The 125,568-nt window shown below is 32.5% G+C and overlaps 5 protein-coding genes and 1 pseudogene across 14 annotated transcripts; 3 read left to right on the plus strand and 3 right to left on the minus strand.

Annotated features, from left to right (window-relative positions):
* The first annotated feature begins 10,115 nt into the window (after positions 1–10,115).
* LOC148602144 (thyrotropin-releasing hormone receptor-like) lies at positions 10,116–12,110 on the plus strand. Its single transcript, XM_088554462.1, has 2 exons — positions 10,116–10,154; positions 10,941–12,110. The coding sequence occupies exons 1-2, from the start codon at positions 10,116–10,118 to the stop codon at positions 12,108–12,110; spliced, it is 1,209 nt and encodes a 402-aa protein (XP_088410588.1).
* Positions 12,111–51,216: 39,106 nt separating this feature from the next.
* LOC148602145 (synaptotagmin-9-like) lies at positions 51,217–70,052 on the minus strand. 4 transcript variants are annotated; one of them, XM_088555107.1, is made up of 6 exons: positions 69,742–70,052; positions 61,979–62,186; positions 57,394–57,533; positions 56,430–56,942; positions 55,655–55,772; positions 51,217–55,273 (listed from the first exon to the last, which is right to left on the minus strand). In XM_088555107.1, the coding sequence occupies exons 2-6, from the start codon at positions 62,154–62,156 to the stop codon at positions 54,966–54,968; spliced, it is 1,257 nt and encodes a 418-aa protein (XP_088411233.1). In that variant the 5' UTR covers positions 62,157–62,186; positions 69,742–70,052; the 3' UTR covers positions 51,217–54,965. The 4 variants fall into 4 exon arrangements, with proteins under 4 accessions (XP_088411233.1, XP_088411232.1, XP_088411235.1 ...); XM_088555106.1 differs by having other exon boundaries at positions 57,394–57,551; XM_088555109.1 differs by lacking the exons at positions 61,979–62,186; positions 69,742–70,052 and adding an exon at positions 60,955–61,965.
* On the plus strand, positions 61,988–78,495 carry LOC148602146 (large ribosomal subunit protein mL51-like). Of its 2 annotated transcripts, none has more exons than XM_088555111.1 (4): positions 61,988–62,121; positions 74,870–75,177; positions 75,708–75,815; positions 78,211–78,495. In XM_088555111.1, exons 2-4 carry the CDS (start codon positions 74,886–74,888, stop codon positions 78,453–78,455), a joined length of 645 nt encoding a protein of 214 aa, XP_088411237.1. In that variant the 5' UTR covers positions 61,988–62,121; positions 74,870–74,885; the 3' UTR covers positions 78,456–78,495. The 2 variants fall into 2 exon arrangements, with proteins under 2 accessions (XP_088411237.1, XP_088411236.1); XM_088555110.1 differs by lacking the exon at positions 61,988–62,121 and adding an exon at positions 74,233–74,350.
* A 3,136-nt stretch (positions 78,496–81,631) lies between these two features.
* Positions 81,632–87,433, minus strand: LOC148602147 (transmembrane protein 107-like). Of its 2 annotated transcripts, none has more exons than XM_088555112.1 (4): positions 87,112–87,433; positions 84,036–84,103; positions 83,472–83,572; positions 81,632–82,927 (listed from the first exon to the last, which is right to left on the minus strand). In XM_088555112.1, exons 1-4 carry the CDS (start codon positions 87,193–87,195, stop codon positions 82,761–82,763), a joined length of 420 nt encoding a protein of 139 aa, XP_088411238.1. In that variant the 5' UTR covers positions 87,196–87,433; the 3' UTR covers positions 81,632–82,760. The 2 variants fall into 2 exon arrangements, with proteins under 2 accessions (XP_088411238.1, XP_088411239.1); XM_088555113.1 differs by having other exon boundaries at positions 81,632–82,636; positions 87,112–87,421.
* A 38-nt stretch (positions 87,434–87,471) lies between these two features.
* On the plus strand, positions 87,472–107,585 carry LOC148602148 (coatomer subunit beta'-like). Of its 4 annotated transcripts, none has more exons than XM_088555102.1 (22): positions 87,472–87,549; positions 88,623–88,760; positions 91,457–91,543; positions 92,199–92,325; positions 92,808–92,956; positions 93,245–93,391; positions 93,816–93,915; positions 94,640–94,782; positions 95,401–95,600; positions 96,201–96,400; positions 97,423–97,529; positions 97,998–98,147; positions 98,576–98,706; positions 99,351–99,558; positions 100,097–100,207; positions 100,793–101,007; positions 101,884–101,976; positions 102,543–102,723; positions 103,405–103,548; positions 104,509–104,649; positions 105,225–105,254; positions 106,702–107,585. In XM_088555102.1, exons 1-22 carry the CDS (start codon positions 87,547–87,549, stop codon positions 106,735–106,737), a joined length of 2,841 nt encoding a protein of 946 aa, XP_088411228.1. In that variant the 5' UTR covers positions 87,472–87,546; the 3' UTR covers positions 106,738–107,585. The 4 variants fall into 4 exon arrangements, with proteins under 4 accessions (XP_088411228.1, XP_088411227.1, XP_088411230.1 ...); XM_088555101.1 differs by lacking the exon at positions 88,623–88,760 and adding an exon at positions 88,804–88,941; XM_088555104.1 differs by lacking the exon at positions 105,225–105,254.
* A 6,222-nt stretch (positions 107,586–113,807) lies between these two features.
* On the minus strand, positions 113,808–120,926 carry LOC148602149 (protein mono-ADP-ribosyltransferase PARP12-like; annotated as a pseudogene). Its single transcript, XR_015917087.1, has 9 exons — positions 120,570–120,926; positions 119,493–120,163; positions 118,671–119,055; positions 117,847–118,143; positions 117,505–117,684; positions 115,884–116,101; positions 115,082–115,223; positions 114,708–114,838; positions 113,808–114,311 (listed from the first exon to the last, which is right to left on the minus strand). The product of XR_015917087.1 is annotated as a protein mono-ADP-ribosyltransferase PARP12-like (transcript).
* Between the last annotated feature and the right edge of the window lie 4,642 nt (positions 120,927–125,568).

A 125,568-nucleotide genomic window follows, 5' to 3' on the forward strand; every position in this document is an offset into this window, starting at 1 on the left:
AAAGAAGATAATACGAGGTAAAATTTGTCTGTTTGTTCCGAGTTGCTCATTAACTTTTGTGTATTATTTTGGTTATTTTATGTTCTTTGTTGTGTGTTCTTGTTCCCATGTCTGGTCTTTGTCCCTGGATTACATTCTTTTGATTTTCATTGGAATCTTGGTTTCCTTGGTTACTCTTTTAAGCAACTCTATTTAGCCACAATTTCAAGTACATATAACTAAAGTAGATTCAATTCATGATTGCAAGATTACATAGGAGAATCCACAACCCGTTCTTAGTATAATAAATCAGCCTAATCAATTATCTATAGAAGAAGTAGATTCGTGTTTGATAAATAGTTTTCTTGATTCCCAACTCAAACCCTCATTGATGGTTTTGCGTGAAATAGAAATATAAGTAACCCAATATAAGACTCTTTTGTATGATAAATGACAAGTTCCCCAGTACTATGCATATTTGTTTCTGTTGTAAAAATGACCGTGTATAACTGTACATGATGGAGAAAGGTTAATTAAAAAAAATAAGAGCATTCATCTCACGAATAGATAATATAGCTTAACATGTCTTTGTATTTAGTTCAGATCGGTTTATAATAGTACATAAATAAAAACTAGTTAAGGAATAATTATCGATATAATACACAATTAGTTTGAGTAATGAATTATATCTTATTCATGCTTGAACTGGGCTTGCAAGATCCTAAAAACTATCAAAACAAACAGGAAAAGCGATGGCATATATCAACAGATGTTCTATATCTTATATTTAACCTTGTAGTTTGTTTAAGAGATGATATTTTTAAATATTTATATACTAAAAACGAAAAGCAAAACAAGACAAAAAAAAAAAAACAAAACAAAACAAAAAAAATCAAAAAAAATCTCAAAACCAAAAGCAAGCACAAACAAACAAAAGCAAAACAGAAAAAGATTAACAAATAAAAAAAGCAAAAAATGACAACAATAATAATATTAATGATAATAATGATCAATAATAACAAATAAAAAACAACCCCCCCCCAAAAAAAAAAAAAACAAAAAAACAAATCCAAACAAACAAAACAAAAACAAAAAGTAAAAGTAAAAGACAAAAAAAAAAAACAAAAACAAAAAACCCAAAACAGAAAATACAGCAAAGTACAAAACTAAAATATCTATGGAGTAAAAAGCAGAAATACCCTGGATACTGTGTCAAAACAATGCATTAATAGATAAATTCAGTTTTACTCTCCAAGACTGAGACTATAAAATGCAAGTCTTTTTTTCTCATGACACAATCATTAGCATACGGTGGCTGAGTTCATAAAACATTGAACTGCTTTGTCGCCTATTTTTTGTTTATTTCCGTATACACTCTAATTAACGGTTTAACAATGAAAACAAAAACACACAAAATAAAAAAAGAAGAAATCATTTCTCTTTTCCAAATTTCAAATCCCAAAATTAATTTTCTTTACTAATATATTGTCTAAGACAATTTTGTAGATATCGACGTGTTCATTAGACTATAATTAGGACAAAAGACTGGCAACATTGAATTGGCATTGTGATTAGTTATCGACTGTATTTATGAGGATGTAGTGTAATAACAAATTGAAGTGCCATGTCCTGCTCGACATATTGTTCCCAACTGTATCAATTCTGCGTGTCAATAATACATTTCTTTTGAAATGAGTCTTGGAAACATATATAGTGCTGTTTGTTAAATTTTCGTATTCATTTTGTGATGTAAACCAAGTGGTTCCTATTAGAATATACAATGGTAAGTAGGAGTTTTATTCTATAAAATTATCTACATAAACCTGAACAAAGTATTATAATTTTATCAATATAAAATAATGAAAAATGAAAACAGTGTGCAAGGCAAATATAAAAAATCAAAATCAAAAACGGAACAAGCATGAACAATAAATTGTATTATTATTTTTAGAATATTTAGAACCTGTATCTCTTATCCATATTATTCACAAGCAGAAAAACTTTCTTTTTTAAATATTCTTCAATCTATTAACCGCACATTGGTGATTCATCATATCTCAAGTTCATTAATGAATATGTTCAAAGAGTAATCAAGGGAACCAAGGTTATAGCGGTAATTAAAAGAACGTAATCCAGAGACAAAGACCAGACATGGAAAACAGACATACACAACAAAGAACATAAAGTAACTAAAATCATACATACAAAATAACAGAAGTAAATGAGCAACTCGGACTCCACTAAAAACTAGGAGCATGGACCGGGTGCACCGGTAGGGTAAACGTACATTTGTCATGTCTTAAAATCTTCCTACGTATATTTTCTCGGACCTGCTACATATATATATATATATATATCGTGAAATATTTTATGACTGGTTAAAGTGTAAAAATTCCGGCGGGAAAAGTTTCCTGTACTCTTCTGTAGTAGAATGTAACCACATTTTAGGTGTTAGTATCTCCAATGGACAACTTTCGTTTATAATTTTATTTTTGAATACAGTTTCTATGAGGCGAACTGAAGGATTTCCAATCAAATATACAAAATTGCAACGACCACTTTAAGAGCAACTCAACGGGAAGTAAAAACATGTTCATGATGTTATTGATATTGTACCTGTATGTTAATAAAATGAGGTTACAAACGATATACTAAAGGTATTTTGTGTAAAACAAAACCAAACAAAATAAGTATACGGTAAACCTGTATGGATGAAACTGATTGTAGTTTGGTAAACAAAGTACTTATTTCATTTAACTCAAAAGAAAAGAAATATCGTTTAGCCAGATACTTCGATCTCATCTTCCGCTAAATAGGTGACGTTTTATCGTTAAACAATCCTAGTTTTGGGGATTTTATACATCGCATCTGCCCTCAAAAAGTTGTGATAAAAGATATTACAGACACTTTAAAGTCAGCCTCATATCTTGACCTACACTTAGAGATCGATGAAAAAGGAAAACTATTGACTAAACTATACGACAAACGAGATGACTTTTCATTTCGTGTTATTTTTCATCTGTAGCAGGATCTCATCAGCACCTGCGTATGAAGTTTTCATATCGCAATTCATATGTTGTGCCAGAGCTTTCGTAACTACGAAGACATTTATTCCACGTTTGACGTCTTACAAGTCGGCTTTTGGAACAGAGTTATGGTGCTACAATACAGATGTCATTACTACAGAAGTTTTATGGTCGTTATCATAAACTCGCGAATCGTTACGGTGCATCCGTCTACGCAAAGAGAACCGATTCGTTCAACGTGCCATAGTTTTCCATTATCGTCTGATAATAAAGACCACGAACATGTAATACTCCCATTCATAGAGTAAATCGTCTAAAAAAAGACTTGGCAGCCGCAAAAATGACCTGCAATACGGTCTATTACATGTAACAAGGAGCATGGCTTGCGGAGCTAAAGACAGACGTTCCGTTATACCGGAATAGGTATCAGACAAGCCCGCAGAAATGGGTGAGGGAAGTAAATTCAAAGTGAAAGTAGACTTTTAATTGACTCAATATTATACAATTAGTATGCAATTCAAAAGCAAAAAAAAAAAACAAAACAAAAATGCAAGAAGAATTATTTACAATTTCTAAATCCGGTACGCTTAATTATTTAAAATAAAAAAAAGGACAACTTTTTATCTACCCTTTCTGGCCCCTTTCAGCCAATGTCCCTTTTTACAATGATGATGTGTGAAGCTCGGTTGAATGCCTAACTCATATAAATTGTTAATGTTATTATCAATATTTCTATAACAAATTTTTTTAGTATATTGGGCTTCTTTAGGTCTGAATATGCACCATTACAAGCTCATAAAATATTGGACAGATTCAAATATTTTCAATGTAGTATTTCCCCCGTGTTACCTTATTTAGGGATTCTATTTTAATATAATTTCAACTGTGAATATAATTGTTAGCTTTTGGAAGCATACAAGATTTATTGACAAATTTATGTCATTAATCGCAGTTATATTTAGATTGATTGATTGATTGTTGGGGTTTAACGTCCGAGCAGCAATATTTCAGCTATATTCAGACGATGAACATGAAACGGATGATAAAATGAACATGAAATGATGATGAAATGAAAAAACGGGATGGGACACAAGGACAGTAGGGTCGACAAATTTTGATTGCCACTAGAAAAAGGAAGGGATGGGTAAGGTCGGGCAATTTAGCCTCCTGTGGCGGAGCGCAAAGGTTCCTACTCCTATCGAATACCACAGCAGGGTTCTTTAACGTGCGAGGAACGTGGCATCTTTCCCAACACGGTGCACCACTATGGTTTGCGGTCAGGTTTTCCGTATTATAGCCTGACAACCCCAACATGTAACATGCCAGGGGTACCCTATTCCACCACCTGGGGCACACATCCCAGTTGCTCTGTGGGCAGAGCGCCTAGCCCCCGGCTAGGTTCCTGAGCACTATTTAGTCGCCTTTTACGACAAGCTTAGCGCTGCTGCAGGGCTATTCTTTTGACACCCGGACCTGCACGGGGCCAGTTATATTTAGTATTGGTCTTTGAAGATTTCTTTGAAAGCATATATAATATTCTGAAGTACGTGAATATTGCAACTACAATGTGTAGTGACCAACTACTTATATTTAGTTTACACGTGCATCCAACTTTGATGCAAAAAATAAATGATCGTAAACTTTTAATGGCATTTCGATGATAAGTTGAGAGATTTAAAGTCGGAATTAGATCTAATAGGTGTAATAAGTGGATTAAATGTTTTTGCCACCTGTTGAGAATTGTAATTTCAGACTTGCTACCATCAATATTTTTTGTACTTTCAAGGATTTCAGATGCGAAATGAAGCTAGATAATGTATTTCATTAATGATAAATAAGACGAGCGCTAGAAAAAAGTCCTAAGGGATGCCACCCCTTCTTAATATATTTTGTATTGTTAGGGCATGATAAATTGGAAACACTCAGCTTTGTCCTTCCTAATTAATGTTTGAAATCAAAACCTTTGTTGTAACCTATTTAGCAGAGTTATTCCATATTGTCATGCCTAAGTATCTAAACTATGTCATAATTAGAATAATTAATGACTTGGGGAAAGTCACCGTCAAGTATATGATCAATGTTGACCCTTTTATTAACGTATGTCTTTTGAATATTGAAGTAATTTTAATTTCATGTATTTGTCTTTTCACTTTTTATAAGTGCAGTTTTCTTAATTTGAATTACTGATCATTTCGTTTCACCCTAAAATGTGTCATTGTTATACCCTTTAAAAATAACGATAGATTTTTTCAGATCATTTCTGAAAGGGAACATTTAAAATTATATAAAACTTCAATAAGTATTAACAAAAATCTTTGTCTTAGTATCAGGCAAAATGTATAAATGGCATGTCACATAAAGAAAGAAGAACTGCAGCGCTCTTATTACATTATCCAAGTATTTACACCTTATAACATTCAGAATTAACCATAAAAGTGTTTGAAAATTTTGCCTGTATAAGATATTGATTGGTCAAATTTAGCGAAAATGACAGGGAATATATAAACAGACAAAATAAATGAACGTCACAGATGCTTCAGGATAAATTCATGTATATTATTTGTTGTTTCCTAGATGTATTAAATATATGGAGGCAAAAAGACCAAATTGAGAAAACTGATGTACCATCAATTGCCTGATTCTTACACAGAATGGTATTTAATAATGAAATGAAATCTTGAGCTCAGTAAATCACACATGCTATTCATACAAGAAGTATAATTGTATACATATCGGCAGAAATACCGAGTCTTTAAATAACCACTAATTCAGATATCACATTCAAAGCACACAGCTGATACGTAAAATGAGAAAACAGAACGATATACAGTTACAATGAAGACAAAGGAATAAAAGACGATTGCATATAATCATAAACGATAAGAATGGCAAGCCAGCATATAGCATATTAATATAGCACTTGTAACATGATCGTCCACATGAAAGAAATAAAATGAAGCAAAACAAAACAAAACAAAAATAAAACAAAAAGGGGACGGATTTCATATACCATGTATTATTGTTATTATACTGTTAACAATAGCATCTTTGGATATTTTTTTTATTTTTCATTTCTTGAAAAGGGAAAGAAACAGTCGGATGGTAAATTAAAAAAGTCCTGTTATATGCTTAGATTTGTTTCATCTAATAACTCGAATATAAAACACTGAGGCTTCATTCCTTGTATTGCACAAGGTTAAACATCTCATTGATGGATCTGGCTTCCTATTTCGATAGTTTTGTTTTGAATACTTATTGTATATAATTGATTTTTGGAGTTCGATCTTCCTACATATTTCATTCTAATGCTGATGATGGAAGGAAACTCGTTGAAAAACATGTACAGTATATCATAATTTTGCAATATATATGGTATTTTAAAAAAATCTTATTAACATTTGGTCTATGCCACTGCTAGGGGACTGCTGGTCTGACTCCGCATTATATCAAATTTTATTTATCATACTTTTCAAAGTTTGCAGTATTAATACAAATTTTCAAATACCGAAAATACAGAGGCTTCTATCATTGTATTGGACATTGTAGAACCTTTCGGTGACGGATTTGGCTTTCTATTTCGATAGTAATGCCTTTGAGTACTCAGTGTTGAATTTAGATTTCCCTACACATTTGATTCAAATGCTGCCTACGAAGGGTTACTCCTTACAACCCGTGTACGGCATATCGGGATTTACAATATATATATGACTGTTTTTTTTTAATCAATAATGCATTCAGATGATTAGTGATAGACTATCATTGATGGATTATTCGACTGAAGTTTGTCATCTGAGGTGAAGTTTTTATTGACATTTGAAGAAATGTATTAGTACATGGGATACTTAAAAAAACCAAACAAATAATATGACTGGGTTCGAGACGAATATAAACAAGAATGCATGTTGCATTAAATTCATATACAATGCATTGGTATAAATTATTTGAGGACATTCAATGTCAGCCAGCTACCAACATTCAGCTGTGTATTTTTTCCGACAACCAAAAACACTGATGTGAAAATAGGGGTTACAGACATTTTCCATCCAGAAATGAATTATAAAAATGTTTTGATTGTCCAAAATGACGTCAAGGTCATTAGTCTAACCCCGTCAATGCGAAGATCTCAAATTATCGAAAGTTATGTGCGATCTTAATTTTCAACGTCATAAAAGTCGTGTAAAACTCGGAAAAACGTCCCTGTTGGTAGGAATCGGAGCGCAATGTACCCACAGCATTTCACGATAAAGCACTTATGATTTTAAATCGTTGGATCTCGTGTCAATCAACCATTATAGTGAACTTAAGTGTAATATAATTATATATATATATAGGTCTGAAAAATTCTCAACGATGTTAGAACTGTCAAATTTGCGATGCAAATTTTTGGTCATTCCCTCCGCGGGATTCGAACTCGTACCGCTGTGACATCTATGGCAACACCGCCTGCACAAAGTCCAGCGCCCTAGACCACTCGGCTAGCTAGGCTATATTGTATCAATTTGATCCGATGGAGCATTATTTAGACGTTTAATAGACGTTTAATATATATATATATATATATATATATATATTAAACGTCTAAATAATAGTCAACAATCACTCTTACGGGGTGATGGATCGTTAAAAACGATGCGAAACATGACAATAAATTAAATAAACGTCTAAATATGTTTAACATCACCAGAAGTTGGTAAAATTTAAATTGAATATTTCGGATAACAGATATCCTTCCTCAGCATAAAAACTCATAAAAGTATATGAGCATAAAACTCACAAAACTTAACGAGCATAAAACTCACAAAGTTCAAGATTAAAAGAGATTCAGAAGCTGAATCGTGTACGCTGTGGGTGATTGTACCTTTATCAAAGGCTCACATAAACAACTGATGAGGAGCCTGAATGAAAATAACAAAGACGGTCTTTTTATCAAAGTTACAATTAACTGTGGAAAACAATTTTAAAAAAAAGTCCAAATATAGTAGTACGGCGTATTGATGTATAGCAAGTAGTGCTGTACCAGCCTTAGACCAAGACCTAAAACTGAATTATTTTTTCTCGTTAATTCCATCTGGAGAAGTTGTTCCCGAGATAGTCTTTTACATTTTGACCAGTTTTTATTATGTTCTATGATCGTCACAACAATGTGGAGATCCTCCTGGGTGTGTCCGGCAGATCTAAGATGGCGACTTAGAGGGGGGTCTGGTATGCATTTGTAGTCACTGCGATGACCATTCATACGCCTTTTGAAAAGTTTTTCTGTTTCGTCAACGTACTGCATACCACATCGGCACTGAAGAAGGTATATGGTATTTTCGGTTTTGCAAGTTACGTCGCAAAAAATGGCAAATTCCTTTCCACTGCAGTAGCTTTTAAAAGTTTTGGTGTGCAACATCTGGGTACAGGTCTTACATCTCTTATCTCCACATGGTCGACACTGGCCCGTTGTATTTTGTTTGGGCTGAGATGAAATCTCTGCTCTTACTAGGGCATCTCTTAGGCTCTTAGGTCTACGGAATGCCAGGACCGGGGCCCCCGGAGAGAGCTTGGAGAGCTTGGGATGTTTTTGAATGTCTTTCCAATATGAATGCAGTAACTGCGAGAGTTTCCCAAAGGCTGGACTATATTTGGACTTTTAATTTTTTTAAATTGTTTTCCACAGTTAATTGTAACTTTGATAAAAAGACCCTCTTTGTTATTTTTATTCAGGCTCCTCATCAGTTGCTTATGTGAGCCTTTGATAAAGGTACAATCACCAACAGCGTACGCGATTCAGCTTCTGAATCTCTTTTGATCTTGAACTTTGTAAGTGTTATGCTCGTGAAGTTTTGTGAGTTTTATGCTCATATAGTTTTATGCTGAAGAAGGATATCTGTTATCCGAAATATTCAATTTAAATTTAAAAATTTAACCATCATCTGGTGATGTTAAACATATTTAGACGTTTATATATATATATATATATATGCATTGACAGTTCTCCTGGGAAAATATAGAGTCTATATTAATTTTTTGAGAACTGAATACATCAATCTGTCCAAGTGAATTTCAATGATGATAGTTCAAAATAAACTGACATATTTAGTGATTGTTTCTTCCTCTACAAATGATGGGTCATTTCCATTATTAATGAACAGCTTCCATTATAATCATTATACTTAGGCGTTCATACTAAATCAGATTTTGTTTAATCCCGACGTTTATATCCCACCATGCCCTCGTCGACCTTTAAATCTTGTGTTGTTTCATACTTCTACTTAAAAAAAACGTAATTTTTCAGGTCAAAAATACTGCAAACCTTGGGAGCAGGTGCATGATTTGAATTCTACCTGGGCAAAGCACCTGAATTAGTGTTTGCATGTAAACATAGCAAAATTATCTGGAACCGGTGTCGGTCGGCAAATTACCTTGGAAAATGTCGATGTATTGTATGTTCACGTTTGCTGACTTTCACACCAATTAGATGCCTAAGCGGGATTACGGATAATGACCATGGATAAGCAAAGTCCAAGTAAAGCGGACATTCATTCCGTTATGGTTTACACCTTCCAATATATTTAATCATGAATCAGGGTTTGCAAGTATGTTGACCAAAAAAAAAATATCAATAATTTAAGTATTGTCAACAGATGATAACCAAAGTAAATATTCAGGTGGTTCAGAATTTATAAAAGGGGGATTAACTGGTCCGATTAATGCCTCAAAAGGTTCCATATCGAGTGGAAATCAAAATTATGAGCGTCCTGCACAGATATTCTTGGTTTAAATCTTGATAATTTTCTTCGTCACTTTCTTCATAACTCTTCTCGTATAAGCTGATATCTGACCAAACATCGTCAAATTCGTCGTCCATTTTGAAGAAGAAATCGATCACGCCAAAAATTATTTAGGAACATATCAAAAATATAAAACTGAAACTATAAGCCCTTTTATTGGTCTTAATTATTTTTGTGAAAGGATTTTCGTTCCTGAAGGGCATATAATTATCTCCTTACCGCATTATGCCGATCAAGGACATATATGTCCTTAGACAAGGCAAGAGGTTAACCTTCATAGCATGCACTCAAGCCTAGATGTGCCCGCAAAGCATGACGATTGTCAAAAACAAAAAATATGACAATAACCAGCTGGTATGATTCCAAGGATAATGACGTAAGTTTTCTTAAGGGGATAACTCAACCAAGCTTATAATATGCTTTGACAAAATGGATAGAATATACATGTTACGCTTTTTGATAATGGTATTGCATATTGTAAACTTATGATTGTGACAATGGACGAACAAACTATCTTTATTCCAAAATACAGAGGTATTGGTACCATTTTGATAACTTTAATCTTTAGTTATGTAATTTGTTATTTTGTTGAAATTCATTTTCATATTATGTGAAAAAGTTTATTCCCATAGGTTTTAATAATTATTTACTATTTTTAATCAGAAAAAAGATCAAGTATTCCAAAATACTTCATGAACTCATGAAAAGAATTCTAAAATGAAATGAATGGTTATAAGTAGCAGTCTTTGTAAGAATCATGCAAATTCTGTAGTATGTGATACACCCCAAAAAGGTTACATATATTTATTTTTGTTATTAAGTTGTGCGCATGCTTTACAGGTCTATATGATTAAATAAATAATTATTCATTCAAATCTGCCTGCTTTTAGGAGATAATCCACATTAAAATGCAATGGTTTCTGCTGTATTTTGGTATCATTTACAGAGGTTTTTCCCTTTATGTTGAATTCAACAGTACATTCTATGTAATTTATATCTCTTATGAACAGAAGTAATATAAAAAACCACAGAGTAATTTCTATTTCGTGTAACGTTTTAAACAAAATATCAAGAATATTTGTTTTTCAACAGATTTCTACAGCTTTAACGGCATTCCTATTCCATTTCATTCACACCATAAACTTTATATTTTTTATTACAGAATGATACCAGTCAAATTTGTTGTGGCAACACAAATGTCTACGAAGTGCTGCTAGCATACCTCAATAGATGTAATACAACATCTCCACACAACACGACTGACTGTGGAACATTTACAACGACAAAATCAGAGTACGGACAAACGTTTTATGCTTACATAACACCAATAATATTCACTTTAGGCGTTATAGGCAATCTATTGTCATTGATAGTTTTTATGTCAAAAGATATGCGGAAACTTTCAGCAAGTTCTTATCTAGCGGCTCTTTCCGTATCGGATCTGTTGGTTTTAATATTTTACGTTCTTATTGAATGGCTGAAACGCGGATTAGTCCATATTGCACCGAATATCGAGATTACATTCATGGACCAGAATGGAATTTGCCAAATGTTATTGTTTATTTCCTACGCATTTCGTTTTTTATCCCCATGGTTGGTGACAGCGTTTACAGTCGAACGCTATATCGGTGTTTGCCATCCCTTACATAGACGATCTTTTTGTTCATTACGTGGATCTAGACAAAAAGTATGTGGATTGGTTGTAACTAGTTGTCTAGTAGTGGTGTATAAACCGTTTCTAAGCGGTGTTTTTATACATTATGATGGTACTATGTACTGCACAGCGAATAAAGAACATAACTTTTTGTCGTTTGTTCTCGACAGTTCGTTTGCACTTTTGATAACCGCTGTTCCATTTCTGTTTATCTCAGTATTTAACATACTGATAATTCGAAAGTTATTTCTACGCAAAAGACAGTTTAAGGATATTCGAGCTCAGAACAGTTTGAGGCGTGGTTCTCGATCACAACTGAATGCTTTAATGAGGTCAGAGAGAAGTGGCATACGATTGGAGTTCACAATAACCCTTTTTACTGTGTCTTTTTGCTTTGTTGCGTTCAATGCACCTTACTTCATTGTATGGTTTATAAATTTTCTACATAACAAGTATCTTACTAAAGAATTGACCAATAATGACATAGAATTGTGGCGCAATGTTCTATTTATTTCTCGTACTATTTTCTATATGAATTATTCAATCAATTTCTTTCTCTATAGTTTTTCAGGAAGATCGTTTAGAAACCAATTTAAACAATTGCTGCAGTATAATTTCGGATTAAATAATTTTTTGTTGCAAAGGAATTCTAGCACCAAGAGTCAAAATTGGGTTTAAATTTAATTTATAAAATTTATACTGTTTGGATTTATCTTGAATGTATGTTTATTTAAATATCATTCTGTGTAAGAATCAGGTAATGAGTGACACATCATTTTTCTCGATTTGGTGTTTTTTGTCTCAAACATATTCAATACATCTAGAAAACAACTATAAAGCTGTTTAAATTTATTCTGAAATATTGGTGACGTAGATATATGCTTGTTACATTTAGATATGTCTTTACGATATAAGTTACAAACCCGTATAAATTGATATCAACCAATATATTTTTGAGTTCATGTATATCCGCCTTACATTCCAATTACAGACACACAAATCTTCATGATATTGTTTTAAACCGATGAGGAAACGAAAGAAGAAAATGACAAGCTTGGTCTGTACATAAATAAAGGGACATTTCGCGTCTACGAATAAAAGTCAATCAGATTTTATTTAATAATGTAGACTTTTTACAGAACAAAATCTGGTTATAGATCCAAGGTTCGTACAATTTTTAAGTATCTATGTGATGGAATATATGTCAATAGCTTATCTAAAAAAGTTACGAAATACAAGTATGTATTTGTTCCTTAAGTACGTAGAACTGCATTTTAAGTGAAAAGTGAATTATCACAATAATGATGATAAACCACAACGGTTAAACGAGTACTTTATAAGTGAAAAGTCAATTATCACAATAACGATGATATAACACAGCGATTGAACGAATGCATTCAATCTGGGGGGGGGGGGGGGGAGTTCATACAAAATTTATTCTAGAATTCCTGGCTTGAGTGGTCATATTAATAGTTATTCACGACTACCAATTCATTTATGGTTTTCTTGTAATATCAATTTGATGATAAGAAAGCTATGCATAAATCATACAATTAGGTAGTCAATTGTCAGGAACGTCAAACGAGCAAGGGGGCAAATTCTGATATTCAAACACATCTAAAATATGAAAGAAAATATAATATTAAAGAGTAATCAAGGGAACCAAGGTTATAGCGGTAATCAAAAGAATGTAATCCAGGGACAAAGACCAGACATGGAAAACAGACATACACAACAAAGAACATAAAGTAACTAAAATAAGATGTAAAAAAGTCATTATGACAGTGCTCGAACTTTCAATAAAGTAGTAGGACAATGAGGAATGGGGCATTATGTAAAAAACACGCCTGAAAAATTTGTAGAAAATTGTACTTGAAATTAGTCGAATGAAAAAACTCTACAGATCTTGATTCCATTTATTATCACTAAGTTAATTTTGTCATCTATCTTACTGGAATGTTTGATATTGACACATGTAAATAAATGAAGATACACATTATAATTCACTTAAAAGTTAAGTGAAGAAATGCTTAATTAGTTATAAGAACATTCACCAAACTTCTCACATATTATTCAGTTTATTTTCTTTAATGTTCAATTGATTTCCATCCATTAAACGTGTCGTTTTATCCATATTTTTAGTCTTGTTTTTATTTATGACAGCTACATGTGTTGATTCGAAACAATAACAATAACATAACAATACACAATAACTACAGGATAGCCAATAAGTTAGGCTTGCAAATCGAAAATATTAATTACGAATGCAAATCACAATTCACATCGCTTGTGAAAACGGCGTACATGATCATTATATCTCATTGTTAGACATTATATTATTTAAATTTATTATAAAAACTTATTAAAACATTTTAGTTTGCTAGTTGTTATTTTGTTGCAACTTCAAACGTTTTGCACTCTGTCGGTAAAAAAAATAATTTTTCTGATGAAGTTTAATATTCAGCAAAAGGTTAATATACCTATGAGTCTTCGCTGATCATGTTTAGTCATTTTTGTCAAATTATCGGACTCCTCTAGTTTTATTTACTTCATTTTGTCCAATTACCCCACGTTCCTTTTCATAATTTTATTAAATACACCTTCAAATTCAACTTTCAAAGTTTTTTTTTATATAATCCTTAATATTTCTTCAGTGGTTTTGATGGATAAAACCCACTAAGACGAAACTAGAGAAATCCTAGAGAGATCCTTTTCCACAAAAATGCAAATGCTTTTATATCAAAACCAAGCAAATCTATATTTTTCTTCTTATATTTTGCTAGCATGAAAAACCTTAAAATATTTCACAACACCGTGCTCCCAGTTTTAGTGGAGTCCGAGTTGCTCATTTACAGAATTTTTTTAACATGTTTAGTTATTATTGGCAATATATAACTTCATTCTTGTAGCAACATAACCCTGTTCCAGAAGCCTACTTGTTAGAATTCTAGCGCGATACAAAAAGTCTGCGTAATTTTGGCCAGCTCTGGCATAACGTATGAGTTGTGATATGAACACTCCATACGTAGTTGATGAAGGGATATTGCCACAGGTGAAAGGAAAGTTGACAATTCTGAATAAAAAATTATCACAAAACATTGAAACTCTTGCAATTTAAAATCCAATAAACCATCGGGAATGACATCAGGTGCACCGGTAGGATAATTACGTCTTCTACACAAGCGGTACCCGTGTCATTATAAATGACTGAAATGAGTAAATTATTTTGTAAGCGATAATTATGGTAGGTTATCAATCTGGTTAGACGTTAAATCAAACAAACAAAATATCTACATTTTTCAGCTGCCTTGACCGTTGTATATCATAACATTGATACGAACAATAAAAAATTATTATACTAATTATTATTCAGAAAAGAACGCGTTAAATAATATTTTTTATTCAGATTAAGGAAGAGTTGCCTTTAAAGAATTTTGTTTATTTGTTCGATCCGTTTAAATATTTTCAAATATGTCCCGAAAGTGAGGTGTCACGTAGAGGAAGGATGCTTATTTATGTGAATCAATACTTTGTAAGCAATATCCAAGTCCAAGTATGTTAAAATGAAATATAAAAATAACATTATATGTATATTTCTATACATAATAGTTAAGTAATAGACATTGTAAAAATCATGCAGATTCCTCATATGTGATTCCCCCCCCCAAACAAGGCTGCACATTTTTATTTTTATTACTAAATTGCCTCCATATGATGAAAAGTATAATTATTCATTCCAATCTGCCTGCTCTAAGTATTTCACATTTGCATTCATGTAGGTTTGTATTGTATTTTAGTGTCACTTACAGGGTTATTTCCCTTAATTTTAAATTCTACAATTCATTCTATATAATTTGTATCTCTTATGAAAAAGAGTTCTACGAAAAGCCAAATTTAATTTTCTGTTAACATACGCATTTTAAACAAAATATCAAAAACAAAAATATTTAGGCTTTCCAACCACATTTTGCATGATTCCTAGCTGGAGTTCTACTTAATGTTTAATCAAAGGATGAATATAATGTTCCCCAGATAGGAAGGTTTAACAATTGTGCGGCCACTTGTACATTTAAACAATGTTCGAACATTTTTACATCTGTAAACCTATAGATATATTAGTATAGAACGAAGTAACAATTTTCATTCCTCTTCTGGGAAGGAAACATGCTGTCAAAATAATCCGATTGAATGATACTTTTTACGGATTTCTGCTCATAGATTTTTTTTTCTAAAACCGTTAAGTAACGTAAAACATGATACATGAAAAAGTATTGTATGGCATTTATTTCGGAATTTCTTAAAATGAATGACAAGCTCGTCATTTTTGCTTTACTGGGAATACTGATATTCGTCCAATCGATTATTTAAGTACATAACTTCAAGCATAACATTTATATATGCTTACATTTGAAAACAGAACTTAAGTATATTTTTGTCCTAGATATTTGCATGATTATGTATCGTTGTCGATTACGCTAATTTCAATGCCAAAATGAAAAATTCTTAACATTAACGTTTGATTAGTACCTTACGATTATGTTGGTTAACGACAAATAGTTTGAAAGTGTTTTACAGTTGAATGCTTACTTAATGGTTATCGGCAGGAAATTATCGCAGCGACAATAATAGGACAATGCAGATACAATGAAGTACATGGCCTGAACGTGACAACAGGAAACAAATATGATCTTCATACACAATGTGGTGAACAGAATATAAAATATAACATATCTTCTTACACGTTTGATTCTAATGCTGCTGATGAGAAGTAAATTCTTTGAAACTCATATTGCCTGCTGTTGGGGTTGGTATAATTTCACACGGAGGAAGAATTTTGCCTCAAACGAAGTCGGGTTGATATTGTTTCTGAGGGTGCCGATGAAGTATACCACCCCGCATCGACATCTTTCTGAACATGTAACCCACTTCAATTCGCAAGGGTAACAACAAAATTACTGAACACTAATTACATTTGTATTAGTAAACTGTAGTAATTGCGTGGTAAACATGCCAGATTAGTTAAGGTTTTAAGAAAAACAATGGACTTTTTAATTGGTGTTACAGAAATAAGTCGAAAAGCATAAATTCAAATGAAAAACTATCAGAGCTAGTAATTAGTTTAATAGGGTACTTCTTGGTTACTGGTTCTTTGAGGCACCTAATGTAAATGGAATTTCTATAGCCACAAACAGGCTGGTTAATTCACGGAAAAGCAAATCAGTAATCATGTATATTATTAAACTTAAAAATTTTCGTTTAGTGATTTTAAGTTTTTGTTTTGTGTGTGTTTAACTCGTAATATTTTCTGTCACAAAAATAACAATGCTTACTTTTTTTACACACGATGCAGCTAAACATAGACGTCTGTGTGATATACGAGTTGTTTTGCGTGGAGTGAAATATCTAGAAATCACATTTAAAATATTAAAAAGGCTTTATTAAGTATCGTAAATACAAAATACAGAAAAAAACATATGCTTTATTTTTTTAAAATGAAATCTGGGTTGATTTTAGTTCTTTGTATGTGGTATTATGGTCATTTAATGTGTTATGTGCGCGTGTTTGTCTTCCCTGTCTACTCTTGGTCCCCTCTGATTACTCTTAATTACTCTTTTATAAGTATTCCGGTTAAAATATCGTTCAAAATGACAGGACAGGCCTACAACTTCTCAAATAATTAATGATGGAAAGTTCAATAAGGAATAAAGAAACCTTAACATATCTTTTTGCGTAATATTGAAACGCTATAAGCAGCATACAATTTCAATACCGTATGTAGAATCACTGAACTTTAAATATTTACAGAAACAATCAGTGTAAAACACATCCTTCGTCTTTATGTTCAATGACAAGACCGACAAACATTTTTTATTTTAGCATAGATTCCATGATGCGTTAGAAAAAAAATGTATTTTTGGTCACACAAGATATTTTTATTTTGAGATGAATGTATTGTGTCTCAAAGATAAAAATTTGAATACAGATATGAATATCGTTACATAAAAATGTCGACAGAAAAAGCATTGTTTTTGTGACTTTTACATCAACATGAATCCCTTCTACCATAGGCAGTGTTTGCATTATTAAACGTGAAAAATACAGATCACTTCTGAAATGAGTTAACAATTATTTCAGTTTAAGGATAAAATACAAATTTGTTGTAGTGCTGTTGCAGTATGATTTCATGTTTAATATATATTTTTGTGACAACTATTGATGTGGAAAATAGAAATACAGAATTGAATAGATTACTTAACAGCATGCTTATACCTTAAAACATATTATTGTGATTTGACATTCACAGGACCATATTTTAACACATTTCACAATACGTAATTGTGAGGTTGAAATAATCTGCTTAATATTGACACTGACACCAAGGTTATAGCGGTAATCAAAAGAATGTAATCCAGGGACAACGACCATACATGGAAAACAGACATACACAACAAAAAACATTGAGGAACTAAAATCATATATACAAAGTAACAAAATCAAAAGAGCAACTCGGACTCTGTTCCCAGTTTTTTGTGGAGTCGAGTTGCTCGTTTGCTTTTGTTACTTTGTATGTATGATTTTAGTTACAAAGACCAGACATGCAAAACAGACACAACAAAGAACATAGAGTAACGAAAATCATACATACAAATTAACAAAAGCAAATGAGCAACTCGGACTCCACTAAAAACTGGGAGCATGGACCAGGTGCACCGGTCGGATTACATATATAAATAAAATGAAATAAGTCTCCATACATTGTAATCTCTAGGTTATACTAAAATACCTCGCACGATATTGGAAGGCAAAGTTAACAATCAACAAAACAAAGCAAAACGAAATATAACACATTCATGACTAACTTCCTTGGATTTTTAAGTATCACTCCAGCTAAGAATCATGCAAAATGTGATACATGGATGAAAAACCTACATATTTCTATTTTTGATATTTTGTTTGAATTGCCATTACAAATAGAAATTAATATTCAGTTTTTCATATAACCCTTGTTTTTAGGAGATAAAATTTATATAGAATGCACTGTAGATTTTAAAATTCAGAGAGATACCTCTGTAAATGACACTCAAATACAATAGAATCTATTAGATTTTCAATGTTGATTATCTCCTAAGAGCAGGCAAATTTGAATGCATAATTACACATTTCATTGTATAGACCCATACAACAAAATAATTACAGAAATAAAAAATATGTGTATCACATTTTACAGATTTTGCACGAATATCTTACAAAGACAGCTACTTAATTACTAGTAGTCGGGGATATGTATGCCACTTAGTAGATTGTCTTCTGTGACATCATAACCAAAGTCAGCTCATGCTCATATCACTTTACATAATGTTAAAATGCTCGATTTCTGTATGTTTGAAGCAAACAGAAAAGAGAAAAACCGAAGATTTTGTAATTTATTTAATAACAAAAATGCAGTGAAACTCGATTGTCAAATCGAACGGGTTAGTGGGGTTACATGGAAAACCTGTTTAAACCAAACTCTGATTACTCCGAAAACCTGTCTTAACCCAACACTGAATACTCCGAAAACCTGTCTTAACCATACACTGAATACTCCAACAACCTGTCTAAACCACTCTGAGTACTCCGAAAAACTCTTAACCGAACACTGAATACTCCGACAACCTGTCTTAACCAAACACTGAATACTTTGACAACCCGTGTAAACCAGACACTTTGTAAAGTCTGTTTATATGAATTTGAATTTATTCTAAACCTTGATATACCAAATACCTGTATTAATCGAAGAAATTTTAAAGTCCAAAAAGGGGTTCAGATTAGACAGGTTTTACTTTACTGTTATTGTACAATACATCTCATTCTGATTCAAGTTTTTTTTATTTGTAACCGAAAACGATCAAAAAATCAAGGGATAGTAATATGAACCCAAACATGTACAAACGGACGCATATTAAACTTGGTGAACTTAATGTTTCAAACATACAAAGGGAAATGGAGAAGTAATGGTGGAATGATCGATGATCGTCTTCATTTCATGCTTTTCCAGGAAGGATTTAAACATGTTGAATTTATAAAAGATTGTTTACAATATGCTATAAAAGAAATGATAACCTTTCAAAGCAGTTAATGGAATTTTGTACGCATACGTTATATACTTAACTATACGAAGTGTTTAATTTTTGTGTGTGTGTGTAATGGAGCATTGTGTGGTCTACCAGTTCATTATGCCCAATCGTTGCTTCGTGATGAGCCATTTAGGTAATCTGCAAATCCAATGTACAAGTTTTATTTTTAAGTATCTGTCTTTGTAAGAATCATGCAAATTATGTAAGATGTGATACACCCTAAAAAGTATACACATAAAATATATACAATGTAATCATTCATTCAAACTTGTCTGCTCTTCGAAGATAATCCACATTGAGAGCCAGTTTCTATTTAATTTTATTGTCATTTACAGAGTTATCTCTGGATTTAATTTTGGATTCTAAAGTGCATTCTATATATTTTTTTTTATCTCCTAAGAACACTGTTTCTATGAAAAGCAACATGCTAATTTCTGTTAACTATGGCAATTAAAACAAAATATCAAAAATAAAAATATGTAGGCTTTCCAAACATGAATAAAATTTTGCATGATTCTTAGCTGGATTACTTCCTAAATAACTTAAAAGATTTACAAATGTATAGTGAAACCTATCGAAAACAAACCCTGAATAATCCAAAAACCTGTCTAAACAAGACACTCTACATAACTTCTTTATATCAGTTTAAATGTATGTTTAACCTTCTTATACCGAACACCTGTCCGACGTGATCCAATTCCTATGTCTTAACAAGTTTCGGTGGACACAATTTTCACATTAATATCCAGCATATCACATGAATTCTCAAAAGTCATTATTTTCATTAATCAATTGATTGTGATTATTACGCTATACAAATGAACGTATTGGTTTAATTGGAAAACAAGTGAATTTCCATAATTAGTTAGGCATGTTCCGGTAGTAGACAATTGTTTTACAGTAAAATAAATAATACTAATCTATCTACTGAGAAAGTATTATTGTTTGTGAAATGCCAGTTTTCGTGGTTTTTGCTCATGTCTTGACCTACACTTATAGATCGATGGTAAAGGAAAACTATTGACCAAACTATACGAATGACTGTTCATTCCGTATAGGCAACTTTCCTTTCACCCGTGGCAACATCTCTTCAGCACCTGCATTGGAGTTTTCATGTCACAACTCATATGTTAGACATGCGCTTGCCGTAACTACGCAGACTTTTTGTATCGCGTTAGACTTCTTACAATTAGGCTTCTTGAACTGGGGTTGTGTTGTTACGAAATTGACGTCATCACTACAGAAGTTTTACGGCCGTCATCATCAACTCGTGGATGGAGAACTGATTTGTTCAACGTGTCATAATTTTCATTTCGTCTTTCATCTACACTTGACTACACTTTTTATGATTAACTCGGCGGGTGTTTCCAAAAAAGCGGAGGCTCATACCCTAGCAGTGCACCTAGTCCATTCTCCCAGCTCATGCTCCCAGCTTGTAGTGGAGTCCGAGTTGCTTATATATTTTTGTTACATTGTATGTATCATTTTTATAAATTTATGTTCTTTGTTGTGTTTGTCTTTTTTACATGTCTGATCTTTGTTCCTGGCTTCCTAGTTGCTCATTTATTTTTATTACTTTGTATGTATTATTTGGTTATTTTATGTTCTTTGTTGTGTTTGTCTTTTTTACATGTCTGGTCTTAGTCTCCGGACTACATACTTTTTATTTTCGGTAGTATATCGGTTTTCTTGATTACTCTTTATTGGGTTTGACCAATGAACCATGAACTTTGTTACCCAACGGAAAGAAAATTTCCAATTCGTTAATAGATTGGTCAAATCCACAATTTACGAATCTACGAACTGATGATTTTTCCATTAACCACGAAAAGTGGTATCCGCGAATAAAAGTACTCTCACTGAATGTGCTATGAAATTAGCCTCCTATTTTGACCTATTCATAGAAAAGCAGAGGGTGGATGTTTCAGTCTCAGAGACTGAGTTTTTTTGTGCATGGAATTTTTTTTGTTTTAGTTTTGCTTTTGGTCAAATCATGTTCATTGTTGTGTGTATCTATTTTCTGTATCTAATCGTTGTCCATGGACATATAGTGGTTTTACATGTTTTCCTTTGCAACCTATTTACGGTGTAATAAAACATTGGAATATTTTTGTAAGGAAGAACAGGGGCCTGTGCGTGTGAATCATACGTCATCCAGGTCAGGTCATACGTTATCAAGGTCAAGTCAAGAGACTTTTACTGACATATCCAAATCAGCTTAAGATGTCATAAATGGTTTATCATTTTTTTTTATATGTTCGCCATTGTGTTTAACTGTACATCCTTAAAATGTGCATTCAAAATCAGATTCATATTTTAATATTAATTTTCAACCTACAATGAATTAAACAGAACTGATGGATGCTTTGCTATATAGAAGACATTCCACACAAAAAAATAGGATGATAATCAAGTGTACGTATGATCAAGAATTTCACCTAAGCACTGGCAGAGGTAAAATAACAAAACATGTCCATCAAATGTTGTTTTGAGTTTTTTTCGGAGTCTTAATGTTTGACCTCCGGTGTACGTTTAACCCATTATACTTATTCTCTTTTGTTTTCTTTTTCTAAATGATGATAAAATCACCATTACTGGACTCATAATCAGTAGGAAGGGAGATAAATTGGAGAAATGAAATCAGCCACTACGTTCTTAACTTGTTGCAAAATGCAATTTTTGGTAAAACAAGTTCTTTTATGGCTTCCCAAAAGTTCTGCTTTCATAGTGCCCATGTGAGATAAGGTGTAAGTTTGTGTTATGCACAAAGATTTAAACAGTAGTCAATTCACTTATAGGACAACTAAAGATAGGGGTAAATGATGCAACGATGGGTAGAAACAACATTCGAAATAAATTGACATTAACATCTAGACAGCAATTGCAGATTGAAAAACATACCATTAGTATAACCTATTATTACTGAAATTATAATCAAGGGAAAAGTAATAGAAAAAAATAACACTTTTCATTGATCAAAACCATACAAAGTGACAGACACACACAACAAAGACCATTAAATAACCAAAATAACACGTTCATAGATACACACAGCAACTCGGATTCCACTAAAACCTGGATAATGGATAAAATTACCGGTTTTGAAAGCGTCCTCTGCTTTTCTGAAACATCCATCGAGTTGCTGATAAGATGTAAAGAGATCCTTTTTATACCGTGTCGTAATTAATGTAGACAAATACGCTCGTGTCCCCATTTCAGGTAATTCCATGGAATGTCGTGTGATTAAAATATCGTATCTAATTACGTCGAAATGTTACTTTTGATATGAAGTCGTTACTTAAATTATAACTTATTGTACACAACAACTGTTTGTGCAGTCAATCACTGCTGAACAAAAGTATGTCAACATGAGGGGGTAGACATAGGCTAAGGGACACAACTCTTACAAATCATTTGAACGTTTGTATTCAGCATTTTACATCAATCTCATGTAAGCGTCAAAGTAATTGGACTTATTTCATTCTGTTTCAAATAAATGCTTAATAGGCTTTAGTGAAATCGAATATGATACAAACATATCACTGATTTCAAGAATTATTACCCTTACCCTAGGTCTACCTCCTTCAGAAATTTATTCTTGGGTGAATCCTGATGTAAATGTAATTTACTTATTCTTTTAGGCTGAGATCATTTGCAGTCAAATAAGTTAAATGTACTTTGATTCAAAAGTGTCCCCTGGAAGCATTTAGAAAATCAGACGACATAACATGTCTGTTTTAATGAAACATAATTAGATGGCTCAGTATAAAATGTCTGTAATTCAAAAGGCTTATCATGCACAAATGAAACATATTAATGTTACATTATTATACACTTACAAGGGATAATAGTTTCCTTGTAAAATATCATTTAAGTAAAAAAATGTACTTGTATAAAACAAAATCATGCTATAAAAATACTGATTCAGGTTTACAATGCTACACAGTTTAGTTTCGTTATTAAGTTACTTTACAGTCTATATGATTAAAATGTATAATCATTCCTTTCAATCTCGTTGCTCTAAGAAGATATTTCAGTCGAACAGCAAAGTGCCTCCGTGACCCCGAAATCCTTTGATATCATTTGCAGTGACCCATGAGTAGATGACTCTAAAAATGGCGGCGATAAATTTCCCTGGAAAATTTTAGGTTTCTCCTGTTCAAAGAATCATTACATTATTTAAAATCAATAGGAAAATAGGTAAACAAAAAATCGTATCATATACGAAAATAAATTCTTCAGCTAAATGACGTAAACAAAAACATTTCGGACGGACCAATGAGGAAAAAGAACGCATAGAAATTTCCCCTCTCGAAGAACAAGATTTCATTGTTTTGATTTTGAGCCATTGGAAAAGCTGACAGAATTGTATTTCACATGTCATATCTATTAAAAGAAGGGTTTTCTAGATAGGTTGACCAATGAACGTAAAGATCGAAAAGGGAATTCCATGTTTAAGGTCGCTCTCGATGTTTATTTGCAATGCTTCGGAGGTTACCCCAAAACACGTTGTCATTAAATTTTCTCGTATATTTGCACTCTAATTCCTCTAAATCGGCTGTTTATGATAAAGTTAGAGTTGGAAATGAGTTACATATTATTCATTCCATTCTAACTTGGTTATCCTGTGTAGGTTTTGGAAGTATTTGCTTATTTACCCCCTCCCTCTTTTTTCCAATCCCTTTGTTTTGCTTTGACAGTTTGAGAAAACATGACAAAATTTTACACACAATTGAAACATTATGGACGTTCTTTTTTATCTATTGTGAAATACCATACAAAGATTTATCATCACATAGCCATGATAGCTGTCAACTGCATTTGCAATTTTGAAAGACTTTGGGATATGTCAACATCATGAACATGGATACTCTTCAGACTGGTCAATTTTGTGTTATAATTTTACATTTGTTTTGTGTAGTACTATTTTTTGTTGCTAAAAGTGAGACTTCAGTGCATATATTTTTATTTATCAAACCAGAACAATACCTCAACCTTTCTCTCCTCAGTTAACCTAGCATTTTTTAGTAATTATATTTTTTCATTTGCTCAAAAACTGCACATGGAAATACAACTAAAAACCTATTTCATGATACTTATTGTGTATTCATGTCCTGCTATGATTTATACTTTATACTGATATACCTTCCACAACTGGTATGTACATGCAAAAAATTTTGTTATACCTTCTCTTTTGTCATTAAGGATACATGCCATTGGAAAACAATTAACAGACAGTAAAAACGGTATCTGTCATCAAATTAATATGTTGAATAATTAAGTCAGTAAATAATACAATTGTAAACCACTTATATAGCAGTTCTATATTTAATAGTGATATGTATTGACCAGTAAAATCAGTCACAAGATATCAATTAACAGGTGTCTATTTTAATGTTTTTTTTTGTAAAACACCTTGTTCATTTTTTGTTGTATTTTAAAGCAATAAAAAAAATATCAAACGAATAAATGGTCTGGAAAGACTTTTTCCACCCCTTAGAATGTAGATAATGAATTAATACACATGCCACTGGAGGTATTGTATCTGTCAAGTTATGATATTTCAAAGAAATTTTTATTTCATATTTTAGAAAATTATTTGATAATATCCTTACGTGGTCAGTGTTAAGATGTTGTGGACAAACTTTGGAAATTCCTTGTCAGTCCTCTTGGTCCCATCCATTTAAGACAGGAAATATGTTTTATATATTTTTCTAGTTATAAACACAGTGGTCTGTGTGTCTTGGTGTATGCATGCATGCATCTCAATTTACATGTTTGTTAATGTTATTATGATAGCGGATTTATTTACTGGTGGTTGCATTCTTCACATGGAGTTTTTTCAAAAGATTCCAGTATTGTGCAAAACGTAAAACAATCAGCAATATACAATGTATTTCATGTTATTCAAGACAGATATGAACTGCATGGTGATGGTTCTACATTATAACAATATTTTCATTGTGTATATATTTGTTAAAAATTCAATGTTGATATTTGTAAAAAATTCAAATTCAATTGACAGCAATACTAGAAAATATAAAAATGAATTTTATAATACGAAAATTGATTTCCCATAAGAAATTATATATATATATATATATATATATAAGAATTTCTAATGTCAAATACGTAATTTTTAATATATGAATTCTCAATATAAAAGAATAACTATCTTTTATACGAAACGAATGTCTAATTCCTTAGACTGGTTTTTAATTACAGGTTTAAGCTAATGCTAAGGCATAGTTTTCTTATATTAGAAAATTAGAAAATAAAAAGTTAATATTAAAAATGTATTTTGTCCACTTTGGCTTACAAGCCATTCTGGTACAGATAAATGCAAGAAGAATATTTTGACAAAATTTCTTTTCTTCTTTTTATTATAACCTAGTTACATATATTTTTTTTTTAGACATTTTTGATTAAATATATGGGTTGAAACTAACTCTGTTTGGAACTTCCAAATATTTCCATACCGGGTTACTTCCCTTGTTCGATGCGTAATTTAGAAAAAAGGTGACAGAATTGCATTTCACACCTGATTATGACTGCAAACTCTGTGCAGTAGTCTCAGATTACGAATACTTTAGCATGTTGAAATTTCTAAGCTGTTCAGAATCGGAAAGTGAAGATATCTTATTTTTTTGCCGGCAACCAGCAAATTTCTGACAAAGGGGTAGGTGACTTAAAAGCTGACAGAATCATTCCTACTAATCAATTTCGCTGTTTTGAAAGGATAAATATGTAGATAAATGATCAAAATATTGAACGTTTATTTTAATTTTATACCGATAGTAATAGAAATGGTAACACGAAACGAGTTTCCATCATAAATCTTGCTGCTAAAAACATTGCTATTCTGACCTCGATTTGTCACGTGACTCTTGCAAATGAAAACGACGCCATTTTCGACTTTGCTGTTTGGCTGTTTCGTAGTGATAATTCAATGGATTCTAATTTAATTTAGTATCATTTACAGATTATTGCTCTTCATTTTGAATTCTATAATACATTCTATTTAATATGTATCTCTTATGAACAGAACTTATATAAAAAACACGTTTTTTTTTCTGTTAACTATGACATTTTGAACAAAATATCAAAAATAAAAATATGTAGGCTTTCCAACAATTAATCACGTTTTGCATAATTCATAGCTGGAGCACTACCTAAGTAGAAGCTATCTGTCTAATAATTTCTGGTGTCAGTGACAAAGTAGGTTATGATACACAGCATATGCCTTTCTTGTTATGCTTGGTTGTTCACCTTTTATGACCTCAGCGTTGACAGCTTTTTAGCAGTAAATTCAATGTACATATCGTTAACACGATGACTACTATCGCTTCGACAAAAGATAGAGCGGTTTAAAGGCTTAAAGCGGTATTTTCTGCTTTATTCCATTCATTTTCAGCATTGTGTATTCAAAACAACGATCTATGAAAGAATACAGTTATCAGTAGCTTGTAAATACTTTGAATATTGAAATTGACAACCAGGTCACGTTGTTGTGTGAATGTCGCCAATGTCAATTTGGGGTGTCAAATTCACTGAATGAGATCCTACAACAGAAACAATCACTATATTTCGGGTAGTTAAGGATTGGAAAACTTGACAAGAAACTCTGTCGGATTTATATTCGTTCTGTGATAGAGTGAATGGTCCGATTTTACACATAGATAAATTCTGGAAAAAAACGTAGTTTAATCCTATAATAACGTCCTGTTGTTTCTGCATCACACGTCTTGAAGTGTGTTTTGCTTTGAGTTATTTCTAGGATGGACCTTACTGCGAATTGTTGAAGTAGTATATCAAAGTTTCTGTCCACTGTTATTGCCTTTATACTGCAACAAATTTTCTAAAGAAAAATCAAGTTTCATGTAAAAATACAACGTCTTTTATTCATAGCGGATAACATCCTGGCAACTCAAACACTGAAAAGCTTGTGACGTCAAAACATAAAGATATATTCAGTCAACGACCGTATATATTGTTCCAATGAAACGTTTGCAATATAAATAAACATACATATAAAACTGGAGAACAAGAAACCACACAAAACACAAAACGCACAACACAAAATTTTACATTGAATCCATCGTTCACCTGCACTTCAGTTGTATTTTGTAAATATTTAGGGCTATATAATTACTCTCACACTACCTGGACTGTCTTTTGGTTGATTTTTATGAGGCAATACACAGTGGCAATTTTCAATCATTTTACAATGATCATGTTTTCCACTGAGGAAAATTCAGTACAATCAATGATTGCAATAGCAGTGTAATAATATATTGTGTAATACGTAAAGTGCATAGGGTCTAGTACAGAAATCCAATTCTATAATAAAAGATAACTCTATCATATTACAATTTATTATACCATGTTGGATTACGGTTCAAAACGAGTGATAGAGTTTATCAAAAGTTCACCTCCTTTTTTGTCGACCAGATACACCTGATGACCAACCGACTTGTACTACACATGACACAAAAATAAATTTTGAATAAGATTAATCAAAGAGACGTGGGCATCATAATTATCGAATAAGGTCAATCTTAGAAACATCGCGAAAGTTTATCGTATGTTCACCTGTAATTTTACCCACCATATGATTCAATGACCGCCCAACTGTAGTATCATGTACACTATTGACATTTAAAACAACATGTTGGTAAAGACCAAATAAACAATGAAAATTAAGTTAAAGACATAAAAACTAGAGATGGTTATAAACTCAAGTATTTGGAAGGGTAATCAAGGTAACCAAGATTCTAGCGGAAATTAAAAGAATGTAATTCAGGGACAGAGACCTGACATGAAAAATAGACAAAAACACAACAAAGAACATAAAGTAACCAAATTAATACAGACAAAGTAACAAAAGTAAATGAGTAACTCGAACTTCACTAAAAACTTGGAGCATGGACCAGGTGCACCGGTAGGGTGAGCGTCCTTGATTTTCTAGAAACACCGGCCGAGTTGCTCATAAAAATCCAAGGTAGACGAAAGAGTAACGGAAAATAATGACCCGTTGAACATATGGATACACCGTAACGATCCACGATGACGACTATAGAACTGTAGTGATGACTTCAACCTTGTAGCAACATACCCCTGTTCAACTGAAGGGATGTTGCCATAGATAAACGGAAAGTTGACAATACGGAATGAAAAATCATCGCGTTTGGCGTATAGTTTGGTCAATAGTTTTCATTTACCATCGATCTCTAAAGAGTAAAGATATCAGGCTGACTTCACAGTGTCTGTAGTATTCTTTATCTCAAGTTCTTTAGGGGTACATGTAATGTAATCCCAGAAACTATGATTGTTTAACGGTAATACGTCATCTTAAGAGCGGAAACTGATATTAAAGGGTCTAGCTAAACGATGTTCCTTCTTTTGGATCAGATTAGAACGGAAATGCACATAATTTTGGAGAAATATTTCTCAAAATCGTTTTTATTTCAACTGTTGTCTCTTATTTTCATTGTTATGTAATTATTTCTCAAGCCAGGTATACTCATGGAATTAAAAAATGTATTTCGGTCTCTTTCATACCAAACGGCGTATACAATTACAGATTCCTGTAATGCGTGACATATACTGATGGGAAAAAGAAACTGTGCATCCCCGTTTAAGTTCAATTGTAACAAAATTTCAAATGCGCCTTAATTTGCAGATGTTTCCTCGAATTTTAACATTATGCCAATGCTATGGATGATCATTTTTTGGCAAAATGGAAAAATGTGTGGATTCCAGTTTATTACACTAAAAAAACACAATTTTATCTTTATAAAAATCAAAAAAGGGCAATTTCATCGCACAATCCTTAGTGTAAACCCTCCAAAGAACGATGTTCAAATGTTATCGTCAGAAGTCATAATCACAATTCGTTATTGAATAATGTATTCTATTTTTGAAGATCAGATCTATAAATTAATTTTTCACACCATCTATTTTGTTTGTAAAAAATATTCTTTCCCGATTCCCGATGATGATTTTCAATTGAGATATCACATAAATAAAGTAAAATACTGAAAGATTAAGCTTTCCGTCTGATTAAATTATTAAACTCAAAAAGTGCATACAGTTTCTTTTTTTCATTTAGTCGTTTTCTCTTAGAATTCGGATCAGTTTTTGTTTTTTGGTCGTACTCGTTTATCTCTATGAAAATCCATGTGTAACAAGCGGATGTTGGGGGTAAATTTCTTATCCGATATATTCTTATAAGAAACTGTCAATTGATATGAATTAAACGCATCATTAAGTGATGTAAGACAATCAATATCCACTTCAAGCCCCGTGTTCTGGAATTTTATAAGATGAGATCATTTTCATTTATCCCAGTCTAACCAGTGCATCACACCAACCGGAATTAAGAGGTTGAGACATCGACAAACCATAGAAATATTGGCATCATGAAAAATTCAGTACGAATTTTGTTTCGATTCATCATACCCCTGCATATATTTGTTATAGACTTTTAGCGTCTTGTTTTAGATATCATACAAAATCCTCCTTGACATATCCAAGCGAAGAGTAATCAAGGAACCCAAGATTCCAGCAGACATCAAAAGAATGTAATCCAATGACAAAGATCAGACTGGGAAAACAGACACACAAAACAAAGAACATAAAGTCACTAAAATGATACATACAAAAAAAAACAAAAGTAAATGAGCAACTCAGACGCCACTAAAAACTGGGAACATGGACCAGGTGCACCTGAAAAAATATACATATCGGGGTTGATAGCAATTCAAGATGTATTCACTTTGTATTAATGCTGCACGTCATGCAGGTTCTGAGCCGTGTAAAAGTTGCCACATATAGACAACGGTCATATTTCGCAAATGCTCAAACACGCAAGCTATTACTAGAACATCAGTCATGAGGTATAATAAATGTATTCCTCTTAGATTTTTATACACGCTGTGTATGATCAGTCATGTTTTGGAAATTTCGTCTTCTTTTCTAAGACGGTTATAAAACGCTTTAATGGGTGGTTAAGTTGTTAACAATTTTTATCGTGACTATGTACGAAATCATAACAATAAACATGCTTCCTCAATAATATATTTGCTTAGTCCTCTGATTGGAATGATCTTTTCTTTTCGAAATTGATTGCAATGTGCCATTCAATCAACAGATAAAGTGCTTTTCAAACATTGCCAAGCATTACATGCTTTCCGACATGAACTAAATGGAATCTAAAAATCTCCAACTGAGAACGAAATATTTGTAAAAAATGCCACAAAACTGTATTAAAGATGGTATGTGCAAAAATGTGTGCCCCTAGCAATGTATTTTAGGTAAAGTTTTAAATAAAAATAGCTTATCCATTGATACTGAAGGCTATTTTATATTACTAATAATGAATGAAGATTCCGCATGTCTTAGGAAACTTGCTAAATTCATAAAACCTTGCCTTATATGTTAAAATAATCTAACAGTGTATTTTTAACCACACTTGAGTTATCTCTCCTCCACTGCTTCGTCCATACAACAACTGATGTTTATTATAATGCATTTTTTAAATTGTATTCTCTCTTTATAGTACAAGACCAAAACTTTGCTTTGCAAATTTGACAGTTCTAACACCGTTGGGAATTTTTCAGACCCTTCTAAATGCTAACTTTATCTTCCTTGTATCTAGTTATCCGATGGAGCAGTGTAGCGAATATACCCGTCACATTCTGAGACGTTGTATAACATTGCTTTGTTGTGACATGCATCATTAATTTGATCTTTTATCCTACATAATAGCACCTAGATGAACTGTCCCGTACTATCATACATCGAGTACTAAGTTACAACCCTATATTATTCCTACGAGGAGGAAGACCCGGTCAGCGAAAGCTATACTTTTATATAGCCTAGCTGGTCGAGTGGTCTAGGGCGCTGGACTTTGTGCAGGCGGTGTTGCCATAGATGTCACAGCGGTACGAGTTCGAGTCCTGCGGAGGGAACGACCAAAAATTTACCTTGACAGTTTTAACATTGTTGGGAATTTTCAGACCTTTCTATATATATATATATACAATCGATTCTAAATATAAACAACCAGCATTTCTAACTCTAGGATAGAAAAAATATTTTTTTCTTTATTTTCTTCTTTTTTTTCCTGAAAGACAATCGGTAGACCTTTTAATTATAATTTTTTCAATATCACTAAAACTTTTGGATGGAGGTCTGAAGAAGGGTCGGTATGTGATCAGGAACAGTTTTTTTATGCCTAAATGGATGGTCTATTTATTACTCCAGCTGTGCTAGAGGTTGTTTTGCAAGCTATTTTTTGACTTGGGGTGGGGTATGGAGGAACGGAATTCCAACCTCTTACTTTCTACTAGTAGTTTATATATATACAGATAATATGAGGTTTGGGTTTTGTATTTTCAAAAGCGGTTCTGAAATAGATTTTTTTTTCAAATTGTTAAAAAAATGCTCATAAAGCAGTCCAGGGGGTATGTATAGATTCTTCAAATTGCATTTTATTAAGAATACAAGTTAAATATGGTCCATATTTCTTCACAATTTGCTGGAGAAAAAAACTTGTGTACCAAGGTTAAATAGGACCTTCCTTTTACATATCTTTTTAACAGTTCATGCTCCATACACGTACGTGTATATCATGTATATAAACTTTTTGACGTTTTGTTGCAAAACACATGGCACATGGGAATCTATTAAGTTGGGTAGTCCAGTTAGCTGCCAATTACTGTAACATGAAGTTTCGAGGACTATATAATATACATATAGAGGTTATGTGCAGATAAAAGTATTGTGTACACGTAAGTACATTACCGGAGAGCATGTTCTAACGCTTTTAAGTTTTGCAATATATGTATATGTCAGGCTGCTCTTAATATGATTTTTAATTTAACCATTTTTTTATGTTTATAACTTCATGCAAATAAAGTAAAGTTTGTACATGTACATAAAAATATAATTTTAATCGCCTTTATACTTAAACATTGTACATGTAAATATTACTCGTTTTTAAGATGTATACCAGATTAAATCTTTTTTTAATACTTAAAATTTACTTATCATTCTTTGTTAAATTTTCGATATATAGAAAACCATCACATTACGACTTTATGTACATATTATTGTGTGTAAATGAGTTATGAACTGTACAAATACGATGAGTCCGTCAAGTCTACATTTTGTTAAATTAAGTATGTTTTATACATGTACAAAAGTACATTAAGGGTTACCAGGCTAATTGGCTTTTGAAATCAAAGCACTTAAATACATGAATGAACACGAAGAAAATCTTGCCTTGAAAAACCTTTGATTATTTTTCAGGTTTCTGTATATATGTGCATGTTTTTGTATTACTCAAGATTCTCCCTCCATTGAGAATGGTAAAATTTGATTTTCAACATTTGAAATTTAGCATAATAGGTGGCGAAATAGCTTAGGAAATGAGGTTGGAATTATAATCTCCTTTTCTGAGCTCATTTTATTATGATATTGTACACATATGTGCTTGCAAGTTAAAATACATTGCGCATGCAATGTTCTTTAAAAAATGTTTTACAGCCATAGTGATGTCAGATGATGTTTTCCTTCGAATATTCAATAGACATCGATTTTGAATTACACAGTTAGATTTAATGTATATGATTATAGATTATAGATTAACAAATGCAGGCATTGATATACTACTACATGTATGTTAAAAAAAAAAATAACAACATTTTTTAATTATTTTGTAAAGTATTAAAATAAATGTCAACTCTTTTTATTATATTTGCATGTAGACAAATATGGATGAATCGCTTTTCTGTTCAAAGGATGAGAATTTTTATCAGTATCAAGACAATCATTAATACTACACACGTAAAAATAACTAAACCTGGTAAAACTGTGAAGGTTTACAGAATTTCATGAAATAGAGATTTTTAAGAAAAGTCAATGACTGTGTTGTGAAATGCTGAATGTACATACATGTTACGTTGGTTCTGAAACCAAACGATACTAGCGGTGCCTCTGGATATATTTTATACAGCTGCAAAACAAGTACTATAGTATACAGTTTTTGTTCAAGGAAACAGTTTTCAGGCTACAAATGTATATAATTATTTAGAAGTTGATTAAAATTGTTTGATACAATATTTAGTTGAAATATTGATTTTGAAGTGATAGCTGTGAGCCATTGTCGATGGATTTAGCCTTAAAGTCCTTCATATACCGGTATTGTAATTTTGTTTCATAAGAATTTCGAATGTTTTATGTTGAGTACATGACTGTAAGTGGGATTTTTTCCATTATGCAGTTTTATTCTCTTTTCCTAGAGAACTGTTTCAATAGGACTATTGTAAAAACAAAGATCTTATAGATGTAAATTATTAGCAATTCACACACTACTAAGATAGTCCTAAGTAAGAATAATTGACAGGCTTTTTAGGGAATTGAAAATGGAGCATTCCCAAACCCCGAATTTGTCTATATATATGTATATGTTTAATATAATCCTGTCACCGCCGCAAAACATTGTATATTGGTATGGTGCTGACAGCGGCGTCACCGTCAGTGGCGTCCGTGTCGTCGTCCATATCCACTTTGTTTTCGTGCGATGACTTTATAGTTATGGTTGATCAATTATTATGAAATTTTGATATGATTTTATTTAATTTAAAAAACATTTACCTATAAAAGCAATTATATTCAACGTATTTTTTTTTATCTATCGAGCTTAATTTAATATATCATGTTTGTCTAGTGTGAAACAATATTGTCCTATTTATAATTATTAATTTGAATTATACTCGGCGTCACATACATAACATATCCTTCAACTTTGAAATAAAAATTGATTTACAGTTTTTTGACACATATTAATATTTAAAATGTGTTATTTAACTTGCTCATTCATATCACAAAACGACTTCTCCGTACATTGTGAAATGTTCAAATCCGATGAGATTTTAAATCCAGATCACAATGTTTACATTGTCAAATCGGCCGTGACGATTTTCGGTTGTTGGTAGTTTGGCAAAAACAAAGATTTACCGCCTTAGTGTAAACAGTACTTCTGAAGGTTATTGTTCCCACTAAAAAAGTCGAATGAAATTACATTTTTGTCCACATGGTACTTACAAAATACAATTTTAGTATTTTCTCAACAATCGGCACTAAGCAGAAAAAAACCAAAAAACAAAAACAAAAAAAACAAAAAAAAACAAAAACAAAAACAAAAACAAAACAAAACAAAACAAAAAAAATGGTGGAATTACAATGTAATTTCTCGTAAGGAATTATAAAATCTTTTTGTATATCAATCGTAAATACTGATGTTTAGTTTTTATAAACTGAGAAACGCATAACAACTCTGCCTCGATAAAAGAACGGCTGACGAAAATTATGGTTAAATTGAAAATTTAAAATTGACGTCGAGTATAATGGTTATTTACCAAATGAAGTAAGAAAAAGGTATATCAATACATTCAATTTATCTTTTTAGGCCTTTATATAGTGAAAGAAATCTCACAATAAAAGAAACGTTACATAAATACAAAGAAAAAAAACACAAGTTAGAACAGAATATACAACTAAATGGTCAGTTAACCATTTGTCTTCTTTTGTTACCTGGGTCCAGTTGTTCAAGACTTTATCCACCTGATAATTTCTTATCCAGTGGATAACACTTGTCTAACGGATGAATAATTTGAACAACTGATCCCTGAGTAATTATTGGTGTAATCAAAAGTGGACGAACCATGATTAAACTTTCCGAGGAATAAGTACAATTTCAAAGAGTAATCAATGGAACCAAGATTCTAGCGGAAATCAAAAGAATGAAATCCAGGAAGAAAGACCAGACACAAGAAAGAACATAAAGTCACTAAACTAATACATACAAAGTAACAAAAGTAAAAGAGCAACTTACCTTACAATTTAAGTGATGGCATTCACTAAAGACTACCACTATACATGCTGGTTTGTACAATGTTTAATACAGTGTTCTAATATCTAAATACTAGTATTATCTGTGAACTTGATCCGATACCAACTTTTCCCCTGAAAACATATCTAGATTCTTTGCTTACTACCATTTCAAGTATTGTGCATTAACCAACTGTTAGTCAAAAGCAGCGTTTAAGAGAGCTAGTGCACGACCGCTGCTCAAGAAACCAGATTTAGATAGAAAGATAATGAAAAACTACTGACTACCGACCAGGGTCTAACCTGAACTTCAAAAAATAGTAGGAAAAGTAGTGGCATTGCGTATTCAGAATCACGTGGAATCTAATTCTCTCAATGACAGAGTTCAATCAGTCTATCGAACCTGTCACTCAACGGAGACCGCTCTTTTATGGGCCCATCATGATCTAACTTATGCCCTGAATAACAACTGCTGTACCGTTCTTTTGATGCTTGCCTTATCAGCTGCTTTTGAAGTTATTGGTTACAACATATTTTTATAAGGCTGGAATATTCATCTTGAATATCTGGCACAGCGCTATCATTGATACAATCTTACTTGCCAAACAGAAGTAAAACTGTGGCATTGGGGATGTTCTTTCAAATGATATGCAACTTAAATATTGTGTGCCTCAAGATTTAGCTTTAGGACCTAAACTCTATTGTATGTTCTCAAAACCCGGGGGTGAAATCTGCAGACGTCACAACATGTCATTTCATTGCTGCATCGATGATACACAGATATATATAGTAAATTAACTGGACGAATAATCGGGGTTATCATTTCGATTAGAACATTTCTTATCCGATATCAGTGCGTGGATGAGTTCCAATCTACTAAAACTCAATCAAGATAAGACGGAACTTCGTCTTAACAGCTTATCCGATTTTTGCCTTGCCTTCGAGGGAACTATACTTACCGACGTTCTGTGTGTAAAAAACCTTCTTCAACAAAATGTTATGCATGGAAAATCAATCAAGTGCTATCCTATCAGAAAAGCCTGTGTCTATCAAATTAAAAAAAAAATGGAAGTAATGACCATATATAAATGCACATGCGTGTAAAACGCTGTTGTGCTCATTAGTTACTTCTAGACTGGACGACGGGAATGCATTATTTCATGGCGTCAACTAAATGTTTAATAGCGGATCTCCATTATGTTCAAAATACGGCAGCAAGACTTGTTACAAGAACTTATAAGTATGATCATATCCCACCTGTTGTAATAATTCTTCATTTGCTACCAATACAGTATCGCTATCAGTACAAAATATTTACTTTATGCATTTAAAGCATTCCATGGGACAACACTAGAATACCTCCAAGAACTGATTTCTATCTATAGACCCTCTAGATCTGTACGTTCAAATAATGGTAACCTTCTGCAAGTCCCAGAAGTGTGAACACAATATTACGGTGAGAAGCGATTTGGTTTTGATAAAATCAGCAGCAATCCTCTGGCACAATCGACCTTCTGAAGTAAAATCGTTGGATGTTTTTTGAAAGACCCATAGAACTCATTGTTTAAACTCGCTTTTTAGACATTTACTTTTTATTTTTATTTTTTAATTCGCGTTCTTGAATGAACTTTCCTAATCAAAAGATTTTTATCTATCATATTTACGTGATAAGTTTAATATTTTGCGTATTAATATAAAAGTTATACATGTATTCAATTTAATATTTTTTGTCTTACTTTTTATTGGTTAATTCATATATTTTTCATACCGTCTTTATTTTTCGTCAAATATCTAATTTTAATGTTTTCAGTCAATTTAAATTTGATCTAAATTTCTCTATATTTTAAGTTGACGTAATGTTTATTGACATGTAGATAATATTCTACTTTTTTTTCTTTTTGCTTAACTTATGTTTGGACTCCAGTGTCGATTTTATTTATTAAGATTTTCATTTGATTATATTTTAATGTGTATTCGCTTAATCTATCCAATTGGGCTAAAATCTTTATATATGCTATTTATTTTTATATTTCGATACATTGTGAATGTAGTTCATATGTTTTTTAACATAAGCACTTAAAGTAAGTGTATAATTAGATAATGCGCTAGACAAATGTTGTGCAATAATAGAATCTGAATCCTTGGTCTGCGGCGCTCAGTACTTTGGACTATAGAAATATCCATATTATTTCGTAAATGAACTGGCGCCTCAAGTTGATAAAAGAAATGTGTGTGTAATCTTTTAAATCGCCATTTTGTTTTGTTTTTGTACTAGAACGTATTGGTTGATAACAGGGAAGTGCATGTTTACATGTTGCATATTTGTTTAACATGATTGCTAGGGTTTGTTGCAAGACAAATAAAAACACTTTCGTGTTTATAAAAGATTGAAATCTAAGCTTGCTTAGTCCGTTGAAATCAAAATTATTGTAAAGTTTAAAGTCACAAATGTATCAAAAGTTCACAATTTACTTCTTGGGTTTTTACGTATGACTCACCGGCTTATTTGCAATACCAAATAAGATTTTGTAATAAATATTACGAAAATGTTTCATTGTTCTATATTCATATGCTTAGAGAGGCGGTGTTTTGCTACTTGCTGTGACAGGGGTCAGGGGTGGCAAAAGCTTTGAATTTATCTGCGCATTATATTGTATGGTCGAGTATTCAAAACTATTTGACAAGAAACCAATATTGGTAAATGCAAAGAGGGATATATTTTATCCAAAGAATTAAGCAAGGATGAATGAACTTCCCGTCAATCATACAGCATGCAAAACTTGTGTTGTAGTTTTTATGTGTGATAACATTGCAATGAACATGATGAATAAACTTTCAGCGACATGTGTATATTTTTCTGAGGTTGAAGTATGATATTGTAAATCCTTGTGGCATCACACTTTTATTAGTCCCAAAAGTGTGAACACAATATTACGGTGAGAAGCGATTTGGTTTTGATAAAATCAACAGCAATCCTCTGGCACAATCGACCTTCTGAAGTAAAATCCCGTCAATCATACAACATGCAAAACTTGTGTTGTAGTTTTTATATGTGATTACATTGCAATGAACATGAAGAATAAACTTTCAGCGACATGTGTATATTTTTCTGAGGTTGAAGCATGATATTGTATATCCCTGTGGCATCACACTTTTATTCTGACGTTGAAGCATGATATTGTAAATCTCAACGGCATCACACTTTTATTTATTTGTTTGTAAATAATGTTTCGAAAAAGATGTTTTTTTTTGTGACAATGACGACTTGTTGTGGAAACGAAATATGTTATGTATGTATGTACAGGTTCTTTTGGTATTTGTTCAGGCGCAAACGATCTGACGAGGTTGTAGTAGATATTTTTATAACCACTACCTCTAGCTAATGAATACAACCAAATACTACACAAAGACACAACAAAACGTAGGGTCATATTTCAATGAAACAATAAAAATTAACAATAAACACGGGGAAAATATCAATTACTGTCATACCAGCTCAAGACCTTAATTGAATTGGTTAAACGGTTATGCATCACCAATCAATAAAAATACATCATATAGAAACCATAAGCCATGTCATGCAATGTGACTAGGTTTAATAACATGCGTCAAATTTTGATATAAATGGCACGAGTTAAAAATGATTATGTCTCTTGATGACAAACATTTGTAAATTTCAAGATCGATTATAAAGTACATAGCATTGTGTTGTGAATTAATTCTTTATCATTTACCCGGCTATAAATTACATCCCATTTTTGATCCAATTTACCTGATAACAGTTGTTTGAAAGGTTTTTTGTTACTTTCATGATCATGACTTGTCTCACTCAGACTTGCGAATTTCATATGTGTGTGATTATGATTTAGTGGGTGTATGCTTATTGGGGCCTCACTTTTTCACTTTCAACTTGACAATAATCTAGTTATGACGATGGTAATAAACTGTTAGAGTAATCAAGGGAACCAAGGTTATAGCAGTAATCAAACGAATGTAATCCAGGGTCAAAGACCAGATATGGAAAACAGACATACACAACAAAGAACACAAAGTAACTAAAATCATACATACAAAGCAACAAAAGCAAATGAGCAGACTCCACTTAAAGCTGGGAGCATGGACCAGGTGCACCGATAGGGTTAGCGTCCTCTGCTTTTCTAAAAACACCCACCGATTTGCTCATAAAAAGTCAAGTCCAGGGTAGACGACAGAGGAAAGGAAAAACTATGAAAAATTTAAGTTTTAAGTTTTAAGTGTACAAAAATCAATAACACTAATAAAAGAAGAAAAAAGAACGAAGAACGAAGCGGATAAGATTATTTTAATAAAAGATAAAGCCATAACAATCAAAATGATAAACCATTCTTCTTGGTTTGAAACAAGAAGTCGTGATCTGCACATGTTAAATTATCCTTTATTGCATGGGATACATAATAAAATAGAACACCTCGCTCCATTGTTAAAAAAAGGACCCAACGCAAGATGCAGTAGATAAAACATGAGATGCATAAAGACATCACTGGCAAGTATTTTTTCTTTAAAATGCGTTACTTTTTAAGTACTTCTCTGCGAATCAGACAAAGTGTACAAAGGATGTACATAAAGAAAAAGAAAAGAGATTTGATTTTATTGCATTATTCTATTTATACACCATAACTTTCAGCAATGATCATCAAAGTGTTCGTATTGGTTGTATTTTAAAGATATTGATAGGTCATGAAAACTGATTTCTTCAACGGGTCATAGTTGTCATAGTTCCTTTCCCCGGACATAACTTTTTATGAGCAACTCGGCGGGTGTCTCCAGAAAAGCTAAGGACGCTTACCCTACCGGTGCCCCTGGTCCATTCTCCCAGTTTTTAGTGGAGTCATTGCTCATTTGCTTTTGTTACTTTCTATGTATGATTTTAGTTACTTTATGTTCTTTGTTGTGTATGTCTGTTTCCATTTCGGGTCTTTGTCCCTGGATTACATTCTTTTGATTACCGCTATAACCTTGGTTCTCTTGATTAGTCTTTCATATTTAGTTTTAGACATTGTATTGCGTTTGTTTAACCTTCAATAAACATTATCTCCCTTTTTATACACAATTGTTTTTTTAAAGATCAAGAAATTGTGTTAATGGCTTTATTCCAACCGTTTTCGGGTAATTAAGTATTCAATGCAAACAATAGGTTCTATTCAAGTTGGTCCAGTAAACCCCATATTGAAAAAAAGTAAAGTAAAAAGCAGTCAAAGATTGCAGTAAATATATTATTTTGTTAATTTGTTTTAATATAACTCTCATTCCAAAATTTTGTCCTCACTTTACTTTACATTATTCCATGATTGTGACCTTATGTACAACTATAATTTACAACAGCATCCATTTTTACGTCTTATCTGATGCCAGACGATTCTAAACATTAGATACTTTTAATTTTTTTGTAAATAATACTGTATCCGTTGACCTGTTTTTTATGGATACGGCATTTGCAAAAAAAAACAAAAAACAAGACAAACACAAAACAAAACAAACAAAAACAAAACAAAACAAAAACAAAACAAAACAAAACAAAAACAAAAACAAAGAAAAAAACAAACAAATAAAAAGGATTCTGATGTGCGAACACGTGTATAGGAAATGTCACTTTGGAGTTTTTAATCAATTAGTTTTAATATAAATTGCCGTTATGATATTAACGCAAATTCTATCAATATTTATCACTGGGTGTCGTGGCTTAGATAGTGTTAATGTTCATTATCATTATCATATCTAATATATGTAACATTTTCGGGCATCCTGCTGTGTATATTGAAATTTGAAAGGCAAAATCATAAACACTTTTACTTAAAGGACACTCTCCATATAGCCAGATAATACATTCGGTGATCCCATGTCTTTCATTAGAAATCATCTGAAAAAAATAGGAATAGTATCCTTTTATTAAATATTCAGATATTTTATAAATCAGATTTAAAACGTATGAAAATCTTTTTGTTATGATTTCTTTAAATCTTACAACAATTGCCAATATTAAGGCTCGGTTATCTCTGAATTAAGGAGGTAGACCTAATGTAAGGGACACAACTCTTACAAATTATGTGAACGTTTGTATTCAGTATTTTACATCAATCTCATGTATACATCAAAGTAACTTGGACTGATTTCATTCTGTTTCAAATGAAAGCTTGATATGCTTTGGTGAAATTCAATATATCAAGAGTTATGTCCCTTAACCTAGGTGTACCTCCTTAAGTTGAGTGATCTGAAGATTTCAAATTGGAATTCTGAAGCAGGTTCAAAAATAATTTCGAAGAGAATATGTGAAAATCTATAGACAAGAAATATAAGGGATGAAACAGGTATATATCCATTTTTCTATTTATTGATCAAATCTTTTGACAAGTTGGTTTAAATTTCTCTTTCCTTTTGAAACTCTTCGTTTAAGTCTCAGGCATACTAAATCAATCTAAAATAAATGAATGAACCGTGTCTACAAGCATTGAAAGTAAGCTTTGTCTAACAAAAATACCCCTATAATCAAAAGACGGTAGGACACGACTATAGAAAAATCATTTCAGAAATGAATTTCAACTCTAGAAAAGGCAAATTACATAAGGAGTGACTTACCAACATGTTTTTTTTTTTAAATTGTTACCAATCTTTATAACAAAGCACATCGGTAATCATTGTCACGATTTTATTTGTAGATTTGCATTAAATATGATGGCTTTTATTGTTGTAAAATAAAAATAGGATGAATAGACACTGATTTATATGTTCATGAGGTTTCAATGAAAAACAAATTCCAATTAACTTATGTTTATTCAGCACATAATATTGAGCGAGGTCGTGTTGTGTTATTTCTTGATTGCATATAAAAGCTTGATAAAAGTTTCTGAAAGGTACAAGGTAATTCTGTTATATTATTAAACGTACGTATCTCCTGGACAACATAACAAAAGGTTTTATACTTACAATTTCAAGGTAACGATTTTCTTTACTAATTCATCTAGATATGACTGCTAGAAAGAGATAGAAAATACCTGACTAATACCTGAAAATACTAAAAATAAAATCGAATAAAAAACGTAAATTATAAGCTGTTACAGAAAAATACGGTCTATAGCGGGAACGAGACCGTTATAATAAAAATGACTTCAGCAGTTTTGACAAAGTGGCATATTATGTTCAATATTGGGTGTAAGCCGTGAGAAGATGAGCTATTGACAGAAAAAAATAATTAAATAAAAAAAAATAATAATCATACGATCTCACTATGTTCTGGTACGAATTTACACTTTGATGTTTTTTTTCAATACAGAATGGTTGAAATGTAAAACACTACAAACTTTGCAACGGCACAAATGTCAAAGAGGAAATAATTTATCTTTACCACTTTACACTCCACGTTAAAAAAAAATAATGTTACTTTTTTAACATGTACGATAATACTCTTTCAGAAATCAAAATGTGGAATGTCACAGAACATACTTCTTACTACAACAGCAGTGTCAGACAATTGGACATAAATTTAACTAGCAATACTTCGCTTGAAAACGAGGCATCACTCTGTGGAAGTGACTTCATATACAAAAAACAAATGGTTGGAACTGAACCTTTACTTTTCATTGGCATTGCCTTTTCAGTCTTGGTTATAACCTTGAACAGTTTGTTGGTATCAATATTACTTCGCAAAAATAACATTTCAACTATTAATATTTTACTTGCTGTACTTGGAATCAGCGATGCTGTGTGTTGCTTTTTCATGTATCAACCTATTTTTATTGGTTACTTGTTTGGTATTCTGCCAATAAATGGAGAAAACGGAATGTTAGAAGATGTTCCAGGTTTTGCAATGTTTCAAATTACGTATCCATTCTGCATAATTATCGAATGGTCATATGTTTTGATAAACAGCAGTTTTCACGCCTTGTCGGTGATATTAACTACGCTTCTTGGACTCATTAAAGCTCTAGTGTTGTTGTTTCCAATGAAATCCAGAATCTTTATTACAAATAAACTGGCATGGTTTTCTAGCCTCTTGGCAGCCGTTTTTGCTTTCAGCTTCCACGCTCCCTACGGCTTCATGAAACATTTCCGCCGGGCAGGTGTTAATACCTGTTGTATCGACCCGTCATACAGGAGCTACTTTCCGGTAATGTCTTGGATAATTGTGGTGATGTATATATCATCATTCACAATCTTAATTTCATCAACAACATACATATGCTTGAAATTGACAGTATGGAAAAAGAAAATTCAAAGTTCGGAAGCCCAGAAAAATGTGGAAAGAAACCGCAGATCTGCCATGATCGTTACAGCAATTGTTTTCATTTTCTTCATATCAGAAACACCAAATGCTCTGTGTTTCATATCTATGACTTTTATTGGTTCTGGAGTTCTTTGTTCTTCAAAACTGCGCCGATTTTATGAAATAGTAGTCGTGGTAGGATATGCTTCAAACTTCTTTATTTACTGGGCTATGAGTAATAACCTAAGATCCCAGCTTTTCAATCACTTGAAGAGATTTTGCTATTGTAAAAATCCTTGTAAGAAGTCGGTTGAATTTACACCAAAATTCAAAGAAGGTAGTAAAAAGTCTCGTAGAACAGTTTCAACTTCCTCGTAAAAAGTTTTGGGAATCGTCTTTGGCATCATAATTTGTGAAAAAAATCTTGTGTGCTTCATATTCATTATAATACAAATCTGTTATACATTTAATTCTATTGTACTTAAGATTTAGTTCTTGATGTATTGGAATTTTTTGTAAATAAAATTTTGCTTTTATTAAATTTTGTTTTAGTACAATTTACACAAACGAATGATATATATATATATAATATATATATATATATATATATATATATATATAGAAAGGGTCTGAAAAATTCCCAACGATGTTAGAACTGTCAAATTTTGCATCGCAATTTTTCAGACCCTTTCTATAAGTTTACGTTATCTTCCCTGTTTGAATTTATATATGGGTCTGAAAATTCCCAACGATGTTCGAACTGTCAAATTTGCGATGCAAATATTTGGTCGTTCCCTCCGCGGGACTCGAACTCGTACCGCTGTGACATCTATGGCAACACCGCCTGCACTAAGTCCAGCGCCGTAGACCACTCGGCCAGCTAGGCTATATAAAAATATAGCTTTCGCTGGCCGGGTCATTCCTCCTCGTAGGATTAATCTAGGGCTGTAACTTAGTACACGATGTATGGTAATACGGGACAGTTCATCTAGGTGTTATTATGTAGGATAGAGGATCAAATTAATGATGCATGTCACAACAAATCAATATTATACAACGTCTCAGAATGTGACGACTCTATTTGCTACATATTAACATCTAGCAGGCAGCGAAAGCTATATTTTTATATAGCCTAGCTGGCCGAGTGGTCTTGGGCGCTGGACTTTGTGCAGGCGGTGTTGCCATAGATGTCACAGCAGTACGAGTTCGAGTCCCGCAGAGGGAACGACAAAAAAATTGCATCGCAAATTTGACAGTTCTAACATCGTTGGGGATTTTTCAGACCTTTCTATACGTTTATATCTTCCCTGTATCAATTTGATCCGATGGAGCAGTGTAGCAAATAGAGTCGTCACATTCTGAGACGTTATAAATATATATATATATATATATATATATATATATATATATATATATACTTTTCTGCGCTTTAGTTAACTGTGAAATGAAAAAAAGACTAGGAGTACCGGATAAACGAAGGCAGCGTTCTTCATCAATGCTAAACAATCTACAAAAATATTATACTTACAATATCAGATGGAGAGGCATAGTATTTTAAACCGCCATAATTACATGTTAACGTAAAATACATTTTTCATTGTGTGAAAAACATAACAGTTTTAACAATGAAACAGCTCCCAAAGGGTTTATAAACCTGATATCAGAAGGCAGGAATCGGCAAGACGGACACACATACATAGACTAAAAGTTAAAAAACATATAAACATGACATGGACAGAATTCGTCATTAAAGTTGAAAGTATTAATTTAAAATCCCAACGCAACTATAATACAATACCAAAGTCAATCCATTTTACTGTATTGAAAGTTGTCATTACTGATTCATCAGGTTTTCTAAAACAATATTATGCTGGCATGTAACATGTTTGTTGTTCGTTTTGCAATTTCTCAGTACAACTGCATTATATTTTACATACTATTTGAATTTTGTTTATCGCCATGATAAAAATAAACTTATATGTCTTTTATGACCTTTCCACACTATAGCAATTCTTATGGTCGTCAATATGACATCGTGGAGCTATCGGCATTTTCATCTGCACCATGAAAACTGATTTATTCAACGTGTCATAGTTTTCCTTTCCTCCTTCGTTTACCCCGGACTTGACTTTTTATGAGCAACTCGGCTGCTGTTTCTAGAAAAACAGTGGACTTAGTGGAGTTTTTAGTGGATTCCGAGTATATTTTGTTACTTTTTATTAGTTTAGTAATTATATGTCCTTTGTTGTATCTGACTCTTTTCTATGTCTGGTCTTTGCCCCTGAAATACATTCTTTTGATATCTTCACCCTTTCAATCTGTCTACTTCGTCTTTTGTCATGCTTGCTAATTATAATCACGGATATGCTTGGCACAGTTTCTTGTTAATGAGCCTTGTGAAAGTAAAGACAATACAAAAATCAATATTTTTATGGAAAAGGGGATAAGAAAAACGAAATCTAGATCTTTTGAATGGTTTTTTGTCCAGGTAGTATAGAACAATAAACAAATGTTCATCTAAGAACCGAGAAACGCACGCGAGGCCATAGGTTAGACGGACAAACAACATAATCAAATTTGTATCTGACCTTAACCTATCATTTACCCACGTGACTTTACCTATCTAATCATGCCTCTTTCAACTATCCTCATATTTCGTTCCAATACCTTAACAACACAATAGATATGTCAAAAATATAGTTATAAGTTATGAGATAAAAAAAAGATATTGCTTGGGCCAGAAACTTTTGATGCTTGATTTTGTCTAAATATTTTGTAAAACAACGAAATCCCGTGTCGCTTTTTCTATTGCAAAAATGTATATAGTCTGCTACTCACATAAAAAGGATCTTAATGAGATAAATTGTCTGAAGGACGCACTTAAACCAAATTATTGGAAGCCTTATCCAGCGTCTAGAAGTTTTAGTAGTTCTACCAAGTGGAATACAGGGAATGAAGCATCAGTGTTTTAGAGCTTTTTGTATTTTGAAATAATGAACATTTCGGTAAAGAATTTCAGATAAAATCGAATTAGAGAAGTCTGATTACTAGCTATAGGCTAACGGGTACCCTCAGGTCCCTTGAACATAACCTGGAATTTATCAATTAAATAAATTTGTGTTTGTACCATGAGTTGTACTAACGTTCTACAATTTGCTACTAGCTAATTGATACATTAGATTGACTAAAACAAAATTGGCGGCTTAATTCTCAGTATTACACTTTACAGAACTTCATAGTACAAGATGTGGCTTTCCATTTTTATTGTTTTCTGCTTTTAGTACTTATTGCATACATATTTTCTTGAATGAAGTTCTTCTTATGTGCTTGATTCAAATGCTGATGAGAGGTTACACATTGAAACACCTGTGCAGTATACCAACTTAGGCGTTTTCATGAGTGGTGTTTCTTTTATATGTCATACATAATTTGACTTATACCTCTACACAACATAATGTTAGTATATAATTAAAACTCAATTTTAACATTTCATCATACTATGCGAAATCGAAGAAGCTTTAATCAGAGTTATAAAAAAGAAATTTATTCAAAAAAACGTTCTCAAATTTACATGTTTTTATTATGCAGGTCAATATTTAAAAACAGTTTTATATCATACGAATGAAAGAAATATACATAGACACGAAATCATTTATCAAATGATAAATGTATTTTATCAAAATTAGTTAACTCTTTTCCCAAACTCCTCCTACAAAAACCTAATTTTAGAGGATTGCAATTAACTATTTTCAAAGTGCACCTCTTATTTGATCTGAACGGTTCTGGGGGTTGGAAATAGGAATCAAAGGAACCAAGATTCTGGTGCAAATTAAAAGAAGGAAATCTGGGGGCAAAGACCAGACACGGAAAAAAATTAACACAACAAAGAACATAAGATGATCAAAATAATACGTACAAAGCAACAATGAAATGAGCAACTCGGACTCCACTAAAAACTGGATGCATTAACCAAGTCCACTGGTAGCGTAAGCGTCCTCTGCTTTTCTAGATTTCTAGAAACACCTGCCGAGCTGACATTAAAAGTCAAGTCCGAGGAAGACGGAGGGGGAAGGAAATCTTTGTCACGTTGAATAAATCGGTTTTCGTGGTGCAGTTAGATACACCATAACAATCAGAAAGAGTTTCCATAGTAAAATATGGACTTTCCCTTTTCCTAATAAAGGGTACCTTTCTTTTACACCACTGAATCAAATTTAATGTTACTTTTACAGAATCTGTATAACATTACTTTCATTTCACATGTCTAATCTTAGAATTGTATCCATATTATTCAGGAAGAACTTACTGTTTGACGACGGTGTTCATATTTTGACCATATATCTTCTGGGTAAGGGAGTGAGGGTATCAGTACATTAGTTTTGCATTTCTTGTTTTTAATATTGATATCATTTGAAAGTAATGAAAAATAATCGTGACATAAAAATGACATTCTCGAAGTAAATCAAATCATAACAGTTGCAGCAGTAATCAGTGTCATGATTTTGTTTGTTGATTTAAATTAAGTTTTGATTTTAGGTCAATTGCAATAAAAAAAACTAGTAGATTACATTGACGCGTAAGTTTAAAATATGTAAATGAGTGTTGTGTTATCCATAAAAAGCATTAAATCGAATTGTGTGATGTATATTAGCCGTATTGTGTTGTGTCGTAGCTTCAGTGCTTGAATCTGTTAAGATTTTGTGAAGGGAGCAGTGCTGCGTTATTCTGGGTTTACTCATTGAAAGTTGCTATTTCTTGGACTATTGAACTAAAGTAAGCTATAAGACGTTAGGATATTCTTTCTTTGTTTTGCGTAAAACGTGACTGACCGCAATCTGCAGTTATTGAAACTCGCATTTTGAATTTTTAAATATTATTGATCCGCAAAAGTTAATACCACGCTTTTCCGCTAAAAGTACAAAATCGCAATGGTGTATATACGTTATAAAGTTAGAATTGACTGTATAAGGCATTGTACAATTGCTTTATAAAGGAAGATTTATTTTATGGTTCAAACATAAAAACGAGATATAGCATATAAACATTACATACTAGAACATGACAATGGATCTAAATGTTGAAATAAACAATGATATAGATAACCATCCTAACTCCCATTTTTCACAAAAAGCCAATTTAGTTTCTTGTTTTGATTATCCTTTTCAAAGACAAAACATGTGGAATGTTACAGAATATACATCTTACTCTAACACCAGTGTCATATATTCAGATATAAATTATACTATTAATATCGACAACAATTCACTTAAAACGGCTGGCGTATCATCACTCTGTGACAGCGACTTCATTTACAAAAAAACCAAATGGTTGGAACTGAACCTTTACTTTTTATTGGCATTGCTTTTTCAGCTTGGTTATAACCTTAAACAGTTTGTTGGTATCAATATTACTTCGCAAAAATAACATTTCAACGATTAATATCTTACTTGCTGTACTTGGAATCTTGCTGTGTGTTGCTTTTCTATGTATCAACCTATTTTCATTGGTTACATGTTTGGTATTCTTCCTATTAACGGAGAAACTGGAATGCTTGAAGATGTGGTGGACTGTGCGATGTTTGAAATTACGTATCCGTTCTGTATAATTATTGAATGGTCATATGTTCTGACTAACAGTGTTTGTCATACCTTGTCGATATTATTGACCACATTTCTTGGACTCATCAAAGCTATAGTGCCCGTCATACAGGAGCTACTTTCCAGTAATGTCCTGGAATATTATTATGATATATATATCATCATTCACAATCTTAATCGCATCGACAACATACATATGCTTGCAGTTACCAGTATGGAAAAGTAAGATTCAAAGTTCGGAAGCCCAGAAAAATGTGGAAAGAAACGGCGGATCTGCCTGATCTTTACAGCAATTATTTTCATTTTCTTCATATCACAAACACAAAATGCTCTGTGTTTTCTATTACTTTTATTGGTTCTGGAATTCTTTGTTCTTCAAATCTGAGACGATTTTATGTAATAGTAATCATCGTCGAGTATGCATCCAATTTCATTATATATTGGGTTATGAGTAATGAGTTACGAACCCAGCTTTTCAGTCAATTGAAGAGCTTTTGTTGTTTTGAAACATCTTGTAAGACGTCACTTGAATTGAAACCAAGACTAAAAAAAACGGTAGTTCAGAATCTGGTAAAACGTTATCAACTTCTTCGTGACTTGTTCTGCGATTCGTCCCTAACATCATGATTCGTTGTGATATTTTTGCGTGCTTTACATTCATCATGATCCAAATGTGTTATTTATGTTAAATTGTCCTTTCCTACTTGTATACGTACTGAGTGTTTTATTGTTATTAAAATTTTGTTTCCTATGTATTCTGTTTTAATTACTTTCAAGCCCAGCTTTCTAACCACGTAAAGACGTTTTTGTTTTTGTTTTAAAACACCTTGCAAAGATTCAGTTGAATTTACACCTTAATACTTAATAATTAATGGTTGTACAGCCTCGTAAAACGGTTTGAAGCTCCTACAAAAGTGGTTCATGCTTTGGAAGCATCTTAGTCAACATGTTGCGTTGTTTGAATCATTGTGTGCTTATACACTTTATATTTCATACTTGACATACATGCTATAATTTCCGATTTTACCAAAGAAGCCGAATACTGTAAAATGTAAATAAAAGAAATTTCTTTCTTGAACAAACATTCTGAGAAAACATTATAATACCACAAAATGTTCTCATTATCCGCACTGAACAAACAGCCATATTACCTTAACCGACAATTCTATATCACTTCTTAGGGAGATAGATCTAAGGTAAGGGACATAATTCTTGAGATCAGTGATATGTTTGTATGATAGTCAATTTCACCAAAGCCTTTCTAGTTTTCCTTTGAATGTAATCAGTCCAAGTTACTATGATGCTTACATGACATTGTTGTAAAATGGTGAATACAAACGTTCTAATCCTTGATAGGAGTTGTGTCCTTACCCTAGGTCTACCTCCTTAACTACTCGTTTACCAATTGATTACTTTTGTACAAAACATGTATGTATGCTCAGGATATTTGGTTAACATTCTTGTTCACTTGACGACCGACGAAATACTGCTCGCAAAGAGTGCGCAATAAAAGTATTAAAATTAGGAGATCTATAAGACAAAGAATCTAGTGAGAGATTTGTACAAAATTACACTTCGACTGACTTGAATGTTAATACGATCACATGGTCAGTTCTGTGTGTTCATCCGTTTTTGTTTGTTTGTTTTTTTTTCTTTACTTGACTTTCTCATGATCTACTGAATGAGACGTTTTTACAAAGTTTGTAAACTTGGTAGATGGTTTCGCTATTTGGTCTGTATCGTGTCTCCCGTTGCTGGGTTTAAAGTGCGTGAACTTTCATTATATATATATGCTTATTGTGAAGGAAAATGCTCAGCAAAAAATAAAGTTAATACATGAATTCATATTTTTGGTGGAAATAGAATGACTAGTTTAAAAAGAAAAACAAATTCTAGACCTTACAAAACCTTCGTCAAGGTAAACAAGCAAATATAAACAAGATGTTCCAAATTATATATTATTGCAATAAACAAAATAACATTTTTATCACTTATTAGGGAGTCCATGCAAAAACCAGGCAGTGAGTAGCACATGACAATATGTTTTCAGAACAAAGTCACCAACTTCATATCACAAATGCATCCTTTCCTTTGAAAATTTGTTTTTGATTAACTTCAACGATTAAAGAGAAATGAATTACATGGAAAGCATTGAAATTCATTGAAAAAGGGGATATAAGTCTTTAATTTGGGCAAAATTTGATTGCATTGTTAATGAACTTTGACGTCCAATGTCTGAGCCATCCATTGTTGATTCAAAACAAACTTTATAATATTTGACATACAAGTCATGTATACAAAACATTGGAACAAAAAAAAATCATTGAAATAAAAATGACCCTTTGCCGCCTATATCATAGGATCTGCCTGATCTTTATATGGCCAATATCAACATTTGATCAGTAACAAAAACAATAACAGAACAATGCTGAATGTCATTGTTTTTTGGTAAATTGATGACTGAATATTTTAAAAAGTCAGTGAAAGTTCTGATTCACATTTGTCTATAGAATGAAGTAAAATAACATTTTTTACTTTTAAAAAGTCAGTATAAATATGTTAGGCAATTCTTGCAAATATAATTGATCATAAGAAGAGATAACTCAAAACATTATACTTTTCAGAATTTTTCACTTTCTTATATATATATATCTGCTGATTCATATTACGTCATATGTAAGTACAACCTTGCTTTCGAATTAAAAACTCGTCACATGATTATGTATATATTTTCAGTTTCTTCCACACGAATATTCCAAAGTAAACTACATTTGAAAGATATAATATATAAAAATGTGCATGATGTTTCTAGTCAAATTGTAATATATGGATCGACTCAGATAAGCTTCAGTCCAGATAATATTTGACCCTGGGCATCATGCACTAGTTGTTAACTATAAACAATATATAACATTTATAAATTGGTATCACAGCAAATTCATTTAATTTTTGAAGTATGAGTATTTGTAAAAATCAGACAAAATTGGAAAATCAGAAACATGTATGTTAAAACCCCACCGATCTGACAATAAAATATCACTCAAGGATACTTTTCCTATTTAGAAAGACCATTATTTGATCTCTGCATCATCGCATTTGCTCAGAAATTATTCAATGGAATCTTAGAAAAATGAGGCTTTTGACAGAATTATCTGTCCTTGAAATGTTCATTGTCGGAACATTTCAATGGAATTGTTACTCAATGGTCCAGCTTGATAAGGAAAATCTTGTCTGTTTTCTGTGATTCTGATGGTGAAAATAGTCAAATTAAACTATCAAAATGGTGGGGTTTTTCATACCATGTTTCACCCATTGCCTTATTCTTACAGAGACTGACACTTAAACATCACATTTCTTATACTATGAATATAAATCACAGGAAAGATATATACAACAAATAAGCACTGACTAAGAAATAAAACCGATTTTACAATTGTTACCTATGAAGCCACAATATATTTCTGTTAAAACTCTGTATTTAACTTATAAATGTGACTTCACAATTAACGTTATTTATTGAAATAGGAATATTGAAATTTCGGTGCTTTCAGTCATAAAAAGATTTAAGCGTTAAAGCACTTCAGCTTAATACAGAAAGAGCACTTACCATATAATTTTTCTCGGCTGATCATTTTAAAAAGTAAAAGAAATGATTTTTTTTCTGTGGTAGTCATGTTTTTTTCCCTGTTTTGTTTACATATCTTCTTTTGTTCAACTTTGATGGAATCTATCAATTGCTCTGGCCGTATTTCCTGAATGTTGTTAAACGTGTTGAACTATATTTATATATTGTAGAAATTTAAAAGAAATCCTTTTTTATAAAAAAAAAAAAAAAAAAAAAAAAAAAAAAAAAAAAAAAAAAAAACTTTACTTTTAAGGAACGAAACGCTTTATTTTGGGTGGTATTAGGTAGGATAAATGTCTGTTTTTAAGTACAGCTCTGCCAGAAAACCAGACAGAGGCTTATATTTAGTGATTTATGTATTTTTTTTGTTTAAAAAAAAACTTTTTATTGGAAATCCTTCTGAAGGCCCCATAAAAACTGTATTAAGAAATAGTATGGGAATACTTCCCATCAAAATTTTTCACTTTAACCAGTCAAAAATATTCACGATAAGTAAAAGTTCCAAGGATATGAACATAGGAGGACCTAAAAATGGATTTATATAGTTTCATTGATTATCATAAAGCGTCAAACTTTACTTTTAAACATGGCTCTGTCTAAAAAACCAGGGTGAAAGTATGATGACTCACCTTCACCCTGGTTTTGTAGACAGAGCCATGTATAAAAGTAAACTTTGAAGCATATGTTATACAATAAAAAGTTTACTGCATGAACAAAGAGAAATATTATCCTTTGTAGAAGATGCATTACCCATACATGTCCTTGCTATATAAAATTCAACTCGAGACAATATTTCCCACTATTCAAGCAATAACCCCATAATACAAAATACTAACAACTCCCACTATACTATGTATAACGATTTTAACAACTCAAACATATTTTACACATGTGAATTTCTAAGTGTTCTATGGAGTTCTTAGTACGCACATTTGTTTCATTATTAAGTCAATTGAAAATGACAGCCCTCGCAAATACAAACATTATCCCGCTACAAGTAACTATACACTTCTACAATATCTACAAATCTTATTACGATGGTGTTATGTAAGTTGGGACATTCTATATAGATATTTTAGCGACGTTTTTGACCTCTAAAATTAAAGTTTGGTTTTTTGCAACGCAACACATGCAAAGTTGGTTCGCAAAATTTTTATATGAATTTGTATTGATTTTCATCCGAACTGGGGAAATAAAATTTATGGAATCTATTCTATACGTACATTTCAATTTGAACTGTTTAGATGGAGTTCACGACAAGTGATTATAATGTTAAAATCACATTTATTTAATATGAATTTCAAATGAATTTCATTTACGGCTCGATTCACATAATCTTCATGTGAACAATATCTGTATTTGGAAAACCTGAATTACGAAATTTTAACACTGCTGAGCGAAATTTGTAAAGAATAAAAGCTTGCAAATATTCTAAATCGTCAAAAGATTTATGTGTAAAGTTCTATGCGCTGTTTATCATAATTAATGAATCATTAATTAATGATGTTTTGGGTATGTTATCTCTTAGAACACTTGAAACGTAAAGCTATTGCGGCCGTTGACATTTTGTAACCATTATAGGGTATATAAAGGATAGTTAGTTCATGATATGTTAAAATGTACTGATGGCAACACAATATCTGTACGAGGTATAATAAAAGTGTATATATTTTATCATGCCCTGGAACTAGATGCCGGTTTAATTAGCTAGTACTCTGTTTGACTAGACAGGACACCACAAGCACGCCAATGTTATGTTAATTCAGTTTTTTTTTAATCGCGTCTCAAAGACGTTGAGTCAAGACATAATTGTTCCTGCCATGAATTCAAAAACACAAAACGCTTTTGTATACAAAAATTTAGAAATGAAAGTTAAGTATGCATGTAGGTCATCCAATATGGTCTTATTTGTACATTTGACTTGTAGCACCGGAGAAAAGAGACTTGCACTCCTTTTTCTAGAAATTCAAGAAGAAATCGTATCCTAGACCACAAAGGCATGGGTAAAAGCCGAATATTTGGCATCCTCCAAAATTAGTTGGAGTTTGTTTTTATCTATATTCAACCTTGAATTTTATGCCAATGTGTGATTTGCTTCCTTGGAGTTTGGACCATTTCTACCCAATGAGCATGTGCATCTGCATCCAAATTAGGTCCAATGTATACACGTCCGAGAAGTCTATGTTCTTCTTTAGTTTTCCCGTCATGCAACACTGATATCCGAAAATAAACAATACCAAGTTTTTGACTCGGAACATCAAAGGCAAACGTCTCGTCAAATTCGGGATTCAAGTCACCTTTCTTTATGATGGTTTTACTTTTTTTGAGGTGTCGTCCATCAAACATAAGTGCAACTCTAACGTATGAATCTAAAAACAAACAAGTCTTCCTGTATTTTGATTGAATAACTTAGTGAGGCACGTAGACACTGAAATCATTTAAAGTATATAATAATGCAATAAAGATATGAATAGCATTAAGAAGGAATAAGAAACTTAAACGTTGACTCCAGACAATCAAAACAATTTTCGAATCGTAGTACCAACCACATGAGTAAAATATGACATAATATACATAAATATAAGCTGTTTATACATAAATATAAGCTGTTTATTTTAAGTGCATACATTAGTATATTCATAGTCGATAATTAATGTCGAACATCAGTATTGGAGGTTATAATTGCATCAATTTTGTTGCAAAACAATCTGGGGGGAAAATGATTGCATGATCGTCAATGTATATCTTACCTGTGGTATTGTCCTGTTTATTCATTGGTTTGAGCCCTCTGATCTTAACGATCGTCAGGTACAATTTTTCAGCAGTAGGTAAGTAGTTTAACCCGATAGATATATCACCAATGTCTTCCTGTAATAAAACAATTATAGATTATAGCTATATAATTCAATTTCAGAAGGAACACGGTTTCGGATTGGATAAAAAATTTCGTTTATCATCTCATAGACCAAAGTTTGCAATGACAGCGACGTCATCAAACTTTTTAATGATCTACTCGTTGAATTTGGGTACTTAAATTACATTAAAAGGAATGACTGTTATATTTACGATCTTTTTTAAATAGCCTCAATGCCCGTGGTGCACACTTTAAAATACACTTTTAGTGATTGAGGTTATTTCTTCATAGACCGAAAAAATACATCAGTCGTTCTTGAAATATTTTGAAATTTTAGTTTTGAGTGCTTCTTGTATACAACTTATTAACGCTCGAGATTTACTTATATATTTCTAATGCTGCTGATAAGAGTGATATACAACATACCAAAATCTGCAATATTTTTTTTATAATTCGAATTTTTGTATCTAAAAACGGGAGAACGTATATTTAACCAAAGTTAAGTGTTTCTGTATTTAATTACAAAAACTGAAAAAAATGCTTTCACAATAAAACGTGCTTTACAGCTTTATACATTCAAAAATATTTTAATCAATGGTAGGTGTACACGCATTATTAAATACTTAGATGCACATATTACATTCGTATTTTATGAAAATATTATAACTTACGTCAATTGGAGGATTAAGAACTTCACTACAATCAACATCTTCACTCTCAATTAAATTCAGTTTTTTAAGAGAGAGTGTGGCCTCCCCAAGTACTATATGACGAGAAAACTTATCAAGGTCACAAAACTGAAGTTTAACTGTATATAGTTTTAAATCATCCTTATCAATTGGCACTACAAATAGTTCATTGAAGACTGGATTTTCGGTATGTTTCTTCATTTTTGTTCTTATTTCAATATGCAAGTTATTTATCACATGTTCTTTACTGAGGCTGAAAAATTGATACGGCACACGGTAAAAGCGGACACGGACATAAGGGGAGATAACTGCGGTTGCATCACTCAAAACCATTTCTGAAACGTTTTTTATATTCATTATAAGTTTCTGTTGTGTCTTGTCGTATTTCAGTGTGAATTCCAAATTTCCTTTGAGTAAAGATATTTTATGGTCCTTTACTTCTCCATTCGGAACACTTAAACTTCTTCTTTGTAATGTTCCATCTTTCCATTGGGCCTGTAAAAAAAGCAAAATGAATAAAGATTAGCACAACTAGAGCTCGGCATTAATTTGCAATACACCTATGAACATCTTATTGTTTGATTATGTTTTTGAGTACAGTGAAAAATTAAGTCATATTTTTTATGATACTTAAATGAACTAGTACTTCATTCATATATCTAATAATTTAAACGCTATGTTTTCATCATTACTGCAAATTAAATGTAAAGGTTAATTTCAATAAATGTCTTTTCTATGTAAGTCATAACCTTGAACATGCATCTTAGATGTATCTGTGCTGTACTGGGATATGACATGTAACAGGTGGGAATATTTATTGACAATAGACTTCGTTCATTTTCTATGAGTATCTTGATAATACATAGTGATTTATTATTTCATCATACAATTGAACAAAAAACTATTTGTTTTATCAATCATCTTTTTGCTGACTAAGGATATTCACCCTTTTCATTTCAATAATGCTTGGTCCACTTGAGTCTGAAAATTCGGATGACTCTCGTACAGATCCATAGCGCATGCGTGGAGTAAGTGGTATGTTTTCACCACGCGGACTTTGACTTCCGCTGGATGTTGATCCATATCCTGGAACCATATCATGACCTTGAAATAACATGAGCTTATATAAGAGCAATACGTTCAGAAGACTTAAAAGTGCAATATCCCAAATGGCATTAGCTTAATTTGTACATCGAAGTATTCCGCAGTGTAACAATATGATTATGTAAGATAAGTACACTGGTAACATTTGATGGGAAAAACATTTAAAAATTCTTGTTCTTTGCAACTTATGAAGTCAATCAATATATTTATAGTAAGGTTAATAAAAGATGTGCAAGTATGATGAGCAATGCAACATTTGTTTTGAAATTTAATTTCTTCCGGAAATTGCCCTTTGCGAGTTGAGACGACCCATACAAGACGAGGTCATATGCGCTCGTCCAAACTCGTCCTCTTAACCAATGAAACGTCCTTAAAATAGCAGCGCCATAAAAATATTCAAAACAAAGGCAAGACAATATTTGACATCAATATATTCTATGTTTCCTGAAATGGCAGTTTGAACGAAATATATGTGTTTTCACGGACGAAACAAGTACTTATACTCGTTGCAGATCAAAGATCGGGTTACATTTTACTCAGTAAAAGTAGTCTTAAGACTGAATTTCTCAAACTCGTGAAGGAAAACCCGATTTTTAATCTTCACTCGTGTAAGAACCTATTGTTCTTCTCGGTGTTAATTATTTTTCAGTGAATGATGTGGTGTTTCTTTTCTCGTTTTAACAAAAATAAAATGAAAGTCTTAATATAACGGGTTTAGGTATAGTGTTCATGTCAAAGAGAAAACAACCCCTGCAGAATGAAAATATCAGCCCAAGGCTATCTATTGGTCTTCATTGAACGACGTTGAAATCCTCTTATCAAAGGGCAGGCTGCAGTGTCTTTAAATTAAAATTGTTATGTAACAAGATTTATGATTGATTGGTTTTCTTTGAGCAACCCAGGTTATTTTGTATAAAATAGCTTAGTACTGTGACGCCATTAACGTCGATTGGTCCGCTCTCAATGATTAAGATATGTCCAAACTAAATTACATTTTGCTTACGAATCAATTATTGATATTTGTACTGTCATTCATAGGGAAATAAATAGTAAGGAATATTTCTAATTTTTGAAGAAGTTATGCTCAAAAATCTGGTTTGGGTCAGTTTACAATTTTAAAAGAGAGGCTTGATGAGGTTTTTAAGTGTTAACTGCTGCAAATTAGATTATTATTTCGTATTAATTGTTAAAACAATTAGAAACAGTCAGCAATGAACAAAAAAAAAACTATTTTTATTTTGCGGCTTGTATAATCCAGAGAATTCTTATGATTACATCGATACACTTACAAAAACTTTTTTTTATTTTTAAAACGTTTTAATACGAGGCATTTCAATTATAAAAATGCTTTGTTTTAGTGGATTTAAACGATTACTTCTGCTGCAAAATATTCCAAATACCATAACCAGGGTTAGATAATGGAAGCAAAAATACACTGAAGCAAAAACAACTAACAAGAAAACGAAATAAAAACACACATTAAACTACACTTACATACAATAGCGTACAATAACGCAAGTAGAAAAACAATACAGATTTTACAGTCGTTTATTGCATTTGGGAACTAAATATTTGCATTTCCGCTGCTTACATTCCTTCATTTTATTTTTTAACTTATTTCTAGTCATGTTGTTTGTCAGTTTATTTAATATTTACAGTTTATTTCAATCAATTTAGTAAGTCACATTCGATAAATCATTACATTTTTAAGTCAAAACAACTAACAGGAAAACGAAATACTGGTGAATATAGAAACTCAAAACTATTTTTGTTATTTAAGTTGGACGTACACTATACGTATGTTTCTAGATTGTGTTCTTGGAGAAAAGGTGTATCCTCCAATTGATGCGGAAATCCTTAAAATATTTATTAACTTTGGGATATTCGGGTATAAATGGGTTGCTTAAAACAATGACACATGGATAAAAATCGTTTCAGATGAAATTCGAATAAAATCCAAATCTGTGTTTTAAGGAAAAACTACGTAATAAAAAACAGATTATATCATCATCAATTTGTGATTTCCAAAGACAAGGGATTATACATTTGTATCCATTCAATTCATGGCTGAAGGCAACTCATTGGTCTTCAATAAACGACGAGGTTTCCTTGAGCTGACATTTTTCATCTCGGTGATGGTGTTGTCTCTTTGACATATTCACCATAGCAATTCTCGTTATATAATTAAAGTATAGCATATGTAGAAAAAAAAATCATTTGTTCGGTAGGCTCTTCTGCACAATGAATCATCTACACCATTGAAAGAATCTGAATTTTATATGGATTCATACCTAATGGGTCTATTAAATAATCGGAGGCTTATTATGGTATAATAGCGAATAATTGATGATTCACACTGTATGATTTTAAGTTAGTAACCATATTTCTTGCGCAATCGAAATAATGCCCCATTCTTTTCTCATATTTTTTAAATCGGTTAATGATAGTTTGCATCAGTCGCATGTACATCTTAATCAGAATCGATGACAAATGGTCTCTTTGTTGTTTATTGTTAAGCCACATGTAATCAATATTGAATTGAAAAAAAAAATGCACTCTTGAAACAACGAACATGTCTCACTTACTACTATAGATATCATTGATTAAGGGAGTACTTTGTTGATACATAACATTTTGTTCTTTCTTGTATCATATTCTTAATTATTTAACACAAAAGGAAAGTTGAAGACATTATTACTTAAAGTAACAAAAAAGGCGTTTTTTTAACATTTTGTTTTTATAAACCTATGAATGTCATTATTGTAAAAGAAACTCTAATTTGCGATACATTTTTTTCGGAGAGAGCATTTGTTGTTCATTATTTAAAAATGGCTGTGCTAAGTTTTACAAGTAAAATAGTTCAACAAAGAAAGGAACTAGAGTTATAATAAAGATTACAGTGAATTATCAAATGTTTCCCGAGTAATGCACTTCTTCTTGCAAAAACTGCAATATCACTCTCGGATATTCTCCCGGAAAAGCTCCGCAACAACTTTCGCTTGTGACGTTATTTGACCTCACTTATGATTTAGAATATAAATTTATCGGTCACAAAATTTAAATGTATTTACAAATAACAATAAATATTAATCAAATCTATGTGATAAATACTATAATCCACTGGTTATCGCGCATAATCAAAATATTACTACTCGTGTCGAAACGATTGGAGATTCAACTTGTGTACGGAACGAATTCCACACACTCGTAAAATCTTGAAGTTCTTCAGCACTCTTGATTTTGTTATTAACATATATATATATATATATAAAACTCCTGTAATTATTGTCGTTTCCGGAAAACCATCTTATTTAAACCCTATCAAACTCTTAAATAAGAAATTATCCTAGTTAAATGTTACAAAATTGATAATAAATATTAAAAGGTCATAAATTTGGCCTACCTTTATTTTCCTGTGACCAGAATTTTTTCAGACAACAAAACATAGCGAGTCTAAAGTCACTTATGACATATATATTTTCACTTCAAAAAATTTTAAGTGATCTACTACAATGATTATAATAGGTTATGACTGTATATTTAGGTTGGCACCATATGTCACAATGACACTGTGTAAATCACGAGAGTCGATGACTAGATTAAATAGTACAAAGAACAATACAAAAGATTAACGTAGATGGGGCTGCTTTGTAAATCGTAAGAGATTTTTTTTCCATTGGATACATTAACTATGTTATAAATTATGCGTATTTCTTGTCATTATAAAAAGTTATTCCGATATGCTTAACATGCATTTGTTTTATTTCATTTGTTTTTAAACAATTCTAATATGCAAGAAGCACACTGTGTTCATCTGCATGATTTTGGTGGCTAAATGAATCAAAACCATTATTTCAGTACGCCTTTACATGGTCCGACTAACTCAAAATTGATTATTTTACCCTAAAGACAATTGAAAATGAACCTTCCGATTCGCTTATCATAGATACTTACAATACACACGTATGAGAAATCAACAGGTTTTAAGAAAATTTTGGATTTTTATCTACGCTTAAATACGCATTATATATCCTTAAACAATCTGACACATTAGCGTTTATTGTAAGGAAGCATTAAGTATAAACCAACCACATCAGGAACTCATGAAATTCTCACTCATGAACTATTTTCTATTGTAAATAATATGACGGACTTGTAGATAATCATTTTTTATAAAATGAATATTTATAACGGATTTATTGTGTGATTTCAAATTAGCTTACTTTTTTTTTTATTTTGTTTTTTTTTTTACATGTCCTCACGTTATAATTCATAACCACATGTGTTCAACTCGAGATTCTAAGAATGAGCTTACGTTATAAGCATTATGCCACACAAAGGAAATGTGCTAACTACTGGATTTGAGAGTGTGCATAAAGTTTAAAAAAATGCTTGAAAACTATTTTAATTTTACATTTTGATTTTACCTTTTACAGGTGCATGAGACTGGAACGGGCAATAATGGTACAACCAACAAAAGGGAGATAACATACACATGATACAGAGAAGAACAAACAGGAGAAAGACAGCAGCGCTGGCGATGATAAGAAGTTTATCCCAAGGGTCTAGGGTGATTACTGCTGTATCTGTTGTCAATGACAACATGTTGGTCCCATCAATACCGGGGTACCAGTCCTGAAATTAGATATAATATGATATCGAATTCAAATTTCTAACCATAATTTCTGTGGATCAATCATGTTCAGTTGAAGCTTAAAGATTCTGTAAGAGTAATAACAGGAACCAAGGTTATAGGGTAATCAAAAGAATGTAATCCAGGGACAAAGGCAAGACATGGAAAACAGACATACACAACAAAGAACATAAAGTAACTAACATCATACATACAAAGTAACAAAAGCAAATGAGCAACTCGGACTCCACTAAAAAACTGGGAGCATGGACCAGGTGCACCGGTAAGGTAAATGTCTAAAAAGAGAATTCCATTTATATATATATATATATATGTATAACGTCTCAGAATGTGACGACTATTCGCTTCACTGCTCCATCGGATCAAATTGATACAGGGAAGATATGTAAACGTATAGAAAGGTCTGAAAAATTCCCAACGATGTTAGAACTGTCAAATTTGCGATGCAAATTTTTGGTCGTTTCCACCGCGGGACTCGAACTTGTACCGCTGTGACATCTATGGCAACACCGCCTGCACAAAGTCCAGCGCCCTAGACCACTCGGCCAGCTAGGCTATATAAAAATATAGCTTTTGCTGGCCGGGTCATTCCTCCTCGTAGGATTAATCTAGGGCTGTATGGTACGATTTATGGTAGTACGGGACAGTTCATTTAGATGTTATTATGTAGGATAGAGGATCAAATTAATGATGCATGTCACAACAAATCAATATTATACAACGTCTCAGAATGTGACGACTCTATTCGCTACATTGCTCCATCGGATCAAATTGATACAAGGAAGATATGTAAACGCATAGAAAAGTCTGAAAAAATCTCAACAATGTTAGAACTGTCAAATTTGCGATGCAAATTTTTGGTCGTTCCCTCCGCGGAACTCGAACTTGTACCGCTGTGATATCTATGGCAACACCGCCTGTACAAAGTCCAGCGCCCTAGACCACTCGGCCAGCTAGGCTATATAAAAATATAGCTTTCGCTGGCCGGGTCATTCCTCCTCATAGAATTAATCTAGGGCTGTAACTTAGTACACGATGTATGGTAGTACGGTACGGTAGTGGTCTAGGGCGCTGGACTTTGTGCTGGCGGTGTTGCCATAGATGTCACAGCGGTACAAGTTCGAGTCCCGCGGAGGGAACGACCAAAAATTTGCATCGCAAATTTGACAGTTCTAACATCGTTGGGAATTTTTCAGACCTTTCTATATGTTTTCATATCTTTCCTGTATCAATTTGATACGATGGAGCAGTGTAGCGAATAGAGTCGTCACATTCTGAGACGTTATAAACAATATCCGATGGGTTTATCAATTGCCTTTTCTAGGTGTTCGTAGAGGATACGATTTTTGAATTATTGTCATAGTTTGAACCTTGTTTTAAAAAATAAGAGATATTCGACCTCTCATTACATCCCTTCTTAAAAACTAAGTCATTTTTTGCATTGCACTACACCAAATCTAGCCTATTTAGTTCTTGACGTTATTATTCAAAATCCATTCCACCTGAATTTCAGTGATTGGCGTCGATTTCACAAAAAGTCGTAAGTGATCGTAAGTAATGACGTCACAACCAAAAATAGCACTATGGCGTCATAATTTACGATCAATTTCACACTTACAACTTTTTGTGAAATTGACACCTGGAGATTATATTTCATGTGCTGCTAGTTTTGATTGAATTGCCATTCTTTAATATGCTCTGAGCTAGTTTTCGATAACTGTGAGTATGTTTAAAGTGGATATCACATTTTGTCTGTATGGTGTATATTGAGGTATTCCATGGAAAATTATTTATGTATTATTAAAAGAATGTTATGGTGTGTTTGTTGTTTCAGTGAATTTTTTACTATACATTGAAGGGGTGGCACATCATATTTCTAAATTTTGTCTTTTTGCTTCAAATATATTTAATACATCTTGAAAACAACTAAAAAGCTATTTAAATTCATCCTGAAGCACCTGCAACGTAGATATTTTTTGACTGCTTATATAAGGAAGAAGCCCGGCAAAATTTTCCCGCCATTTTTCCATAGTGCATTTCAACTAAATTTGACCTATCAGTGTCTTAAAAAGGCAAATTTTACAACACTTTGTGGTTAATTTTGGAAGTTATTGGGTATAAATACTGGGTTAATGCAATAAAATCTCTATGCTCCTATACATTTTGCCTGGTTCTTAGACAGAGAAGTACTTAATATGTCTGTGTGTAGTTACATGAATTTTTAGTTTGATTTTGAAGAATTTTCATTGTTCTGTTACCGTGGATTTTATTACTTTTGTTGTCGGGGCCTTTCACTGCTTACATAAATGTGTATAAGCACCTATTGAAGACCTTCTGGTAATCTCCGAAAGCATTTACTATTTTGTTTTAAGGTTATACATTAGTGCATTTCATGTTTCACCTTATTCGTTCTTTTTTTTTCTTCTAAAAGCATTTTAATATATGAAATAATGTTAAATTATAGATATTTCGTGTCTTTCACTAATAATTGTATCAGTAAGCCGATTAGCTTTGAATAAAAAAGGAAAAGCTACACCATTAAAACACATCATTGAACATGGAACTTTTCCTGTTTGACACTTTTACTAGATTATTTCAGTGACATTTGATATTGCATACGGTTAATTAGAGGCTTACATCTGTGGTAGTAATTTAGTGGATATTCTGACTATTTTGCCAATTCTGCAATTTTCTAATATTAGTGTATGAGTATTGGCAACACATACAGCAGCATCAAAATATAAAGATAATTCACAGACAACAAAATCCAAGACAATGGCCACAGCGTGAAAGAGTAATCAAGGGAACCAAGGTTATAACGGTAATGAACAGAATGTAATCCAGGGACAAAGACAAGATATGGAAAAAGAGGCACACACAACAAAGAACACAAAGTAGCTAATATCATACATACAAAGTAACAAAAGCAAATGAGCAACTCTGACTCCACTAAAAATTGGGAGCATGGAGCAGGTGCACCGGTAGGGTAAGCGTCCTCTGCTTTTCTAGAAATACCCGCCGAATTGCTCATAAATAGTCAAGTCCGGGGTAGACAAACGAGGAAAGAACCCGTTGAATAAATCAGTTTTCATGGTGCAGATGGATACACTATAACGATCCACGAGTTCATGATGACGACCATAAAACTTCTGTAGGGATGACTGCAATCTTGTAGCAACATGACCCTTTTCCAGAAGCCTATTTGTTAGAGTTCTAGCGCGATACAAAAAGTCTGCGTAGTTTCGGCAAGCTCTGGCATAACATATGAGTTGTGATATGAACACTCTATACGCAGGTGCTGAACGGATGTTGCCACAGATGAAAGGAAAGTTGACAATTTTGAATGAAAAGTCATCAGGTTTGTCGTAAATTTTGGTCGATACAGGAAACATAGACGGTATACAAACACAAAGACAATCGAATAAAATATAATTACGTATAAAAAGGAAGATAACACACAACACAAAACAACAAAGCACATCGCATGAACTCTGTCACACGAAAAAAAGGCAGTATAACCTTAGTATAAAGGTACTAATTTCATGAGACGATTATTTCGGTACATTTCAATGAAATTTAAATGATATGGTAAAATCGAACATACCGATTGACGAAACCTCAGTATTAAGGCAATAGGTTTGTTTGTTTTTTTGTTTTTTTTTGTCTGTGTCTGTTTTATGCATCGTGTGCCTATTTTTTTTATCATATCTTAACGTCCTTATATTGTCTGTCTATGATTTGAATAGGAACTTGTAAAAAATATATTTTGATGCGCGCTTTTACCAGTAAATTTACAATATTTATTTTACCATTAGAAATTCTAATAAATTCCTGATAACTCTCAAGAGGATGACTATTTTTATTTATTTATTTATTTATTTATTTATTTATTTATTTTTATTTTTATTTTCTTGGATTGTACTTTCAAGTTTTAAAATATGCCAATTGAAAAGCTAGCAAAAGTTGAAGACATTTTTCTTGTGAGTTCATTGTAGTTTTTTCAACATTTGAAAATTTAGTTTTACCTTGAATTTTGATAGATTGCAGTGTAGTATATTTCATCAGATAAGGGAGTAATTGATGATGTTATACCGATCGTTTTCAAACATTAATGCCAACTGATGAGTGAATTAGTACAACGGCATACCTTACATAAATTATTTCTATTCTTATACGACCAAAATAGAATAGTTAGTATCAGAATCGCCAAGGGGTAGATATATAGGGTAATATATCGGTTGACGTTTAAAGAGCATCATATTAGAAATGGCAATATTCTTACATATGCATTATCATAAGAAAATAAAAACAATGACCTAACTTATATGGTAAAATTGGCTTCCATTAAATTGAATGAATGGAAAACTGATTTCATTATTATACAGCAATTTGTAAGTTAGTTTGTTGCTAAATCGACTAATTAAGATAAGACAATCTATCTATTGTGATTGCGTAAAGCTCAAAGTTGTAGCAAATATAATTGGGAGTATTATATACTTATAAATGATAGGCACATTGACGAATAAAAGTCGCAGAAAACAAAACTACGGTATATGATATAAAAGTGTTCGGCATGTGTGTTAATGTTTCTATAAGAGCTCGTAAATCGTATGATATACCTCTCAAATCGTGTATCATTCAAAATATTCATTTACAAGAAATAAGGAGAAAACAACCCAATGATGTCAGTTCAAGTACTAGCCCATCCATTAAAAAATGGCCACAGTGGATAAAATATTACACAATTAAACATACATTTTGCACATAAAAATCAATCCAAAAAAAGGTTGGGTTCCTTGTTAAAATATAAATGAAGAAACTGAAAAAGCCAATCCGCTGTTATTCGTAACATATAGAGACGTAACATTGTATAGTCAATGAATAAAATGGAAATCACATTGCATATATGGACATAAAGAATATTTCAACTTTTTTAACTTAAAATTGAGTTTTATACACCAGCTAGAATGGTTTTAAAGCCCAATATGATTTTAACACACAGTGAAATTTGACAAAATATTCATTATTTGTTTGATTGACATGTTTTTATTTTGTACGTTTTTCAAAGATTACTAATAACCAGCTAATTATAAAATGATTGTAGCAAAGCAAATATAATTTGAGTTTTTTTCCTCAGTTACAGCAAATAAACACTTGGGCAATATTTGGACGGATTTAATTAAGCTCGGAACAGTTGATAATTTTTATCATATTGACGTATAGGGAAAACTGTGCCATACATCTGTGCCGTGTTTTTGGTAAACATTTAATCCGTTCTTTCCATATATAAAGCGTTTCCTCATTAGTTTAGAATGAGTAATCAAGGGAACAAAGGTTCTAGCGGTAATCAAAAGAATGTAATCCAGGGACAAAACCAGACATGGAAAACAGACATACACAACAAAGAACATAAAGTAACTAAAATCATACATACAAAGTAACAAAAGCAAATGAGCAACTCGGACTCCAATAAAAACTGGGAGCGTGGACCAGATACACCGGTAGGGTAAGCGTCCTCTGCATTTCTTGAATTTGCTAATACCCTATATCTCACTACCTACATTTTTATTGTTTTATTTGGTTACTTTACACATTTCATAGATATCATTTCACCTCTACTTAACCCAGGAGTTGTTGTAATACATGCACAAATTTCTAAGACAAGTTCAAAAGTTCAAAGATGTCTTCTCATTATACTGAATTGAACTTGGCTGAACAAGTTAGTAACATTTTGTAGTTTATTAAAACTATTATGCTTTTTCCAAACTAGTGTAAGACTTTAAAATAAGTTCATCAGTTTAGAGATTTCTAGACTGACGATTTCAATCATCTGTCAAATCGAGATGGTAAAAGGAAGATTTCCAACATGCAAGCTTAATTTAAACAATAGAGAGTGGAGATGTATAGGCTGAAGGAAATTCGACTTCTCCTTGAAATTTAATCTGCAGAAAACTGGAAAATATATCAAGTGGGGAAACTTCTTGCAGAAATATAATCACCGCCCAGTGAGAAAAGTCTCGTGCATATTTTATCACTCGCTTAAAATATGAAAAATTAATTTTAGTGTATATACCTCGTTGTACAAGCACATTCATTTGTACAAAAAGTAGCCGTTTAAGACAAAATTTAGTCGGCAAACGATAGTACAGCGCGAAGTATGTATACATATGTTTACACCAGGATTTCAGGTTAGTGCGTTAATAGAATTTTAGACCGACCGAAGCAAAGAAAAAAAACTTTTTGAGGGGAGGGCGGTAGAACTTGTGTAAAAGCAAGATTTCATGTGAAAACAATTATTTTATTTATATTCCAAATTTTAGGAGAGGGCGTACGCCGGGTCCGCCCCTAGGGACTGACCGTAGCTGTTTTTACTTCTTTTGGGCCAGATTTGAATAATTTCATTTAACGAGAATTTGATTTTAACATGATAACTAATACAATACATAATGCTGACTGTCATTATTGAAAATGTATTGTTCTTCAGACACATTTGTAGAGTCAATGTGTACATGTATCTATGTACATGAGGTGCCAGGTCAATTTGACAAGAAAGATAATATCAATATTTTCTACTTTTGAATCAAAGTGATAAAAGTAATTTGAAACTAGTAAAAAAATTCAAATTCACAATCTTAATTCTTAAAAAATACGAATAATGAGAGAAGCAAATGAATGTATTTTTCTTCAATTAACAAAAACATTAAATTTACCCAACTGTGTCGATCGTCATTCACGTACATTCTTCATCCCAGTTGTTATTGTTTTATCTATATTTAGGTCGCATACGGCATATATGCTTGTGGCTAATGTTTTAAAATTATATTTAATTATACTAGACAACTAAAATCTGATATTATAAATGCCTATCATCATTTTAGATCATTGACTTTTATGAGATTGGTTAAAAAAATGTCACACCATAGAGCAAAGGTCAAACCGTTTACATTAAAACTATGGGAACTATGAAATATGTGTATGCACAGATTTAATTGCAAATGTTATAGCGAAACAGAAATTATATAGTTTTTTTTATCATATACTGCGCTAGTAGCACACTTTTCCTTTCTGTATTACAAAACACCTCGAAATTAAGATTCTGACCAAACCCATCTATTCTCCGAAGTTCTTAAATTTAAACATATAAGATGCATATGCCGATTCAAGGATTTAAGGTAGGGCTTAGACTGTAACCTGTTTTGTTCCCATAAATCCGTTTATGACGGAGGGGTGGTGCATGGATCGGTTACAAAACCGTGAATTATTTTTAAAGTGGTTTAAGAGCAGAAAGGTAGTTACACAATATGGAAGTTGACTGGTAATAATGGAAGTTGACTGGTAATAATGCGCGTCATTTTGCCACAGTGTACATGTATATCACCTTCCACGATTTCCGCAACCATAGAAAGTTAGAAGAAAAGAAGAAAGATGGAAAAGTCATGAACGGAAAACTTTTGATGACAATTTGGTCTAATATACGAAAACATGTACCTTATTAGTTTCTATATTCCCTATCGAAACAATTGATAACAGCCTCACCTATTAGTCATTTTGATTTCCAGTCTTATTCATCTTGGTTGACTGTTCATATTTCTTCACCACACGTCAACACATTCTTCGTTAATTTTTGCACAGTTGCATATTTTAAACATTTCACTAAAGTTAGAGTCAACACAGTTATGTTTTTAATTCACAATTTCCAAACTTGACTTTTGTCGGCGAATTTCGATCCCCTGTATCTGTTTACCGGTTAGACTTCACAGTCCCATAAATTTTCGATTCTTTATTATTTGTATTTGTCAGTATTGATACATCTAAAATTATGAGTCAGAAATTTCGCAACAGCTGGTCAGGTATACATGTAGTAGATGTAGATGTCGCTTTCCACGATCCATATATTAGCTATATAATACTCTAAACACACAGATTTTATATACATTATAGTGTACTTAATGACGTTATTGTCGCGCGGTTTATTGATTTGAATTTTCCAAATGTTTTCGTTTAAAGTGTGTGATTATGTGCGTGTTTTAATACAGGCGGATCCAAGAGGGTGCCTATGCTCGAAAAGTTTTGTTGATTAAACTTTATTACATAAAAAAAATTATGGAAATCACTGGACCACTTTTTAAATAGCTGGAATCCGATGCAACATAATTATGGAATTTCTAAATATCTATTTGTTGTGTTAAGCATATAACTCTTTCTGATTTAAATTTGCAATTCTGATTTTTGCGAATCCCCAAATCGCCATTTTTAGTTAACATACAGCAATAGAAAAAACTTTATTTCCAATTGGAATATCGACTTTCCAGTAGGAAAACCAGTTTTCCCATTGTAAATTCACTTTTTCCAATTCGAAAACAAAATTTCCAGTTGGAAACTCTCTTCCCAGAGGGGAAAATGATTCCCGTTGGAAAATTAATTTTCCCATGGGAAAACAATATCCTGCATCAGTATGTATAAATTACAGAAAGAACTGTTTTGTTTTGTCTGTTTTTGTCTTTGCCTAATGGTATAGCTTTAACAGAGTTTTACTGACTCCAATTTATAGCGAAATCTGTCTCATTGGAAATTTAAATTTTTCCGGTATTGTAGACTGGTTTTGCTCGACTTCATATGATTTGGCTGATGCAAATTATTTTTGAATGTGTTTAATGGAACTAGTTTAGCCTTCCCATTTGTTCATTGTAGGGTTTCAAGAATTTTCTGTTCTAATTTTTCAAAACTGATTGGTTTGAATGTGCTATGATGTCTGCTATAAATTATGTTAAGATGTTAAAAGCAAGACCCGGAAAGAAAAATAAATGAACACGTACAATCGGTAAATACCATTTACTCGGAAAGACTACCCTCTCGTCCATCTCCCATTTTTTCAGTCGCTAATATTGTTAGCAATCAACTCGTGCAGTCGTAATTTCAGTACTGTACATTCGTATATGATTTGCATAATTATATATTACTATACCACCTGTTATGTAGATAGGTGCCATAGACACGTCATATTCTAGCGAGATCAAAATATACCTAGAACTCTAACAAATAGGCTTCTGGAACAAGGTTATGTTGCTACAAGATTGAAGTCATCACTACAGAAGTTTTATGGTCGTTATCATGAACTCGTGGATCGTTATGGTGTATCCATCAGCACCATGAGAACTGATTTATTCAACGGGTCATAGTTTTCCTTCCCTCGTTTGTCTACCCCGGACTTGACTTTTTATGAGCAACTCGGAGGGTGTTCCTAGAAAAGCAGAGGACGCTTACCCTACCGGTGCACCTGGTCCATGCTCCAAGTTTTTGGTGGAGTCCGAGTTGCTCCTTTACTTTTGTTACTTTGTATGTATGATTTTAGTTACTTTGTGTTCTTTGTTGTGTATGTCTGTTTTCCATGTCTGGTCTTTGTCCCTGGATTACATTCTTTTGATTACCGCTACAACCTTGGTTCCCTTGATTACTCTTTTACTTGTATGGGGGCGGGAAGTTTACATTAAAGGAAAAAATGATAGGTTAGCATTGAATTTTCTGTGACATAGCAGAAACGCCTAAAGTCTCCGATTCAGAGGTTGCCAGTTGCTTTGATTGAGAAACATTCGGGTCATCGCGGTTGCAGTCGAAATTTAGAGCATATCGCAGCTTCGCTAGAGTTCGTACCATTTCGGATTCACTGGAAGTTTGCCGATCTTAGCCGATAGACGAACTGTTGTGTTACACAACATTGTAGTATATTTTCGAAAAAGAATGAATGCACTTATTTTGCTAGTTGTGTACAAATGACGATCGATGTCAAAAGATATGAAATGGAAAAGAACATGAATGTATATCATGTATATTAAATGAGGAGGGTTGTGATCACGCCAAATTACTTTAACCCGCCTCATTTATTGCACCTGTCCCATGTCAAGAATTTCCGGCCTTTGTTTGCCTTGTTTCGTTTTTACCTTTAGTTTAATTTTTATGTTACTTGAGTATGTATTGACAATTAACTCTTTCCTTGTACCTGTGAATAATGATGTTTTGGGCCAACTGCAGCCTGTCCTGTGGTACTCTCCTTGAAATGTTCACGTTTCCCATTTCAGCGTGCATCGTTTATCGTGCATTTACACATCGTTTTGCGTTCGTTTTAACGCACGATAAACGCACGATAGAAGCGTTCGTTTATTTTTGTACTTTGATTATTTCCTTGATTCATCTGTTCTTTTTATATTTTTTGCTATTATTTACTTATATATTTTCATTAATTCTATTTACTATATTTTCTTTCTTCATTATTTGTTAATATTATTATTTTTCATCGTTCGTCTATCGTGCGTTTAAACGCACCCTAGCTACATGTATGAGCGTTCGTCTATCGTGCTTTTAAATGCACGCTGGGAGCGTTCGTTTATCGTGCGTTTTAACGCACAGTAGGAGCGTTCGTTTAAACGCACGATATCGTGCGTTTGGTGAGCGTTTAGCGTTCGTTTAGGTATCGATCGTGCGTGCGGGAAACCTAAACGTCTCGATGAGTGTATGAGGATTTCCTCGTCGTTCATTGAACCTTGGGACATTTTCATGCCTCTTTGGCATATACATCATACCTATTCTCGTCATATAGATCATCGTCGTTGCATAGTCTTTCTTAAATCGACCGAAAATCTTCATGTTTAATTTCAGCTTTTTTTAATTCTTAACAAAGTTCATTACGCCAGGGTTTATTGTGAAAATAAGAAAAAATCGTTGGTTGATTTGGGGCATTGAATTCACCTGGATGTTGAAAGCAAACTAAAACCAGTGCCAAAGAATATTCTTTGAAGACTTCAGTTCTTGGTTTTATTTGTTGTTGCTGGCAGTTGCTTCTTTTAAAGTACCAGTCAAAAAAAAAAAAAAAAAAAATTCAGACACTGCCATTGGTAAAGCGATTCATGGTGTAGAAAACCGTACGGAACATACGATGCTTTTTCAGTCTACATATGCTATGTATTCATAAAACGATAATCATTTCTGCATTCAGTCCTGCACTTTTTAGAAAATCATACATTTATCTCCCACTAAAATCAATCAAATCAAACAAAATCAAGAACGATAACTCATGCCAAATGTCAATCTCCTGTACAATCTATATTAATTTTATTTCAAAAGCGCAACAACCAAATGAAAAACTAAGACTGGTTATGTAATCAGTAACTTTTTCTGAACAAGAAATAAAACTGAATTCGGTGGGTTTTTGACATGCATGAATCACCTTCTGTCTGATTTTAGGAAAGACTGTTACCTAAATATAAATCTAGACCGCATACACATAAAAAGTTTCTTTGAGTGCAGCATGATACAACCAATAAAAATATCATTAAAACAAAAGATTTTTTTTCACTATCGGACCAGAAATAAAATGATTGATTTTTAGGGTGTGGCACCACGAAATAAACAAGTATTGTGTTAAAAAATGAATTTATCAACTTTGATAAAAACACAGTCAGATAACATTAACTAGAAATTGAAAATAAAAAAACAATCAAACAAACTAAGTAACAGACCAAAAAACAGTTTCTTCCTCTTTCCAAGCAACTTTTCTTCCTCTGCAAAAAATAATTAAAAACATATCATTATTTATTTGGTAAGGTGTATTAATGAGTCATTTTGCTAAAGGGTAAACAATGATATTGTATTCCAACAAATTACATGTACTATCTTGAAATATAAACCAGAGGCACCAACACGTGGATAATAATAATATTTCTTAAGGTCGTATTATCACTTCACCAGCAACAGAAGTGCATGGGTCATCTTTCCAATGTTTTTGGTAAGGTAAAATGAAAATCAAAAGATGGCTTTTCATGCAGTGAGTTAACCAATGATAAATAAATAAATCGGCTTCAAAATATTAACCCAATTCTTACTTTGAGTGATACAGCATACTTTGAGTATAGTAACTCAGCTAAGGCAGTACAAAACATCGATACTTAGAATGCTTATTTTGAGACGAAATTATTTAAAATGTGATATCTGAATGTGATAAGGTTGAAATGAACTATTTTGACAAGGATTGTCCGAACCCGGTTTGGATCGAGTTTAATATGGGCCGAAACGTCATTGATTTCACACTTCCGGTCGAAGAAAATACAGAATATAGAAAAAACAATTGAAATGTCAATATTGTTGTACAAAGGTATATAACCCACCCACTACCAGTAATAAAAAATGAAGATCTCGAATATTTCCCCTCAAAGTAAAGAAATTGAATTTGAAGGCAAATGTACACGTAGAACAATTGTTACAGAATTTTTACATATTGAGACACATGTACTTGTACATGTAATTAAGATACAGTTTACGACAGTCATCTAGGACGATCAGACTATCTTACTTGTCGACGCGTGAGTTGTTTTGCAAAGGTGAAATTTGTAGTCATGCAAGCATTAAATTATCATTTGATTTTGGTCAGGAATGCCCCTACATTACAGACCATTATTGCATTAATCAGTTCTGTTTATTTTATTGTAGGTTGAAAATCAGTAATAATACAGTATTAAAATATGAACTTAATTTTGAGAGTATACAAGGATTTTAAAGTATACATATATGGATGAGGTTTAGAACCACAGGGAAATGTAAGGTTGTGCCAAGCTTTTTACTGTTTCAATCCAAATTCTAGATATTTTTAATGGTATTAAATATTCTGTTTCAGAAATTTGAATACAAACATGTTCAGTAAAGGCATTTGTTTGTTTTGTCGAGCTGCCAAAGCCCTACCGTCATCAACTACTGCCTCCACAATTTTACAGAATCGGTTAAATGTTACACAGAAAGGTTTTCTCCTGTCATGTTCATCTGTGATTCAAAATAAAAGCATGTCATCAAAGCCAATAAAGAAATCAGTTCATCAGAAGGATGCTGCATGTGTTGGTGAAGGAAAAGACAAATACGAACCACAGTCTCCATACAGAGAAAAGTGGCCTATTCACTATGGTTGGGAAAATAAAATGTTTGGAGGAGGTAAATTTACATGTCATGTACTACTGATTTAATAATTAACTACTGAAACACTGTTTATAGTGTCCAACCATGTGTATTTACTAGTGTAAACTACATGTAGTATACTGTAAGTGTACTAATTTTTCGCTAATTTGAATGAGGACAGAAAACCATGAAAAATGGTACTTGCAAAATTGATTATAACACTATAAAGTTAATCATGCCTTTGTAAAGCATGAAAATTGATACCGTTGAATAGGCCTTCTTAGTATGGATGTTTTGTACTGCCTTAGCTGAGTTACTATACTCAAAGAAGTTTCATTTAAATGCCAGTTTGGACATACTTCAAAAATAGTGAAAAAAATAAAAAGAACATAAACATTTACATTGTAACAGTACAGTAAATACAGTAATTTTCTCAAAGTAGTAATTAGGATATTTTTCCCTGAAATTAAATGAAAAGTTGTAAGTTGTCTTTGTACCAAAAAACAAAAAACAAAAAAAAAAAACACAATTTTAATTGCCATTATCTCCCTTCTTTTGTTTTATAGGTGCTCTACCAAAACTTGAGAAACCATTGAAAAACACATTGAAAAAGGAAATAAAGCCTAATCAATGGGATAAAGAACATGCTTTGTTTGGTCAAAATGATTATATTGGTAGGTATTAGGCCAACTGAAATTAATTAGTAGATAATCATCTCCTCTCACCCCTAAAAAATTGACAAAAACAGGGTTTTGAAAGCTTTAGTCACTTTCATGTGAGAAAATGAGGACCATTTTAATGGTATATTTTTTTAAGTATGGTAGCATTTTCATCTGACATAATATATTTCAGAATCATCTGTTATTTACAGCACTGTTTTAAGGCATGAAACAAAACAAATGTACATGTATCATGCAAGGATGTTTTCCAGAGAATCCAAATAGCATGCCTGAGATTCAATTAAAAAAGAAATTCCTTTTAGGAATAATCAAAAATATAAATCCCTTTACACTCTTATACAATAATCAAAGACATACATCCCTGATCCCTGGCATAATTTTAAATGTATTTGATATTTTAAAAAATGCTGTTTTTTGCATTGCCACCCTTTGTAGAAACACAAAAATACATCTAGCACAGTGTAGGAATATAATTGCCTTAACAAGCAACAGTGCTGCATTGGGCAGATATAAATATTTTTCAAATAAGTATTTCCCTATTGTTGCCTCATGAGATTCTATTTTTAGCACTATTTTCAACTGATTTCGGGATCCAGACCGATTAATGACAAATTTATTTCATTAGTTTTCAGTTATATTTAGTATTGGTCCCTGAGGAATTCATTGATAGCATATATGATATTTTCAAGATTGTAAATATTGCTGACATGCAACTACAAAATGTAGTGACACCTGGGTAGTGACCAATTACCCACATTTGGTTTACACTCAAGTTTGATGTACAAAAATAAATGATAAATAACTTTCACGCCACTTTGATACAAAGTTATTAAAAAGTAAAGGAATTTTCCCTGCAGTTACGAATTGTTACAGGCATTTGAACTTTCTCGCTTGAGTGGTCAAGAGATCAACATTTTTTCCACGTGCTTGATTAGTGTAATTGGCGAATTAGGTGATTGTATACACAAAATTTTGACACCTGTTGGGAGTTGTAATTAGGTTTGGGTAATAGAATTGTCTCTTTCACCTCTTGAACCAATGTTGGGCTTACAGCTCTTAATGTTTTTAATACTTTCAAAGATTTCAGGTGACTAAATAAGACTAGATTGTTTTGGTCATTCTAAAAAGTCTTTCGTCATTGCGAAAATGACGAGTGCTAGAAAAATCACTGCAAAAACAAGATGGGACATCAATTTCAAAATTACGATATTTTTTGTCAGTTTCTAATATTGAGATACTATAACTCAAAAATCTTTTATTTCTTGGTGACTAAAACAATGTTTCTTCTCTGAAACTGGTGTAGCTATTGATTAAGAACATATCTATACTTCAGATAGCTAAAATTAGGCTTGCCAGTATCTGGTAAGAAATAAATAATAAAATCCTCCCACCTTCTCCATATTTTGTGTGAAGGTTGGATGAGAATCTACCATCAAACTGTACTAGGGGCCCTGGGTTTGTTCCCCTCTTTTAAAAAGTTACACAATTTATTTTAAAACATTGAAAAATACACAGAAAGCGATTCAATGGATACTTAAGGAAATATATTTGGCACTGTAAAGTTACCACATTCAAGAATGATATGTATTTTTTTCACATTTTTCTTGAAGAAAGTTTGGGCCTCTGGTTAGGAACCCTTTTTTTAAATACCTAGATTGGCCTCAGTATAATGTTATAATATGGTAAGCTAATCTCCTATACAGAGAAATTTTCATTGTTTCAAATTTTGCAAACTCAGGCATACTCTAGTGGTTTAAACCCAGCTTCTTAATGTTTAAACAGGCAGTTATAGAATGAAAAGGGGAGATAACTCAACATTTGGAAAAATGTTACATAAGCCATGTTTATGTTATCTGTTATGTGTCCATGCAAAAACCAGGCAGTGGGTGGTCCATGACAATTTGAATTTTCAAAAAGTTTTTACCCATTTCATATCCCAAATTAATCCTTGTTAGTTTTGGATTTACTGCCACGATAAAAGAGAAATAAATTGCATAGAAAGCATTGAAATTCATTAGAAGGGAGATAGTCCTTTAATTTTAGCAAAATTTGGTTGCTTTGTGAAGGAACTTTAAAATATTTTCTGAACTATCCATTGTCGATTCAAAAGGTACTTTATATTTTTTGACATACGTATGGTATATAAATTATATTTTAACAAAAAATTCACTGGGATTAAATTTACCCTGTGCCACTGATTTCATAGGACCTGCCTGATTTGTACATAGACAGTCTCTTAATTACTTTAAACTGAAAGTACAAGACATTTTTTTTAAGTTATCATGTTCAAATATTAGATATGTTTATCTCATCCATACTTATTTTGCACCTACGACATTGTGTATCATGAGTTGTTATTTTTTTTGCCAAATTACAATTACTGCTGCAGATATATTGGGAGATGGAGACGTCCGACCTGTTGATTTGATGAAGGGACCTTCATGGTTACGTGGGTTTAAGGGCAATGAAATGCAGCGTATAATCCGAAGATTAGAACACGAAGGAGATACTTTGGAACAACTTTATCCTACAAAGTACCATAACATTCAGAAACGCCTTTCATACCTGTACAAACACTATAATCTACGAAGATCACACAGGATTGGCAAAGGAAGAAATACGGTCAAGAAATAGTTTTTTTTGTGCTATGAAATAAATATTATAGACAATTGTATTAAGTGTGACAGTTTTGTATGCCCCTACATAATCAAGGTATACAAATGTACTGCTGTCTGTCTCAAACTTTTTCTGACTATAGAATCTATTGCACTTTTTATTGGAATGATTAGAAATTGGGCGTTTGATTTATTATACCACCACCCCACCCCCCCCCAAACGAAGTTTGGAGGGTATATAGGAATCACTCTGTTTGTCTGTCCACTTTTCTTGTCAGTGTTGAAATTTTATAGGAAGGTTGGGTATCATATGTGTATGTGCATGAAGAAATATCAATACTATCAGAGGACTCTAAAGGGAAATAATCCAACTTAAGGGTTTTACTTGTAAAAACATCATCAGCTCAACACCTCAAAAACCACTCAATTTATTTTGAAGAAATTTTGTAGGAAGATTGGGCATCATAGGTAGATATGCATAAAGGATTATAGTTATTGTCAAAGGACCCAAAAGGAAGATGATCCAATTTAACAGTTTAATACATGTATGTTGAAATGTGGAAAGCACAACTACTCATTATCTGCTCTAGGGAATTTCATGAAATTTTATAGGAAGGTTGGTATGTAGATTTGTAGGAAGGAATATGGCTTGTTGGAGGATTCATAAGGAATTGAACTGAACTAACATGTTATATATTTAACCTCATATTTGAAGCAAGTGGTATTTCTTTGTGAGCTTGCTCATGGTATTTCTAGTTGGTTTTACTGGGTGTACTCCTGGTCATAATCACTCATCAATTTTCTTGCCAGATACAAAATGTATTCGTGTTCAAAATTTCATGTTTTTATTTCAATGCCAAACAAACTTAGGGCATTTACAGAATTCACTGTCTGTCTAACAAGTTATTCTACTGTAATTTTTACAAAACTTAATGCAATGATAAATCACTATGTATTGAGTAGAGAATATTGTTTAGAATTATGTTTTAACATCTGTTTGTAAAAAAAAATGGCAAAGGGTTAACAGACATTTTCAGCTTCTTTTCCACTATTCCTTTCAAATTAAGGATTGGATTGTCATGAAACATAATGCAGCCATTATTACAATATTGTGGAAGTCATTTAATTCAGTTTTAATATTAAGAGGTTGTCAATGCAAATACCAGGCAGGGGTGGCACATGACAAATTTTGTTTCAATAAATTTTGATCCATTTTATGTCACTAACTCATCCTTTCTTAAAGTTCGGGAAATTTTAAGTCTTCCAAGCCATCCATTGTCAATTTTAAAATTAACTTTATACTATTTGATGTACATGTACATATGATATCTAAATTACATTGAAACAAAAAGTTCAGTGGGACAAAATTTACCCGTTGTCATCCATATAATAGAATCTGTCTGACTTTTACATAGACAGCCTCTTAAATAGTGATAAGTCTTTACAAGATCACAAAGCAAAATCCAGAATCGACTTCAGTAAATAATTCTATTTTGCCAGGGCTCATATACTGATCACTAATCACAATATACATAATACAGAAATACTTTAATCTATAAAGTACCAGTCCATATAAAATTCATATGCAGTCTATTGTAAAGGTGAGTATTTGAACATTAGAGGGGGGCTCTACCTCTTTTGAGGATTGGAACCCAAAAGTATGGAGATCCATTTTTATTTTGAATTTTCCACCATTCAAACATTTGGTATTGTATTTAAAAAACATTGCTGAGCATAACTATGATAAAGAATAATCAAGGGAACCAAGGTTATAGCGGTAATCAAAAGAATGTAATCCAGGGACAGAGACCAGACATGGAAAACAGACATGCACAACAAAGAACACGAAGTAACTAAAATCGTACATTCAAAGTAACAAAAGCAAATGACCAACTAAGACTCCACTAATAACTGGGAGCATGGACCAGGTGCGCCGGTAGGGTAAGCATCCTCTGCTTTTCTAGAAAAACTTGTATGGGAAGTTTTACATTTTTATGGCTTACTACCTTTTAGACACCTTTCTCAGACTCAGGTGCCCCCTCTCCCCTCAATACATTTCATATTTATTTACAAACAAATATATAATGATGAAAGAAACTATCCATCTGTTCAAAATTATGAAATTTGGAATCCGTATTTTCTTATTTTACCATTTTCTGATAAAAAATTATTTTCGCATCACAATCGTGTTTGACTTCAATTGCAGAAAAGAGAGATTTCACTACAAGCACCGATAGGATTGTGATGAATAAAAAAAGCAAAACCAAACAATCATGTTTTCTAAAGAATAAAACTTAAATTCTGCTGAAATAAATTCAGAAATAATTGCCACAGGTCAGGAAAGTAAGGACTTGTTTTCATCATACCCAAACTATAAAACTGACTTCCCCACCAGTAACCAAAGGCTCCCAAAGGACTTTTACAACCTGAAAACTCACTTGCCATGGGTAATGGGAATCCTAGAACACTGGTCCCTTAAGAGTTAACAATACCACTCTAAAAGACATGGTGCATTTGTTCCCCCTTTTAAAGAATTAAAAAATCCAGAATGTAAACATAAAAAACCTAATGATAGTTTATCTATCAATCATTTTTTTTGTCAGTTATATTGACTGTTAAATTCCCCTTAACATCTTTGAGTTACATGGCTGCCAAGTCTCATGTGTGAGACTTGCACATTTCAAGGCTAATTTTACAACATTTTCTTTTAATCTTTTGTTTTCTTTACTTTCTTTTGAAATTTTGTCAAATTTCATACATGTACGAGACAAAATCTTGGCAGGCCCAGATTACATATCATATGAGGACTAAGGCATAGGTATAACCTAAGTAACATACAACAAAAGATATACCACAACACCATCTCACATTTGTGGTGTGAGAGAAAATTTAAAGGAAGTTCCTTTACATGGACTTTTCTAGTAAAATTTAATAATGCATGAAAATATTAAACATTACACACCATTATTTTAATTGTTAATTTGAAAAATGTTTCCACATTGCTAATATACATAATAAAATTTCTTGTATAACAAGTATCTAGTACGGTGAATTCTATATCCCTGGGACTGCAGATTCAATATGCTTTGAAGATGACCGGAGGCGTAACAGCAAGTATGGTGGACTTCAGCACAAGGTTTGTGGTGTTTCAGGAAAATGTTCATCCTTTGTAAATATGATATAAAATCAACCTAATATGATTATGAATCATTTATTAGTATAAAATATCTACAATGTACAATGTATAATACGTACAATTCAGATCTTTAAAAAATACAACCTATTTTACACATCACATTCTGCACTTATAATAACTCTCACACAATACCACAATCATACATTCAAGTAGCCTCTACTATAGTTCATTACAAGATGTACATATTCTAAGGATGGTATGTTAAAATTAAGTATCGTCCTCCATGTAAAATTAACATAAAGGCTGCATCTAATATAATTCTTTTAATGCAAATGTAATTAATTCTGACCTGGACGGTATTATACATGTATATGAAACAGAATGAACTGTTATTTTTTACAGCAGATACTTTTATCATATCTACTAAACTTCTATGTCCATTAGTAAATTTTTGTTCTCATTTCCAAGTTCCATATATATTTTTTTTAATATTGTACCAAGTCTTTGTGGAGTGATTAAAAAAGATCCACGTTATTTCTTAAAAAGAACATTAAATACTCAAAATCATTACTTTTAAATATATAACTACTTGAAAACAAGATAGTAACTCTTCAAAATACATGGACATATTACCAGTACTACAAATGTAGTATCTTTATTAAATTTAACAAAACAATCTTCATATGAACATATAACAGATAATTATATTTAATGCTTCATTATGTCATGATTCAATAAATTCAAAAAAATTTGAAAAGTTTAAACACAAATTTCTTCAAATATTTATCTCTGTAATATTCAAGATATAAAAAATTGGTATGAACTCATGCACAGGTCCAAATGTCTTTTCACAGATTTTGCTTAAAAAATATGAAACAGGTAAAACTATAATTTACAGGACTATAACTCCATATTGAAACAACCAACTCCTAACATTGTCAGTAGTTCAGTGAAAGCTGGAAAAGCACTGCAGAATCCAAATATATACCAGTAATAGTCACATGGCCAAAACTCAAATAGGTAGTACACTAGCGACACAGCACCAGAAGCATGTGCAGCACAAGCTGGTCAAAGGTCAAGGATCAAATCTGGATCAAGTATTTGTACATTAAATAATCTTCTTGTGTTAAAATTTGTTTAATTTCATAAGCCATTTTTATTTCATTTTTTTTTCAAGTCCTGTATTTGTTATAACATCCCCCTTCTGCAGCAACAAATAAGAAACATTACACAAATTTCTGTAAATGCTGGTAGAGCACTAGAGAAACTAAAGATGTACCAGAATCGATAACAAGGCCATGATCGCAGTACAAAATATGATAAGGCAACTGCTGCCCCAGTGTGTGCTGCAATTGCTGGTTCAGAGTCAAGGACAATAGTTTAAAACCATTAGACAATTTTACTAACTTTATCTGAGGAACTATGTTGAAATATGAAGCAGGTCTTTAATTTTCTCTCTGTCGAATTGATAAGTGCACTGAAATATTGGCTAGTAGAATTATATCGCACAGAATACAGGTAAAAAATTCCAGCAATTTTTTTACTACAAAATCTAACATTTACTTTATTAGTTTTTGGTAGTGGCCAGTATAGTGACTGAATCATATACATTTCTAAACAGAGCCACTTTTTGGGCAGAGGAATTTGTCAAAAATGCATAAACTGAACAATTCCATAAGTCAAAAGGGTTTCTTTGGTTAATGCATGTAACAGAGGTTAAAATGAATTGGAGACAATAAAACAAAAAAGTTGACAATTATATATTTACATGTACAAATGTACACTGTACAGGATATACCCCCTAACCCACCATACTGGCAAATATTTCTGTCTTGACCTTCAAAACCAGTGTTGTTTTATAATACATACATGTACCAGTTCTTAATTTTAAAAGGATACACAGCATACTTTGCATAGGTAAAAACATAGAGATTCCTCCAATAAATCCTATCAATTCAATACCAAACAGTCCTAGGGCTACTGATAATCCAATTATCATTCTGAAAGTACAAGCAAAAATAAAATTCAAATTTTCACTTAAGGGTCATGCTTCAAAAGGTGATATTGAATACTAGCATTGACCATAAACGCCATTTTCTGTACTGGTAAAGCCACAAAATTAGCATTGGATTAGCCAGAGCAAAGTTTAAATCACAGAACCTAATCTAGAAGGAGAAATGAGCAAAAATGTCTCCATGTTTGTACTAACTCCTCCCATTTGTCTTTTTTGTAATAGATCTTCAGTACATGAACAAAAATGTCTTTTTTATTATCCTTTTTTAAACAGAATTTACTAAAACTTCACCTTGTTGTCTAGATTAATAGGACCTAAATTTCCGAAATATGTCTCAATCACGAAAATGTAGGCTATATTTTTTTTAATGAGCACCTAATTGGTTTCTGGATACATTTACATAAATTAAACAATAAACACATTAAATACAACTGTTCTGTACAACTTACTGCTGATCTTTCACATCATATTGATCTTGGGTATATGTGCTTGGCAGACACTGTTTAATGTTTTCATCCTGAAATATACGGACAATCGGTATTGAAATAATCAAAGCATTTAGCATAAGATACATTAGTACACTGAAGAATGCATGTATAGAAAATATGTGCACAATAAAATGGAACACTACATGCACATGTACAAGGTGTTGTTGACTTTTGTGTTCAGATTGAATTTTTAATGGACCTTTCCTGAGACCAACATAAAAAATATGGAAAGTTGTTATACTTGGTAGTTTTTTGTTGTTGTTACTACAAGTGTTTGCCAGTCATGTTACTAATTATAAATGATATTTACTAGTGATAATAATAATATGAGTGATGCACAGGCTACAAACGAGCATCCCACTTGCACACTTACAGGGCATAATCTAGATATTGATGACAAGGAGAAGTTTTTGTAAATTATGTTTGAAAAATAACAATCTATGTCTATGTAATCTATTACAAAAACTTCTCCCTCTCAAAGACAAATGGGAAAAGTGAGCACAAACATGGAGAAGTTCTTGCCTATTTCTCCCTATAGATTAGGCCCTGCCCTTATCTCACGTTTGTTAAGTCATTGGTAAAGGGAGGATGGCTGAAAGGGGTGAGATAGGATAGGTAAACGATTGTGTTGTCAATTCTTTTTTAATTATTCAGCGTACCAGATCTAGATACTGCAAATAATTCTTAAAAATATATTTTTCTTAGTTTTTGAATTGCATATTTTAATTTTAGATTAATTTAAAGGCTACTTTCACTTTGAATTGACTCGTCTGACCCATTTCTGGGGGCCTGTTTGATACCTATTCCATTCTGACTGAACGTCTATCGCTAGCCACGCATACAACGCTCGCTATTAACAGATGAAGTCCTCAAAAGTTAATTGTCTTCATTTTTAATTGAATCATATTACAAGACTGATTGCCTACATACATGTACATCTTATCAATTTTGAATCTCAGAATGGGATATCTTGAAATTTTGGTCAGGAGTTTAACAGACCTAAAAACAAGTTTTTTTTTTCATCTACCTGTTAGCTGCATCAAATTGTCATAACTAATGTCATATTACACTTAACTTTCCTAATTATCTCGGTCTGAAATTTAAATTAACCTTAACATCAATGGAAAATAAGGGTAACAACAAAATTACTGAACACTAATCCTTTAAATCAAGTCAAATCTGGCAAAATAAATATTACACCACTGGAGCAGCTGGTATTGCAATAGTCCTGACTTGGTATGTGGGCATTTCAAACAAAATGGTGTGTTAAACTAGGTTTTACAGCATGCTAAACTTCCCTCTTCAATTGTGGCATGAAGTGGAGTGTCACATTTACCTACCACGTATGTTGTATAACATAAAGTTGCAAACATAGACCTATTAGGTACAAAAAAGGTATATTGTTTAGTCCCACTTCTTGTACAGGAAGTTAATATCAAAGAGCTTCTTAAATCACTTAAAATATGAGCCCCATCTCTATAGACACATGCCAAAATTTTAAAATCAACCCATCCCTTGGGAGCCAAGATAATGTAATTGCAACGAAGTTCGGACAGAATGATTGTAAATGTAATTACAATGTTGAATGAGGATATTACAAAACATTAAATTTGCACTGTATCTAATGTATCTGATTTGTTGAACAGTGTTTAATGTCGAATTTGTAAATTTATCAAACGTTCATCAGTTTTTAATCTTTTTTTCAAAATATACATTACATGTACAATTGCACATTTTAAACAAGAGTTAGATCTGATAAGGATCTAAAGTAAGAGAGTTAACCCTCCTTTAAATGAGTAAATAGAAATTCCAAAAAAGAAGTAGTACCCCAAATGAGGGGAGAGGGTTTAAAATCCTAATTTCAGGGCTTATCCCAAACCTGCTAAAGCCTAAATGGATGAGAAGTCCAAAATTGGTGAACTGAAAATTTAAGTTTCGATATGCTCTCATTAATGGTAGTATAAATAAACTGGGTCCACTATACTTATGGCTATGAAAAGCACCAATATGTAATATCATAGCTTTTTCCAAGATAGGGAAGGATAAAACATGGTGACAAAATGATTATGAGCTTATCAATGCCAGACATTTCAGCCCATGACAATTCAGAGAGTGTATTTGAACAATTCAAACTGTACTAAGATGATTTTTCTTCACGTATGCTGGAAGATATAAGATGAAATGTGGTATGAGTTTACGTTCTTTTGGAGTGTTTCAGGTTTCATGAAAGTTAGAGAACGTACAGTCAGGCAGTGGAGTGTATCATAACAGCTGACTTTAATCAGATTGAGGTTTCATCTGTCTCATATCATACTATGGGTCAAGAAGGCCGAAAAGCATGAAAAGGTATTTTCCAACACATGAATTTATTCCAACTCCCACATACTGATGACCAATTGAGAAATTTCCCTCATAACAAAATGCTTAACTGCTTTCTGTCAAAGAGTAATCAACAGTCCGAAGGCAACCTGAAGATTCTAGCGGAAAGCAAAAGAATGTAATCCAGGGACAAAGACCAGACATGGAAAACTGACAAACACAAAGAAGAACATAAAATACCTAAAATAATAATATAAAGTAACAAAAGTAAATGAGCAACTAGGACTCCGCTAAAAACTGGGAGCATGGACCAGGTGCACCGGTAGCTTGTCAAAAACACTACCTCGCCAAAACGTTCATGTGACATTGTATTTGACTGGAACAGTTAAAACATTTAAAAAGAAAAACTATTTCTGGATGAAGAGACTGTCACGAAACTCTGCAATCAATATTGGGTTTGCCAGCTCCCGCAGACGAAAATATCCTAAATCCAACTCAGCAAAAGTGGTAACTGGCATTAAGTCTACTTAAATCAAAAAGGGAAGCTTTATACTTTATTTTAGGACTAATGATTTCCTCATGTTATTAGGTATGGCTATGTTCTGCAGACTAAAATACAACAATAGTTGTGAACTAGTGTATTACTATTAGTAATTGTAATGAAGTTCTGATGTTTTTGTCCTCTTAACAAAAGTAACATGATTTGTACCAAACTTACTTTTGACCAAAATAAAACAATAATAATAACCAAGTGTGCTATAATTGTCAGGAATCTGGCTGGAACAAGACCGCTTATTCTCATTTTCGTTGACGCAGATAGAAAATTCCCCTTATCAACAAAATGATTATAGAAGTTTCAAGAGAATTTCGACTAGATCGTTAGCTTTTTTGAAATAATTGGATCTTTTTCAAATAGTTGTAGATCTGTATTACAACAGAGTGAAAAACCATCCACTATTCAGTTAGAAATATCAAAGAAAATATAGTCACAGGTATGTCTGTGCATGTTTGGCGGCCATTTTTAAACAAGTGCGTTTCGGAACTCTCTTCCGCTTCCGTTCGCAGATGCGTACTTTTTGTGGACACGTCTTCTCATCCAACTAGCCGGTGAAGGAAATAAACAACCTGTAAATTATCTATCGGATTCACAGAGATGGTAAATTTATCCTTAAAATATCAGAAATTCTCACATCCAATGCTATAGTGTGAGAGGCCGCTTGAAAGCGGGATTATGGTCATATTTCTACACATCCATAATGACATCGCCACACTCATGACATTTCTTCATTTCATTTTCAGAAAATGGTATTTGAAACTGCAATCTTTGGCACTCAAGCGGCGCTATAACGTTTCATAGAAATGCGCACAATTTCAATTACTTAGTCGCTTTAGTGCACCATTATGATTTGCAGACAGGCCAATGAGTTGCAACTTGTCTTGTAAGCTAGTAGTGTAAGAATGTTAACTTACCAATTGCTGATATATTGTGTCAGATATACTGATTCTCATGCCACTTTTAAGTTTTTCTGCCTTGCCAGATAAAATGATTTTCCATTTTCCTAGAACATAACAATAAAGCCCAAACGGCCAAAGGTATTAAGTTTTCATCAATCACCGGTGGAAAAAAAACTTGGTGAAAATCCTGAAATGCATTGTAACATCATTAAATTTTTTGGGGACAAATGTTTTATTGGACAGATAATTTAAAGCCACATGGGAAGTCTTTGTCAATTTGAACTGATTTGTTTACACAGAATTAAACTTAGTAAAGAATGAAGGTTACACTCATTTTATTAAATTTTTTTTATGTTATTTGAAATGACTGAGCATTGCTTATGAAAGTTTTTGCTCATAATTAAATGACAATTTTCATCAGACACTTGGACCAACAGTCAATTAAGGGACGTCAGACAGGACAGCAATTTTTACTGGCAGTCCAGCATATTTTGAAGGGTTTGATGTAAATGTGTTAAGCAATATTCATGTAATATTTGTCCAATAGCAGCTCAGGAATATTTGAGAATGGTCAATTGAAGGTCCTAAGGCTATTGGGAAAAAATTAATCTACATGTATGCCACTGATATTACCCTTTTACCACCAGTCTCAGAAAACAGGTAATTGATAGTACAGTGCAGCGTGACTCTCCGAGTAAGTATCAATGAGGCAATGAAATTTTATATATAAAAACAGAATTTTCATTCTTGTTTAAATATCACTTTATATTGTAGCCACTGCATTTGAACATTCGGAGAGTGTTCTCCAGTCGTTCGGACCGTGTTAAATGCATGGGTCTGCACCCTACAGAACCATGGATGATGGCCAGCCTTTTCGATGGAAAACTTCTAATTTGGAACATAGAATCTCAGGTACTTTGTGAACTTATCCATGTTACTGATTTTTCTTTTCCAGCCTCTTCGTTTGGATATCAAGCGGAAGTTATCAGCACGGTCTGATCGGGTTAAAAGCGTTGATTTACACCCAACAGAACCATGGATGTTAGCCAGTTTATACAATGGCAATGTACACATTTGGAATGTAGAGTCACAGGTATCAGAAAGGAGATGGCTACTAGCATTAAATTTAGAAGTTGATGTATTGCATGCTACTTTGTCTTGTCTTGCCTATTCCCCAGTTGTCCTAACCTATTCTGTGTCTTGCGTTTAGCTAACTACTTGTTGATATTTATAGTTTTATGTATCGATGTTACAGCTAGTTGAAATAAACCAGTTCTGATTTCAATACAAATTTAGGTAGGCTTGTGAGTAATTTAAAGAGCTCACTAGGTAGAAATCTTCCAACATTATTCCAATGTGCCCTATTTTACTACCATAGAATACCTGTGTGATCTGTTAGACACTGTTTTTAATATGTATAAGTTTGAAAAGCTGCCAATTATGATGATGGATGGCAAATTTAAAGGTTAAGGTAATCGTAATTGACAGCTATTCAAAATTAAAAGATAGTGTCCAAAAGATCACATAGGTGTTCTCTGGTAGTAAAATAGGACACATTTGTATATTGTAGGGTATAATTCTACCTAGAGAGTTACTCACTAGCCTACCTAAATTTGTATCGAAATTGGAGCTGGTCTATTTCAACTAGCTGTAAAGAGGCCAGTTAAGCATGATTTGACTCAGTTTCATGATACAAATGTACAGGTTCATGTACGGGCATATATAGAATTAGGTATATGGTTTATAACTGCTTCTGTCGTTCTTTGTGATGGGTATGTGCTAGCTACAATGTACGTATGAATTATTGTTTAATTCAATTTAAAGAGTATGTTAGTTACTGGTAAGAATGATAATGTCAATACTCCTCTCAATAGTGTTGAAGTAAAAAAAAAAGGATTTATTACATAGATAGCAGTGATTTACCAATTGTTCCTGGTGTAATTTTTTTTGATTATTCACACTGTGAAATGAATTCGGTAATTTCACTCTCGCACTTTCTCCCACCAAAACGCCACACCACAAATATCAATCCGCCATTTACAAAATTTTAAATTTATGTTGAAAATAACAATGAATAATGGAGGAAATCTATGTAATGAATAGGATAATAAATTGGTTATTGTGAATAACCAAAATTTGATCACTCGTGCCAAGAACGCATTAAGATTTAAATTATGCGTGGATTTGTTAAATCTAGGCGTTCTTTGGCACTTATGATCATATTTTGGTTATCCACTCTTTCCAATTAATTATCCTATTATTTCATTTTGAAATTATTGATTGCTGATCTGTTTGAGGTTTCAGTGTCATTTTCTTATTGAAATAACATTAAGACTTAATTAAAACTCGTACACAGAATGCAATCAGTTCATATTTAAAAAAACTGCTAAAGTCCACAAGAGCCGAATGTACTTGTTAAAATAATTTACATAGTACTTCCAGTAAATTTGTATTTTCAAAAATTTACAACAGTGTGCTTACAATGCTAGCATTGCACTGTTCAAAAGACATTTTCGCTGCATCAAAATAAATTTTAGATTCATATTTCACTATGCTAAAAATGCAATATAATTGCACTATTAAGCACAGCCCTATACAAACCTAGGGAAAGTGATAAGTTTTTATCGAAAACTTGAAAAGCATTCCCCCAACCCTCTGCTTTATGTTACCATTATAACATACATTCTGTGATACAGTATACACTTAAAAGCTTGTACATCTGTCCCACTTGTCTTTGTTATGCTATTATGTGTTAATTTCAATGCTTCGTTATACAAATGTTAATGAATGAAATGTCACCAGCTTAAAAAAAATTAAATCTGTCAATGATCATCTGCAATGTATCATATTCATAAGCATGTGCATTTAAATTGTTCCCATTAAGAAGACAGTGCAGCAAGAACTTGAGATTTTTTTTTAAATGATAATTTTAGCTTTCTATTTGTCATTGCTACTCTTTTTTCAAACACCAATTTATGAATATTGACATGGTGCAGGATTGAAATGGTCTAAAATTGAAATGTCCTTTGGTAGGTGGAAGTCTTTAAAAAAAAATGCTTGTTTATTATAAACCTATGATATGTATGTGAAAGAAAAACTTATTTGTTTAATGAAGAAAATCCCAAAATATCAAAACTGGCTTCATTGATTGGACTGTGAAAAGGTTAGTGTAAACACCAATCTAAATGAGATAAGACCTATCAATTGTTCCCTTCATTCACTTCTGTTAAGATGACCTTCCTGATCAGCCAATCAGAAGTCATCTGTTATGATTTTGACAGCATCATTCGAAGGGAAAAACCTGAGAATTCTGAAAAGGTCAACTGAACAGAAAGTAGAATGTAATGTTATTAGATCCTACATGCAGTGACTGAATGGAACAATTGATAGATGTAATTTTAATTATATTGTGTAAACAAAAAGTACTCATGAAATACTGGTAATTTCTTACTTATATTTTAATTATTAATCATGTTGACATTTTGTTGTTTTTAGTTATTGATTAATTTAAGTTTTTAATGTTTTATCATTCATAATGTTCAAGTCTCGTGGTTAATATTTTGTCTTTTTTTGTATATATTGCCATGGTTACCATTATTTTATTACAGACCTTGATCAAGTCATTTGAAGTATGTGACCTTCCTGTCAGAGCAGCAGCTTTTGTACCTAGGAAGAACTGGGTCATGACAGGATCTGTAAGTCATTTAACATTTAGTGTTGATTTGAGGGTATGTTACGCCCAAACAAAGCTCGTTAGACGGTTTGTCATTTCCAGTATTAAAAAAACTGAGGTCCGAATTTGGCTTTCCAAGAACTGGAATAGATATGTAAATGCCAATCACATATATTGCTAATTTCGATATGATGTCCATAATTAGTTTGCAGTTTACATGCTTTATAGTACTTTCATAGAGTAAGTCAGTGTGTCTCATTAGAAAGGAAATTTGTCTGACCAGTTGTCATGTGAAAAGTTCCACATTCACTTGAGTAATGAACATGTAGGTAAAATAATCGTTTTGTTATTTTATCTGTCAGGTATAAATACTGCTTGATTTAATACATGTAACTTCAGTACCCTTTAAAATTTCACTTCTATTTTCATAAGCAATAGACTCTGTCCGTCTGTCTGGTTGTCCATCACACTTATGTAAGGACATCTTCGAAACTAAAGCACTAAATTTCATGAAACTTTGTATGTAGTTAGGACTTGATACAATGTATGTAGTTGTGCATATTTTGAGTTTTTTTTTTATTCACTGAATAACAGGAGTGTACATGTACCCCTTTGCCTGGGGAGGCATACATTTTTAAAGTTAAAAATAAACTTCAATTATTGTTTTTATTTTGTAGGATGACATGCATGTGAGATGTTACAACTACAATACTCTAGAAAGAGTTCATCAATTTGAGGCTCACTCAGATTACATCAGATCTATAGCTGTTCATCCTACACAGCCCTTCATTCTTACAAGCAGTGGTGAGTAATATTCGCTCAAATTATATCAGATCTGTAGATGTTCTTCCAGCTCAGACCTTCATTCTAACAAGCAGTGGTGAGTAACGTCCCATTGACTGGGTGGTTACAAATTACAACTGTGTAAAGTTATGGGGACTAGTCCATAAAATGCAAAAACGAAAAAACAAAATGGTGATATGGATGCATTTAAATAAACTAAACATGCTAAAGGCATATTTTTTCTTAACTCAGTAAATTTTTTTACGTACATATTCTGTAATGCTAAAACTGTGTGACTTCTATGAAAATTCTTACGCACACCTTCAAATTTTTTCAAGATGATTATTTCTTGGCGCAAAAATAGTAGGATGTAGTGGTTGAAGGATCTACAATCACAACTGATGTTCTGCATATTTTGAAGGGAAGTAATGGCATTACAATGTAAGGTCTATTTAATACGGATGTGAAAATAACTAATAAGAAATTTCTTTTTTTTTTTCAAGATGATATGTTGATTAAGTTGTGGGACTGGGAGAAGAAATGGACATGTACCCAGGTATTTGAAGGACACACTCACTATGTCATGCAGATTGTCATTAATCCTAAAGATAACAATACATTTGCCAGTGCTTCATTGGACAGAACTGTGAAGGTAGGTGTTAACATTATAGTGATATGGGTGGAGCAAAGAGATGAAATGGGTGTGTACCTGTTTGTTTGAATGACACACCCAATATGTCATGCACAATAATTGTGTCTTGAAAACGAATTCTGAACTGCTTCAGGCTATATATTCTTATATATAGCTTTAATGATAAAACCTGATATGATGGATGAAAACCCACTTTTACCAGTTACTATATTCAGAGTTTTGAACCTAAATTATGAAAAATGCTAGTCTTATAAGTTCAGGTCTATGCAATATATCTGTTAATTTCAGGTTTGGCAGCTTGGATCAACAACACCTAACTTCACATTAGAGGGTCATGAGAAGGGAGTTAACTGTGTAGACTATTATACAGGGGGAGATAAGCCATACCTTATCTCGGGTGCTGATGATAGATTGATCAAAATTTGGGACTATCAGGTAATATTTTAACTTAAAGATACAGACATTAAGAATCTTCCTATGAAATTTGTGTAGAAAATGTCTTTCTCTATTGAACTGAACTGCATTTTACTGTATTTTGGATACTGTACATGTATATAATAAAGAGAGACTTACAGCAAGTCTACAAAACCAGACGAAACATAGCTTTCAAAATTTTGCTGTATCCAGTAGTATTCCATCTGCTATCATATCATTCCTTCCTATACTGTATACAAATTATGGTTGAATTGTATCTTTATCCCTGCATTTACTGCCATGATTTTAGTAAATCTTTTTTTTTAATATGAGTGGAAAATTAAAACTATTTCTGGTAATATTGTATCTAATGTGTTAACAGATAATTGCTGAAATTTGAGTCTACTATGCTAATCAATATTTCGATTGATATTTTATTCTTTAGAACAAGACGTGTGTACAGACCTTAGAAGGACATGCCCAGAATATATCAGCTGTTAGATTTCATCCTGAATTACCTATTATTCTGACTGGTTCAGAAGACGGTAAGATATTCAAATTTCTTCTGCTTAAAATCAAAATTCAAGCTTTTCATATCCAAATTTCCATTCTCTTTATTTCCTCATGAATACTTTTGATTTTGACAACTTTTTTCGTTGGCTCCATAAAACCAAGTCTGAATATCACTCTTTTGCCAAAAATAAATTGCTAAGAATATTGTAATGATACTGTACTTTCTTCTGAAACGCCTCTACATACACCCAAGAATGATCATCCTCAAATGGATTTTGACCAAACTTGGTACATAAAGTAGCTATAATCTGCATGAATACTGTTTTAACATAGCCAGGGGATGCTACTTTTTTTTTGTATTATCTGTTTAGTTGCCAAAGTTCTTACATGGGGAATTTTCACATGCTGATGCAGAAAATTGATTAGTGCACATCATAGAAATTTAAAGTAGAGGCCTTCTTTTTATAAACTTTTCATATTGAAATACAAATCATTACATTGTCACCTATTCATCACAAACATACCACTTTTAAAGAATATATAAAATTTGATATTAAATAAAAAAACATTCAAGGATAATTGCCATTAATTAAGAAAAAGTAAATTTATTTAGAAGTTTTAATGGAAGATTTGATATGCAAAATTGCTTAGCATTGCAAAATAACATGTCAGACAATAGCTTGAAAAACAACAAAAAATGATATCCCTTATTTGCACTGAATAACCTTGAAAATAATGTTGGTAACCTTTTTACAGGTACTGTAAGAGTATGGCATGCTAATACATACAGACTTGAAAGTACTTTAAACTATGGCTTAGAAAGAGTATGGGCTATTGCATGTCAGAGAGGATCTAACAATGTCGCCCTGGGATATGATGAAGGAAGCATTATGATCAAGGTAAGAATATTATACAATAAATGATTGATATATGTCGCTATCATGATTATAAACCTAAGAAACTGTAATGTTTACCAAGTCATAGGAACTGGAAGCATTTACATGAAAATGCCAAACAAGGTTCTGGAGAAGAAAGTGTTACATGCTCAGAATTGTAAAGTATCTATGATGTAGATGTATTGGATAGAAATATTGAAGAAATTTTATGGATCTACTTCAAACATAACCTATCCATTCTCGCTATATATATATAAAAATATTGACTTTTACTTCGCTATAACTATTTGTTATCTCCAATCATTAGACTCTTATCAGGCCAAATGTTGAAGAGAATTCATTCATGAATTTATAAAACAAATCTTTAGTACTAAAATTAAAGGTCAGCTTTCAATTTGCTTAATGTTGATCGAATATTGATTCCCTGTTAGAAGTTGAAGGTGGTATTTAGTGATCTGTCACTCAGTCATTTTTTAGTTTCATGTTAGATATTTCATAGCTTATCAAAAAATGATAAATTGCATACTTTGGTTTATCTTACAAATATTTTTGTTTTAAGTACAACAGGTCTGATGGCATATTTTATGTAGTACTATTTATTCATTTATTCATATTTTATAGCTTGGTCGTGAGGAACCTGCCATGTCTATGGATAGCAGTGGTAAAATTATTTGGGCCAAACATTCTGAAGTTCAACAGGCTAACATCAAGGCTATAGCTGACCAGGATGTTAAAGATGGTGAGAGGTTGCCATTGGCAGTGAAAGACATGGGCAGTTGTGAAATCTATCCCCAGACTATTGCCCATAACCCTAACGGCAGGTTAGTGTTGTAAATACTGCCTTAAAATATGTATATTCACAACTGAAACCATAATGCAATTAACTCTTTACTGAATAAAATGTTCAGGATGAAATATATCTCATACTTAAACAAAAAATATAAAGTCACAGAGTTTGTTAAGTAATAGTACATAAATTAAGTGACAAATTTAAAAACATTTGACCAAACTTACCCTTCATGTCCCAGTGTTTTACTGCCAACCTTAATTAGTTTATCCATAATCTTCACGAGATTTATTTTAAGAGTCTTATTCTTATATTTCTACATTGACAAAAACCACCCCAAGATATGGCAGCTTACTGGTAATGAGATAAGATACAGGATCTGATTTTTGAAGCATGGATGTCTACTTAATTTATTGCCAATTAGATATATAAACTCTATATTTTTTGGCATGGTATTGGACATTGATTTTTTAAGGCCTGAATTGACTAGTAAGGCGGTACCGTGACTGAACCTACATGAGTTATAGTTCCACTGCTTACCTTAACTTTTGTATACAGGAGTATTAAAAAGAAAATGTGTATGCCTAAATTGTTGCACAATTGCATTTCTTTCTATAATTTGATTGCATTGTAGGTTTGTGGTAGTATGTGGAGATGGTGAATACATTATATATACTGCAATGGCATTGAGAAACAAGAGTTTTGGTTCAGCTCAGGAGTTTGTATGGAGTAATGACTCATCTGTATATGCCATCAGGGAGAGCTCTAGTATGCTTAAAATCTACAAAAACTTCAAGGAACAGAAAGCCTTCAAACCTGACTTTGGAGCTGAAGGTAATTATAAGTTTAAGGAGGAATACCTAGGGTAAGGGATATAACAGAATGAAATCAGTTACTTTGATGCTTGCATGAGATTGATGTAAAATGCTGAATACAAATGTTCCAATGATTTGTAAGAGTTGTGTTCCTTACCTAAGGTCTACCTCCTTAAAAGGAAATGTCTGTAAAAAATTATTCATCCTTTAACCTAGTAAAACACAAACCTTAATTTTAATGAAACATTTTGTTTTCACTATGATATGGAAACTGTAAAAAGGATATCGTAACACAGGGAAGTGATTTTTCTGTGGATTTGTGATTGCCAAATTTAATTGTAACAATTCTTGATTTAAATGTATATTTAAGTCTGATTTTTCAAATATCTGCTCTCATGTTCCACCTAGCATTCATCCTGTGTAACATCCACGTTATTGACAAACAGTCAGGAATCAACACAGTGTAACTATTTGTTTTAGGCATTTGTTTGATTGGTACGAGAATTGGAATACATAAAAAGAAATGCTAAGGAAATCTTCAAAACAATAGTTCACAGAAATGTATGATTTGTCCGAAATTTAATTTAGGCAGATTTCCATCTATATGTTACAGTCACATGTGTATATTTAAAAAAAAAGTTTTTTTAAAGGTGTAAAATTTAGTCGTTTTGAAGCAAAAAGTTGAACGAAAAAATGTTGACAGATGATAAGTGGTGCACTAAGTACATGAGACCAGAGTAAAATTTTTTGGAATTCATTTTGGTATGTTTAGGCATACTGCTAAAATACGCCAAAATTAGCATCTGTGAATATAACCTGCAGTAGGGTATTTGACTTCATTTACCTTTTAAATATATTCACTTAAAGAAATATGCCATTGACTTCTTGATTTTTTTTCATGTTTCAATGTTTGCTAAAATTATTTAAAAAAGTTATTTTCTTGTTCATCTGTTAGCTTTAAATGAAGACGTGTCCTTCTCATTTCAATAATTTCTTTGTTTTAGGAAACATATTTCAGGTAATTTTTTTAAATAATTGTAGGAATCTATGGTGGAAACATGCTTGGAGTACGATCTGTCAGTGGGTTGGCTTTCTATGAATGGGATTCTACAGAACTTGTGAGAAGAATTGAAATCACACCTAAAAATGTAAGTGACAAGATATAGAAATCACTCTTAAAAATGTAAGTTAGAATATGTAGAAATCACACTTAAAAATGTAAGTTGGAATATGTAGAAATCACACTTTAAAATTTAAGGTAATGAAAATTTTATAGAATGATAATCTAAATGTTGTTTCTATGAAATATTAGAAATCCCACCAAAAAGGAGGAAAGAAAATTAAACAGGGGATTTAGTGTAGTTTTATAATTACAATGTTATAGGCAATTCTATGACAATCTTGAAAAAATACAAATGGGGTCATGATTAAGTACTTTAAACAATATTATTCATTTCATCATAATTTCTCAGATGTACGTGTGTCAGTGGTTGGTTTCTGAACATATAGTAAGCAAAATATTCAACATAATTTTTACAGTATTTATTAGTTACTGATGACTTTGTTTTTCACTGACTGCAACCTACTTGGTTTCTAGTTCTCTGGTTTCTTTACAGATATTTTGGAGCGAGACAGGAGAATTAGTATGCATATCAACAGAGGAATCCTTCTTTATACTGAAGTACAGTCAGGAAGCTGTTGATTCAGCCAGGTCATCTGGAAATAAGGATGATATCACTGAAGATGGTATCGAGGATGCCTTTGAGGTTAGTTCCAGGAAAAAATTTTTCTTATAATTCTGTCCCAAGCAAGGATTGTGCAATTGAATCAATTTAAAGCAAAATAGGTCGTTTTCATAAAGCAAAAGAGGTCATTTTCATAATCGAGGCTAGATTCAACATGAATTTTGAATAATCTGCATCAAAAATGATTGAAATATTTTAGGTATGCAAGTTTTTGTTAATGTTTTTTTTTTTCATTTTGGAGGTTTTTAATTATAATCACATGACAAAATCAAGTTCATAGTATTGTTTTAAAATTTATTGTTGAATAAATACAGATCTACACCTTTAGAAAATAATCTTTTCACTTCAAGAGAAGTTAAAGAAGGAAAACTTTTTAAAATGTATGGATACGAAAATATGAAGAGAAAATGATGGTCGCTATTTGATAAACTTTTTTTTTTTTATTACAGGTTGTTGGTGAAATAGAAGAGACTGTGAAGACTGGAGTCTGGGTTGGTGACTGTTTTATCTACACTAACAGTGTCAACAGACTCAACTATTATGTTGGTGGTGAGATTGTCACCGTAGCTCATCTTGACAGGTAAGTTGTAGCTTACGAGAGATTGTCACCGTAGCTCACCTTGACAGGTAATTTGTAGCTTACGAGAGATTGTCACTGTAGCTCACCTTGACAGGTAAGTTGCAGCTTACGAGAGGTTGTCACCATAGCTCACCTTGACAGGTAATTTGCAGCTTATGATAGATTGTCACCATAGCTCACCTTGACAGGTAAGTTGGAGCTTATGATAAGACATTTAGTACCTTTTGAATTGTTTGAAGAAGATTTGTAGGTCTATCTCTGGTACTTTTGACATTTTCATGTCCCAGTTTTAGGCACCTTTGGAATGAAGTTTTTCTGATCTCTGAATATATAGATGTATGAAAAGGTTCCCTAAATTTTGTCATTTAATATTTAGAAACACTTAGAATTGATGACTTGAAATTTAGTGTAAAGCTTCAGCATTATAGGTTGTTCTGTTATCTCAGTCACATGGCACATCCCTTTTTAGGGAGCATTTTTGTTTTAATTTTAGAATTGGCACAAGTTCATGAATATTTTCCTTGTAGATGAAAAGAATGTATGAGAAAGTCAGTTTATGAAATTCTACTTGAATGCTTAAGTAGAAAATTTTTAGGATGTATTTTCCATATTAAGACTTAATTAAAAAATGATTATAATTTCAGAGTGATGTACTTGCTTGGTTACATCCCCAAGGACAATAGACTGTACCTGGGTGACAAGGAACTGAACATTGTCAGTTTCTCTCTGTTATTGTCAGTACTCGAATACCAAACCGCTGTGATGAGGCGAGACTTTGAGACAGCGGACAAAGTTTTACCTACAATTCCAAGGGAACATAGAACTAGAGTAGCACATTTCTTAGAAAAACAGGTATGTCTATCTAAGGCGGATCGTTGAAGACCCTTGGTTGGCCTTGGGCTGACATTGTTCATCCTGGAGGGGTTGTTGTCGCTTTAACATATCCACCATTTCCACTCTCATTATATTGATATCTGTTTTTGTGAATCCTCTAAATTATCACTGTTTATACCTTATGTAAATATTTAAAACTACCTGAAGCTAAAAGAGAATGTTTTGATTCATATATTATATATTATAGAATGATGCTTGAATTATCATCAGGGTCAAGTTTTACTGACCTCTGCGTCCCAGTAAATACTCCTATTTGTAAACAAATGCCAATTACTGATAGAAATGAACTGGCATTTCATCCAATGGATCCTTGTCAGTTGTAAATAAAGACTCAGAATTTTCCACAAGTTTAGTTCAGTATTATTTGCCGTCCATTGAAATTTTGAACAAAGTAAAATATCATCATCATTTAATTGATTGGAAGGTTCCTGTTTTTAAACAAAATCTATATTGAGGTCCTGTACATGTATTTATAATGAATTATGAATATTTCCAGGGTTTTAAATCTCAAGCTATGGCAGTGACCTTTGACCCTGAACACAAGTTTGAGTTAGCTCTGCAGCTAGGAGATCTTAGAACTGCATATGAAATTGCTAAAGAAACAGAGGTAAATATTTTGCTATTTAATCTTTAAGCTTTAATATGACAAGAGGAACTTTTTATAAGATAGTCCTCCATTTAAATCGTGTAATAGGCAAAAATAAATATGATGCAGTTACAGTTGTGAAATAATAGAGGGCCACGAAATCAGTTACTGTTGGTGATAAGTATTATCACTTCGTTTTTGTGAGTATTCAGATGATAACTGTAGTATAGACTGTAACCAGATAACTAAATATGTAATTCTATATAAATGTTTGCTCACTCTACATTATAGATGTCTTCTGCTCACTCTATATTATAGATGTCTTCTGATCTAAATTTGATTTACTGGTTATTGACTTACTAAAAAAAAAAATGAAATTATGCCTTTTCTTCATTTTAAATACAAAAAAATTTGGGGTTGTTTTTTTAGATTTTCACCTAGAAAATCACCTACCCTCTTGCAATAAGTTAGAGTAAGAAACAAAAAACCAACATTTTTTTAGGGATAGGCTAGTGATAATAGCTATTAATAAAATCTTATCTTCAGATCTTTCATTGGATTTGATATCTTCATATTTTGTATTTTTCTGTAATTTATTTGTTTCAGAGTGAGCAGAAATGGAAGCAGTTAGCTGAGTTAGCCATCAGTAAATGTGAGTTTGGTCTGGCTCAGGAGTGTTTACACAATGCCCAGGATTATGGAGGACTGCTTCTTTTGGCAAGCTCTGCAGGAAATGTTGGAATGATCGCCAAACTGGCTCAAACAGCTGAAAAGTCTGGACAAAATAATGTGGCATTCCTATCATATTTCTCTTTAGGAAGGTTTGTATATATATTTGCCATTTGTCATCTTGATTCAAGCAAAAAAAGAACTGTATGTTTTACTTTTAACCTTGTTAGGTTTCATAGATAATTATTGCTTTTTATAACAAAACCATTTTATTTTTGATGATATTCAATGTTCTGTAAAGAGTAATCAAGAGTAATCAAGGTTCTATCAGAAATCAAAAAGAATGTAATCCAGGGACAAAGACCAAACATGGACGGGTAATCAAGGGAACCAAGGTTCTAGCAGAAATCAAAAAGATTGTCATCCAGGGACAAAGACCAGACATGGAAGAGTAATCAAGGTTCAATCAGAAATCAAAAGAATGTAATCCAGGGACAAAGACCAAACATGGATGGGTAATCAAGGGAACCAAGGTTCTAGCAGAAATCAAAAGAATATAATCCAGGGACAAAGACCAGACATGGAAGAGTAAATAAGCTTCTATCAGAAATCAAAAGAATGTAATCCAGTAAAGAGTAATCAAGATTCTATCAGAAATCAAAAGAATGTAATCCGGGGACAAAGTCCAGACATGGAAAACAGACATACACAACAAAGAACATAAAATAACCAAAATGATACATACAAAGTAACAAAAGCAAATGAGCAACTTTGACTCCACAAAAACGAGGAGCATAGACCAGGTGCACTGGTAGGGTAAGTGTCCTCTGCTTTTCTAGAAATACCTGCTCTGCTGCTCATAAAAGTCAAGTCCGGGGTAGACAAAAGAGGAAGGGCCAACTAGGACAAGTTAAACAAATCAGTTCTCATTGTGCAGATTGATACACTGTAATGATCCATGAGTTTATGGTGACGACCATAAAACATCTATGTAAACATAGTAAATGAAATTGAAAATTTTCCTTTAGGTTAGAGGAATGTTTAGAAGTATTGATCAACACCGGCAGACTTCCAGAGGCAGCTTTCTTTGCTCGTACCTATCTACCTAGTCAAGTTTCAAGGTATATATATATATATGTAAAATGTTAGACTAAAACTATGAATGGCTTAAAAATATTCCGATGGATGTGAAGAAATTAGTCCACATGGAAGTGGACGATTGCGCAAGAGTGGAGGCACTGATTATCTAAAATATGACATTGAGCTCCATCTGTCGTAGGCATATCATATTATGAAATATAATTTTCATTTTGGGATGTTGAATATTCATGTACCTTAAATATAAATGATCAAACAGAGCTTAAAATTTGAATGCAAAGAAGAATGTACAAGGAAAAGAAGACATGATTTTCGATATCATTTTGATAAACTGAGTTGTAATTTCATCTGAAACTAAACATTTCTAGCGCACATAACTCCAAGAACTCTATCTAAAACCTCATTTATCTGACATTCTATTAAAAAATTTCTGAGCAAATCCAGTGATGCAGAGATCAGATTGTGGTCTTTTCAAATAGAGAAAGCATCCTCGGGTGAAATTATATTGTGAGATTGGTGGGTTTTTGACATGTATGTTACTTTTTTTTCCCTTTTGTCTATTTTTACTAAAACTTACACTTGATTTCAGAGTAGTACAATTATGGAGAGAGAATTTAGGTAGTGTTAATAACAAGGCTGCCAGCTCACTAGCAGATCCAGAGGAATATGAGAACTTATTCCCAGCATTCGTAGAAGCTAAGAAAACTGAACAGTTCTTACAGCCACAGAGAAAGAGTCTTATACCAGCCAACAAATATTCACAAGTTCCTGTAAGCATCCTACATACACGTTAGCAGGAATCTGAATTTTCTCTAGACATTGTACACAAGTTTTTCTTCATAAACTAAATCATTGGGGGTAGGCATATACATTTGTAAGTTGCAGTGTGAATTATTAATGCATAGAGTATGCCCTTTTTTTTGTAGATACATGAATATTCATGAGTTATGCATTTCATCTCTAATTTGAATATTTTGATTTCTCACTGTTGTATCAACAAAGTTGAATATTTACCTAGATATCAACAAAAAAAAAGAACTACATGTGATTTAAACATTAAAATATACCAGAGGTATTTACATTTACAAATTAACAGTATATTTGCAGATTTATTAAAAAAAATGTAATACTGGTTGTGATTCTTGAATTGGAAGCTTTGTACATTAAGCTCGGAGAATTTCAGACTTCAAGATTCATACAGGCAGATAAATGCATATTGCCTTTTTGTCAAAGTTATTAACTGTAAGAGATTTTTGGTGTACAAGTATGCCACATATGTACTTAAAGGTACATAGATATGTTTTTTTTATTTCAATCATCTCTTTTTTTCTTATACATATAAATCCTTATATTTCCATTCTGTCAAACAAAGTCACTTATTGTGTTAAAGTATAAAATTGAAAAGGGATTTAGGATTTCAACTATTGTGCAAATTTTTGTCTCCTTTGTAGGTTAACCATGAGCGTAACCCAGTTGAGGAAATGCAGGCTGCAGAACAAAGTGGAGCTTTTGTGTTTGCTTCTGATAGTGCTCCTGCTGAGGAGGAGGAAGATTTTAAAGAGGCCGAGGAGACACCAGTAGAACAGAAAACAGAGGTAGATAATAAAGTGGATTCTACGTAATTGTGTGCAAGTTGTAATACCCAAACAACTAATTAAAATTAACATAGGGAGACCAAACACAAAACTATTCTGTGGCATTCTATTCACATGTACATAACAAAGAGGCAGATAGAACAACAAAAAAAAAAAAACAGATATGATTTTCTTCTATTTTTTAGTGAATTTCAAATACAGATTTTACAGTTACGATTCTTTTTTTACTGTACATGTACTTCCGATTTTTCCAATTTCCGATTTATTTGTTGACCTTGTAAAATCATCTCTGAAAAAAAAAAACAGTTACATAGATTGAAAATTGTTGCCAATCCTTGCAGTACACATCAATCTTCACGGTCTCAGGATATATTAGTGATTGTAGGAGTAACATGGATTATTATACTATAAAAAAAAGGAGAGTTTTGCCCTTTTTCCCATAATTAATCTAATGTTCTTTCCAGTGCCTTTCGATTGCTTAGTGAATGTATTCCAGACTATTTTTGTCAATATGCAATTTTGATGAAAATTAAAGTATTTTTAACTACTTATTTTAGTCTTATAATGTATGATGTATGTACTAATATATTTTTTTAAATGTATCATGGTATATTACAATGTTCCTTGACAGGTCAGTGTATTAGAGAACATGTAGAAATTAGTCTCAATAGTGCAGTATATCAGTTCTTTCTTCTTTAAGGAGGTAGACCTTGGGTAACGGACGAAACTCTTACAAATCAATGGAATGTTTATATTCATCATTTTACATGATAAATGTCATGTAAGCATCAAAGTAACTTGGACTGATTTCATTCTGTTTCAAATGAAAGCTTGGGAGGCTTTGGTGAAATTGAATATGATACAAACATATCACTGATTTTAAGAGTTTTGTCCCTCATCCTAGGCTTACCTCCTTAAATTCAGAATTTTAAATGACCTTTATTTTTTCGTGTTTTGCAGAAGCCTGCACCAACCAAACAGACAACAGAACCCCCTGAACCTTCAGGGAAACCCCCATCACAGGCTGCAATGGATGATATAGAAAAAGAATTAGAGTTAGATCTAGAAAATATGAATTTAGATGAGGATATTGACACATCGGTAGGTCTTCTGTAGTCGGTCAACTAAGTACTATTCTTTGTAAGAATAAGAATCAGGCAGTTGGTGAATCATGGTGGAAAAATCACATGTCTTTCCATGAAATCTTATTAATATTTTATCTGAAATGTGGAAATGTCATTTATTTCTCTTTTTTTTTAATGTCAGTAATTTAAGGTATGAATTATGAGAACATCGTCAAAGGGAGATAACTTACTCCCCCCCCCCCCCCCCCCCCCCCCCGAACTCTCTTTTTTCCGAAAATTGGTACCCAACAAATGCTGGTACTTTCACAGTATAACAATATCTTAGAAAAGTCTATGTAAATTGATGTCATTAGGACTTTGAAATGCTAAGCCACTATGTATCTGTCCAATCATCATACCCTGTGAACACAATCAAGCGTACATGTAATAAAACAAAACAAAACATACAAATACCTGCCATGGTATGGATTGGGAGTATATTTTCCCCTAAACAACCCTCCCACATGAATATTTCCACTGGAATATTTCTACAATCTCCATAACCTCAATTTTGCTGCTTTGATGATTAAAGGTTCACACTGTCATTTCTAGGGTATCGATGATAAAAAATTACTATCAGAGGTAAGATAGACACTGCATTCTTTTCTGCATGTAATCATTCACAAGTTGTTCTATAGTACATATACATGTAAACATGCTGTAGATAACTTACATGTATATTTTCTACCAATTGACATAAATCAGATCAGAGATGTTTTTTTTAAAGTAGAGTTTAATTTAGCTATACCTTTACCTAATGTGTGTTATTATTGTTTCAAATACACACATGTAAATTATACAATGTACATGTGTTACTTTGTTACACATTTTTTAATGTTAAATTAATGTAAATCAGGGTCATTACCTCGTATTTTTAAAGAAATTTCTTTTTTTTTTGTTTTGGTAGAGGGGGAGGGGATGTACTTATATTGATTAAAAGATATGTAATATTCTTGTGGATTCATTGGTTTTCTGTCAACACATTTTAGTAAGCTCGTAATCCCCTAAAAATATGTCTTAATTTCATTATTCAATGTAACTGGGAAAAAATCCATGTATGTTGGTATCTACAGCACAAGTTTTGTTGAAATACATGTATATTTAGTGGGTTAGATTTTATATATTAACATTTTAGCATACAGGATTGTTGCTAACAGCAACCAGTATACATACATGATATAAGTGTGGTGATTGGTAATATATTCCCAATCTTTGAGTTTCATGGAAAATAAATAATATATCCCCAGGTTTGTGATTCATAGTTAAAAAAAAACTTCAAATTAAGATCTTCTTGAAATCCAAATGTTTTTTTTTTTTTTTTAAGTCTTGAATGTTTTAAGTGAGCTGACAAGTCAGATTAAAAGTTTAGAAGGGTTTGAAAAGATTCTTAGACTTAGATTATTTTTTGTTTATGAAACTCTACCAAGTTCCCCTGACTATATAACATGTGACTGTCTTCTTTAGCATTTTTTTCTTATACCATAAACCTTCATGCATTTTCCAGAGCTCTTTTTTGCTAATTTTGTGAGCACCAATACACTAAAATATGAATAAGTCCTTCTATTATAGAATAGATGTTCAGGGACAAAATTAAATAGCATTAAGATGTGATTGAAATGACATGCTGTCATATAAAAATAGTACTTTAATAGTATCTGAAGAAAATTTGTTTTCATTATCTCAAAAATATTGATATCATGGTAGGGGTTTGACTGTGTACAGTAAGCACAGTTACCCTGCAATTTTAATGATATGAATTGAAAAAATATGTTCAGTCTTGTCACAGTTTTTCCATTGTCTACCTTTTCAATCATTATCTCTATTTTAGTTGGATTCAATTGACAAAAACAATATTTTCATTAGATTGAATGTTTTTTTATAGTATATCCTGCAAGAAAGGGTTTGGTGCATTGTGTAACCCATCATTACCATGACAATTCTCAAGTCTCTTTTATTGCAGATTTTTCCACCATACTAACATTAATAATTACACTAAAAAATAATTAACAATTTTTTTTTTGTTTTCCAGGATGTGAATCTTGATGAAGATTTATTGGAGGATTGAACTCTTGTCATGTGATCACTAAAGAACCAATCATGAACATTTTTACATTGTCATGTAGACATAAGGTCATGTGATTACTTTTGGACCAATCACACATACTCTCATATTGTTATGCGACAGACATGTTTTATTTGTTGATAGAATCAATTCTATTTATTTTCAAGTGCTTTGTTATACCTGGATAAAAGGTTTAATTTTAATGAGTATTTATGTCTAAGTCTATTATTTATTTAAAGCAAATATTTAAACGTGGCCATGATGAAAATGAAAAATATTAAATGGTAGACATCTTATATAAGTATGTACTTTCAATGTTATTTAAAATGATGTGGGTCATTTATTTAATAATTTAAAGAATTGTTTCAACGATTTCTTTAAGTCCTGCACTTTCAAAATATAAAGTTGCCTAATCAGTTTAATTTTCTACGAGTGACTGGTAACTGAGTTTGACCTACTGTGATACAAGCTTCAGATACAATTTACCTTAATTTCATATGGGGATGAATCGTTTTCTTTAAAAACTACTATCCTCAAAAATGAGTGAGATATTCTATTTTAAAGTATGAATGTGCAATATATTGAAGTAGAAAAATCAACTTAAAGTTCATTTAGAAAGGATGCATTTTGCTTTGAGCCTAATAGATATCATATTTCCATGATTTTTTGATAGGTGACATACTATCTGGGCAATTCCTTATACACTGCCTCTACTCCTGTATAGAGTAGGCCCTATTATATGAGGTTTTGCTAACACCGTTAAAACTGAATGTAAAGATCAATTTGAGTGAACTGGAGTTTTGTTGTATGATATTTAATTGAATGATAGGGATTAAAACTATGAAAATAAGTATCTTATGCCTTTATTATTACCCCAAAGGAAGGAGGAGCTTTATGAAAACCAGTCTATCCACTAGTATCTGCCCGTCATACTTTACTACATGTTAAAGTTTATATTGGTGTGCCATATTGCGAGATTTTCAGTAATTGGGACAATAATCTCTTGTTTGATGACTGTATACTGAAATCATTTGTGTGGAGTTTCATCAGTGACATGAGGTCTTAGTTTATGATTTCATCCAACCATTTACCCCATTTGGAGAATATTGGTATTTGAAGTGATTAAGTTTTAGTGTTAGTAAGAATTAGGCAGTAGGTGAAACGTGGTATGAAAAAAACCACCATTTTGTTAGTGTAATTTGACTATTTGAACCATCAGAATCAAGGAAAACAGACAAGATATTACATTATCAGATTGGTGGGGTTTTGACATGCATGTTTCTGATTTTTCCCAATTTGCCTGATTTTTACAAGCACTTACACTTAATAAGATCAGTATGTTTTTATCATCATGCATCATAATGCAAAGGGAGAAGTTGATATTATTTAGTTGGTTTGAAGGCTTTAACCCAAAGTACCTATTGTAGTGTAGCTTTTTTCTTTTTATCCATAATCGAATTGACTGATAAAAACATGGAAGTTTATGACAACCACTTTTATTTGATTTGAACCATTTTCTAAATACCAACAAAAGCATCTGTAAAGAAAATATTTAGTTACTTCTGCAGACAATCAACAGAGCACATAGCATGAATCCATAGCTTTTTACACATGGATTTATACTCTTATTTCGCACTTGTCCTATGTAAAATACTAACAAGTTCGACGTCTTCGGGTATAACTAGATATTTTGGGAGGACAAATGCCCTGCATTTTTACTATACTGTGATTGGCAATTACTTTGTGAACGAATCATTGATGACAGAAAATTCTCCCATAGACATTCATCAACGTTTCTGATGTTATATAACATACTCGGGATAAACCTGATCGAACGTGAAAATAACGAAAATGTTAGGGTCCTGAATATTATCTACACAGGAATCAAACAATTCAAACGGATCTTTCGGATTTCTCGGAGGTGGTCGAACAAACGATGTCTCCCCAAGGGCAAAATCTCCCGCTAAAACACGCACGACAAATATGTGCTTTTAAAAAGGCTGCAAATTTGGTTAAGTTGCAAATTAAACCTTATTAGAAAAACCTAAAAACGTTCATGATATTTTCAAATTCAGTATTAGTCAGGACTGAAAGTAATGAAAAACTCGACAATTTTAATCACCCCTCCCAAAATAACCCAACAAAACAAAACAAAAACAAAGCAAAAAAAACAAAAAAACTTTTAAACCCAAATGAACTGATGATATCCCGCATTTACTAACAATAGAAAAATAATTAGCCAAAGATATTGAAACACGCTGACGCTTCAACAAAAGTTAACATACCAGTTAAAAATGACTGCTTTTCTTTATTGACCATGATTTTGCAATAAAGGACACATGATCGTGCGGAAGAGACGATGCAATGAGTGGTCTATGTGGTGATGTCCTGGAGTAACCTAAGTCGATCGATCTAAAATAAAATTTGTGACATATGGGAGTACTGTTTAGGAATAGTATCAATGGCCGCAAAAATTGAAATCAAAAGATATTGGATATATCATGGATTTTTGGGCAAAATTTCTCAAAAATAAATATAACCCCCCCCCCCCCCACCCCAACAATAATACAGAGATATTACGGGTATCTGCACATTCTTTCTAAAAGTTGTAAAAATAAACCTAATTTACAATACCCTGTGGTCCTTTTCACAAAAAAATCGGAAGTGTAAAATTAGTTGTAAGTTGTGACGTTATAGAATATCAAAGTATTGTGACGTCATAGCTTACGACTAATTTTACACTTACGATTTTTTTGTGAAAATAGGGTCACAGTTGTTTTTGTCCTATTATCACCTCCTCCTCCTGATTTCCATCTCCTCCGGATATACTACACAGGCCGTCTACGCACAGAACGGTCAGTTTTGTAAGTTACGTTTCTTTGGTTCATTCTTGGAAAGTCCACAATATAATTATGCCTACTAAAATCACTGTCTAACTTAGTAGAATATCCATTGGCAGTCTTAGGTGATGAAAAATGAAAAGGAGGGCAATCATTAAAATTTCATTAAAATAGAATCAAACATCAATTATCGAAAAGGGTAATTTGCAATTATATATCTGATAATATCTATCTATCTATCTATCTATATAGATTTCTCTATTTCTGATTTCTATTTTATGGGTTGCTTTGATTTTTATGGAGTCAGTTCATTCTTAAAACAGAACATACAATGAAGTTGTAGCGGTACCTTTTCGCCATAAAGTATCCATCTCCCTTGTTCGTTCTGGCAAAACTATTTGTAATTTGTCGCTAGAGGTTAGAATTTTTGGACTGCTGTCGATTCAGTTGATATGCGGCGTATTTCACTTACAATGCCTTTCCTCTTTGCCGTCATTTGCTGGAAGTCTATGTTCATTCGACCTTGTCGCCTACAATTAAATAAATACTTAAAGTATCTTTAAAAAGACCGTTGAGTGACCGGTCATCACATAAATTTTGATATAGACTTAAGTTTTAAGATGGTAGACAACATTCAATTAATATGAAGAAAAGAAAAAAAGACATACACATGTTATAACACAAGTCTATAAATATTCGTTAATGATTTGGGGCTAAACCTTAAAGCGGCATAGCTGTCATTTTCGTAATTTTTTATTCTGTTGAAATATACCTTAACTTTGAATCATTTCTACTAATTAGTACTTTTCCTGTATAATTTTATTTGTTATCCACAAATAAAATGCATTGAATACATGAAATAGGTGTCTATATATTTTTTGTCTTGCAAGACAAAAAAATCGACCTAGATAAATTTGTATGCGTGTGACATCTGGTGATCTTAATCCACGCATGTGCTGTATGGGTCGCTTCTTTGATAACAAATATGATTTCAAAGCGAAAGTCGAGTGGTTATTCAACGGCAAGGAAGACCGACGGACTCAAGTCGTAAAAGAAAAAAGTTCGGATATAACACAAGGATCCTTTTTAAATTTACGTATTGTGATATAATGTGGCCCAAATATGGTCATAATTTATTTGCAAATTAATCTAGAAATAGATAAACTGAAATGAAAACAAGACACGTGCTTACATGTGTATCAGCTATTGTTATTTTTACCAAGGTTAAAGTATTTTAAACCGAGGCCAATGTCCTGTCGGCAATCTTCGGAAGTAATGGCGAAAAATAATTAGATCAGAGCTATCGATCTTTTCTGATTTGAAAAAGCGTTGTTTTCACAATATTCTATAGGTATTATCGATATTTATTGCTTCAATTGCATTACTATAAACTTATTTCATTGAATCAGCAAAATTCAAGAGAAGCAAAACCGAACAAATTTGACAGCTAATGCACCTTTAAATATATACAATTTAAAGAATAAGCTCGTATGAGTAAAAAGAAGTTGAGCCAGGAACACGGTAAACGACCCTATAATTTTGTGATTAAAATATAATCTTGTGAATATACTACACTCAACAACCGTTTAAAACTAGATTTGTTAAGGACCGTAATTATTATATATAATAAAGTATTGCGTGTCCAAAGTAGCATATCGTATTCGTTGTATTAAAATTGAAAACTAGTTTTGCTTAACCGTTTTGAGGTAAAAACAAAAATATCCGCGAGCAAGCTCTGGCATAACGTATGAGCTGTGATATGAACACTCCATACGCAGGTGCTGAAGAGATGTTGCCACATATGAAAGGAAAGTTGACAATTCTGAATGAAAAGTCATCATGGTTGTCGTAAAGTTTTCCTTTACCATCGATTTCTAAGTGTAGCACTAGATATGAGGCTGCCTTCACAGTGTCTGTAGTATACTTTATCTCAAGTTCTTTTGAGTAGATGCGATGTATCAAATCCCCGAAATTAGGATTGCTTAAAGATAATATGTCATCTATATAGCGGAAACTGAGATTGAAGGATCTAGCCAAACGATATTCCTTCTTTCTGATCAGATCAGCTATAAAGTCAGCCTCATAAGAGTGGAGGAATAAGTCAGCAAGTAAAGGAGCACAATTTGTTTCCATTGGAATGCCGACCGTTTGTTGAAAAACACGTCCACCACACTGGACAAATATGTGGTCGATTAAAAATTCCAGCATTTTGTAAACATCTTCCTCTGTATATTTGGAAGATGATTTTGAATTTTTTCTAACAAAGTATTAGGAATCTCTACCAAGAACTATATATTTGTATCTAGGTGTACCATCTTTTTTTGAAAAACAACGATGTTTAATGTTTTTAAGTCTGGATTTTAACTGAGTATGGGGAATAGAAGTATACAGTGTTGAAAAATCATAGGTTTTAATGATATTATATTCAGATAATAGTCTTGAACTAATTGTTTCCAAAAGGTCTTTCGAATTTTTCAGGATCCACATTGAATTAATACCACTACGGGAGTAACAAGTGTTGTGGTCGGACTGCAGACACTCTTTGACAGTTGTGAGTATAGAAGTTAAAAGTTTTGAAAAAAGGTTTGGTGGTTTATTTTGCAGATCCATCTATGTAACGTTTTTGTATGGATTCTTTTTTGAGTTTATGAATCCAGTACATAGTCGGTAAATCACAATCATCGTCCTTGGTAGAGAGACCAAAAGAGGATAGGACAGATTTATGGTTTTCCACAATTTCTTCTTTGGAGAGTGTGGTAGCAGTATAGGTCTTATCACTACTATTATTTTCTACGTCTACCTCTGATAATAATTATTGAATGTAAAACGTTTTGCAGACAAAAACAATGTTTTTCTGGGCTTTGTCTGCTGGTATATTATAACAACATATTTGTCATGTATAGTAGACAAAGTTTGTGCTACATCAGGGTCCTTGGAAACTGATGTAGCATTGGCACTCATGACCTACTTAAAACTTTCATTCGTTTCAAAATTAAGGACCTCACGGCCTTTAACCACTCTGACATAGAATCAATGTCTTCGTGTTCTCGTTTTATCCATTTTCTTGCGTAGTCCTCTATGGCATCCATAAGAACAATAAAGTTATAATTCCAATTTATGGAGCGCGGTTCACGGTACTTGGGACTTTTAGAAAGGATATTACGCAGAGATTCGTTTTCGATGATGGACAAATCTCCCGTAGCGACGTGACCGGTAGGACCATATTTGAATGGAGAGTTTTTACAAGAACAGTCAGGTGGTTTGAAGTCATTGAAGTCATCACTACAGAAAATGTAGATTGCCGATTTGTTAACCGTGTCATGGTCTTCCAATCTCTTGCATCTACAATGGACTTAACATTTTAGGAGCAACTTAGGCGGGTGTTTCTAGAAAAAAGAGGACGCTGACCCTACCGGTGCATTTGGTCCATGCTCACAGGTTTATGGTGGACTCCGAGTTGTTCATTTGATTTTGTTTCTTTTTACGTGTTATTTTGATAATTTCATGTTCTTTATTATGTGTGTCTGTTTTTCCTGTTTGGTCTTCTCATTCGATTTTATTCTTTAAATTTCTGCTCAAATATTGATACAATTCATAACTCTGTCTACTGCAGTTCACTTTTTATAGTACAAGTTCGTAAATAAAATTTATCTTCCAATTTTCGTGTTATCCTAAGTAATATCACATCAATTTGTTATGCATTTATATTACAAATTTCAAAATACCTAGAACACTGAGACTTCATGAACCTGTTGATGATATATTTGGATTCTAGTACAAAGCACGTTTTATATTATTGCTAACTACAACCAAAGCGGTCTATTTAAGTGTCAGTCTGTGTAAGATTCAGGCAGTGGGTGAAACATGGTATGGAAGAATCCACCATTTTGAAAGTGTTATTTGTGTATCTGCACCATCGGAATCGAGGAAAACATCTATATCATTTTGGTAAATTGAGTTTTGATTTCTTTGATTAACATTTCAAAGGCAGATAACTCTGTCAAAAACCTCATTTTTCTAACATTCTATCAACAAAAATCCTGGCAAATCTAGTGATGGATGCCGAGATAAAATAATGGTCTTTTCAAACAGAGAATATCAATATTTATAATTACAAAAAGAAGCTGTACAGCTTTTTATAACGTACTATATGTCTAGTTACGACCTTTTCTCATTTATCCAAAGTAAAAAAAACAAACGCATGGAAATTAGGAAAGAAAAAACCTTATAAACTATATTTAGATATTTTAATATGAAGTACTAATTACATACTTTCCCATAAAAAATCTGTGAATGAATCGTTCATAGTGGAAGATGTTAACGTTTCTGATATTCTATGATGTATTCAGGATAAACCTGATCGAACGTGAAAATAACAAAAATGTTAGGATTTTGAATATCATCTACACAGGAATCAAACAATTCAAACGGATCTTTCGGATTTCTCGGAGGTGGTCGAACAAATGATGTTTCCCGAGTGCAAAGTCTCCTGCCAAGACACGAACGACGAATATATGTTTTTTCTTTCCCAAATCTGTGTAACTATCAGCAGTTTGTGCCATTCTGGCAAAATAACTGCCTTTACCGTATTTGTGTCCTGTTTTGCTTCCACTAAATCTGAAATCAAAACCTTGACGACAGATTGCATCAACAATGTCTTTACTTGTTCCATGAAAGAGTTGGAACTCTCGTATTTCTCTTCCATCCGTTCGTTTCTTTTTCATTTTATCCCGTTTTCTGAAATAGCAATGATTCCCATTTACATGGTCAACGTTTAGGTTTATATCATTTGAAAATGTCATTGGATAATGATATTCACATATTTTATCATATAATGGAAAAAATGAATTTATACTCATGGCTATAGAAGGGTACCTTATGTTGTCGCATTTATTTCATTAGTAGCGCACAGTAAAGGACTGGAACAAATTTTTACTCATTTGGCTGCATTGACCATAACTTATGATATACATCATCTGCTTCTTTAGTAAATACATAGTATATCACAGGCCATTTCTATTGAAGTGTGGAAGAGAAAACAGATATGATGGAAATATGATGTGTCTACATTGCATATTTGAATTTACAAACACTTTGTGTCAATCTTGAAATTCGAAACCCTTTAATACTTACGCCATAAAATTCAACCATAGTTCTCCATTTTCTATCCTTTTAATTGATGTTATGTTCAATGATTTTGGCATCGATTCGAAAAACAGCCTTTTTATATCTGCATTTTCTTGTCCAGACACCTGGCAGTTTACCTACATAAATTATTTTATTAATAGACCAACTAAAATATTAAGTATTGAAATTTCCAAAGGCAGGGTTGTTTGATTCATGACAATTCTACAACGGAAATAATAGATATAGCCGAATCAAATAGTAAAAGTAGTCAGGATGGAAAGAAAATCTGACTGCCAAAAGGATTCATCAGAAGTAACGTTTCGTCAAGAACGGAATGATAAGAAATCTCATTTAAACAGACTGTCTAAAAACTGACTTACCAACTTAAAGTGATTGCTAATGTCCAAATTTGTACTTTTCTTAATTGTCCAGCAACTTGGGAGAAATGACACCGAGTCGTGTGCTAGAGGTGTTGGTACGGATAATGCAGATGACGTCTTTGTCTCAGTCAAGTCGCAGGATCTGGTACATAATGTGTGGAATGTTTAGTGCGAATTTTGGGGAAAATGATCAAAGTACAAAGACAACAAGCATTTTGTACCGCGCAAGACTTCTTACAATTAGGCTTCTGGACCAGGATTATGTTGCTTCAAGATTGAAGTCATCACTACAAAAGTTTTATAGTCGTCATCGTGAACTCATAGATCGTTATGGCGTATCCATCTGTACCATGAAAACCCTTTTGTTCAAAGTGTCATAGTTTTTCTTTCCTCGCTCGTCTGCCTCGGACTTGACTTTTTGTGAGTAAATCGGCGGGTTTTTCTAGAAAAGCAGAGGACGCTTACCCTATCGATGCACTTGGTCCATGCTCCTAGTTTTTAGTGGAGTCCGAGTAACTCATATATTTTTTTTTGCTCTATACGTATTATTTTGGTTCTTTGTTGTGTGTGTCGGTTTTCCATGTCTAGTCTTTGTCCCTGCATTCCATTCTTTTGATTTTCGCTAGAATCTTGGTTCCCTTGATTTCTCTTTCATAATTACGTTTATTGAGGTTTGCTAGTAATCGTCTGAATATAAAAACGTAAAGATTCTTTTCCATAATAACGGAAGACAATAAAATTCATTCAGCAATTATTTTGTGATATTGCTCAAAATACCCTATAGAGCAAAAACAATACCAACCTCCTTTTCTTAACTTTGATTTCCTCTGGAGAGACAAAAACAGGTCGTCTACGTACAGAACGCTCAGTTTTGTGTACAACATTTCTTTGGACCATTCTTGGAAAGTCCATAATATAATCATGCCCACTTGTATTGAATTTCATTTGACCCCCTGGATTTTCTTGGAAGTTCATCTCAATAAAATCACTGTCAACTCTTGTAGAATATCCCGTGACGTTCTATAGATACGATAGTATAACAAAGCAATCATTTTACTGAATTTTGAAGATATGATTATTATTTCTGACAGGACTTTTGATCGTTATACCCCTTTTCGCGTAAATTACTAGATTAATTTGAGTTCTAGTTATTGTTCATGCAAGATTAATGCGCTTATACTGGTTTCCGATATTTAGTGAAAGTCATTGTATGAGATGCCATTTACATGTGCAACTCGGCGAATGTTTCTAGAAAAGCAGAGGACGCTTACACTACCTGTGGACCTGGTCCATGCATCCAGGTTTTAGTGTAGTCCGAGTTACCCATTTGCTTTTGTTATTTTGTTTGTATGACGTTATGTCTGTTTTCCATGTCTGGTCTTTGTCCCTTGATTACATTCTTTTGATTATTGCTATAACCTTGGTTCCCTTGATTACTCCTTCACACGATATTTCTATGTAATTCTTTTAGTATGAAAATGCATTGGGAGGTATTTACGTTTTTTTATTATTATTATTTAGAAGTATAGTCCACACGTTTTGAAAAAAAAACTGAAATGTCATGTTGACACAATATATAAGCTGTCGATGCATGTGGCAAAAATAACAAAAATAAAAGAACACAGCCAATGTATTGAGTATCAACATTATTGGAATTTGTTTATTATGATTTTATCACATACTACTGATTAAATAGGTTGGGTGCTCCTTTAGTTTGTTCAAATCATAGAATTCATACAAGAATTGAGTATTAAGGAATCAGAATTTCAGGTGCTTTAAATGGAAGTTGTTGGTCACACAGCTATCAGAGAAGACCTAAAAGCAATCCAAGGGATTTTCAATCATTAATTAAAAATCGTAAACCTCCAATGTGTCTTTGTTTAAATTATACTGATATTTGAACTATCGAAAAACCTGGTAAGTTCAGTTTGCATGTCCAAAAACCAGATACTTTCTGCTATGAATTTTATCTAGATTGTATTTTGTAAAAAAAAAAGATTTTTTAAGAAGTGGTCCTTAATTTTTTGTTGCGTACATTTTATAAGTTTACTCTTTAGAAATATGTCGCAAATCAAAGATTTTTCGTTTACATTTTGTTTCTAATTTGGCAGCTTCACGACATCGTTATTTCCAATTCAAGTATCATACAAGATCTGCAAAACGTGTTTGTTAACTATTTGAGCACATATTTTACAAAATATTATGCAACGTCTAAATATTGTTTTATTTGACAAAGTTTACATGTAGGACTTTACCTTATATGAACAGAAACAACCCTTAGATCCTAACTTTGATCCTAACTAAGACACGAACTCCATTAACTCTTAACTCTAGATTATTATTGTACATTTTAATATGTATAAAGTTATATTTCAAGAGTAGAGTACTCACTCATATATTTTAATTTGTAAACAGGTTAATACCTTTTCGCCATAAAGTATCCATTTGTCACGCTGATCCTGCCAAACCATCTGTAATCAGTCGCCAATGGCTGGAACCTTTAAACTGCAGTTGATTCTGTTGCTATGCGGCGAATTTTACATAAAACCCCTTTCTTTCGTCCTGTCATTTGTCGGAAATCTATGATCATCTGACCTTGTCGCCTACAATCAAACAAATACTTAATTATTACCACATCTACATAACCGTCAAATAATGGTCCAATCAGAATATAATAACATTCCTAGCACAATCCTTAATTGAACTTTTACAGAATTAATAACGTTATATATAGAATCATAATAATAGAAACTTAATATATGTACCTGAACTGTATGGTATGATCATCTGTATCAACATTGCAATAGTGTCGCTCTATGTCTACGTTTTCATCTGACCGGAAGTCCTTCCAGCCTCGTTCAGAGTCTTTGAATTGCCATTGGTACATGTTTATTTTATGATGTCTGTTGCAGTTGTTGCCATACATACATTCACCTCTCAGGAAAAAGATACAAATCTCCGTTGTACCTTCGCTTTTGGAATCAGGGTTTGAAACGAATGTAAAATCATGTAGTGACAACTGACCTCCAAACGTTTGAACCAAACATGGATTCGATTTAGCTCTTCAATGGGAATCGTATAATGTTGTTTGAGTTGGATCACATGTAAGAAAACGGGAAACATAAAACGTTGAGAAGGAAAATTTTAGTTAAAAGTATAGTAAATAGTATTCATCAACTTCCCCAAAAAGTTTATTTCGTTAGAAAGGGAAACAACAGTTCATAGAACAAAGCTACAAACTGTTGAAGACCCTTGGGTGGCTTTGAGCTGTCATTTTCCTTTTTGGTTGTTGTATTGTTGACTTATTCACTACATTCATTCCTATAGTTAGATAGATATGTAACGGAAAGTTATGAAATAAACGTTTACGTTAAAACCATTTTGTATTAGATTGTTAGATTCTTGGAATAAATGATATGTTTGTATCATATTCAATTTCAACAAAGTCTATCAAGCTTTTATTTAAAACAGAAATAACAGTAAATAACAACATAACATTGTACACAATGAAGGAGATTAAACCAAAAGTTTCTTACAAAAACACAAAATACAATTTAATTAGCTTGCTAAAGAACAATTTTGTCAGTACCTAGACATGTCACCTCGCAAAAATCTTGACTTGCGTCGACCACCACGATAATTACTGTCGTCAGACGACTTAAAACAATCCTCGAAACTGTAGTAATTCCAATCGCCTAAACAATGACTCTCTTGTGAATGTGGATGTCTCCGCCCACTTTTATTCTTTTTAAATCTACCTTCACCTGGTTTTGATGACAATAACCAACCATGTTTGGAGTGACCACCACCCCATTCATCTAGACTGTCATCGGATTCAGACATTGAGCTATCCGTTGAGTCTACATCGCTGTCACTCGAATCGGAGTCATCATCGTAGTAGTAACATGAACGAAACTGGGACAAGACAGTCCCTGCGTCTAACTTCGTGTTAATACCATACATCTCGAAAATACCTGAATAATAATAATAATGAAAAGAATAAGAATAATGAACTCTTAAAGCCCAATTACTTGAGCCGTGATTGTTTTATTTTAAATTGTTTGTTCATCTATTCATTGGCGGACTTCATTTCAACAAAATTATTCAAAATACATGTATTAGAAAAAAAGGGAGGAAAAAGTCTAAATATCTTCAAGCGATGATATTTCACAATATCAAGCTAAACAAGGATTGTAACGTTACCAATTGTCGATAGTATCGAATGTTGACCTTTCTAATTAAACCATGACATGAAAGAACCCTTTACTGAGGGCAGTAATGTTGAATTAACAATTCAAAAATTGAGTACTCCTTTTTTTCCAATTCGGATTTACACAATTATTTTTTTCTGTTAACTTGGTATTATTGGAATATTAATACAATGAGCTTACTGCAAGTGCTAAGTACTTACCTTTGACCTGGGGATGACATATGTTGTGATTTTTCGCACATCTTTGTCCGCATAATTCCTGTCTCACATATGTGATGCAGATATGTAGAAATTTACAGTTATCGCCCTTGGTACATCCACTTGTGTTGTAATATTTACAGATCGGTGGCTTGGTCACCCTGTTTCGACTGTTTACATTTCTGAACAGATTTCTCAGTTGCCCGAATTCCAAATCTTCTAAATCGTGATACTCAATAAGGCGACGATTGTGGCTTGAGTCCACAGCATGTCCAAATTTGCATTTTGACTGTGGGACGATTTTGCAGTGTGATAGCAAAAAGAATTTACAAATGTGTAATTTATTGCAACGTCCTTTGCAATTTCCAGAGTACCCACAGTGTTTAGGGCACAGCTGAAGTGTGGTTCTAGGTCGAATTGTGTTTCGATTGTGATCATCGCAAACTATTATGAAATTATTGTCGAATTTTTTCAAAACGGATAGTATTGAAAACTTAAACTGCCTTCCACAGATGCTCTCGACTTCATCTTTAAGGTTCTTTAGAGAGGACTGACGATTTTCGGTTTCACATAAATATTTTAGAGCAGCCTTTGCAATCTGAAGATCAAATCTTTGTAACTGCCTGTCAGGCTTTGGTGGCCATCTGTGAGACATGTTAAGATTTGTTCATAGTCTAAATAAGGCAAAAAGAGAAATCATAAATAGAAGTTTGAACAAGTATTCATTTTCACATTCTCTTTCTGTTAATTTCATTTTAAAATACATCAGAAAAGAACATAAAATATTCAGGGCCGATCCAGACCTGTTGGTTATTGAAAATAGGGTTTCAGGCTGTTATTTTATTTATTTGGCCATTTCAAAATTTCACAATGAAAATGGCGGGAGTTCTGCTCCCGTAACCCCCTTCTAATCCGCTACTGAAATGAGTGGTGTAAAACAAATTGGTTGATTTGTAATAAAGTGTGTTAAAGTATGTGTTTATATCATTTTTATTGCTACCAAGATATAAAACTATATTGCTTCATGTGGGTTCAACAAACGCATATTTGTCTTTAATGAAAAAAACTTAATTCACTTACGCTTCCTGAGATAAATAATCAAATGCTCACAATAATAAAATCACCTCTCTAGAAAGAAAATAACGACCGGAAGATGTTTAAATGTACACACCACACGGAAACATTTTAACACGTATAGCTGTTGTCAGGTGATAGCATATTTACCTGCACGTAAGCAAATCGTTTATCAGACAGGTCGATTCACAAGTACAACAATTTTATATCATAATAACTGACTCAAGACATCATTGGTTGTGTTAATTGTTGCTCCTGATCCATTATTTATATTTAAGAATTTCATTTGGCCAAAAGAGACAAAGTATCGTGCAATGTAGGACAGTGTAATATAAAACACGTGGAAATCTCATTATCTACCAAAACATGTTATAAATGAAACGCATGGTATCAAAGAATAAAAAATCCATAGGAAGAGTAATCAAGAGAATCAAGGTTATAACGGTGATCAAAAGAATGCAATCCAGGGACAAAGAACATAAAGTAACTAAAATCATACATACCAAGTTACAAAAGTAAATGAGCAATTCGGACTCCACTAAAACTCTGGCAACATGGACCAGGTGCACCGGTAGGGTAAACGTCCCCTGCTTCTCTAGAAACACCCGCCGAGTTGCTCATAAAAAGTCAAGTCCGGGGTAGACAAACGAGGAAAGGAAAACTATGAACCGTTGAATAAATCAGTTTTCACCAGGAAAACACGATTGGAGACTTATAATTGGTCAAATATTGCTCGTGCAAGATAAATACTATCCACAGATAATTAGATACGATTGATATAGTCATATTCAATATTTACCGTATTTGTCGAATAAACTTTCCATTCTATATCACACGCATATAGCAGATGGGGCATTGGAACTTTGAATAAGGGGAATGGGGAAATCAGTCTTAACATATCTATACCACTATATAAAAATTAAATCTTATTCAAACAAAATAATATCTAAATATTGAACCAAAAAAATTATATATATATAGAAGGCTCTGAAAAATTCCCAACGATGTTAGAACTTTAAAATTTGGGAAGCACATTTTTTTTCGTTGCCTCCGCGGGACTCGAACTCGTACCGCTGTGACATCTATGCTTCCCAAATTTGACAGTTCTAACATCGTTGGGAATTTTTCAGACCCTTCTATAAGTTTACGTTATCTTCCCTGTATCAATTTGATCCGATGGAGCAGTGTAGCGAATAGAGTCGTCACATTCTGAGACGTTGTATAATATTGATTTGTTGTGACATGCATCATTAATTTGATCCTCTATCCTACATAATAACACCTAGATGAACTGTCCCCTACTACCTTACATTGTTTACTAAGTTACAGCCCTAGATTAATCCTACGAGGAGGAATCACCCGGTCAGCGAAAGCTATATTTTTTATATAGCCTAGCTGCCCGAGTGGTCTAGGGCGCTGGACTTAGTGCAGGCGGTGTTGCCATAGATGTCACAGCGGTACGAGTTCGAGTCCTGCGGAAGAAACGACCAAAAATTTGCTTCGTAAATTTGACAGTTCTACCATCGTTGGGAATTTTTCAGACCCTTATATAAGTTTACGTTATCTTCCCTGTATCAATTTGATCCGATGGAGCAGTGTAGCGAAAAGAGTCGTCACATTCTGAGACTATATATATATATATATATATATCCGTTTTGGGAGAAAAATTTTACTCAAAATATATGACTTTAGGCGAAACTTTGATTTAGGCGAAAAAAAGTGGTGTCGCCCTTATTTTCAAGTGTGTAATTTAAGTTCTTTTACATGTTTTTATGCCTTTTCCTTTTGCATGTGAGTACCCAGTGTGCCAATTTATAACATATCTTAACCTGAAACTGATTTAGTCACGTATTTCGATTTAATGCCCTTTCATCTGCATACCTGCCTATATCGTCAATACGTGAATAATCGTCGTTGAGCGAACTTTACAAATTCATTAATTTCTTTCTTATTTTATATATATATATATTGTAGAGACAGTTGTTAACCGACGTAAAATACAGAATCACATTTTGGTAATGATTTTTTCCAAATAAACACAAAAACAATAACATTTTATTAAACATATAAAGTTTCAAAATGTAACATATACTTTTTGGTGCGTATATCGGATTACAACACAATTTGATTGGTTGGAAATATCTAACAGACAAATGACGTTTAGTCCTTATTTGGACATAGAAATTAATAACAAAATTTACTATAATGTACTATGTTGACCTAGTTAAACAAAATTTATAAAATATTGACGTGTTTTGTTTACACATAATTTGCTTTTTGTCCTTGTTTTCTGACAACAAGATGTTATGTCATAGATATGTTACACCTTCTAATAGATACAGAAAGAAATGTTGAAATAATCAATAACGAAAGGAATGTCATTAAACAGTTTAATCATCAAACTGCATAGCGTTTTGATATGTGAAGAAGTAATTGAAGAGAAATGTTTGTCAAAATATTAGCTACGTCTGTCATCTAAGATAAAGATATCTTAGAAAATTAATATTATTCTCTATCAAGGCTACCGGAGATGACAGGTGTATAAATAAACTGAAATATTCAACCGATTGCTACATTGCGGGCTTTGTAGGAGTCCATTGTTTAATAGGAAAATTCTAACTTTACTCAATAACCACGGAGAAAAAAAAACTTGAGATCGATGACTCGGTGTCGTTACAAGCAGATTTATTGAGGTATTTATGAATCACAGGGGCGTCGTTTACTGTCGCATTACCATTACTGGTAACGTATAAGAGATACAACAAACAATTCATAATACTAGGGTTGATACAACCCGGGGATGTATATGCCTCTACTTTAGATAACTACGTATCAGACAACGATCCTTCACAAGTTTGATTGAAAGAATTTCAAATCTTCTGCCGTTCCCAATATAAATGTAAATGGGCATTTGTATTTAATTAAGTTTTTTTTGTTGGAATAAAAATCTTGCACGTTATTGCATTCCAAACTTCTTTAATTCTTTTTTTGATTTGATGAATAATTAAATGTGATACTGATCAGATAGGTATAATCAATAAAGCATTCGCTTTCCACAAATATATCAAGTATGATATCAATTTGAACAATGGCAAACACAATTTTATAAGATCGTTTTTTCGATTTATGACTGATAAAATTCTATAACCAAGGCTAAACATACATTAGTCGTTGCAGTATATGTAATAAAACATTTCGTTAAGGGTTAAGTATTAGTTTGGTTATTGCATGTCCTTCGTTGTTTGTGTCTGTTACTGATGTCTGCTTTTGTCCCTGGTATACATTCTTTTGTTTTCTGCTGGAATCTTGGTTCTCTTGATCACACTTCCTTTTGTACCAGAAAAATATCAAATTCAAGTCAACGAATTATGATGTTGATTGATGATCGTTAGGAATGTAATGGAGAAATAAGTAGGATAAATGCCCTGATCATGTTTTGTAATGCATTATTATCAATGTATCAGACTTTTCTTGTTTATTATTCGAGTTTTCTTGTAAGGCATACTTAATAAATCATTCGTCTAAGCTATTGGCTTAGTGATGACAACATTAATATGAAAGAATCATTTTTGTTTGATCTGATTTTTTAAAATATTATTATTTACAATATTTGTATAGCGCCAATCTAAACTGCATTTATTCTAAGCGCTTTACAGCATATAAATGATACACAATACAAAGTATGTAGTAATCAACACCTAAAATTATACAAAAGAAAATGAAAGGAGAAATATTTTTCAGAACAGTAATTATGTATCTTAGATATAGAAATGTGTAAAACCACAAAAGAAAAGACGAACAAAAAAAAAACAAAAAAAACAAAAAAAATGAAAAAAAAACAAAAAAAAAACCAAAAAAAAAAATTACAAACTATGTAATTAAAGGATAATTAAGTATTAAAACATTATTTAAATAGTATAAAAATAGAAATTTTCAGACGACATGACATACTTTATCATTGTTACGCTAATGATTCGCAGATATATTAAGTAATTGAACCAATTAACAACTGGTTCGAAATATCTACACGACTTGAAGCTTATGTTGAGGACATCAGCTCATGGATGACTAGCAATCTGTTAAAGCTCAACCAAGATAAGAATGTATTACTGAATCTAAAAATTATAGCAAAAGTAAAAATATCTAGAAAATAGATATATTGATCATTTCAATGAAATAAGAAGAATTAAAAACAATAAAAACAAATATTTCCATTTAAATAAAATAAAATTCCGAAACATAAAATTACTGTGTTAAAAATACCAGTGATAAAATAGATCAATAAAATCATACTCTAACAGATACAAACCCTTGCGAAACTATGTTTTGACTGAAGCCCCGTGCAGGTCCGGGTGTTAAAAACATAGGCCTGCAGCAGCGCTAAGCTTGTCGTATAAGGCGACTAAATAGTGCTCAGAAACCTAGCCGGGGGCTAGGCGCTCTGCCCACAGAGCAACTGGGATGTGTGCCCCAGGTGGTGGAATGGGGTACCCCTGGCGTGTTACATGCTGGGGTTGTCAGGCTATAATACGGAAAACCTGACCGCAAACCATAGTGGTGCACCGTGTTGGGAAAGATGCCACGTTCCTCGCACGTTAAAGAACTCTGCTGTGGTATTCGAAAGGAGTAGGAACCTTTGCGCTCCGCCACAGGAGACTAAATTGCCCGACCTTACCCATCCCCTCTTTTTCCAGTGGCAATCAACCCTATTATCCTTGTGACCCATCCTTTTTTTTTCATTTCATGTTAATTTTATCATCCATTTCATGTTCATTGTCTGAATATAGCTGAAATATTGCTGCTCGGACGTTAAACCCCAACAAACAAACAAATGTTTTGACTAAAAGAGCACAATGTGAAGATTTATTTCGCCCTAATCCTGAAAAAAAATGCAGGATGTTTATATCATGCCGTTGTATTCCAAAATTTACTGATATGTAAAGTATATTAATTCTGATATAAGGTTTAGCATTGCATTAGCAACATGAGTTTATGTTTAATATCT

This window comes from Perna viridis, chromosome 12, assembly GCF_037379345.1.
Source record: "Perna viridis isolate PV_CMFRI_1.1 ecotype Kerala chromosome 12, ASM3737934v1, whole genome shotgun sequence".
In the NCBI taxonomy this organism is placed as follows: domain Eukaryota; kingdom Metazoa; phylum Mollusca; class Bivalvia; order Mytilida; family Mytilidae; genus Perna; species Perna viridis.

Bases quoted from the DNA above. Each gene is read 5' to 3' on its own strand.
- LOC148602144 (XM_088554462.1), top strand. From the start codon at position 10,116: ATGACAATAACCAGCTGGTATGATTCCAAGGATAATGAC. The intron at 10,155-10,940 runs GTAAGTTTTCTT...TTTTTATTACAG, and splicing joins ATGATTCCAAGGATAATGAC to AATGATACCAGTCAAATTTG.
- LOC148602146 (XM_088555111.1), top strand. From the start codon at position 74,886: ATGTTCAGTAAAGGCATTTGTTTGTTTTGTCGAGCTGCCAAAGCCCTA. The intron at 75,178-75,707 runs GTAAATTTACAT...TTTGTTTTATAG, and splicing joins AAATAAAATGTTTGGAGGAG to GTGCTCTACCAAAACTTGAG. The intron at 75,816-78,210 runs GTAGGTATTAGG...TTACTGCTGCAG, and splicing joins TGGTCAAAATGATTATATTG to ATATATTGGGAGATGGAGAC.
- LOC148602145 (XM_088555106.1), bottom strand. From the start codon at position 62,156: ATGTTGTCATTGACAACAGATACAGCAGTAATCACCCTAGACCCTTGG. The intron at 56,943-57,393 runs GTGAATATCCTT...CTTTTTTTACAG, and splicing joins GCATTATTGAAATGAAAAGG to GCCCAATGGAAAGATGGAAC. The intron at 55,773-56,429 runs GTAAGTTATAAT...GTTTTATTACAG, and splicing joins TTCTTAATCCTCCAATTGAC to GAAGACATTGGTGATATATC.
- LOC148602148 (XM_088555102.1), top strand. The intron at 94,783-95,400 runs GTAAGAATATTA...CATATTTTATAG, and splicing joins AAGGAAGCATTATGATCAAG to CTTGGTCGTGAGGAACCTGC. The intron at 95,601-96,200 runs GTTAGTGTTGTA...ATTGCATTGTAG, and splicing joins GCCCATAACCCTAACGGCAG to GTTTGTGGTAGTATGTGGAG.
- LOC148602147 (XM_088555112.1), bottom strand. From the start codon at position 87,195: ATGAGAATAAGCGGTCTTGTTCCAGCCAGATTCCTGACAATTATAGCA. The intron at 84,104-87,111 runs GTAAGTTTGGTA...CGTATATTTCAG, and splicing joins TTGTTTTATTTTGGTCAAAA to GATGAAAACATTAAACAGTG. The intron at 82,928-83,471 runs GTATCCTTTTAA...ACTCTGAACCAG, and splicing joins ACCTATGCAAAGTATGCTGT to CAATTGCAGCACACACTGGG.